Genomic DNA, 144,179 nt, shown 5'->3' with positions numbered 1-144,179 from the left:
GCTGATCTCCTTCAGAATGGACTGGTTGGATCTCCTTGCAGTCCAAGGGACTCTCAAGAGTCTTCTCCAACACCACAGTTCAAAAGCATCAATTCTTCAGCCCTCAGCCTTCTTCACAGTCCAACTCTCACATCCATACATGACCACAGGAAAACCATAGCCTTGACTAGATGAACCTTTGTTGGCAAAGTAATGTCTTTGCTTTTGAACATGCTATCTAGGTTGGTCATAACTTTCCTTCCAAGGAGTAAGCGTCTTTTAATTTCATGGCTGCAGTCACCATATGCAGTGATTTTGGAGCCCCCCAAAAATAAAGTCTGACACTGTTTCCACTGTTTCCCCATCTATTTGCCATGAAGTGGTGGGACCGGATGCCATGACCTTCATTTTCTGAATGTTGAGCTTTAAGCCAACTTTTTCACTCTCCTCTTTCACTTTCATCAAGAGGCTTTTGAGTTCCTCTTCACTTTCTGCCATAAGGGTGGTGTCATCTGCATATCTGAGGTTATTGATATTTCTCCCGGCAATCTTGATTCCAGCTTGTGTTTCTTCCAGTCCAGCATTTCTCATGATGTACTCTGCATATAAGTTAAATAAACAGGGTGACAATATACAGCCTTGACAAACTCCTTTTCCTATTTGGAACCAGTCTGTTGTTCCATGTCCAGTTCTAACTGTTGCTTCCTGACCTGCATACAAATTTCTCAAGAGGCAGGTCAGGTGGTCTGGTATTCCCATCTCTTTCAGAATTTTCCACAGTTTATTGTGATCCACACAGTCAAAGGCTTTGGCATAGTCAATAAAGCAGAAATAGATGTTTTTCTGGAACTCTCTTGCTTTTTCCATGATCCAGCGGATGTTGGCAATTGGATCTCTGGTTCTTCTGCCTTTTCTAAAACCAGCTTGAACATCAGGAAGTTCACAGTTCACATATTGCTGAAGCCTGGCTGGGAGAATGTTGAGCATTACTTTACTAGCGTGTGAGATGAGTGCAATTGTGCGGTAGTTTGAGCATTCTTTGGCATTGCCTTTCTTTGGGATTGGAATGAAAACTGACCTTTTCCAGTCCTGTGGCCACTGCTGAGTTTTCCAAATTTGCTGGCATATTGAGTGCAGCACTTTCACAGCATCATCTTTCAGGATCTGGAATAGCTCAACTGGAATTCTATCACCTCCACTAGCTTTGTTCATAGTGATGCTTTCTAAGGCTCACTTGACTTCACATTCCAGGATGTCTGGCTCTAGGTCAGTGATCACACCATCGTGATTATCTGGATCATGAAGATCTTTTTTGTACAGTTCTTCTGTGTATTCTTGCCATCTCTTCTTAATATCTTCTGCTTCTGTTAGGTCCATACCATTTCTGTCCTTTATCGAGCTCATCTTTGCATGAAATGTTCCTTTGGTATCTCTGATTTTCTTGAAGAGATCCCTAGTCTTTGCCATTCTGTTGTTTTCCTCTATTTCTTTGCATTGATCACTGAAGAAGGCTTTCTTATCTCTTCTTGCTATTCTTTGGAACTCTGCATTCAGATGTTTATATCTTTCCTTTTCTCCTTTGCTTTTCGCTTCTCTTCTTTTCACAGCTATTTGTAAGGCCTCCCCAGACAGCCATTTTGCTTTTTTGCATTTCTTTTCCATGGGGATGGTCTTGATCCCTGTCTCCTGTACAATGTCACGAACCTCATTCCATAGTTCATCAGGCACTCTATCTATCAGATCTAGGCCCTTAAATCTATTTCTCACCTCCACTGTATAATCATAAGGGATTTGATTTAGGTCATACCTGAATGGTCTAGTGGTTTTCCCTACTTTCTTCAATTTAAGTCTGAATTTGGCAATAAGAAGTTCATGATCTGAGCCACAGTCAGCTCCTGGTCTTGTTTTTGCTGACTGTATAGAGCTTCTCCATCTTTGGCTGCAAAGAATCTAATCAATCTGATTTCGGTGTTGACCATCTGGTGATGTCCATGTATAGAGTCTTCTCTTGTGTTATTGGAAGAGGGTGTTTGCTATGACCAGTGCATTTTCTTGGCAAAACTCTATTAGTCTTTGCCCTGCTTCATTCCATATTCCAAGGCCAAATTTGCCTGTTACTCCAGGTGTTTCTTGACTTCCTACTTCTGCATTCCAGTCCCCTATAATGAAAAGGACATCCTTTTTGGGTGTTAGTTCTAAAAGGTCTTGTAGGTCTTCATAGAACCGTTCAACTTCAGCTTCTTCAGCGTTACTGGTTGGGGCACAGACTTGGATTACTGTGATATTGAATGGTTTGCCTTGGAAATGAACAGAGATCATTGTATCATTTTTGAGATTGCATCCAAGTACTGCATTTCAGACTCTTTTGTTGACCATGATGGCCACTCCATTTCTTCTGAGGGATTCCTGCCTGCAGTAGTAGATATAATGGTCATCTGAGTTAAATTCACCCATTCCACTCCATTTCAGTTCTCTGATTCCTAGAATGTTGACATTTACTCTTGCCATCTCTTGTTTGACCACTTCCAATTTGCCTTGATTCATGGACCTGACATTCCAGGTTCCTATGCAATATTGCTCTTTACAGCATCGGACCTTGCTTCTATCACCAGTCACATCCACAGCTGGGTATTGTTTTTGCTTTGGCTCCATCCCGGCTGCGACGGGCGTGCCATAGCGCAGGCGGCTGCGACAGGCAGCGCAGGCGAGAGGAGCCACCCCACGTCCAAGGTCAGGGGCAGAAGCCGGGAGGACCCCATGCCCGAAGGGTGGCGGCCAAGAGGAGTTACCCCACGTCCGATGTGAGGGGCAGCGGCCGAGAGTACCACACTGCGAAGGCGCAGGAACGGCAGAGAGGAGCTACCCTGCGTCCGAGGTGGGGCGGGGGGCGGGCGGGGGTGGCCAAGAGGAGATTCCCAGCGTCTGAGGTCAGGACCGGTGGCCGAGAGGAGCTACCCCACGCCCCTAAGCCGGAGGCCAGGGGCGGCAGCCAGGAGGAGCAACCCACGCCGGAGGCCAGGGGCATCGACAAGAGGAGTTACCCCGCGTCCGAGGTCAGGGGTGGCGGCCCAGAGGAGATACCCCACGCCCCAAGCCGGAGGCCAGAAGCAATGGGCGGGAGGAGCTACCCACTCCCCTAAGCCCGAGGCCAAGGGCAGCGGCGGGGAGGAGCAACCGCACTACCGAGGCCAGGGGCGGCGGCCGGGAGGACCAACCCCACGTCCAAGGAGCCGTGGCAGCAGGAGCGCAGGAGGGCCTAGAGGAGCTATCCCACATTGAAGGTCAGGAAGGGCGGCGGTGAGGAGATACCCCTCGTCCAAGGTAAGCAGCAATGGCTGCGCTTTGCTGGAGCAGCCGTGAAGAGATACCCCACGCCCAAGGTAAGAGAAACCCAAGTAAGACGGTAGGTGTTGCAAGAGGGCATCAGAGGGCAGACACACTGAAACCATACTCACAGAAAACTAGTCAGTCTAATCACACTAGGATCACAGCCTTGTCTAACTCAATGAAACTAAGCCATGCCCTGTGGGGCAAGCCAAGATGGGCGGGTCATGGTGGAGAGATTTGAAGGGAATGGCAAACCACTTCAGTATTCTTGCCTTGTGAACCCCATGAACAGTATGAAAAGGCAAAATGATAGGATACTGAAAGAGAAACTCCCCAGGTCAGTAGGTGCCCAATACGCTACTGGAGATCAGTGGAGAAATAACTCCAGAAAGAATGAAGGGATGGAGCCAAAGCAAAAACAATAGTTGTATAGATGATAGATAATAAATACATAGGTGGATGGATGCTTGGATAGATAGATGAATGAATTGAAGGATAATTGATAGATGATAGATACATGGATCGATAGATGACTAGATGACAAATACATGGATAATGGGTACACGATATAGATAAATGATAGGTGCATAGAAAGATAGAAAGACATGGATGGATAGATACATGTGTGAATGAATGGATGGATAATTGATAAATAGATGATATATACATGGACTGATGGATGAGTAGATAGACATACAGATGAATCATGGCCAGCATTACCCGGCACTGAATACTGAGAGGTGAGTCAATCAAAACACAGTGAGAAGAGCTCCGAGTTTGGCTTTTTGAGATCAGTGCTTCATTGTGTGACCTGGAACCAGCCCCACAGCTTCCTGAGGCTACTTTCCTTTATCGGTAAACTCGTGATGAGCATGGAGCTCTTATAGAGTTTTTACTAACAGCACCATGATTATGAATTACTAACATTTTACTGATTATCAGTCATCAAGTTAAAAATTTTATAGAGAGTGTCTCACTTGGTTCCTAAGACAACCCTATGGGGGAGATTATTTCACTAAGGCTCTTTTCAGACAAGGCACAAAGTTTTCCTCAGGGATCTGAAGTCACAAAGCTAGCAAGCTGAGAAGCTGGATCCCAACTCAAGTCTATCTCTGCTAACGTCTATATATTTGGTGGTGGGGTAAGGGGTGGTTTCCCTGGTAGCTCAGTGGTAAAGAATCCACCTTACAATGCAGAAGATTCAAGAGGCTTGGGTTTGATACCTGGGTCGGGCAAACCCCCTGGAGGAGGAAATAACAACCCACTCCAGTATTCTTGCCTGACAAGTACCATGGACAGAGGAGCCTGGTGGGCTACAGTCCATGGGGTCGCAGAGTCAGTCATGACTGAGCACACACACCTCTGTTGTCTAAGGGTCTTGACCTCTTAGCAGAGAGGGCAAGGTTGCCCTCCTAGAGAGCAGAGAGGTAAATTGTTCCAGGTCACACAGTAAGGAACAAAGCTGGACCATGCTTCTTGGGCTGAGAGCCCAGACTACCATGATGCTGCCCTCTACTGCTTCATGCATGTGCTGACTCTCCCAGGCTTCTCCAGTTTCTGAAACCTCTGGTACAGACAGGGCTTCCTGACTTCTCCCACTTCCAAGGCTACTTGAGTGGCTTTAGCTTCTGTGGACAATCTACCCACTGGCTGTGTCTCCTCAGTTCTCACAACGCAGCTTTGGCTCTTTGTGGTCACACCTACCCATGGCTTCCCTGATAGCTCAGCTGGTAAAGAATCCATCTGCAATGTGGGAGTCCTGGGTTTGATGCCTGGGTTGGGAAGATCCCCTGGAGAAGGGAAAGCCTACCCACTCCAATATTCAGGCCTGAAGAATTCCATGGACTGAGTAGTCCATGGGGTTGCAAAGAGTCGGACACGACTGAATGACTGTCACTACCAATGGCAACCACCTCTTCTCCTTATTGCTCCCCCACCTCAGCTGTCACAGAGATTCCTCGGGTCATAGTATCCAGACCACCAATCCCTTGATGCATCAAATGATTTTGCCTTCATCTGTTCCTTCCTATGCTTTCTTTCTCCCACCTTATTTCTTTCCCATCCTGCATGGCCAAGCTTCTGGTGAGAGTTGGCTAATGTGGTTTCTCTCTTTCATTATCACTCAGTCTATAAAAACATGACTCAGCTTCCTTTGTCTCTTTATTCCCAGTAGGCACTACTGTGGGATAACGTGTGCGGTAATTGCATTTTTTTTTCTTTTCTCTCAGCTAATAGATCACCTGCTTTGGGGAAGCCTTGCCTAAATCAATATAACCAAGTGGGGCACCTCTAATAAAGGCATCCGTAACACCTGTAGAGTAAGTCCCTTACAAACGAGCCTTCAAGTTGTGAACTTCTAAAGATGCTAACGTGTGTTCCATAAATGTCAGACATTGATGATGGGAATTGCAGCTTGCCTTCTGTCTCCCGTTGCAGACAGCCTTTCAGCTCTGCCATCTCCCACCTCCTCTCCCTTCCCCAGTAACTCTTCCTGCCTGTTCACTCGATGCCAGCCCCTGTGTGCCAGCTGTTGTACTGGACTACTGTACTTTTCAAAGTATTGTGCTGTAAGATTAAAAATGCTTTCTTTATTTTTTTGTGATTCCTTGTTTTTATGTACATAGTACTTGTGTGAGAAATAGTATAAGCCTATTACAGTACGGTGCTATATAGCCTATTGTGTTAGTCGGGTACCTAGGCTAACTTTGCTGGACTTATGTACAAATTGGACTTTCGAACATGCTCCCAGAATGGAACTCATTTGTAAGTAAGGGACTTACTGTATCCACCTGCCACAAACATTAATCCTTACCAGAATGTAAATTCCTTGAGAGCAGAAATGATATTTTGTATACAAAGAAGTCCCTTTTACTTAGAAAATTTGACAAACAATAGGGGCTCCTCGAATCCTTCATTAGTTTTTCTTTTAGTTACATTTGACAGAAAACATTGTGTGATTTTAAGTTGTACAACAGATTGATTTGATATATATATATATATATATATATATATATATATATCTCAAATATTGTTGTTGTTCAATCGCTAAGTCATGTCTGACTCTGCAACCTCATGGACTACAGCCTGACAGGCTTCCCTGTCCTCCACCATCTCCCAGAGCTTGCTCAAATTCATGTCCCTTGAGTCTGTGATGCCATCCAACCATCTCATCCTCTGTCATCCCCTTCTTTTCCTGCCTTCTATCTTTCCCAACATCAGGGTCTTCTTCAGTGAGTTGGCTCTTTGCATTAGGTAGCCAAAGTACTGGAGCTTCAGCTTCAGCATCAGTCCTTCCAATACCTCAAATATATATATATATATATATATATATATATATATATATATATATATATATCTTTGTTTATTCAACTGTTGATGGACACTTAAGTTGTTTCCATATCATATTTTGAATATTGCTGCTATTGTTTCTTTTAAGATTTTTTAAAATTCATTCATTTCATTTTGGCTGCTCTTGGTCTTCCTTGCTGCTTGTGGGCTTTCTCTAGTTGCAGTGAGCAGGGGCTACTCTCTCGTCATGTGCTGGCTTCTCTTAATGTGGAGCATAGGCTCTAGCCACACAAGCTTCAGTAGTCGTGGCATGCAGGCTCAGCTGCCCTGCAGCATGTGGGTCCTCCCAGACAAGGGATCAAACCCATGTCTCTCACATGGGCAGCAGACCCCCAACCACTGGACTACCAGGGAAGCCCTAAGTCTTTTTTTTTTTTTTTGATGTGGACCATTTTTTAAGTCTTTATTGAATTTTTTTACAATATTGCTTCTGCTTTATGCTTTGGTTTTTTGGCCTCAAGGCATGTGGGATCTTAGCTCCCCAGGTGAAAGTGACACGCTCAGTCGTGTCCGACTCTTTGTGACCCCATGAACTGTAGCCTACCAGGGCTCCTCCGTTGATGGGATTTTCCAGGCAAGAATACTGGAGTGGTATGCCATTTCCTTCTCCAGGAGATCTTCCTGACCCAGGGATTGAACCCAGGCCTCCCACATTGTAGGCAGATGCTTTACCATCTGAGCCACCAGGGCCAACCAGGAATCAAACCTGCACCCTGCATACTGGAAGGCAAAGTCCTAACCACCCAACAGCCAAGGACATCCCTGTTGCTGCTATTGTGAATTAATGCTGTAGTGCTGTAGTAAAGAACAGCATGGAGCTTCCTCAAAAAATTAAAAATAGAACTAGCATACGATCTGGAACAATCCCACTCCTGGGTCAATATGTGAAGGAAATGAAAACAGGTCACCAAAAAGATGTACGCCTGCCTACGTTTATTGCAGTGTTATGTACAAATACTTGAGGGGATGAAGAAATGGACAAGAAGAGGATCCAAGTAGACTGGTAGGAAAAAAAAAAACACATCAAACGATAGGAAGAGAGAAAAGTTTTGAGAAGGCAGCTTTGCAGAATAAGCCAGATGGGGAGCAATGGATGGAACTTGGCCCCAAGACATGACTGGGAGCCTTGCAGGAAGGAACTGAGGGTGGAACGTCAGTGCGCAGTTGTCAGGGCGATTTTTACTTTCCAGAGGGAGACGGGAGAACCAAAGAAATGCCTCATGTTGTTATTCATGAAAAGCGCTTAATGGCCAAGTGGGAACATTTGTTAGGGGGAAAATTGAAAGGAAGAGTTTAAAAGCTAAGACAGCCTGGTGACTATTTTCAAATAGCTTGCTAGAAGTCCAGGATAAAGGCATGCCAAGGAAGCAAAAGACCTGGCACTTTAAAGAAAACAACAAAAGCACACACACAACTCTTCATGGTCAACTGGCAAAGGAAAATAGGGTTTTCTCCTGCCATTTTTCAAAAATGGAAAGGCAGGCTAAGTGAGGAAAACAGGAAGGCATACACTAGAAATTAGACATGCTTTAAAAAAAAAGAATTTAAGAGACTATTGGTAAGAGACTCCAAGGCTAAAAATAATGGACTCTTTATATCCACAGAAAGGGCGAGGTCAGCTAGAGGCTCAGGGAGCTGGGTAAATGGGTCTTGTGCAAAGTTGGAATTCATAGGAAGAATATAAACAATAATAGAGCAAAACAATTTCAGTGACTGCTAGTCATACGCCAGGCACCATGACAAGTACTTTGTATACGTGGCTCCGTTTAATCCTCACGATTTCCTCCTATTCATTTCATTTTACAAATGAGGAAGTTGAGGCACAGAGAGGTTGAGTATTTGCCCAAAATCACACAGCTGGTAAGCAACAGATTTGAGATATGAATGCAGTCTGGAGTCTGCTGCTGCTGCTGCTAAGTCGCTTCAGTCGTGTCCGACTCTGTGCAACCCCATGGACTGCAGCCCACCAGGCTCCCCTGTCCCCGGGATTCTCCAGGCAAGAACACTGGAGTGGGTTGCCATTTCCTTCTCCAATGCATGAAAGTGAAAAGTGAAAGTGAAGTCGCTCAGTCGTGTCCGACTCTTAGCGACCCCATGGACTGCAGCCCACCAGGCTCCTCCATCCATGGGATTTTCCAGGCCAGAGTACTGGAGTGTGGTGCCATTGCCTTCTCCCAGGCTGGAGTCTAGAGTCTGCATATTCTGTGCCTTAGACTTTGCTAGGAAATTACCAAAGAGATCAGAGTTATTGGATCAATTCCTAGAAAATACACAGGGTAAACTGTCAAGGCAGATATAAGTACAGCAGGTAAAGACATAGTTGACAACTGTGTAGGGGGTATTGAAAAATTGCGGTGGTTTTGACACGCAGCCTCAGAGGTAAAGCGATGGTAATATGATCTATTCCTCAGCCCCATCACATCCCTTACCTCCAAACTACCTAAACCCAGAGGAAACTACAGAGCAGTGAGTTCAGATTTCATACCAGATAAGCTGTTGTTGTTTTGTCACTAATTCATGTCTGACTCTTTTGTGACCTCATGGACTGAGCCTGCCAGGCTCCTCTGTCCATGGAATTCTCCAGGCAAGAATACTGGAGTGGGTTGCCATTCCCTTCTCCAGGAGATCTTCCCCACCTAGGGACTGAACCCAGGTCTCCTGCAATGGCAGGGATTCTTTACCACTGAGCCACTGGGAAAGCCCACTAGATAAGTTAGTGCCACATATAACCAAAGTTAGTTGCTGGCTACTTAAAATGTCATCCAGCCTAGAAAAAGCCACAACATGGTTAGTAAAAAAAGCAACACTTACCTGTCTCGTCAGCCAGGGCGTGCTTTGTGTTTTAATTCATCTTTCTAAAGAGTTAATGAAAACTGGTAGATTTTGACATTATTTATTTATCTTGATGTTATTTGAGACCCTACCTTGTTCCAAAGGTGCTTAGGAGAGATGAATAAAGCACAAGTTAAATTAAAAGATAAAGCAAGAAAGAGGCAAAGAGAGGAATAAAAACTATCACCAGAAATTGGTCTAAACCTTCCTTACTTTCGTCCAGCACACACACAAACAAAAAGAAACATTGTCAGTTAAATAATTTATAGTTGCAAAGAGATGAAAGTAAATCAATTGCTCAGGAGAATCTATTTGTTGTTGGTACTAGTAGGAAGTAATTTATTCTGGGAGTTCTTGTAAAGAGGACCCTATGTAATGTAACTAATCATTTCTCATCATCTATTATGATGAACACAGGGCCAAGTTTCAAAAAGCTATTTCTTACATTTAATGTTGGTGGAAAGCATCAGAACAAAACATAGTATTTAAAACAACAATCCCATAGAGGGGAGACTCTGACACTTTGAAATAGTTTTGTGCCAAAGATTTATTTATTTGAGTCATTAAAGGATGCTAAATAACTTAATTGTTACTTGGCAGGCAAGACTAGGGATACATTGTCAAGTTTTCCAATGAAAAACTATGTTTCCCAGGAATGAAAACCATTCTACATGATCTAAAGGGAAACATGTAGAGTGAGCTCTTTGGGATAGGTAGTGGTGCTAAATTATCTGAGGTTGTGTACATATTCATTTATTCATCCACCAAATTTTTCTGAGATACTAGTATTTGCCAAGCAAATGTGGTATTAGGTTCTGGGGCTACATTAATCTTTGTCCTCATGGAAATTCCATTCTTGCTGATAAACCACAGGACTCTTTCATGAAACTGGACAAGATGGCAAAATACTGTCAGATGCTTTTAATGAAAAATGTGGGGTGGTTGCACTCTGTGTAAGAGAGTGCACTCTGTGCATTCCTGAAAACCTTGCAGAACTCAAGACTCATTTTCCCTTGGGAACACATATAGCAGTGGACTGGAGGAGCAAATTAAATTTGGGGACCATATAGTCTTTCAACCGTTATTACAGATTTTTGTTTTAAGACTGCTTTTTATTTCCCCAGCAATCTCTAATGTGTCTCTTCATAGTCTCTCAAAACTAACAGCAGAGCACATGTTGGGAGTTGGACCTGCTTCGTAGTGTTTTATCACACCTAACATGTTTCTAGAAGTTAGTGATGTCCAAGTGCAATGTTCAGCTGCAGCTCTAGCACCACAACATGGTAAATGTTTGGATAGGATAGTTAAAGGAGTTTTGTTTTTTTAGATTCTATTAATAACAACAATACATATTAAATGATAAATTATAACATTAATACTACATTAAATTATAAGATTAATACTACATATTAAGTGAAATAGAATGGTTATGAAAATTGTTGAAGAATACTGATACATGTTTGTTGGAACATGCTTCATAAAATACTGACAAAAATGATGGTTTTTTTCTTAGCCAGACAAAGCTTCTTTTTCTTGTGGCAATGACAGAGAAAGTTATAATTGGGTCTGTCAGTCAGTTTTAAAATATTTCAATCCTTAATAGTTGTTTAAAACTTGAGATCTGTACATTTTGGGGGTATAAAACATGAATGTTAAATAATATTTTGTACTGAACTGTTTTAAATTTGTCTAATTCAAATTCACATAAAATGTGACTGATTCTTTGGAGCCAGACAGCGTTGACTCCTAGCTTCACCACATAAACTTTTGGCCAAGGTTCATACATCTTTAAACTTTAGAATCAGGAGTCATGAGTTAGAACACTAGAAGATAAATTAAGCAAAGGAGACAGATCCCAGGAAAAAACTACTGAACAGTTTCCCTTCGTTCCAGTAATAGGCTGTCTTTTGTGTACTCGGCCTTAGTTTTACAAGGACTGTAATCAATTAACATGTAATCAATCAATGTGATACCCCATATTAACAGGACAAAGGATAAAAATCACATAATCATCTCTATAGTTGCAGAAAAAACACTTGACAAAATTCAAGATCATTTCATGGCAAAACATTCAACAAACTAGGACTGAAAGGAAATTAATACACTATAATAAAAGACATATTTGAATTGTCCACAGATATCATCACACTCAATGGTGAAAAACTGAAGGTTTTTCCTCTAAGATCAGGAACAAGACAAAAATGCCCACTCTCACCATTTCTATTCAACCTAGAACTTGTAGTTCTTGCTTGAGTACTTAGACAAGAAAAAGAAAGAAATGGCCTCCAAATTGAAGATGAAAATGTGGAATTATCTTCATTTGCAGATGGCATAATCTTATAAGTAGAAAACTCTGAAACACTTCATGCAAAGGCTTTTAGAACTAATAAATTCAGTGAAGCTTCAGGATATAAAATCAATATACAAAGATCAGCTGTATTTCTATATATTAGCAACAAGTAGTCAAAAAAAAAAAGGCACTGCCGGAGAAGTGCCTGCTGAGAAGGCACTGGTGACCCACTCCAGTACTCTTGCCTGGAAAATCCCATGGGCAGAGGAGCCTCATAGGCTGCAGTCCATGGGGTCGCTAAGAGTCAGGCACGACTGAGCGATTTCACTTTCACTTTTCACTTTCATGCATTGGAGAAGGAAATGGCAACCCACTCCAGTGTTCTTGCCTGGAGAATCCCAGGGATGGGAGCCTCGTGGGCTGCCATCTATGGGGTTGCACAGAGTCGGACACGACTGAACAGACTTAGCAGCAGTAACAGCAGTCAAAAAAAAAAAAAAATTAAAAGACAAACTCATAGAAAAGAATTAAATACTTGGGAATAAACATTACCAAAGCAACTAAGGACTTTATACTGTAAAACTACAAAATATTGAGAAAAGAAATTTAAAAAGACACAAGTAAATGGAAAGATAACCTATGTTTATAGATTGGAAGAGTTAATATTGTTTAAATATCCATAATACACAGAGCAACATACAGATCTAATGTTCAGTTCAGTTCAGTCGCTCAGTCGTGTCCTACTCTTTGCCATCTCATGAACCGCAGCACGCCAGGCCCCCCTGTCCATCACCGACTCCCAGAGTTCACCCAGACTCACATCCATCGAGTCGGTGATCCATCCAGCCATCTCATCCTCTGTCATCCCCTTCTCCTTCTGCCCCCAATCCCTCCCAGCATCAGGGTCTTTTATAATGAATCAACTCTTTGCATGAGGTGGCCAAAGTATTGGAGTTTCAGCTTTAGCATCAGTCCTTCAACACCCAAGACTGATCTCCTTTAGAATGGACTGGTTGGATCTCCTTGCAGTCCAAGGGACTCTCAAGAGTCTTTTCCAACACCACAGTTCAAAAGCATCAATTCTTCGGCCCTCAGCATTCTTCACAGTCCAACTCTCACATCCATACATGACCACTGGAAAAAGCATAGCCTTGACTGGATGGACCTTTGTTGGCAAAATAATATCTCTGCTTTTTAGTATGCTATCTAGGTTGGTCATAACTTTCCTTCCAAGGAGTAAGCATCTTTTAATTTCATGGCTGCAATCACCATCTGCAGTGATTTTGGAGCCCAAGAAGACAAAGTCTGACACTGTTTCCACTGTTTCCCCATCTATTTGCCATGAAGTGATGGGACCAGATGCCATGATCTCAACAATTTCTGAATGTTGAGCTTTAGGCCAACTTTTTCACTCTCCTCTTTCACTTTCATCAACCTATCAAAATTCCAATGACATTTTTTACAGAAATAGAAAAAAAAATCCTAAAATTCCTCAAAATCACAAAAGACAGAATATCCGAAAGTATCTTGAAAAAGAACAACAAAACTAGAGACCTCAGAGGTCCTGATTTCAAAACATATTACAAAGCTACAGGAATCAGAACAGTATGGTGCTAGCATAAAGACAAACATATAGATCTGTAAAACAGGATAGAGAACCCAGAAGTAAACCCATGCTTATACAATCAACTGGTCTACAAACATGCCAAGAATACACAATGGGGAGAAGGATAGTTGCTTAATAAGTGGTGTTAGGAAAACTGGATATCCACATGGAAAAAAAATGAAATTGGACCTTTGTCTTACACCATACACAAAAATCAACTCAAAATGGATTAAATGCTTAAATTTAAGACATAAAACTGTGAAACTCCTAGAAGAAAACATAGACAAAAATCTTTATGGCATTGGTCTTAGCAGTGATTTCCTGAATATGACACCAAAAGCACAAGCAATGAAAGAAAAAAAAAAAAAGGTGAGGGGGAGGAGGGAGTACATTAAACTAAGAGGATACTGTGCAGGAATGAAATGCTTAGCAGAGTGAAAAAACCCTACAAAATGGAAGAAAATATATGAAATCATATATATGACAAGAAATTACAATTCAAAATAAGTTCCTATAACTCAGTAACAGCAATAACAAACCAAAATGGCTTTGATTAAAAAATAAATAGGCAAAGGACTTGTACAGACATATCTCCAAAGAAGACGTACAGATGGTCAACAGGTATATGCAAAGACATTCAACATCAGTAATCATAAGGAAAATGCAAATCAAAACCACACTGATGTGAGATATTACCTCACATATGTAAGAAAGGTCATTATCAAGAAAATCAGAAAATAGCAAGTCTTGGCAAGGATGTGGAGAAACTGAAGCCCTTGTGTACTTTAGCTGGAAACTGTGAAGTGGTGCATCTGATATAAAAAAATAAAAAACAAGCTACCATATGACCCAGCAGCTCCACATCTGTGTATTTATCCTAAAGAATTAAAATCAGGACCTTTGTGTGTGTGCTTGCTCAGTTATGCCTGACTCTTTAGTGACCCCATGGACTGTAGCCCACCGTACTCTTCTATCCATGGGATTTCCCAGTAAGAATACTGAAGTGGGTTGTACTTTCCTTCTCCAGGGTATCTTCCCAATCCAGGGATCAAACCTGTATCTCCTGCATCGCAGGTGGATTCTTTACCTCTTGAGCTACTGGGACTTCTGTCAGGATGTTTGAGAAATATCTACATTCCCATGTGAGTTGCAATATTATTCGCAATGGCCAAGAGCTGGAAACAGCCTAAAATGTATGTCATCAAATGAAAGAATAAAGAAAATGTGGTATATTTACATATATATAATGGAATATTATGTAGCCATAAAAAGAAGGAAATTCTGTTGTTACGACCTAGAGGACATGTTGCTAAGTGAAATAAACCAGTCACATAAGGACAAATTCTGCCTGATTTCTCTTATAAGAAGCATCTATATCAATCAAACTCATTGCGGAAAGTAGAATGCTGGTTGCCAGAAGCTAGGGAAAGGGTGAAATGCGGAGTTACTCTTCAGTAGATATAAAACTTCAATTATGCAAGATGAAAAACTTCTATAAGTCTTCTTCAACATTCTACTATAGCTAACGTATTGTGTTGTACACTCAAGCATTTATTAAGAGGATAGATCTCACATTATGTATTTTTTTTTATCATACACACACATGCATACACAAAGAAGACATGAACAAAGGAAAAAATAAAAAAAGAACTGGGAGCCTAATTCCTTTTTTTTTTACTTTAAGGATTTCAACCCTGAATATTCACTGGAAGGACTGATGCTGCAGCTGAAGCCCCACTACTTTGGCCACCTGATGCAAAGAGCCAACTCATTGGAAAAGACCCTGATGCTGGAAAAGATTGAGGGCAAAAGGGAAAGGGGGCGGCAGAGGATGAGATAATCAGATAGCATCACCGACTCAGTGGACATGAATCTGAGCAAACTCCAGAAGACAGTGAAGGACAGAGAAGCCTGGCGTGCTGCAGCCCATGGGATCACAGAGAGTCGGACACAACTCAGTGACTGAGCAACAGCAGCAGGAGCCTAAGCTCTCAAACACATTTTCCTCCAGAAGGGATTTGATATCTCTGGCCACAGATTTCAGAGATCTCCCCCAGTTTAAGGACAGCTTGGTCCATGTCCTGCATTCCTCTTGTAACCACTGCCTCCCAGGCAGCAGCTGGACACCTCACAGCCCCAGGGAGAGGTCTCACGCCTGAGTGGAGCGTGGCTCTGTCTGCTTGTTCTGTGGGCGCTAAGCCTGACCTGTCACTGTGGTCCTGGCTGGCACACGGCTGTGCGGTGGCTGCCCAGGCAAACAGGCAGATTGCAGCTTCAGAACTCTTCTCTGGTCAGCTCTTTGTAAAATGGCCACTCAGTTTTTCATTTTTAAATTGGGAAGACTTGGACCCATTTATCTTTTCCTGGTGAAGGAAATGAAATCCATAAGGAAACTTCTTGAACCCTGATGACTTTGGGATTAAATAGAAGCATACGTGTGTAAATGCTACAATGACCTATTTCCTGATATTAGTTGTTGAACTCGGACTAGACAGCTGCTCTTACAGAGAGCTTCACAAATCCTTGTGATCCCAACTAATTTTTACATAGGAACAGACCACATAACCATTAAGATCTGGTCAATCTTGTCAGTACAAGAGGCCAGAGCACGCTTGCCCTGTCTTTTCATGGGATATGATGGTGACCTACAGTGCATTACTTTAATGGCTTTGTCTCAGGGCAATGACCTGTTGATTTTCCCATTGAAGTTAGTTTGACTTTCCTCAACTTAAGAGATTAACATGAGACTAATTTTAAATATGCTTTCACTTTACTAAATTGAGGTGTGACTAGAAATACTTTTAAGGTAATAACTTCTGATTTTTAATGTAGCCTAAATCTCTGTAATCTTATTTTCTAATAAAAATAGAAATTGTCAATAGAATTCCATTATTAACATTTAATTGGCACCAATATACATGACTTATGCAGAATCTATATTATGGCTAAATGTCCATAAAATTCATGTTTGCCATTTTTCCCCCCAGAAATTGATAATTTTTTCCCCTGGAAAATATGCAGGATCTCTTGCCAGGTATGGAGAAGGTAAACACCGTTTCCCTGTTTCTTCCTTACTGATATTTCAGACTTATGGACAGAACAAGGGAAGGAGAGGCTGGGACGAATTGATAGAGTAGCATTGACATATATCCACTGCTGCTGCTAAGTCGCTTCAGTCATGTCTGACTCTGTGCTACCCCATAGATGGCAGCCCACCAGGCTCGCCGTCCCTGGGAGTCTCCAGGCAAGAACAGTGGAGTGGGTTGCCATTTCCTTCTCCAATGCATGAAAGTGAAAAGTGAAAGTGAAGTCGCTCAGTCATGTCTGACTGTTAGCAACCCCATGGACTACAGCCTACCAGGCTCCTCCGTCCATGGGATTTTCTAGGCAAGAGTACTGGAGTGGGGTGCCATTGCCTTCTCCAGACATATATACACTACCATGTGTAAAATAGATAGCTAGTGGGAATTTCTGCCATAAGGGTGGTGTCATCTGCATATCTGAGGTTATTGATATTTCTCCTGGCAATCTTGATTCCAGCTTGTGCTTCTTCCAGCCCAGAATTTCTCATGATGTACTCTGCTATAAGTTAAATAAGCAGGGTGACAATATACAGCCTTGACGTACTCCTTTTCCTATTTGGAACCAGTCTGTTGTTCCATGTCCAGTTCTAATGGTTGCTTCCTGACCTGCATATATGGCAGAAAGTAAAGAGGAACTAAAAAGCCTCTTGATGAAAGTGAAAGTGGAGAGTGAAAAAGTTGGGTTAAAGCTCACATTCAGAAAACAAAGATCATGGCATCTGGTCCCATCACTTCATGGGAAATAGATGGGGAAACAGTGGAAACAGTGTCAGACTTTATTTTTTGGGGCTCCAAAATCACTGCAGATGGTGATTGCAGCCATGAAATTAAAAGACACTTACTCCCTGAAAGAAATGTTATGACCAACCTAGATAGCATATTGAAAAGCAGAGACATTACTTTACCAAAAAAGGTCCATCTAGTCAAGGCTATGGTTTTTCCAGTGGTCATGTATGGATGTGAGAGTTGGACTGTGAAGAAAGCTGAGTGCCGAAGAATTGATGCTTTTGAACTGTGGTGTTGGAGAAGACTCTTGAGAGTCCCTTGGACTGCAAAGAGATCCAACCAGTCCATTCTGAAGGAGATCAGCCCTGGGATTTCTTTAGAAGGAATGATGCTAAAGCTGAAACTGCAGTACTTTGGCCACCTCATGGGAAGAGTTAACTCATGGGAAAAGACTCTGATGCTGGGAGGGACTGGGGGGCAGGAGGAGAAGGGGATGACAGAGGATGAGATGGCTGGATGGCATCACTGACTCGATGGACATGAGTCTGAGCAAACTGCGGGAGTTGGTGATGGACAGGGAGGCCTGGCGTGCTGTGATTCATGGGGTGGCAGAGTCAGACATGACTGAGCGACTGAACTGAACTAAACTGAACTGAGTGGGAATTTGCTATATGACAAAGGGAGCTCTAATCCTGTGCTCTGTGATAACCTAGAGGGGAGGGATGGAGTGGGAGGCGGGAGGGAGGTTCCAGAGGGAGGGAACAAATGTATACTTATGACTGATTCATACTGATGTATAGCAGAAACCAACACAATACTGTAAAGCAATTATCTTCCAAATTAAAAAAAACAACAACTAAGAAATGCAGAGCCCTATAAGTAGAGATGTCAGATTTAGCAATAATAGCAAAAACAAACAAACAGGATATCTAGTTAAATTTAAATTTCAGATAACAATGGATAACTAGTTTTGCTATAAGCATGTCCCATGCAGTATCTGAGACATCTTTTACACTAAAATTATTTGTTGTTTTTCTGAAATTCAAATTTAACTGGGCATCCTACAGTTTACCTGGCAAATCTATCTGACTGACAAAGATTTAAAGTGGAAAAAAAAATTCCCTAATTGTGCCGAACTTTGTGAATTCAAGTTAAGAGCAGAATCTGGCTCATAAACCATCTTCCATGTGGAGTCCCATGAAGAAAGTCATGACCGTAGGCTTGTCAGGGCTTCCTTAGGTGGTATCCTTCAGCTCACCCTGTGTGAGGAGTGGATGGGAAGTCAGGAGGCCTGGTCAGCAATGCATGAAAGAGTTCAGTATGGGGATTATTGTAACAGACTTATGCTGCATGATACAGCAGATGGCGAAGGCTGTCTCCTGATTGTTCTCTTGAAGCTAGAATATTCTGACCCTATAGAAGTATTTCATATTTTTCATAATCTCTACCATCCTCATGCTACAAATACACACACAAACACCCCAAGCTCATTTAGTACGCACAAGAACATTTTTTTCATACCTTCAATTAAAGTAAAAAAATACATATTGTCTTGCTAGGAACTGTCAATTTTTGCCTTTTCCTTACTTGTGTTTCATGAGTCACTCGACACCTTCAAAAGATAAATTACACTATGTTTTTGCCTAGATACTTCCAGCTCTAAAGGACCTATTACAAACCCAGACTTCCAAATAAAATCAGTGTGCTATTGTTAAAAGAGCATTCTGAATTTTCAGTACAAAATGGCAAATGGATACCACGCCCATAACTTCTGATTTAAATATCCACGAAGACAAAGAATAAAACATTCAGCACCACCAGCAGCCCGAGACCAAGAAACAAATGAACTTGCATCTGGGGAATGAGACAAAAGAGCTACTTTTTAAAAAATTGCTCAACTTTTTGAGTCTACTAGACATCTTTCGAGAAAAGCTATTTGTGTTTCTCTCTCCGTCTGCCACGTTGATTGTCTGCTTTAACCAGGGACCAAGAAACTAGGCAGCTGTTCTTCTCCATCTCATCTGTGTAAAGCTGTGGAAAAGGAAGGGCACTGCTCTTTTAAAATCTCAAGATCCCATGGGCAGCTTTCTACACCCAGAGATCTAATCTCAGAAGGCAATGGGGTAGTGGGTACCACCAGTGCATTCTGGGACTTGACCTTGATCAGGCTGTGCTTGGCGTGGCATATTAGGGATGATTTTAAATAGAACTTAGAAAACAACCCAGTCAAAAGGTGAGTGGGAGATCTCAACAGACATTTTTCCAAAGAAGACATACAGATGGTCAAGAGGCACATGAAAAGATGCTCAGCATTACTAATCGTTAGAGAAATGAAAAGCAAAACTACAGTAAGATATCATCTCACTCCAGTCTGAATGCCCATCAGCAAAAAAAAAATCTACAGACAGTAGGGAGCACCCTGGTTGCCCAGTGGTTAGGATTCTGGGCTTTCACCGTCATGACATGAGTTCAATCCCCGATCAAGGAACTGAGATCCCACAAGCCATATGGTGCAGCTAAAAAAAAAAAAGTCTACAAACAATAAATGCTGGAGAGAGTGTGGAGAAAGGGGAACCTTCCTACACTGTTGGTGGGAATGAAAATCAGTACAGTCACTATGGAGAACAGTATGGAGGCTCCTTAAAACACTAAGAACAGAGCTACCATATGATCCAGCAATCCCACTCCTGGGCATATATCTCAAGAAAACCATAATCTGAAAAGATGTACGTACCTCAATATTCATTGCAACATTATTCGTAATAGCCAAGACATGGAAGCAACCTAAAGTCCATCAGCAGATGGATGAAGATGTGGCACATATATATAGTGGATTGTTACTCCACCGCAAAACAAAAAAACAACCCAAATAATACCATTTGCAGTGACATGGATGAACCTAGAGACTGTCATACCGAGTGAAGTAAGTCAGACAGAGAAAGAGGAATATTAAATGATTCCACTTTTCTGTGGAATCTAAAACATTATACAGATGAACTTATTTACAAAACAGAAGTAGAGTCATGGATGTAGAAAATAAATTTATGGTCACCAAGGGGGAAATCAGGGGGATGCATAAACTGGGAAATATTGGGACTGACATATACACACTACTATGTATGAAATAAATGGCTAATAAAAAGCTACTGTACAGCCTGGGGAACTCTACTCAATACTCTGGAATGACCTCTATGGGAAAATAATCTAAAAAAGAGTGGATCTATGTATATATGTAACTAGTTCACTTTGCTGTACAGCAGAAACTAATGCAGCATTGTAAATCAACTATATTCCGATAAAAGTTAATTTTAAAAAACAACTTAGAAAGATTTTAAACAAACATGCAAATATACACAATGCAGAAAAATCTGTGGTGCTGTCAAAATCCGAATTGTTGATCAGATTAATTCCAAATAACACATGTATACCTGTGGCGGATTCATTTTGATATTTGGCAAAACTAATACAATTATGTAAAGTTTAAAAATAAAATAAAATTAGAGAAAAAAAAAAATCCAAAAAAAAAAAAAAAACAAATACCCTTTCGCATCTTCTGAGTCTGTTTCTTAGGAAACTCTGGCCTTATCTTGACTGTTTCCGACGAATGTTTTCATCTATAACCTTATCTTGTACTATTGGTGGATACAAAGGTGATTCTTGCAAATTTAGAGTTGATTTTTTCATTTCGTTCATTTGGCCCCTAAGAGAAAGAGCTTCGTTGGAATGTGAGATTTCTCTCCTTTTGACAGAACTCTGCATGTCAAAGTGGAATCAAACTTTTGACCCCAGAATCAGAAAGTGAGGGCAGATGGTAACCAGCTCCGTCCCCGGTAGCTTATGAAAAACAGCTTCTTCTTTGCATTACTTTTGGGAGGTAGGTCATCAAAGAGGAAGTTAAGTGGACTCCCGGACAAACGAGTGTGGTGGGATAGAGGCCTCGAGGGGCATTTGGTGTTCATTAGTGGGCATTCGGTAGCTGCTTTGTCATTTTTCTTGTTTGTCATAAAAAATAAATAGAGTTTAATAGATGATCTAACCTAGCAGGTTTTGGCAACAAAGTGGACTGTGTCCCGTTATGAGCTTGATGTGTGTAATTTAAAGTAAGATGGAACATAAAACCATTTCCAGCATGCACGGAGCGGGTGAGTGACATAGATTTAGGTCCTGATTGTGCAGAAATGAAAACCAGCGCTGTCTTGGATGGGGTATTAAATCATGAATCCTCTTTTATGGAGTTTGTGCTGTAAACAGCATTTTTCAGAATAATTAACCCTGTCATTTTTGACTTAAAAGTTTGTTTTTAAAAATTGGAGTGTTTTATGTAGAAGGCAGAAGCTTAAGTGCCTTAATAGATTGCATAGAGGCCAGAAGAAATTCAAAGGGCAGTTCCTGTTAACTCACGGGTCAGAAGTACCATCTCTTAGCAGAAATGAAGACAGCTCAGCCCACCCAGGGGGAATCCTGTGCTTGGTGAGAAAGACCGGGGCCTGGGGACCTGGGCCTCTTGCCTGGCCAGGCGGTGAGGCGAGCGGCCAGGCCTGCAAGATCCATGCCTTTAGCAGGACACGTTGGATAATCGTCTCCTTTTCCACCGAACAGCATCAGGAACGGATTAACCCCTGTGATGACTTGGGGGGATCTTATCAGTGAGCTGCTCAGATTTTCCGCCTGGTGGGTGAAGCGACCCGATCATAGCCACCCCTGGGGGATTTTCTTTGAAATCTGTTTCTTGATTTGTTCTCAGATTTGTGGCATACACTCGGTTTTCTTTGTTCTCAAAATACGGAAATTCTCTCCTGGCAAGTTAAAGAAGCTGGTGCTTAGCTGTGTTTCCGAAGCCCCTGAAATTCTCCCCAAGACCAGGACTCAGAAGAGCCTTCCTCTTCTGTCTCCCCAACTTCATCCTCCGGTCACACATGGAGAGGCCCTTCCTCCTCCTCTGTCTTAAGAAAACCTCCGGGTGATAAATGCCTAGTCAATAATACATCTGGACAATGTTTATAAATGCACCGTTTTTAAAAAATTTTACCAAAGTGTAGTTGTTTTACAATGTTGTGTTAGTTTCTGCTGTACAACAAACTAAATCAGCTATAAGTATACATATATTCCCTCTTTTTTGGATTCCCTTCCCATTTAGGTCACCACAGAACACTGAGTAGAGTTCCCTTGTGCTGTACACTAGGTTTTCATTTGTTGTTCAGTCACTAAATCGTGTCTGATTCTTTGCAACCCCGTGGACTGCCCCATACCAGCATCCCCCGTCCTCCACTATCTCTCAGAGTTTGCTCAAAATCATGTCCATTGAGGCCACGATGCTATCTAACCATCTCATTCTCTATTACCCCCTTCTTTTCCTGCCCTCAATCTTTCCCAGCATCAGGGTCTTTGCAAAGAGTTGGCTCTTTGCATCAGGTGGCCAAAGTATCAGAGCTTCAGCTTCAGCATCAGTCCTTCCAATGAATATTCAGGGTTGATTTCCTTTAGGATTGACTGATTTGATCTCCTTGCAGTCCAAGGAACTTTCAAGAGTCTTCTCCAGCTCCATAATTCAAAAGAATCAATTCTTCAGTGCTCAGCCTTGTTCATGGTCCAACTCTCACATCCATACATGACTACTGGAAAAACCACAGCTTTGACTAGGTTCTCATTAGTTATCTATTTTACACATAGTATCAATAGTGTATATATGTCAGTCCCAATCTTCCAGTTCATTCCACCTCCTTCTTTCCCCCCTTGGTGTTCATATGTTTGTTCTTAAAAACAAGAAACAAACAAACAAAGTCAACTAGACCTTCAGAATTCATTCAAAATTCTTTTAAAACACACCTTATATAAAACTTTGTCTTAAAAAGAAATGCCTTGTGTTACTATTGATGTAAATATCCTCAAGGTCTTGCAAGAAGAGGTATACCTAGCCAGGCTCATTTGTGCATCAGATCAAAAGATTGGATGACAGGCTGAAGGGTCCCAAAGGGAAGGGCAATCTTGAAAAATGGGACACCAACATCCCTCTCTTGAGGACTGTGTTTGGGAAACTTCTAATGGCATTTTTTCCCTTTCAGTTCCATGATTCTGTCCTGCTTACCTTTCCACATCATAACCCCAGTCATTCCATCAGTCAGGCCCAAGCATTCATAAAATTTATTTCATCAGGTGTTTATGAATATGACCAGTATTTACTCTCTTACAAATGGTCTCTTATGGAATGGAGAGTTTTTCTTGGGAGTTCAGTGAGCCAGCAAGAAAAATCAATATTTGTGCAGAAAAAAAAAAAAAGGCATACATACAAACACTGACCAAACAGCAATATTCACTCTTCCAAAGAAAACTCAGAGGACAAAAATTAGGAAAGTTCGTCCAGGGCCATCCTCCCAAGCCACTCAGACAACCAGGGGCATCTCTTATCTGACTGGGGCTCTGTAACACCTAGAAGGGTGGGAAAGGGTGGGAGGTGGGAGGGATGTTCAAGAGGAAGGGGACATATGTATACTTATGGCTGATTCATGTCGATATTTGGCAGAAATCAAACCATTATATTAAACATAAAAAAAAAATAGGTTTTGTCCTTTCTATACAATCTTAACACATTCCTGTGACAGAGACAGTTGTTCTTATTTTATAGGTGAGGCAACCATGGTTTGAGAGGTAGTCATTCGTCCAAGGTCTCATGGCCATCAAGGGGCAGGGCTGGGACTTCTGCTCAGACCCAGGGCAGTCCCTCAGTTTCCACTGCAGTAGGGAAGAAGCTAAATGGTCATTGTTGGTTAGTTGCTAAGTCACATCAGACTCATTTGAGACCCCCTGGACTGTAACCCGCCAGGCTCTTCTGTCCATAGGATTTTTTTCTGGGCAAGAATACTGAAGTGGATTGCCATTTCCTTCTTCAAAGAATCTTTCAGACCCAGAGATTGAGCCTGGTCTCCTGCACTGGCAGATGGGTTCTTTACCACTGAGCCACCTACCTGGGAAGCCCTTAATGCATATTAAATTACTCAACTCTCCCACTGTATCATGAGAGCAGCCATATGCAATGGCACACACATGATTGTGACTGTGTTCCAATAAAACTTTATTTACAAAATAAAAGGGCTGCTGATGTGTAGTTTAAAAGACAACTGTAAATATGTTTTAGGATCTAAAGGAGGAAGACCAGCTGTCCTCTTTCCTTTTTCTATCAGAGTTCTAAGCTTCTTGTTTCTGTTGGAAAAACAGAAAATCTGATGGGGAATAGAGAAAAAGCCAACAGCCCAGCCCTGGGTGGCCAGGAGTCCACCCATACAGGCAGAGGTACCAAGCACAGAGGCAGGTTCCCTTCTGTCCCTCTGTTCTCCCATCACTGTGAAAGTCACTCAGCCATGTCTGACTCTTTGTGACCCCTTGGAACAGTCCATGGAATTCTCCAGGCCAGAATACTGGAGTAAGTAGCCTTTCCCTTCTCCAGGGGATCTTCCCAGCCCAGGTCTCCCACATTGCAGGCGGATTCTTTACCAGCTGAGCCACCACTAGAGGGACTGAATTACAGGCCTTTGGACAATGTTTTTGATGCTGAGTTGGTGCAGTGACTCCAGCACAATCCTAGCCTCACACCATCTCCCTGTCCCACCCTCTAGGTCATCACAGAGCACTGAGCTGTGTTCCCCGTGCTATACAACAGGTTCCTGCTAGTGATCTACTTTACCTATGGTAGTGTATATATGTCAGACCTACTCTCCCAATTCATTCCACCCTCCCCCTCCCCAAGGCTTCCAGGGTGGTTCAGACAATAAAGAATCTGCCTGCCATGTAGGAGACCTGGGGTTGATTCCTGGATTGAGAAGATCCCCTGGAGAAGTGAAAGGCAACCCACTCCAGTTTTCTTGCCTGGAGAATTCCATGGACAGAGGAGCCTGGTGGGCTACAGTCCATGGTGTTTGCCAAGAAACAGACATGACTTAGGGACTGTACAACAACAGTAAGACATGGAGTGCATCGTTATGGCAGGGGATTGGCACTGGCCTGCTGAAGTGAAGCCTTGATTTGTTCCTCGTTTCCAGCTTTGAGGGTCTCCAACACTCTTCCCAGAAAATCGTTGACAAAAATTTTTCTTCATTTCTGTTTCATCTGTGATCCGCAGCATGGGAGCTGGAGTGATCAGTTACATGGGTGAGGCTCAAAAAGGCAATTGAGCCGACCGGGGTGTCCGAATTCCTCCGGGATTCCTTCAGGAGCTCAAAGGTTGCAGGCAGAAATAATAACTAAATGCTCTCTCAGCCCCTCAGCCCCGTGGCGTTTTTCCATCCTAGCTGGGTAATTTGCCAAAGTAAACTCTGGTGGATGAATGGGGCCTCTCCCCGTCACCCGTCACTTTCCCTGCAGCTTTAGCTCATAATGTAATTGTCAGGCAGATCACAGAGATCCAGCTCCTCAAAGGAAGAAGTACTCCATAACTGAGTCCAGGATCAGCCTGTATTGTTCCAGTTGCACAGTATGTTGTGTGTGTGCTCTGTCGCTCAGTAATGTCCAACTCTCTGCAAGAGAGTAATAGCCCAGTGGGCTCCTCTGTCTATGGAACTTTCCAGGCAAGGATACTGGAGTGGGTTGTCATTTCCTTCTCCAGAGGATCTTCCTGACTCAGGGATCAAACTGGCATCTCTTGTGTCCTGCATTGGCAGGCGGGTTCTTTATTACTAGCACCACCTGGATAATACAACCCAACGCAGAGCAGTCTTCTCATTCCTATCATGGCGTGGGCCTGATATTCCACATGGCTTCCAGTTTCCATGAAGCACTGACTGTTTTTTCAATCTTACTAAGGGTTGGAGGGTTGCACAGAAAGGAGTTTCCACCTTTGCTGACTTTTGCTTAATAAATTGATGTGATGCTGTGTAGAGCTCTAAAGAGAAGAGAGCTGTCTCTTCTAAATCTTTCTGGAGGAAATTGTTCCCCAGATTCCAATGATACCCAAAAAAATTGCCTAATTAGACCCAAATGGAAATAGCCTCCTGAGCGTTTGCCACTTGATTTTGTTTCCAAAAATCAATGATTTTACACATGGCATCTCCTGCCTCTGTGGTTATTATGGCTTCCAAGAAGTTCTTCAGTGTTTGGTTATGAGTTCCTTGATGTTTATAATAACCTGCTTCTTGAATGTCTTGTCAACAAAACATTGTCTGGGTTTTGAATCTAGAGAATGGGGGTTTTATCAGGCTGAAATCTCCCCAGACAGTCTAATGAAAAACCTTTCCCACCAAATCAAATTTGCCAGATGATTGACTCTATTATTTAAATTTCGTGTGGCTTTTGATACATGAGGAAGGGTGCTCCAAGAAACATAAACTTATGATTATTGTATCAGATTTGAATATCCTTGTGCTGAGCAGACGCTGGCTGTTTTCCATCTATTTCCATAACTGCATTTAAAAGGCATTAAGTGTTGTGATCGTGGGTGATTTTTGTTTGGCTCTCGTCATCAACTCGATATATAGTGTCATAAATTTCAAAAATATGTTTTATAGTGTTGCATCTGGGGACGAGAAAGTTATTGTTTGACGTGAGACTCACGGAAAGGATGATGTTGTGTTAATGATAACGACCTTTCAAAATGTTCCGCGTTCAAGAACATTCCCATCCAAAGCTGTGTGTTTGTCATCTCTCTCTCTCGGCTTGCATCCTTGTTTTAGGAAAGCCATGCATTCGTCTCTGTGACTGTTACAGTCACTGGTCTCATTTTCTCTGAGACTGTCTCATACTCATTTAGAATTGACAAAGCCCAGGAGGCGGAATGACACAGTGTTCAGTCTCCCTTTCTTAGCCAGTTTGCTGGGGCTTCCATGACCTGCTAGGTGAAAACTCCTTTAATCTTGGGCTCTGAGTAGAAATTCCTGGGTTGGGCTATGAGACTCTGTATCTTCATTATACAGAAACACCAAATAGAGCTTGAAGTCTTCAAGCCTTTCCACTGTGGTGCCAGTCAGTTCTGTGGAAAGGATAGGGGACCTAGGACAGTTGTTTTTTACTAAGCAAGCAACAGACACAGTGCAAAAAGCCCTACTTCCCCTCCTGCCCAAACCTCAAAAGACCCACAGAAATGGAAACATGCTTTTTTTCCTCTCAGCTCTATATCTAGAATCCACACTTAAAAAACTCACCAAAAATGATTCTTTTAATTTTTGGTGGGAATGTGAAATGGTGTAGCCACTTTGGAAAACATATGGAGGTTCCTAAAAAGCTTAAACATAGAACTACCATATGATCCAGCCATCCCACCTCTGGGTGTTCATCCAGAGGAAACAAAAAGCAGTAACTCAAAAAGACATATGCTCCCCTATGTTCACTGCAGCGTTATTTTTGTTTTGTTTTAAAATTTGTTTATTTAAATGGAGAATGATTACTTTACAATATTGTGGTGGTTTTTGTCATACATCAACCTGAATCGGCCATGGCTACACACACGTGTCCCCCCCATCCCTGAAATGTTATTTACACTAGCCAAGAGAGAGAAGCAACCTAAGTGCAAACCAACTTTTAAGAATTCCTCTTTTTTTTTGGAGTTTGGGGACAGAATTCAAAAAATGTGTTTCTGTAAGTAAGCGATAAGTTCTTCAGAGAGTCCTGAGTTAAATTTGAGTCCACCCCACACCCAGAACCTCAATCTTTAGGATCAATAGAATCTGATTTCAGAGTGTGCTCAGTCACCCAGTTGTGTGTGACTCTTTTGCGACCCCACAGACTGTAGCCCACCAGGCTCCTCTTTCCATGGGATTTTCCAGGCAAGAATACTGAAGTGGGTTGCCATTTCCTCCCCCAAAGGATCTTTCTGACCCAAGGAACACATCCACATCTCCTGCATTGGCAGATGGATTCTTTACCACTGAGCCACCTGGGATGCCCCTTTGAATTCAGAAGGTAATATTTAATTGATGCTGAGTCTCGGATTTTTATTCTGTGTATCTGTCATGTTTCTCCCTTGAATGTGGTAAAAACCTCTTAGGAGCTGAGGTCAGGTCTTTTCTTTGGGTTCATACATCCCCCATACTCAGGGTGGTAGTGCCTAGTATGGGATTGACACTCGGTGAGTAACTGTTGAGGGAGTGAATAAGCGTGTAGCCTGGGGGACTGACTATTAGCAGCTTAGCAGAGTCACAAATACTCAAGTTCAGGGGCTTGTGAGGAAGACAGAAATGTCAAGCCTAAGTGCATCAGGTCACCCCTGCTCTTTCTAGGTGTGTCAACACCAGGGCTTGGCAGCAGAGCATCATCAGTCATTGAGGTCAGGGAGTCAGCAAGCGCACACTTGAAGGGCTGCTTGGTACTAATACAAAGGCAGCTACTTGTAATGAGGGAGCTGCAAGCAGCCAAACAGAACAAACTGAGAAATTTCACAAAACCAACAAACAAAACCATGTTCATCCAGCCATTCCCTCCAGGCAGATTCCAGTTTCAGCTCTGGTAAGACTCCTTATATTCTAGCTTGAATTCACTGCTCCCTGACCTCTCAAATGGATGATTAAAATTAGACAAATGTCTAATATTTCTTAATATGTGCACATTCTCCTGCCTGTTTAGTTGGATGCACGCATGCGAAGTTGTTTCAGTCATGTCCGACTCTTTGCAACCCTATGGACTGTAGCCCTCCAGGCTCCTCTGTTCCTGGGATTCTCCAGGCAAGAATCCCAGAGTGGGTTGCCATGCCCTCCTCCAGGGATCTTCCTGACCCAGGTGGCAAAGAGTTGGACATAGCTTAGCAACTGAACAACAACAACACATATTATGTACTAGATTAATTACTTAAGAAAGAATCCTCCCTATCCAGGAGTGTATCAGAAGGATTATCCACCATCACCAAGTGGGACTTATTCCAGGAATGCAGTGCTTCTTGGTCCACACTGGTTCCCTCCCTCAGATCCAGTGGGCCCACCCCATGCCCTTCTCCCCTCAAGAACACCCAGCAGAAAGGACAACTCAGAACAGACATCCTTTGATTCAGCTATTTATATCACCTCATATGAGAGACTCCAGCCATTCCAAGGGCTTTTCGTCCTATTTCCAACATGCCCTTTCTCTTAGACCACAATAACCCCAGCTTGTTATTTGTCTTTCAAAGGCCTTGGGAGAACGTATTTGATAGCCTCAAGTTTCACAGAGAGTCTTATTTTATTTTACTTTTAATTGGAGGATAATTACTTTACAATATTGTAATGGTTTCTGCCATACATCAACATGAATCAGCCACAGGTATACATACGTTCCCTCCCTCTTAAACTTCCCTCCCACCTCCCTCTCCATCCCACCCTTCTAGGTTGTCACCAGGGGGTGTTTTAATTTCAGTCTCTGCATCTTAGGATGCATTGGCGAGGAAAAAATTTCATCACTTCCATTTTCTTCACTTTATCCAACTAGTAAGCTTCCCAGGTGCCGTTAGTGGTAAAGAACCCGCCTGCCAATGCAGGAGACACAAGAGACATGGCCCACAAAGCTAAAGCAAAGCAAAACTGTGCACTCAGCAATGAGCAGAACGCCCGGGAGGAAATGATGACCTTCTTGAGCCCTGCATTTGCAACCCACGTAATACAAAGTGAGAATTTCACAAAACAAGATGACTCCCAATACAGGTATATAAAACCCATCTCCCAGAAAACAATGTTCCACTTTTTTTGTCTGAAGTTTAAGAAAATGCCATAAAACATCATCTGATCGAGGCCCCCGCAGTACCTGTGGCTGACACATACTTGCTATTATCATTTGCTTGAACCATTTCTCCTATCCCACAGAGCAGAGAGCAAACAGCTGGTTAGCCCTTAAATGAACATGATGGTATAAGAATGATGTTTCGTGTGCACCCAAGGAGGTCTCACCAGATAAATAAAAGGTTGCTCATTTATTTATGATGCAAAAAATCCATTGTGCATTCAGCGAAAAGAAGCATCAATTATTTATTCAGAACTCCTGTCTCCAAGAACAACTTTTTGTGTTCATGAGGCATGACTGCTTTTATTCCTCTAAAACATGCAATTTTCTTTCTGACGGTGGTGGATGGTACTCTCAGAAAGCACGTGGCATTGTGGCAACTTGTGCATTTGATAAAGGATTTCTAGCTGGCCATACCCTTTCTATCTGATTCCCCCCATTGCCCTCAGACAGCCCGGAGTCATGAACAGATGCATAGAGTTCATTCATTCATTCACTAGCAACCTTGTTTCTTCTCCCTCCCCCTGAGACAGACCTACCACATCACTAAATCATTAATTAAACTCTGGGGTCAAATATCTTGTCATGCATCACTACTTACCTTAACCCTAGTGAGGGCATGATTAAAGTGACATCATTTCTCAAAGGCATTTAAAAAGAAATTCCTTGGAATTGTATTATTTGTTTTTGCATGTGTGCCCAGTTGTGTCTGACTCTTTGCAACCCCAGAGTCTGTAGCCCACCAGGCTCCTCTGCCCATGGAATTTTCCATGCAAGAATACTGGAGCGAGCTGCCTTTTCCTACTCCAAGCTACACATATACATACACATATATCCTTGTTTTTGGATTTCCTTCCCATTCAGGTTACAGCAGAGCACTGAGTAGAGTTCCCTGTGCTATATAGTAGGTTCTCATTAGTTATCTCTTTTATACATAGTATCAACACTGTATATGTGTCAATTCCAGTCCCCCACTTCACTCCACCACCACCCTTTCTCCCTTGGCATCTGCGTATTTGTTTTCTATGTCTTCGTCTCTATTTCTTCCTTGCAAATAAGATCATGTTTACCATTTTCTAGATTCCACATAGATGTGTTATGAAACCTAACAAAGCAAAGAAAACAGTAAAAATCAAGTTGAACTCTGTAAAAGATAGGTGAAATGCTCATATTCCACTACATCTGAATTTTACTTGATGGTGTTTTATTCATCTTTATATTCCTGTCACCTATGCCTAGAGCAGTGGTAACATAGTTGTAATAACTGTTGAATAAAAACCCCACAGAATTTATCTCTTCTATTTCCCCACTCATGCTCTAGCACCTCCTAGTAGCCAGGGACTTCAAGCTTCCTTCTGGTATTTTCTACAGCCTTAACAAATTAGAATTCTCACCACTCAAATTCATTCCTGATTCTCATGTAAAAGCCATATTAAAATGCTTATTCTATTGGCACCCATTATTCCAGCTACCAGAAATCTGATTAAACTCATCAAAGGGGAAACTGGATCTCCACAGAAGTCAGTCTGCTGTTTTTCCCTAGCAGAACATTTTGGATGAGTAATTCCCTTTTCCTTGGCTTCAGTTTTCTCACCCAGATTACCTGGTTTATAATGTCTACTTTACATTCAAGGTATTTTCAGAGAAATGAGTTCAGACAACCATCTCACGCTCATGTTTGGCTGTGTCTGGCTCTGCGACCCCATGGACTGTAGCCCGCCAGGCTCCTCTGTCCATGGGGATTCTCCAGGCACGAATCCTGGAAGGGGTGCCATTTCCTTCTCCCATTAGAGGAGAGAAAGGAGGTTCGAGCCAGGTTAGGAGTGGCGCAGCTCCGCTCTCCCCACCTGGTCCTTAGGCCGGTCGGCAGGATGACAGCTCCGGGGGGGCTGGAGAAGTGCAGCCGTGACATCTGTGTCTGTCTTCCCTGTGGAGCTTGGGGAGATTAAAACCCCTTTCTCTGATGCTCTAGGGGAGAAATGGCCGTGATGGTGTCTCGAGGACTCAGAGTCCTCAGGCTCAAGAAGGGCACCAGAGGGTGGGTGAGTATTTGACTTGCACACCACCCCCTGACCAGAGAAACACAGAAAAGGCTAACTGGGAGCTAAACAGGTGTGTATGAAGAGACCTTTGTCTGTGGCAGGAAGGATGAAACAACAAACTGGATGGTCAAGTAACTGTAGAAAATGACGGGACAAGGAAGGAAAACCCAGTGAATGCTGGCTCTACTGAGGACCAGACACTCCATCCCCCAACATACACACACACACACACACACACACACACACACACACAAACACACGCCCTGCCTGGGCACTTGGCAAGACACTGAAACACAGCACTATGGGAATTGAAAGATCCTAAAATTTACACACTCAAGAACTTATTTCTTGAGTTCTGTACATAGTTTTAAGTTCCTGGGGATAGAAAAAATAAAACAATGGCATAGGATCTTAAAAGAGAAAAGAAGATTAGCTGGAGAAAACAAGATGTCTGAGAAGGTGAGTTTGGCCTGAGATGAGTAATCATTCCTCAGGGATCTCAAGGGTAGGGCAGGAGTCGGGAAACACAAAGAGAGAAACCTTGATGTTTTGCTGTGGTTTCTTAGCCCAATGGCCTGCCTTTGCCAGTGTGATGTACAGTATGCTTCACCTCTCCTGGCTGGGCACCCACAACCAAGTTTCTGGTAGTTTAAACAGAGCAGAGGATGGATAGCATCACCAGCTTGATGGTCGTGAGTTTGAGCAAGCTCCGGGAGTTGGTGATGGACAGGGAGGCCTGGAATGCTGCACTCCATGGAGTCGCAAAGTTGGACACGACTGAGCTACTGAACTGAACTGAACCTCACAGCAAGGAAGAAGAAGCGTCTTGATAGGTGAGTCAGGATGGAAGCAGAAGCCGGGACTAAATCAGCTTTCTCTCAGCCCTAGACTCTTCTTTTGGGGGATTAAAATAAATCATTGGAGTATAGTTGATTTGCATCATTGTACTAGTTTCAGGTTTATAGCAAAGTGAATCAGTTATCTATATACATATATCCTCTTCTTTCAGCTTCTTTTTCCATAGAGGCCATTACAGAGCATTGAGTGCAGTGTCTTCTGCTATACTGTAGGTCCTTACTAGTTACCTATTTTATATATGGGGCTTCCCTGGATGCTCAGTAAAGAATCTACCTGCAATGCAGGAGATGCAGGATACGCAGGTTCAATCCCTGGGTCAGGAAGATCCCCTTGAGAAGGAAATGACAACCCACTCCAGTATTCTTGCTTGGAGCATTCCATGGACAGGGGAGCCTGGTGGGCTACAGACCATGGGGTCGCAAAGAGTCAGACACAACTGAGCAACTAACACACATATATCTTATATGTAGTAGTATGTATATGTCAATCCAAATCTCCCAATTTATCCTTCCTCCTACCTTACCCTTGGTAACAATAAATTTGTTTTCTACATCTGTGACTCTCTGTTTTGTAAATCTGTTCATTTGTACCATTTTTTTTTAGATTCCACATATAAGTGACATCGTATTTTGTCTTCCTGTGTCTGACTTACTTTAGCTAGTTATGACAATCTCTAGGTCTGTCGGTGTTGCTACAAATGGCAGGATTTCATTCTTTTATATTCTCTTGATCTTGCCACTTCAGTCCATGCTTACTCTCTTGGAGCTTGTGCATTGGTTCTTCCAAATGGACTCAACTCCTGGCCCCGATGTCCAGACACCTTCCAAGTGCCCAACCTCTCACTATGAGAAACCACACCGCCCCTAGTTTCTAAGTCCCTGGATCCCAGAGGCTGATGGAATAGAGCCAACTCTGTTTTGATGGAAACCATATGTTTGTAACTTCACGTCAGTGTCAGATGGCAAGACTCAGAGTAGAAGCTCTGGCTTCTTGTTCCAAGGGGTGGCTGCTTGCCTTAGGCTGGTAAAGGTCCATCTACAGTTTGCTGGAATAACCCAGTGTCCCCAAACTCCACACAAAAAGCCCTTTGGCTGGACATGCATTCGCTCTTGGTTCTTCCAGACAAGGAGTCAGAATAGCCATCTCGGATTTGAAGCATCGTGTCGCCCACCCAACATGACTCCCTGCAGAGATGTGGTTCACCTAGGAGGCAGTGAGGAAAAATCCCAGCTTTGTTCCACAGGGTGATGGAAAGTATGAGTCACCGAACTCGAAAGTCACCCTAGTGCCTGCTGCTGATTATAAACAAAGAGGAGAGCCTGAGATGGGCAGAGTCCAGGGCCAGGACCACCCTCTCGGGACTAAGCTCAGGGCCGGGGGGGTGGGGCACAAAGACTCCTATTGTTTACACTGGGGCTGTGTGATGCCCTCTCAGGAAGCCCCCTTCACAAACTGAGTTGCCTCTGCCAGCCCTTAGAGACCTGGGGAATACACTCGCCCGGCCTTTGGTCTGCATGTTTAGACTCATGCCACACTGAATTTCATCTGGGAGGAAAAGCTGTTTCAGATGACCATGAATAGCAGCTTTCATCAGCTGTCACTCCCCATTAGGGCCGGCATGACGTGGAAATGTACAAGAGGCTGGGGTGGAAGCAGCTCCTTCTATCCTAAGCATTCATTGACTTCATTTGAACTGTGGTGCTGGAGAAGACTCTTGAGAGTCCCTTGGACTGCAAGGAGATCAAACCAGTCAATCGTAAAGGAAATCAACCCTGAATATTCATTAGAAGCTGAATACTGAGGCTGAAGCTGAAGCTCTAAAACACTGGCCACCTGATGTGAAGAGCCTACTCACTGGAAAAGACCCCAATGCTGGGAAAAGATTGAAGGCAAAAGAAGGGGGCAGCAGAGTATAAGATGGTTAGAGAGCATCACCAACTCAATGGACATGAGACAGTAGAGGACGGAGGAGCCTGACGTGCTGCAATCCATGGGGTCACAAAAAGTCAGACAGGACTTAGAAACAGAAAAACAACAAAATCATTTAAAAAGTTAAACAGTCCATTTGACTTTTCCCCCTCGTCTTGCTTAGCTTCATCTGACTCTGGGGCAGAAAAAATGTGGTACCATAACGTCAGACCTGGGTGGAACTAAGATGCTGATCAAGATGATTTTGGGGCTCCATTCAGTGTTCTTTCCCTTGGAGAAGTCAGCTGCAAGCCTCAGCTTCCTCATATGGACTTGGCCTCGCAGAGATAGGATACAGTTTCTGTTTTAGGAGAAATGAGATAATACCCCTGTCGGCAGGTATCCTGTCTTATATTTGTCTTTAGAAGTAGAGATGGACTTGCTTCAGTGGAACTTGGTAAACTAGCTCTCTCAGGAAAAAAAGAAAAGAAAGGCCATATATGTAGTGTTTGCTAATTTCCGCAGTGTAAATACTCTCATCATGGTTGAGTTCAAGGTACCAACATTGTAACCGAAAGTGGGGTCTGACTGCTTGCCTCTCAAAAGCCAGTAAAAAAGACCAGGTGGATGGAAAGGAGAGTTTGCTTTATTTTGGGTGCTGGCAACAGGAGGGGGTGCGGGGGGGGGGGAGGGTGGACTCCTGTGCAAAGATCATCTCCCCCATCCCTAACAATCAGAGGGCAAGATCAACATCAAAAGAATATATTAAAAAAGAGAGAGAGATTGTCAGGTGTCAATCAGAAGAGGCTCACTGAAGGGCTCAGAGAAGGGTAGTAGCTAAAGTCATGGAGTGATTGAAGGAAAGATTATGAAAAAAAGCATTTCAACAGGGCCATGAAAGGGTCAGAGTGTGATGACCTGCAGAGAAATTAGGAGGAAGGAGAACAAGAGTAGAATATTCCAAAAGGCATGAGCCAGACACATGGATTGTCAGATGGGTAGCAGGAAAGGAAGAAATGTATCACAACAAATAGCATCTGAAAAAAAAAAATCCAGACCAATTATGGGAAGACAAATAGTGGATTAATAAAAGTTTTTGAACAAGAAGTTTCTAGAACATTACTGTAGTGGTAGGGTGAAGTCAGGGACATAAAGAAACAGGATCCTTTTCATTGATCTGTCCTTGGACATCAAACCAGTCAATCCTAAAAGAAATAAACCCTAAATATTCACTGGAAGGACTGATGCTGAAGCTGAAGCTCCAATACTTTGGCCACCTGATGCCAACAGCCAACACATTATAAAAGACCTTGATGCTGGGAAAGACTGAAGGAGAAGAGGGCGACAGAGGATGAGATGGTTGGATGGCACCATTGACTCAATGGACATAAGCTTGAGCAAACTCTAGGAGATAGTAAAGGACAGGGAAGCCTGGAGTGCTACAGTCCATGGGGTCACAAAGAATCGAACATGAGTGAGCAACTGAACAACTCTCCAGAAACAATCTGACATTGAAACTTCTGACCAGGATGCTGTGTGCATTAAAAGATGACAGTGCATATAACATCTGGCATGGATGAAAAGGATACAGGAGTTGTACAATGCTAGCTCTGGAGGTCAGTTGACTTGGCCCAGACAGCCTGCCAGCACCCTGATACTTGCCACGGAGAAAGATGGTCCCCACAGCTATGTGAATGAGGGATGAACAACCAGAGGAAGAGGAGACAATAGGATTCACTCATGAAACCTTCTTGGTGGTTTTCTTTACAAAAGTGTGGTCTCTAGGGGACTTCCCAGGTGGTCCAATGGTTAAGACTTCTAATGCAGGAAGTGTAGGTTCGATCCCTGGTCAGGGAGCTACATGCCTCTTGGCCAAAAAACCAAAACATAAAACAGAAGCAGTGTTGTAACAAATTCAATGAAGGCTTTTAAAATGGTCTACATTAAAAACATTTTTTTAAAAAAAGTTCTTTAAAAATGGTCCATCTCAAAGCATGCATGCTCAGTCATGTTCTACTCTTTATGACCCCATGGACTGTGGCCTGCCAGGCTCCTCTGTCCATGGAATTCTCCAGGCAAGAATACTGGAGTGAGTTGCCATTTATTTCCTCCTCCAGGGAATCTTCCCAGACCAGGGATAGAACCCTCATCTCCTGCATTGGCAGCTGGGTTCTTTACCACTGAGCCACCAGGGAAGCTTGACTGTAGCCTACTAGGCTCCTCTGAGAGACACAGACCAAAAGGCTCTGACAATGTCCTTCGTTATCTTCATCCAGAAAATGTGATAGAAACCCCTGACCCTTTTTTTTTTTGCCTCAAGGCTACAGCTTCGCCCACTGAAAGGGCATTTATGGCCAAGCCTGTGATGAAAACATGGCTTTTCTTAGTTGCTCTTGAACATAATGAAGCAGAGGAGAAAAGGCAGGCCTTTGGATTCCTAGCTTCACCGGTGGCTAATGAATCAAGCGCTGCATCCCAGGATACACGGGTATTAATGAACAGTACGTGCAGGATTTATGGGGGCATATGGCGGTGAGAAGGGACTTGGCTATGAACTGTTCCCCTGAAGTGGGGGTGCTGTGTGCCCAGTGGGGCAGTTGAGTGCCAAGGAACAGATGTCTTCCTGCCCTGGTTACTCACCTGGGTTCTGTAATGAAGGAGGTCCTGGCTCACAAGTTCCTCCAACACTTTTAAAACCACATTTCCTGTGAAAGTCTCTTGGAGGAGAAGTAAAAGTTAACAGAAAGCACAGTGAAGGGCCAGGATCAGGTTGCCTGGGGGAAATATATTCAAATTCACTCAAGACTATAGACCCCACTGATGTAGCTATTCTGACATGACGTGGTAAACTTAGAGGAGTTTTTCACTTCTTTCACATGCCTTGTCCCTATAGCAGGGGTGAGGTTCCCCTGAGCCCACACAAGAGAGGCCCCCCAGACCTCACTAGGAGGGGAACTGTTTCGTCTTGAGTGATGTGAATACCAGTGACAGCTGACATTTATCAAGTACCCATCACTCGCCAAGCCCTGCTCTCAGAACCTGATGCACACAACTTTACAGAGTCTTTACAACAATTCTAAGGATCTGATGTCATTGATGTCTCCATTAACACAGGAAAGAGAAGCAAATTAAAAGCACCATCATCTGACTCTGTACTCTTTGGAAACCCACATATCTCTGGGCTCTTATATTCCAGATGTAGGTCTGGGGAGCTGAAATGTGATGAAGCTGAACATACTATCAAAGAGGTCTCATACTATTTGAGACCCCAGGGATCTTGTCCATCTTTCTTTCTCAGCCTCAGTTTCCCATTTGATCCCTTGAGTTCGTGCCCTGAGGTCTACAGCAGGGATGCAGATAGAGTCATCATGTGCACCAGCTTTGGCCGCTTGGTAGTAGGTTCTCTAAGCATGTGCCTGGGGAGGATTTTCCAGGGATTCAGGGTTCAATACGTCATTGCACTATGAACGGAGAATGGCATCTTCTGTGAGTGTGGGAGGCAGTGGACAACACAGGGGAGCCAGGTGACATCCATCCCCCACAGTGGTGCCACTGACCTCCACTGACCCCTCAATAGGGACCTGAAACCATAAACCGGCTCATTAAGGCCTGTGCTCTGAGACGCTGCTCTGTGGCGGCACTGTGCTGTCTCACACCCTCACATCACCAGCAATAATCCCATCCATCCTGGGAGGCGCGGGTCAGACACTGCTGCCCTGAGAGATGGTCCACAGTGATGAGGCTGGAGACTCGGAGAAGAGTTTCGCCAAATACTGGCCCTCGGTCAGAATTAATTTACTCGAATGTCCATGTAAAATAAGACAGACTGTCCCATAAGTAAGCGCCAGTGAATGCCAGCAATAGACCCTGTATTGTATGAAATGGATGCCGTTTGTTACATACAATATAAAACACGAACAAAATCTAATTTATTTTTAAACAGGAATAACATGGAACAGAAAGTGGCCAACAAAGCACATAAAAACAGGTGTTTTAAACTCTTTAAATCTTTATCACAGACGACATATACATTTCCTGTTACTAGAAAGAGACAGAAAGTGATGCAACTTAATAAATATATTTAAAATGGGATTTTCCCGTTTTAAGCTTAATTTTTTTTTGTTGTTGTTGCCATTCCCAGCAGCATTCAGGATCTTAGTTCCCTGGCCAGGGATCAAACTCATGCCGCCTGTAGTGGAAGGGTGGATTCCCAACCACTGAACCATCAAGGAAGACCCTTAAGCTTAAATTTTCAATTTATTATTATTGCCTATAATATTCTTTTTTGTAACTTTATCACAGCAAATTTACACTTAATGCATTAAATGTAATTAAGACATTCAACATTAGTGTCTAGTTTAAATTACTAGAAAATTTAAGAATTAAGAAAATTCTCAGAGAAACATTTTGAATAAAAGACCTCAGCAGCTTTGTAAGAACTAATCAAAAATTATGGACTGAAAACAGAAGAAAAACTATATTTGCTCAGAGGAAAAGAAAAGGTCAACTGTCTCAGGCAAAATTTGAAATACTGAAAAGAAAATTCAAAGCACATAAAAGCTACCTTTTTGATGATATAGTCATATAAAAATATTTTTAAGGATCTTTGAAAGGCTTTTTTTCTTTGTTAATGGTCATCAAATACAACCAAACAACTTGGAACTTCAAATAGAGTGCCCTCTTAATATAGCATATATGTAAATATAATTTCTACTTCAACAAATATGAGAAAATAAATTACATTGAATCAACACCCACTACCACCAATGGTCTCCTTTCAGTTGCCCTTGCAATCCAGGGGGAAGAAAGTAAATAAACACATGCCATTGGCTTTAATGAAACCCAACCATCAAGGCAAATGATGAATTTGCTTGTTTTTTATGAACCTTCATATATTTGCAAAAAGCCCTAGGAAGCCTAGACATACCCTCGAAAAATTACAACTTTTTATTTCAGAAAAGGCAGAGAAGCTAAAACTCTTTAACCAATTTGATAGATATATAAAATGCTAATAGTTCTAGTCTGTAAAGCTGGGAGCCTTGTAAAGTTTTATTTCATAGCACATAAGTCCTATTTCATGGTAAATATCTTCATTTTATAGAAGTGCTACTAAAGAGCATTTACGTCATGTTGAGGTTTTGCAATTGTAATCATGAATTAATTCCATGACCTCAAAACAGTCTGATAAATACAACTTCTCAGTTTGATTAACCTAGTTTATATTTGGAGAGGTTGAACAATACCCTTGCCAGTATATGAGTTATCTTCTTTCATCAGGCTTTTTTTCCCCTAAAGTTATCACTTGAAAACTCAATATATTTTAAACTTGCAAACCATCGTCTTTCCTCCTCTCCTTCTTTTTTTTTCCCCCTTTTGACCACACTGTGCAGTAAGTAGGATCTTAGCTCCCTGACCAAACCAGAGACCCCTGCATTAAAAGCTCAAAGTCTTAACCACTGGACCCTCAGGTAAGTCCCTTCCTCTTCTAATAAAAACAAGAAATGTGAACTTATATTGTCTCAATACCTGATGATTACAGAAGTAGGGTGTGATGTACACTGGTATTAACATTAAGTCTGCTCCATCCCTGTGCCAGGGACAAGAATTCTTAAAATAAAGCTAATACTCTGCTGTGTGGTTGCAAGGGTCTTAGAGAGGATGTGCCTTTGAACTCAGGGGCTCTGAGGAATAGTCTGTGATGAACATGGAAAGATCCACCTTCGGGGGTCCTGATGAAAAAAAAAGTTAATATTTGGCATCAAAAGGCTTGAGCAAACTTTAACGTGGACACAATTAAAATAAAATAGTTCACCGAGCCATCCTATTTTCAAGTTTGACAAAAACAACTGTTTATCCTTATTGAGAGCTTATGGGAACATTTAAGACCATCTCACCTACGCTCTGGGGAGAAGGCAATGGCACCCCACTCCAGTACTCTTGCCTGGAAAATCCCATGGATGGAGGAACCTGGTAGGCTGCAGTCCATGGGGTCGCTAAGAGTCGGGCATGACTGAGTGACTTCACTTTCACTTTTCACTTTCATGCATTAGAGAAGGAAATGGCAACCCACTCCAGTATTCTTGCCTGGAGAATCCCAGGGACAGAGGAGCCTGGTGGGCTGCCGTCTATGGGGTCGCACAGAGTCGGACACGACTGAAGCGGCTTAGCAGCAGCAGCACCTACTCTTTGAGGAGCCAGGTGAGCCTCTAAGAACTTTAAGGATTTATGGAAAGTCACAAGAGAGAATGGGGCCATGAGGGCATGGGGGCTGCTCCTTGTGGCTTCTGACAGCCCTTCTCTGGTGAGACCCACGGTTCCCTCCACCACGTAACTCTGAGGGTTTGCTTCCTGTTGGATAATTTAGAGTCAGCAAGCCTAGGTGGACTCCTCACTGCCCATGATTTGTTTCTGCAAAATAGGGGGTTGTGACTGTGGACTCTCAAACACAAACTCCGTCAGTGGGTTTATGCTACTCCTCTCTCCTTCCATCTCTGCTTCGAGAACTTTAGGATTCAGAAGTTTCCAGTGTGTGTTTGAGCAGTCTTCTAATTTCAGGGTGAAACAATCTTAAAATGGACAGCAGTTATCCCAAGTTGCATAATCTGTGCGGAGAGGCCAGGAAATGCATAGGAAGATAGGGATATACCTGTGTAAAAGTATTCATACAAACGGTCATGTCCTAAAAGATAGAGAGGGAGTCTGTAAGGCTTCTAAACAATAGCTACTAGAAACGCTGAAACTTACATCGTATTTGCTATGTGCCAGGCACTGGGCTTCCCTGGTGGCTCAGATAGTAAAGAATCCACACGCAATGCGGGAGACCTGAGTTCAATCCCTGGTTTAGGAAGACCCCCTGGAGAAGGGAATGGCAACCCACTCCAGCATTCTTGCCTGAAGAAGTCCATGGGCGAAAGAGCCTGGCGGGCTACAGTCCATGGGGTCACAAAGAGTCGGACACGACTGAGTGACTGGGCACACACACCCTATGAAGTGCCAGGAGGAGCCAAACTTACAGAGACAGAGAGTAGAACAGAGGCTACCTGGGGTGAGGGAGTGGAGGTGGGGAGTTATTGTTTAGAGTTTTAGGTTTAGAGTTTCTGTCTGGGAGGATGAATTTCTGGAGATGGATGGTGGTGATGGCTACCCAACAGCATTATGAATATGTTTAATGACACCGGATTATACACTTCATGGTTTAAGACGGTAGATTTTAAGTGTATTGTTTCAAAGAATTTTTTTAAAGATCCTTTTTTAAAAAGAGAGTTCCAAAGATCCCTTGGAAACTAGGTAAATTCCCACAAATTCAAGCCAATTGTATTTAACGATTAAAACCTTAGATGTCAGGACATAATATAATAGACATTGTCTTTTCAGGTCATTCAATGGCGATCTTTGGGCAAGCACTGGACTCAGAAGGCATTTGTATGGCTACACAAGAGGCAAGAAGCAGTGTCCTCATTTCTAAAAGGTTATCAATGGTGATTCTCTCAGTTGTAAAGGATTCACAGAGTGAGGTTCTGTTTCTTTCTTTCTCGAGCAGGCAATGGATGGTGCAGTTGGTAGAAAAAGTCAGAGTAAAAAAATCCACAGAAAATAGCATATGTCAGTGGAAAATCATGGTCTGTCTGGACCAGATCAAAGTGATGATGGAGGCAATGATTAACGCCAGAATGAATAAGTTTCTTCATAGCTATATTTTACTGTTCAAGGTGGGAGGTAGTCTGTAAATTAAAGGGCCAAAAATGGATGGATTAAGAGAGTCTCAGTTTAGAAACTGTTATTAAGGACTTTTTTTTAACAGATTTTTTTTCCAGAATCTAGAAAAGATATGGCTGTAGAGTCAAGGATTGAGAACACCGGGGCAGCAGAAAAAATAGGAAGCAACTCACAGTTCAAGGGTAGTCATGGCTCCTCTGACATTGACATATGTGGCCAAGCAAGAGAGGAAGGGAATGTCTGGCGGCCCAGCTAGCACTGATTCTTATTAATAAAAGCAAATTTCAGTCACAATTTTAAAAAATCTTTGGTGAGTTGGACAAATGATTGAACAGATATAGAAACTGTATTTTATTTTTATTATTTTTTGACAGTGCTGTGCAGCATGTGGGATCTAAATTCCCTAGCCAGGGATTGAACCCATGCTCCTTGCAGTGGTAGCCCAGAGTTTTAACCCCTGGACTTCCAAGAAGTCCAATTGGTGACAGTTTTCAGTGGACTATGGCAAATAGATAAAGTGATGGAAATGATAATCATTTTAAGAGACAGAAGAAAAATCGTTGTGACAGCCCCAGCCATAAAATGCTTCCAGACGTTTCAGCTGGAATGAACTTGACAGTACAGTTTATCCTGTGCATTTAAAAAGAAAATGAGAAAAATTGAGGTTTAGTGGTACTGAATGATTCATGCAAGGTTTCATCCTTTCTGGTCAAATCAAGACTATTCACAAAATTATCCACAAGACCTGGGGTTTCATCATGAAGGTACAGAAAGAGCTGATGAATTGGAACATCATTTTAAAAAGAAGAGAGAGAGAAAGAAGATAGGGTTAAGAAAATGGATGGATTGGACAAACCATGGATTCCTTTCATGGTCTATTTAAGAAGGAAGTGTTCCCTAGAGAAGGAAATGGCAACCCGCTCCAGTATTCTTGCCTGGGAAACCCCGTGGACAGAGGAGCCTGGTGGGTCAAGTAAATCTAATGAATTTAATGAAGTGTTAGGTAAATCTAATGAATGTATAATCCTATTATTTATCAGCATGGCTATATCCCTGACCTGAAGCAATGAATGGGGAAAATTTTAAATAATGTAGGAAATGAGAAGGACTGGTTAGAAAGGTGACAGTCAGACAAAGGTGGGCAGCACAGTTTTGGACACATAGCAGACATCATGGTGACAATACTGGAAAAAAAAGGTGGTGGTAGCGGTTTAGTCACGCGATCATGTCTGACTCTTTGCGACCCCATGGGCTGTAGCCCACCAGGCTCCTCTTGCCATGGAATTTTCCAGGCAGGAATACTGAAGTGGGTTGCTATCTCCTTCTCCAGGGGATCTTCCTGACCTAAGAATTGAACCCCGAGTCTCCTGCATTGCAGGCAGATTTGTTACAGACCCACCAGGGAAGCCCAGGGGACAATAAAAATGATGATGATAAAGCTGGAGAAACTAGAGCTAGAGTCAATTAAATAATGAAGCTGTCATTGGAACAAACTGGCCTGAAAAAGCAGGGAAGAGACTGCTGAGAGAGCTAAGGACACATGCTGAAGGACTGATGAGGGAGATGGACTCTGGACATTATGATCATGTGGGAGATTTGCAACTTGAGTTAGGAGACAGGATGAGGCTGGTCAAAAGAGATCTGCTTCCAATTTTTCTGTGTATTCAATATATATGGCTCAGGCTAGTTGAGTTTACCATTCTGTTGACACAGAACTTTTTTATTAATGGCCTCATCAAATAGCAGGGGCCAAACAGTCTGAAGAGGAGCTCATTATTTATGGCTGGGTGGAAGAAGAGCTGGATGTGTTGAGTACAGAATCATTTTACAGTTGAAAGCTGAGGCTGCTTGGTGCTTTTGCATCTCTGTGGATAAGAAGGGATAAGAAAGTTGCATCCTCATGAAAGGTTTCAATGCCAGATGCTTGGATACTGGAGGGAAGGGTGTTTTTCTCTAAAGAGAACTTTTCCTAAAATGAAAAGTGTTAGTTACTCAGTTGTGTCTGACTCTTTGCAACCCTGCCAGGCTCCTCAGTCCATGGGATTCTCCAGGCAAGAATACTGGAGTGGGTTGCCATGCCCACCTCCAGGAGATCGTCCCGACCCAGGTATCGAACCCATGTCTCCTGCATTGCAAGCAGATTCTTTACTGTCTGAGCCACCATGGAAGCCCAAAATGAAAAGATACATCCTAATAAAAGGTGAAGAAGATCAAAGAAGGCAGAATCAAGGCCAAGTTTAGAAATAAAAAATAATGTATGATTTTGGGGCCAGGTGGTTGCCAAAAGCGAAAAGTAACAGCTAAGAGTCTCAGTGAAAAGATAGGAATGAATCTAAAAAAAAATAAAAATGCAAGATGACTTTTGGTATAGGATTTAGATATAATAAAATGTTGAGGGGTAAGAGGTCACCTAGAAGAGAAATGATATGGAAGCAAGAGGGGCGGGGAGGGGGAAGGGGTGCAAAGATATTTGTAAGTTATTCAGTTGATGGGACATGTGGAGTTTGTTGGAAATGCTGAAGAGCTATTGTTGGGGGCCAGAGTGAGGCACTCCGCCAGTGGCAAAGGTCATGAGGAAGGAGGCTCGACATATGCAAAGGCGGGATGGAGCCTCAGGAGTCCCCCTGGAAATCCTAGAGCATCTACCCCCATAACCAGAGCCTGCCTGCTTTACTACTTTGTGCTCCCACCTACACCTCTGACTTTACGGGGGGCTGTCCCCCACCACCTCTTTCGGAGAAGGAGTTAACCTAGAGCTCCAGTTAATAAAAACTCCTGGGCGTGACAAGAGTTTTAACCTACAAACTCCTCTGAAGGTTCTCTAGCCTGCCTGACAGGCTTGTCCGGCCACATGTGATTGCTTACGGCCTCCCAACTGTGAGAGGCACAAGATGCTTTAAACCTTCTAAAAACAGGTTCCTTAGAAAAGTTAGACAACTATTAGTATAAGTATAATGGGCTGATTAGAAATTGTATTGGTGAAGGGTTTTTCATTTGTTGAGCCAATGTTTGTTGCTAAGTCTCCACATCCCCTGCCCTTACACACGTTAATGAATATATAGAAGAAATAAGTATTAACCTTTGATATTAATCACATTAGACCTTAGGCTAAGTAAATTCTTTCCTTAACTAAAACCCACTACACCCTCACCCTATAGGAATGTAACTTTATTTGGGTGGCATCTGTTTTAAGAATAATCACCCCTGGAGAAATAAGTGTCCTGGTTGACTGACCGCTGTCACAAGGAGAGGGTCATAAATTGTCAGCAGGCCTCCTGGCCAGAAGATGATGTAACACCCCTAAGACCTCTGTATACATTTGTATGAAGCACCTGACTTTGATAAAAGTCAGGACTGCTGACCCCGCGTGACTTTTGCATAATATCTCAGTGTATAAAAGTAGACCATGGAAAATAAAGAATTGGGATCAGTTCCTCGAAAGACTGGTCTCCCCATGTCGCTCTCTCTCTCACTCTGGCTGAGTCTCCATCTGGAGCTCGGAACCCACCATGCTTACTAATTATGCCTGGGCTTCTAGGATCCGACCGGGGAGACCTCAGTGTCTCCTCTCCTTCGGGAGAACGGAAGGACGCCTGCGGCCTACGTAAGTGGTGCAAGCTTCTTGTCTTGAAGTTTTACTGGTCTCCCGCGTAAACCAAGTTACTCAGCCTCTTTTCTCCACTGAATTTTCCTACTGAGCTATCCTTATTCTATTACTCTTTACATCTTTAATTAATATCTAATTGAAGCTATTGTATTCTGATCCTTGCCGATGCCGTCTCCGCTTCGAACTCCCTGGATCAGCCGGGGCTGGACCCCGGCAAGCTATAACAGACTAAACTTTTTTTTTTTTTTTTTAATTTAGAAATGAAAGAAACTATTCAGGCCTAACTACAGTATAAACATGCTTTGAATCACTCTATATAAATGTAAGTTATTATTATTCTAGAATATTTTCTGGGACTCTTTGTGACAAAGAACAACTGATCTGAGCTTTAAAGGGTAAGATCAAGTGGTCTGAAATAAGAACTAGGTTTGGCTCTAGAGGTATCAGTTGATGGTAACTCATCAAGAACTCTTGTTCCCTCTGAAAAACTGCAATGGAATGACTGTCAAGTTTTCTCACTTCCTACTGTTCCCTGGTTGACCAGCTGTTGCAGGCTTGAAATAAAGAAATCCGAGCTTAGATAAGGATTTGTGGGAAAACAGGTGGGAGAAACATGCCTCTGCCCAGACCAGAGGCAGACGACCTTTCAGGAGTGGAATGCCAAGTTGCTGACCTTGGCCCTTCAGGTCAAGGATGAAGGGCGGGGCCCTGGAGGCCTGGGAAGTGTCCCGAGAACACCTCCAGCTCCAGTCAAAGGTGTGCCCCCAACTTTCACCTCTGTTTCATCCATCTTCCTGTGGGCCCTGTTTTTCCTAATGTAAATACCATTGGGGAAATTGAAACCCATCTGACCTTCGTCTCTCCTGGTGTCTGTATCAGATAAACAGACTACTTTCCCTAGAGCTGAAGCTGAGAGCAGCTGCCTTAGGTAGACTGTAAGTATCTGAAGTGTGGAGTGGACAGCATGTAGCACGATGCCTGTGAAGAGCGGGGAGAACTTAGGCCAGTAGGTGAAGCCCATGAGGACACCAGGGATCCGTGGACACAGGTAGGTGAAGGCGGGGAGAAGGCACTTGGAAAGTGGAAGAGAGCAGGGAGCTTAGAGGTAGGTGGGGGAAATCTACATCACTTCTCTTTGCAATGAAAAGAAGCCCCCAAGGATGATAAATACTCGATGTTTTTTATAAGAAACATGTGGACCATAGTTTAACAATGTGTGGACTGGACAGTAACCTTGACGCCTCTGAGGAATTAGAAAGCCAGAAATCTAGCTTCATTACATACCAGCCAGCCAGAGCTAGCAAAGGACGCCGTTTCATCCTGTCTGACCCTTCGTACCTAAGAGATCAGACCCAGGATGATGGGAATGAAAAGGGCTCAGAGCAGAATGCATGATCTTTCTTTCTTATTACCTTTTGACAGTGAAATTAGAGGAGAGTTAAGATGTTGAGCATATAGCTATTAAAAGAACACAGCCAACAGTTGGCAATTTAACTGGAAAATTAGGGTTATAGCCTGAAACATACTCACTAAATATCTTAAATGTCCCACAATGGATTCCTATATTAGAAGTGATTTCTATTTTCAGCTTTATTTCCTCCTGACATAATAAAAATCCATTATTTTATTACTCTGTATTTGAGGTTGCACTGCTTTATAATTTTCCCAAATTCACTTTTTTTTAAGTTTTAAAGGTTCCAAAATTTCATGATGTGACAAACAGGTTTGTGCTTTTCCTATCCATGGTTCTCACCTGTGTAGCTGAGACTCTGAATGCAAATCTGTTTTCACATTGATGAAGATATTTCAAGGACCACAAACTCCACGCAACACTGATGCTTCTTGGTTTGGGTTTTGAAAGTCCTATTATTCCTCAGTGATTATCGGCTGTAACATGAGCATAGATGGGGGTTTTATTTCTATGCTAAGAAATATATATATTTTTTTAAGATTTTTTTCTGATGTGGACCATTCTTTAAAGTCTTTATTGAATTTGCTACAATATTGCTTGTTTTATGTTTTGGCTTTTTGGCCACGAGGCATGTGGGAACTTAGCTCCCCGATTAGGGATTGAACCTGAATCCCCTACACTGGAAGATGAATTCTTTTTTAAAAAATTATTTTATTTTTTACTTATTTGGCTGCATTGTTTGCTAGCTGTGGTGCTCAGGCTTAGTTGCCCTGTGGCATGCGCAATCTTACTTCTCCCCACCAAGTATTGAATCATGTCCCCTGCATTGGAAGGTGGATTCTTAACTACTGGACCACCATGAAAGTCCCAGAAGGTGAATTCTTAACCAATGGACTGCCAGGGGAGTTCCTACACTAAGACTTTCAGTGGACTGAAAAACTCCGTATTTTCCTAATTTGGGGAGCCATACCTTCTCTTTGATTCTACGGTGATCACATCAAAGACCTGGTAGAAAATGTAACAGTAAGAACTCATCTTCCTTTGCTATTACTCATCCACTAGGGGTCAATTATAAACCACCACAGGTCCATCTGAATTTAGCTGGTTAACATAAACCCAGGCTTTTACCTCTATCTCCTGACACTTGGTCGCATCAGGTGACAAGAAATACTGTCAAGGCACTCTCAAGGAGGAGGACTGAAGCTGTAAGACTTGAACTTGAGAAATACTCTAGAAATGTTTAATGATATTTTTTCATGTGAAGCTGTTTCCACTTCTCAGAAATGCAGCCATCTGTTTGTTACAATCTGTTTCTGTGCCTCAGTTGTAAAAACCCAGCTCAGCAAAGTTTCTCTTTAGTACTTCTCTTGACAAAGCACACCCTTAAACTCTGATCTGCTTACTATAATGGAGTCATTTATAGAGTGAGAGAAAGAAATGTTTTCAAGAGAAAACCTAGAGTGCTGAGTGAAAGAATTACCAGTCAAGCATTAATTAGAATCTGTCTTTTTAGACCTGGTTTGGACACACACCAGCTGTAACTGGTTTACTTCTTCAGCTGGGAACCACAGCACCATTGGACATTTTGGGTGTGATGATTCTTTGTGATGAAGGCTCTCATGTACATTATTAGATATTCGGCAGCATCCCTGGCACTGATTCACTAGGAGTACCCTATACCCTACCATGCTTATTTAGAACCCCAAAATATCTCCAGACATCACTTGGGATGAAAAATTGCTTTTTTTGAGAACCACTGTCTCCAAACTTAGTTTTCTCATCTGTACAATGACTGAATGTGAGTGGAAATAGGTGTTGATTTAAGGAGAAAAGATGCCTTTAAGGGTAATCTGCTACATTCATATAAACTATTATATTATTGCTGTACAGGCAGATTTTATTTATTCACATATTAAATGCTGCTTATCTGCATAGGTACCAGATTTGGCAGGTCTCAGCTGACAGGATGGAGTGTTTGGAAGAAACGTATCCTCCTTACCAGCCAGCTTTCCTGGTGGCTCAGATGATAAAGTATCTGCCTGCAATGCGGGAGACCTGGGTTCAATCCCTGGGTCGGGAAGATCCCCTGGAGAAGGAAATGGCAACCCACTCCAGTACTCTTGCCTGGAAAATTCCATGGACAGAGGAGCCTGGTAGGCTGTAATCCATGAGGTCGCTAAGAGTTGGACACGACTGAGCAACTTCACTTTCACTTTTCCTCTTTACAACTGCAAAAATCAAGTTAATTGATAGACACATCAGTGTTTTAAACCCCTGCACAACCAGCAGAAGAAAGGATTCAAGTGCCAAATGGGGATTTAATCCTGATCACTGTCACGGTTTACTCTAACTTTGAGGATCTTTGAAAATAAGATAATTGGAGTGGGATTAATACTCCAGAAATAATAAATATCCATTCTCTAGAAGCTTATTGATCTCTAGTCAATAGACTAAAATTTATTTCTCTTAGAATTTCTTACTAATCAGAAGAATTTATACACTGTAGGCATGGCCTCAAAAGCAAATGATTCAGAATGAAGCTGCAGACCTCTGGTTGTTCTCTCTATCTGAGAGGAGAGCAGGAGGTCAGTGGACATGATTGTGGAGCAGACAGCTTGGAGGAAGGGTGACTAAGAGGCTCAAATCAAGAGCACAGCCTATTTCTTATGTGATGTAGCCAAATGGACAAAAGAAATCTGAGTCCAAGTCCACACACAGCAAGGGGAAATATCACATAAAGGCAGAAATGGAAAATTCCTATTCTGGGGTACACTGACCTGAGATATTCATACACTTGGTTAGGATAAAGAACGTCTACCATTCTTATGAAATCTTAGAAGGTTTTCCCGGAATATTCTGTAGTCATCCATTTAAAAAGTCACATGAGAAAACAAAACATCTACATGCAAGAAGAAGTTCTTTGCACTCAATTCTGTTCTTTTATTATTTCTTAACACAAAAAGATGAAGGCTGCTGAATACAGTTGTTAGATGTGCTTGTTTACTTGTGCGAGCCACCTTTGGGTGAGGCCAAGCAAATGCTTATGAGAGAATCAGAAGCACAGACATAAGAGAAAAGATGAAAAGAGTGTAAAATGAATTTCTTATTGCTGGTAGTCATGATTCAAGTAGGAAAAAAAAAACAGGCTGTAGCGTCAGGAAGTTGAGGGTGCAGAAGGGAAGGAGATCAGTTGGGAAAGGGGACCTGGATTTGGGGTCTACTTAACCCCCATAAAAGAGAATTAATAAATAAATCCAGAGATTTAAAGCAAGAATAGGATACCTAGAAACTTGTTTTTTTTCCTTCATTTTAATCCCGTGTTAGACTTCTCAAGAAATACATAATTCACTCAATAATAGCATCTCTGTCAAATGCACAATAAAACCTCATATTTTAAAACAATGTTACGTTCTTTTGATTGACAAAACTGAGAAGAAAAAAGAATACTGTTTTAGAATACTGGAGTGTCTGGTCCTTTATGTTTTAGCAGACATGGAAAACTTCCATGAGATTGGAGACATTTTCCTCTTGGGTTTAAACCTGTAATAAAATGTTGCTGACAGACTAATTATAAATGTTTTATATAGTTTGTGCATATGTGCTCTTCTCTAAACCAATTTAATTCCCATTAATGCTAATCTGGTTAATGCCCACTCAGAGAGGAAAGGAACACTCTTAATAAACTATTGATTTATTTGAGCTATTTAAATGGGGAACAGGCAGAAACAGATGGGAGAATAGAAAAAAAAATCACTGTTTTACCCATATCTGCAGTTCTTAGAGTATTTTCCAAATATTAATGAATATTATAATTGGTATAAAGAGGAAATGGGAAAAAAATAAAGTGACAAAGTGACAGCCCTCCCTCCACCCATAAAAAACTGAGGGCCTTGTAAATAAGATGATTTGTTTTTTTTTTTTAGTACTAGCTCCAAGGTTAGAAATAAGATGTTATAACAGAGGCAGACTTTGTTAAAAAAAAAAGAGGTTAAAAACTGAGGTTGATATTTGCAAACTCTTACTGAATGGGTTTTTAAGAAAAAAAATAAAGTAATCAAAACAAGAATAGGTAAATTCTGCCCCTACCACAGTTTGTCCTGCTCCTAGTGTGAGTAGCCACCTTGTTCTCCATGCAACAATCCAGTAATTCCCCTCACTTCAATTCAGTTGGGATTTCCACCTCTTGGGGTGCTTTAGCAAGCCAAGACTGCCTCTTAAAAGACATTGTGTCCAGGACAGAGTAGTTTCCTTGAGCACAACTGTGTAAGATGTTTGAGCACCATAAGGCTTGCCTAGAACTCAAAAGCAACAGGAAACCCTCCCCAAACTAGCCAAGCATTTCTAAAGGATGTCTGTGCCTTTCCCATTCTCCCTGGGAAGAGTGGCACAAAGCAGGGAATAAGCGGAAGATGGAGTTTTGTCAAGGGTCTACCATCTGGCGGTAAGATACATTACTTAACCTCCCTGATACTCAGTTTCTTTATCTGTAAAATGGGGATAATAGCCTTCCTGTTCTGTTGTTAAATCACAGCTGAGTATAAGGATCAAGAAAGATGTAGTTGAAAACACTGTGATATCCGAGAAGTGATGGGTAACCGTACAGAATTATTAATCGGGAAAAGGTTTAAGATAAAGTGGCACAGGAACAAAAGTAAAGGGAGAAAAACATCAGGAGAGATATCAATTTTATCTGGGCTGTGTTAAAAAAGAGAGTGAGCTATACTCTCAGGGATTTCTTGTAAGTTTTAATGGTAACTGACACTCATACTTCATAACGGTGAACGTAAAACATAAAATAAAGATGGAAAATGGAGATTCGTGCAGATTTCCTTTTTTTCGAAACCTTTGCGGTTGGTTGTTCATGCCAGTGAGGGTGGAGAGGAGAACAATCTCTTTAACATTCATGAAAAAAAAAATACTGAAACAAATATCGGCAGCGCAAATATTAAACTGCTTCTTCTCTACCGATTGGTAAAAAAATATATTATCTTCTGATATTTTCTTTTTTCTTTTTAAATTATAAGTTCATCCGTCCCAGCCGAAGTCGTGGCCCGTCATCTGGTAGAACTTGCGGTTGAAGGGCCGGTAGAAATCCCGCAGCTGCCGCAGCACCTGCGCGTCGATCTCGGGGTGGGGTCTGCCCTTGGTCTTGCCCAGGCAGTGGGGGCGGCCGCTGCCCTCCGCCTTCTTGAGGCAGGGGAAGCCCTTGGTCTGGTTGAAGTAGAAGTGCTTGTCCGAGATGATGCGCTTGAGGCCCAGGAAGTCCTGCACGCGGCCCAGCTCGCCGGCCGGGTCGCGCACCAGGCGCTCACCGCTCACGAAGAGCATCTGGCGGGCGGGGAAGTGGCGCAGCCAGCGCTCCAGATGCTCCGCGTACAGGCCGATCTGGATGGCGCTCCACGAGCGGTCCACCAGGCCCGCCGAGCGGTTCCGGAAGGCCAGGCTCTCGAAGCTGGGGATGTCGGGCCGCTTGGAGAGCGTCTGCGTGTAGTCCGACACGGCCCGGGTCACCGGGTCCCGCACCACCACCAGGAGCTTGGTGTCCTTGGACATGGCCGAGATGCGCGCGGGCGCCTCGCGCGTCACGAAGTAGCTGGGCGTCTTCTCCATGGTGATCTGGCCTTCCAGGGTCCTCGGCATCAGGTCCCTGCGCGGAGCAAACAGACCAGGGCGGGTCAGAGGTCACAGCTCTTTGGCCACACGTCTCCAAGTCAACACTTTAAAAATATTGATTGTTAATGGGAGGTTAATTGCTATACAATGTTGTGTAAATTCCTAGTGTACAACAGCGTGAATCAGCTATAGGTATACACATACCCCCTCCCTCCCACCCGCCCCTTCATCGCACCCGTCCCCCTATCCCACCCCTCTAGGTCATCATAGAGCATCAGGCTGCAATGTCAACACTTTTAATCCTGGCACCATCTAATTACAGTTGTAGAAACATGAAAAAATGCAAGCCGAATTTTAGAGCTGAGAAGTACAGGAACGTCCCTCTGAAGCTTGGAGATCAGATATCCTCTATCCACTTAAGATGTGAAGGCACCTTAGTTTAGAGGAGAAGGAATAGGATTCAGCATTCTCTGAGATCCTCTTCTGGCGTCACCTCTCCCTTATTTTCTGCCCTATCCAGCTTTTAGAGGGCTCTGAACATCTGCCATGAGAACCTCAGGTCCCTGAGTGGAGCAGAAAGGCACATTAGAGCCAGGAGCCTGAGTGCCTTCCCCTAATAGACTCCGTGAGCTTCTTTCTAGGAGAGCAGAAGTCTTATGCACCCAGAGCCAGGTCGCCTGAGTTGAAGTACCAATCGCTGCCCTTACTAGGTATGTGACTGTGACCTCGGAGAAGCTGCACAGACACTCTGCACCCCTAGTTGCTCGCGGATGTACTTTATGGGAAATAATAATACTATTTTAACCTCCTATGGTTGTTTTGATGTTGTATAATATTAAAGGTATTAATATACCTCGATAGCTTACAAAAGTGCCTGGCACAAAATAAGTGCAATGTAATTTTTTTATAATCATCAACCCACAAGGTGGTAAGAAAATAACCTTGATCAAATTCTTTTAGGTGAATTAGAATATTGTAATAAACACAATTATACAGCAGTGAGATGGTGTTAAAATACCCTGAGCCCTTTTTGTGGTTTTCTTGTAAACAAATAAATTATAATCAACATAATATCATTGTGTAGCACACAAAATATTTCTCTTTATAATTCCTGAACTTTCCCATAACAAACATCAAATAATTCATCTTTTATCATCTAATAATTTGAAATGCCACCGTTATAATAGTTTAAATATCGTGGTCCCTCTCTCTGTTGGCCCAACTGTCATGTTAAGTTACTATCGTGTTATGGTAATATATTTTCATGTACATCAAAGTAAATTCTGACTCTGTTGTTCAAAATATTCTTGATGATTCTTGTCTGTTTATTCTTCCTGACAAATGTTAGAATCACTTGTCATGTGGGGGGAAAAAAAAATTCCTGTTGGAGTCCTGTTGGAGAGATTGCTACCTAGTTCAAGCATGAGAAAGGATGGGTTTCAGAGCCAGTCCAAAAGTACAAGCAGGTGAAATAAAACCTATGTATTTTCCCAAAAGTGTACTGCCATTAAATCCACTATTTATCATAGATTTGAAATAGGTATCTGTATGTTGTTGTTTAGTGGCTAAATCATGTCCAGCTCTTTTGTGACCCCATGGACTGTAGCCCACCAGGCTCCTCTGTCCAGGGGATTTTCCAGGCAAGAATCCTGGATCCCTGGGATCTTCCTAACCCAGGGATCGAACCCAAGTCTTGTGTTTCATGAGCTGGCAGGCAGGTTCTTTACCACTAGCGCCACCTGGGAAGCCCAAAGTCATCTAATACTGGTGCTTTTAAGGGTTGAGGATAAGAAAGGGACTAGAATCTTCAAATACATTTACAGTTTCTCCTGTGGTTATTGTTTTTTTTGTAATGATCTGCTTCATCTTCAGTGCATTTTGTCAATTAATATTTTTCTAAAAATCACCCAGTTGAGTAGTTGAAGTTTTATGCCCTATCTCAACTATAATTTTGTGGAGTTTTTTTCCTGCCTTTCTTTCTAGTTTGGTAGATGACTTTTCAAATTTACTTATTTGCATTTTACTTTTTTAATGACATTTATTCTTTTTCTATTCATGCTTTGCTCTTCCAATTTAATTAACTGAATGTTTAGTTCATTTATTATAATTTCTCTCAAGTAATAAAAACATTTTGAAGTTACTGTTTTCAAGTACAGACTTGGTCAAATTCCCCAAACTTCAACATGCACTGTTGGTCATTTGCATAACTTCACAAATATTTAGTAATTGCACTTGATACTTTTTCTTTTTGGTCCAGGCATTAGAATTGATTTTACTTTTATTAAATTCTGATGGTTGACTTGCTGGTTTCATTCATAATTATTAATTTCTATTTCACCTTTGTAGTAAAAAATGCACTGTGTGTTACATGTGTCTGCTTTTGTTTGATTTCCTATAATTTTATTCCTCCTGTGTATTTGCTAATTGTATATTATGAAAAATTTCAAATATACCCCAAAGTAGAGAGTACTATAACATACATCTCACGTAACTTACATCCAGCTTCAAAAAGCAACTGACTGCCAATTTCATTTCCTCCCTAACCCTCTATGTCAACTCCCCCATCACCCTAAATGAATTACTTTGACGTTTATCTCAGACATCATGTCAATTGCTTCACAAACAATCTGTTGCCATGTGCATTTATACCTGGCACAAATTCTTCAACATTCGTGGCAATAAGCCACTGATGCTGGCTTAGTTTAATGATACAGATCTCCTCACAATTTACTTTCTTTGATATTTTAGTCAGCTTATCTTTACTTTTCTTTTGGAGGAGAAATGATAATTAGATATCTGATTCCTCTTGCTTTTTTCCTTGTTGATTTAAGATATCTGCAATTCCTTTTTCAGAACTTTTAACTGTGCCCCCATCCCCCATTTCTTAGACATAGCTGAAGGTCTGGGTAAGAAAAAGCAAAGACCAGGGAGGTCTGTGTTAACACAAGGGAGACACAGACGGTTGACTGCCTGTGTAATGCTGGGGCCACACAAAATCCAGATTTTGTCACTGCATACGTGTGTATGCATACATATTCACAGTGACAAAATCTGTGTATTTGTTACATATATACACACATGTATGGGCTTCCCTCAAGGGTCAGCAGTAAAGAATCTGCCTGTAATGCAGGAGACTTGGGTTCAACCCCTGGGTCAGGAAGATCCCCTGGAGAAGGGAAGGGCAACCCACTCCAGTATTCTCGCCTGGGAAAGCCCATGGACAGAAGAGAATGGAGGGGTACAGTCCATAGGGTCACAAAAGAGTTGGACAGGACTTAACAACTAAACAACAACAAAAACAGCGCACACACACACAAACACACACATATATATTCCCTTCATGGAACTGAGAAGTCGGCTAGACCAAACTACTTTGGAAGCTAAGTTACACTTTTATAAGATGAGCCAGGAGATCTATACAGAAACTGTTGGACTATCTCAGGGAAGAAAATTGGATCAAATGTGTGAAAAAGTTCTGGACTGTAAAAAAGCACACATCAGACACCACTGAAATGATGAGGAGTATTCCATGATTTTTTTAAAAGAGTCAGCATTCTTGCCTCCTTTCCTATCATCTCTGACCTTTAACCACTCGACCTCGTATTTTGCCAGTAGAATAGAGATAACACCCTTCAGATGGGAGCTGCTGGTGGGCAATCTCAGTCTTCCTGCCCTCCGGCCCTGGGGAGAAGTAGACTCCCCAGCGGCCTGTCAGCAGAGATTAAAGTCATAGATTGTGCCAGCCCAGAGGAAATATTACCCATATCCCTGAAAAAAAGAAATGCTATTTTAAATTATCTTGATAGGGTAGGAAAAGAGCTATCCAAAGTAGGAGGAGTTTGAAGAGGAAACAGCTAAAATAGGATTTCAGAGGAAAAACACATTAATTACTGTCATCTTCAGGATGAGGGAAGTGGATGGGATGGGGAGTCCGAGTGAACTAGGGGCTGCCTGCTACCTTCTTTCTTCATAAAGGAAGAAATGCAAGTGCAAGTAAATCCTTGATGAGGCTTATATTGCTGAGAATTGTTGCTTTGTAAAAGGACTCATCTCAGTTCAGTTCAGTCACTCAGTCGTGTCCGACTCTTTGTGACCCCATGAATCGCAGCACGCCAGGCCTCTCTGTCCATCACCATCTCCCAGAGTTCACTCAAACTCACGTCCATCGAGTCAGTGATGCCATCCAGCCATCTCATCCTCTGTCATCCCCTTCTCCTCCTGCCCCCAATCCCTCCCAGCATCAGAGTCTTTTCCAATGAGTCAACTCTTCGCATGAGGTGGCCAAAGTACTGGAGTTTTAGCTTTAGCATCATTCCTTCCAAAGAAATCCCAGGGCTGATCTCCTTCAGAATGGACTGGTTGGATCTCCTTGCAGTCCAAGGGACTCTCAAGAGTCTTCTCCAATACCACAGTTCAAAAGCATCAATTCTTAGGCACTCAGCTTTCCTCACAGTCCAACTCTCACATCCATACATGCCCACTGGAAAAACCATAGTCTTGACTAGATGGACCTTTGTTGGCAAAGTAATGTCTCTGCTTTTGAATATGCTATCTAGGTTGGTCATAACTTTTCTTCCAAGGAGTAAGCGTCTTTTAATTTCATGGCTGCAGTCACGACTCATCTCAGAATTCTTTAAATAGCCATCTCCCTTTTAAATTCTTAGATTCGTTTCCTTATTGCAACTTGAATTTTAATGCTCAGAAAAGAGCTCCTTTATCACACAAAACAAACTGCACATATATGTTGGAATATAGTATTTCAAAGAGGTTAGGTGAATTTGGACATTTTCCTTCCTTACCCGAGTGAAGCATGTACTATGACTGTTCTGTATAAGGGCTCAGCCTGGGACACACATTGGAAGGGCCACCTGAGCACGATGAGAGCTTCTCGGAAACACTGGGCAAGTGAGGGGAGCATAGAGGTGAGTGCAATGAGAAGACATGTGGGTTTGTCTAAAGACCAGACAAGCTGGGGTTCAGGGTGAGAAATTCCAGTGAGCAACAGACAGGGTGGGTCCTAGGACGCCTTAGTTTCCAGGCAAATAGGATTGGCTGTTCCATTCACTTTGCAGGAGTGAAAATAATTTGGAGACATTTTATAGTAGAAATGGGTAGGATAAAAGCGTAGAAACTAGAATTATAAAGAAAAATTAGAGATGCTTATTTGTTTTCTCCTCAATATGTCAAGGAGAAGAAGGAGTTTCACAAGCAAATGAAGGATTATTACCAGGTGCGTGGCATACTTTTTTCTTTGTCCCCAGAGAAAAAAAGAACTCACCATAGCCAAAGAGTAGAAGCAACACAAGTGTCCACAGAAGGCTGAGTGGGCAGACAAAACATGATCTAGCCATACTGTGGAGTATTACGCAGCCTTTAAAAGGGAACAGAATTCTGACACCTGCTGCAACATGGATGGGCCTTGAGGCCTTTATGCTGAGTGAAATAAGCCAGGCTCAGAAGGATACAGACTATGATCCCACTTGTATGCGGTCCCTAGAGGAGCTGAATTCACAAAGTAGAACAGTGATTGCCAGGGCTGGGGGCAGGGGGAGGGGGAGTTTGTCTTTGATGGGGATTTTAGTCTTGCAAGATGAAAAGAGTTCAGGAGAGTGATCACTTAGCAATGTAAATGTACTTACTGCTACTGACCTGGGAAATGGTCAGTTAAAATGGGCAGTTAAAAATGGCTAAGATGGCAAATGCCATGTCTATTTTATCCTGATTTCTTTAAAAAAAGAACTCACCCAGAAGACAAAGACATCAAATTGTATCGATAGAAATGAATTAGCCAGTTACAAAAACGTATACACTAGATGATTTCTTCTATAAAAAGCTCAAAAACTGGCAAAACCCACCTCTAGTGTTAGATGTCAGCTCAGCTGTTGCCTTTGGTGGGGGGAGGATTAGTGACTGAAAGAGGCCACAGGGGCTTCTGGAAGGTCAGGAATACCCCAGTGCAGGATCTGGGTGCTGGTGACATGAGTGTATCCACCCTGTGAAACATCACTGAGTCGGATCCTAGGATCTGAGTCCTTTGCTGAACGGTGTTATACTTCAATAAAAACTTATAGCACATATAAAAATAAATGGACCAATTTTCTACAGTTCTCCAAGGAACACATGGATTTCAAGAAGGGCATTTGCGAGACTTCCTGGGTGGCTCAGTGGTAAAGAATCTGCCTGTCACTGCACATGACAAGGGTTCAATCCCTGGTCTGGGAAGGTCCCTCATGCTACAGAGAAGCTAAGCTCGTTGCACCACAACCACTGCGGCCTGTACCCTGGAGCCGGTGCTCCACAGTAAGAGAAGCCAGTGCAATGAGAAGTCCACGCATGGCAACTAGAGAGTAGCCCCTGCTCGCTGCAACTAGAGAAAAGCCTGTGCAGCAGTGAAGACCCAGCACAGCCAAAAACAAGTAAATAATTTATAAAAAAGGGCATTTGCTAAACCAACTACATCTCCAATTTGTGGAAGTTTAGTAAATAAAGGGACAAGGTTTGAGCTCCCATCTCTAGGAACCAGTGGTCCTCCCAGGGACCCCTTGCCCCTCACCCCGGGTAAGTTATCAGAACAGGAGCTGCCTGACCTCTGTCCCAAATGAGATTCTCCCAGCACTTATAAGCGCCTTGGAGTTCAGTGTCATGGAGGATGTTTCTCTACTGTGTGGACACAAGCACAGAGATAGCTTAAGAATGTGGTATGCTTGCAAAACATTTATCAATGGTTTTCTCCTGTAAGATAAGCTAGACATTATGCTCCCAGTTTTTCGGAGGAAGAAGCTGAGATTTAGGCAGGAAAAGCAGCAGGTCCAAGCTACCATGGTTGTCTATGGGAGGTGATGGATGGTCCTCCCCGTGCCTGTGGCCAGGTTATCCCTGTCTCACAGGATGAGAGAAAAGTCAGCAGACAAGAGCGATAGGAAAAGGACATGCAGAAGGTGACTTGGATGGAGCCAGTTCGATGGATGCAGACCCCGATAACGTGAGAAAGTTACCCCATAGGGTGGCTGTGAAGAGGCTGAAAGGCCCAAATTGAACACAGATGAAGGAATTTGTCTGTTTGAAACAGGGGAGCTGCGTGAAATTAGACTGAAAAGGGGAGGGTGTGATTAACATCAGTGAGAGATTAAATCTGAGTCAGCGTACAAGTCAGGATGGATCAGGAAAGCCCTGCAGGTAGTTAGATATATCTGGGGAGGCTCTTCCAGTGTGATCCCAGCTTGAGGAGCTGAAGACCTGGGTTAGGGGCTGATAGTGAGGAAGAAAAAGGCGGTGAGAAAGGGAGGAATACTGATGGGAGGCAGACACAGGGGGCCACATAACTGATTTATGGAGCGAACAGAGGAGACATTTTCAAAGAAGATCCCAAAGCTTTACAGGTGGAAAATGATAGAAATTTTACTTTAAAAAAGCCTCCCAAACAGATCGCAAAACAAAAATGCAGTTGTACTGCATAGCAAAAGAAACTCTGCTCAATGTTATATGGCCTCCTGGATGGGAGGGTTTGCGGGAGAATGCATGTGTATGGATGGCTGAGTCCCTTTGAGGGTCACCTGAAACTGTCACAATATTGTTTGTTAATTGGCTATACTAAAAAAAAAAGTTAAAAAAAAATAAGACCATTGCTACAGTCCTTATTTTTATTTAAAAAATAACTATTGGAAGAAATACATCACTTAATTTATATGATGCATAAATAGAAGATACTAAAGAATCTTTCACATGAGGGAAAAAAAAAAGATTTCTGCCTAAGAATTCTAATGGAGACAAAAGACAACATATGATTGCTTTTATCCTAAAACATGGCTCAGATGGGTCATACATCTCCATGAAGAAAATGGAGTTTCATAGGAAACTCAAAACTGGGAATAGAAGTGTGGATTCAGCTTGGATTCTGATGTTAAAAGCTATGTGACCTTAAGTGGATCACTTAAGTTCTCTGGGCCTTGGTTTCTTCATCAGCAAAATACGACCACCGTCCCCCATGTCTCAGAGGCCATCCCAGCTCTAAGGTTCCATGTATGTTCAGGGCTTTAACTCATTAGTAACCTGTTAGGTTGAAAGTTCCACCCAGCCTCACACTTGCTGATCTCTTCTGATGTGTGACTACCAATCAAATAAAAAGATTTTTGCAGATTATTAAGCAGGACAACTTGGCATCAACAGAATTGATTTAAGAATCAATGAGGTTGAAAAGAATGCAGCTCCAGTAACAGACACCAAGGCAAAGTGCTGAGGCTGGTTCAGATGAAGGCTGTCTTGGCATCTCCCTGGTGCCTGGAGGCAGCAGAAAGACCAACTAGCCCATCCACCAGCTGAGTAATCTTGCTGCCTTTAGGAAGGCAGGGTCAAAGGAGACCCATCTCTGTATCTGCTTTTTTTTTTTTTTTTTGGCTGTACCATGCAGCATGTGGAATCTTAGTTCCCTGACCAGGGACCAAACCCTGGGAACCAGGGAAGTCCCAAAGGAAACACATCTCTTCACCACTCATCCTCTGTGGTCAAAACATCAAAACAAGATGTCACTGCTAGAAAGTGAAATCCACAGAAAAGGACAGTCAGGAATTACCAATAACAGACCAATAACAGGCACAGGACAGTCAAGAATTCAATTCCAAGTGTCTTAGGAAGAACATGATGAAGACAGAAGCAAAGGAACCCGTACTTAGCATTTACCATAGAACGAGATCTGATATATTCTTTCCTGCATCTCACAACAGTGAAAAGCTAGAATTACTGGCATAATTTCTCAGAGGAGGAAATGGGCTCAGAGAGGTAATACGAGTTGTCCAAAGACAGACAGTAATGAGTGAAAGGGACAGAATGAAAATCCAGGTCCATTCTGCCCCAAAGCACACGCTCCTTCCACCTTCCTGGACCTGGGCAGGCGACCTGGGCAGGGGTCTATTGGCAGATGGCAGATCCATCGCTGACCTTCTGTCACAATGAGGGAATATTACAGGCACTACTTCCCTGTCCACCTCAAGAGCGTGAATCATTCTGTCTGGAATCTTGCAAACAGGTCGCAGACACTGCCTGTTTTTCAAAGGCTTTCTTCTGTAGGGGAAGGACCTGAGTTGTAAGGCAAAGGTAATTTACCTTGAGAAATAAATAAATCTGGCCCATGTACACATACATTTTTTTTTTCTCTTTTAGTCTCTGCAGCCAAACAGAACTGTGTGTCTGTTTCTGGAAACCTCCGGCAGCAGGAAATTCTAGGGAAAACATGCTCTTTTCATGGCCATGGAATGAAGGTGGTTCCCAGGGGGGCCCCCGATGGCGTGAGCTGGGAGCAGAGGAAGCAGGGTAACCCCCGTGCCGCCGGGCCTGCATCCCCTGGGCCAAGGGCAGCTATGGCAATATTTCTTTTCCTGCTGGCGTTATGTGGACCTCCACTCCAAACATGCCTTCTGAGGCTGGAAAGAAAACTCCCTTTTGCTGATTTTTTTGAGTTGGCTTCTGTAGGAAAGGAAGATATATGGTTTTGGAACCGGCTCCCACACTGACCGAATCTCAATGTGCAAATCTGATAAGCAAACTGTCGTCAAGATATCCAAGCATCAGACTTAAAGGCGGATACATTTCCCAGTGCCCTGAAAGCCAGTATTCCTTCTAAACATCTGAACAATCAAGTAAAGAGACAGAAAGAGATGGTTTTCATTCTCCGCGGGCTTATGGACAAAGGAAACTAGCTTATTTCAAGAAAGCAACACAATGTTCCTCGGCACTGCAGGGGAGGAGAATGAAGTCAAGGATTCTTGGTTGATGATGTGGGGGAGCCTCATGAAAGGGCAGAAAATACATCTGGATCCAGGTCATGGAGAAGGGCAGTCCTGAAGGGGAAGAGGCAAGGGTTATCTGGGATCATAAATTCAGTCCATAATCCTTGATGTCTGTGTGGGATCTCAGAGTTTCCCAAGCAATTCTATAATTTTTCTCATCTATGGACTCTTAGGAAATACAAAAATAGACCAGTATCTTACAAGGCTCATTGCTCCACCCTCTTATTTTCTCCTTCTAAGTTTACTTCACTGGGAAACTCATGTGTTCATAAGATTGAAAATATCCTTTCTAACCTCGTTTACAGCATCCCAAACTCTGTTTTATTTTTATTTCTTTTTAAAGGTTTTTTTTTTTATGTGATCCATTTTTAATGTCTTTATTGAACATTACAACATTGCTCCTGTTTTGGTTCTGGTTTTTTGGCCGCAAGGCATGTGGGACCTCAGCTAGCAGACCAGAGATCGAACTCACACTCCTGCATTGGAAGATGAAGTCTTAACCACTAGACACCAGGGAAGTCCCCCAAACTCTGTTTTAAAATGGTGTCTGGCTCTTGGGAACTGAGGTACCTCTCCCAAAGTCCTCTCAAAACATCAAAGAATACCCAGAAAGAAGGCCCTAACCCCATTAAAAGCTAGACTGAACAGACCACCTAATAATAGGGGCAGAATCTATAAAGACAACCAGAGTCTAAGAGAGGACCTGGGAAAAGATAGGGACTTTCCACCTGTCCACAGTGGATCTATCTCTGGACATCTGGTGTTCTTTATGCATCAAGCTAGGGAGGGATGATCATTATTCTGTCCAGGTCACAGGTTTCAACACTAAGGGAGACAGTGAAGGAAGGGAAGCCTGGCATGCTGTAGTCCATGGGGTCACAAGGAGTTGGACACGATTTAGTGACTGAACAACAGAAATGTCTTAATGTTTCTAAATCCAGTTATAAAAAATGACAATAGAAAACAGTATTGGAGTTGGAGTTATTGAAAAGAACTGACTCACTGGAAAAGACCCTGGTGCTGGGAAAGATTGAAGGCGGGAGGAGAAGGGGTGACAGAGGATGAGATGGTTGGATGGCATCACTGACTCGAAGGACATGAGTTTGAGCAGCTCTGGGAGTTGGTGATGGACAGGGAAGCCTGGTGTGCTGCAGTCCATGGGGTCGCAGAGTTGGACACGACTGAGCAACTGAACTGAACTGAGCTGATAGAAAACAGAGATAAACTGAAATTAAATTAGGATCTAGAGCCTAAATAATATTTATAAACTCTTAGAAGTTTGTGTGTGAGAGAGAAAGATTACAGAAAGACAGAGAGATCAAGAATAAGCTGAAGAAAGTCAGATAAAGACAAATACAATTTGATATCACTTATATGTGGACTCTAAAGAAAATGATGAACTTATTTATAAACAGAAGCATACTCACAGACATAGAAAACAAACTTATGGCTGCCAAAGGGGAAAGGTTGGGGGAAGAGGGATAAATTAGGTGTTTGGGAGTAACATACAACGCCTACTATGTATAAAACAGATAATCAGCAAGGACCTACTGTAGAGCACAGGGAACTATACTCAATATTCTGTAATAACCTACATGGGAAAAGAATTTGAAAATGAATAGATTTGTATACCTGAAACGAACACAATATTGTAAATCACCTATACTCTGAGTGTGTGCTCAGTTGCGTCAGTCGTGTCCAACTCGTTGCAACCCTTTGGACTGTAACCCAGGGGAAACATGCCTGCAAGAAGAGAGTCAAAATACAATCTCTCCCAATGGATGGACAGCAAGGTCCTGCTGTACAGCACAGGGACTGTATTCAGTGCCCCATGATAAACCATAATGGAAAAGAATACATGTATGTATAACTGAGTCACTCTGCTGGATAGCAGAAATTAGTACAACACTGTGAATCAACTATATATCAATACAGACTTTTAGATATATACATATGCATCTGTATATCTTAGCCCTGAAGCATACTAACTTGCTTCAGTTGTGTCCAACTCTTTGGGACCCTCTGGACTGTACCCCACCAGGCTCCTCTGTCCACTGGATTCTCCAGGCAAGAATACTGGAGTGGGCTGCCATGCCCTCCTCCAGGGGATGTTCCTCATCCAGGGATTGAACCCTGGTCTCCTGCATCTCCAGCATTGTAGGCAGATTCTTTACCTCTTGAATCACCAGGGAAGCCCCAACCATATTCCAATATACAGTAAAAACAAAAAATAACAACAAAAAAATGAGCTGGAGAAAAGGAAGTAGGTAGACTGCACTCTTGTCGGGGCAGCATCACTGAGGGATAACTGGAGGGAGTCTCAAAGCAACCCCCCGACCCAGCCTCGTGATTTCACAAAGGCAGGAACCTTTGAAAAAACCCAAAGCTAGGTGGACCCAAGGCTTGGCTTAGACCCTGCTCACCTGAGCCCTGGTTCACTGTTGTCGCCATGATTCAAAATTCTTCTCAAATTCTAGAAAGACAGCGAGCTCTGGGTTTGACCATGCTGAGGTTTCAACTCCCTAAACAATAAAGTTCATCCCTGCAGAGGAAATTCCCTTGTGGTTCTTTTGAGGCAGGAATGATGCATTAAACACGAGCCTCAATGAAAGGAAGGGCTGTTCTTCATCCTATCTGGTACTTTTAACCATGTTCCAAGATCAACCATCCAGAGGAGACATGAAATTCCTCATGGGGCGGGCAGGGTGGGGGCTGAGGGTGGGGCAGCTCTCCTAGCTCTGCGGCCACAGCGAGGGCTGCAGCCATGGCCAGAGCCATGCACACCCCCAGTTCAGCTCATTTTGGCTCCAGACAGGCTTTTATAAATGACTGGTCTGAGGGCTGTCAGCTTCTGTGCGGCTGCAGACGGATCCTCTCATCAGCCTGGAATTATCAGCCCTTCGCATACGTGCCACTACAGATAACGCAAGAAATGTGCTTTCGTGGCTTGAAATTGACGATCTAAGGACAGTAGAGCAGCCGAGACACATGGGGGCAGGATAAGAAAAACCTTGACATTTTAGAAAGCCTCTTTGTTACATTTGGATAAGGATGCATTTTTTGTTGTTGTTGGTTTTGGTTTCCTTGATTTCTGTTTGTTAGGTTCTGGACACAGAGTGGGTGCTCAGCAATATGCCTGCAAAGTTTATTTATTTATTTGTGTGTATTTTGGGCTGCTCTGGGTCTTCACTGCTGTGCGTGGGCTTTCTCTAGTTGCAGTGTGTCTCTTGTTGCGGAGCACTAGGGCGCTCGGACTTCAGTAGTTGCAGCACATGGGCTCAGTAATTGTGGCATGTGGGCTCTCGAGCACAGGTTCAGTAGTCATGGCACATGGGCTTAGTTACTCCTTGGCATGTGGGATCTTTCTAGACCAGTGATCAAACCTGTGTTTCCTCCATTGGCAGGCAGATTCTTTACCACTGAGCCACACCATAGAAAGCTCTGCCTTTAAAGTTCAAAGCAGGAAAAATCAACGTGAAGCTGTGATTTTTCAGGGTCTGGGGCCCTGGCCTCCCTGGATGTTCTTTCTAAAATGTGCCATCAGGACCTGCCATCAGCTTCCCTGGGTTTGAGCTACAAAACATGACCTATGTTCTGTCTCACTGAGAGAACTTCCAAAATAATCTCACTCTGGTGAGATGAGACCAATCTCCAAAATCATGGTATCATTGTGAAGTGAGGCAAATGGACAAAACTAAGTTCGGGAGAGCGATCAGTGAGGGTCCACAGATCCACTCCATTGACAAGGTTGCCACCTGTGCGGCCCCGGAGGAGAAAATCATGGCTGCAACAGGGACCAGGCAGCCTGTGGGTCAAATCCAGCTATTTGTCTCAGTAGCGAATAGCAAACACAGAGCCAGGTCCTTTGCTTACGGAGAATCTGTGGCTGATTCTGAACTTGGACGGCAGGTCGAGTACTTGTGACAGAGACCAGATGGCCTGCAGAGTCTAAACTATTTATGATCTTGACCTTTTCAGAAAATGTCTGCCGACCCCTGCTTTAGGTCATTATTGCCACCAGAACAAAATTATCATAAAAATCTTGACGGTAATGTAATTAGTATTTTGCTGAAATGAAGCATGAGAAATGAATTGTACTGCAGAAGATGTAATTGCTCATGATGTGTGTGTGTTTCCATTCATTACTCACCCACACATCGCTGGTCCATCCATAGATCCAACTGAGCAATAACAATTAAATCGAGTTACCTCTGGTATTTTGCCTAAACTTTCAGACACATAAAAACAATAGATTTAAGCATCATTGTTTTTTGTGTTGTTGTTATTAAGCAGTATTTCAAATTCAAATATTTCTTCTATCAAAATAGAAGAACAGAATATATTTTGTTTAACCATTTATTAGCTTGGTTTATCACTTTGGAAATGTTTAGACGCATGGGATATTTAGATGCGTGAATAGTTCTGTCCAGGGACCTGTTAAGCACATCAAGAGGATGTATCAGGCCTCAGAGAGGTCAGCACAGAGAAAAAAGGCAGATAGACAAAGCTTTGACTCCAAACAAGCCTGAGGGTCCCCAGGAACTGGACTTTCGAAATGAAGCTACTCACAGGGAGGCGCTCCATGGCAGAGATGCTGCAGGCGTGTTCTCACCACCTTTGTGTGATGGAGCAGGAAGGAATCTCTCTCCTATCAGTTCAGGGAAACAAACCACCGCAGGTTGCAGGGTGTGATCCCAGAGAAAAACAGCAGCTTTTCAAAAGACTTTTTTTTTTTTTTTTGAACTGCACTGGGTCTTAGTTGCAGCATTCAGGTTCTTTAGTTTGGGGATGTGGGAGCTACTTCTCTGACCAGGGATCAAATCTGGGCCTCCTGCCATGGGAGCATGGAGTCTCAGCCACTGGACTGTCAGGGAAGTCCCCAGGCCTTTTTTAAAAACTAAATTAAAAAAAAAAATTTAATGTACACATTAAAAAAGTTCATTGTAGAAAACTTGGTTTAGAGAAGCCCCAAATTCTTCTACATTCAGATGTAGTATCTTGAAGTCTATCCATTCAAGGCTATTCTATGCAATTCTTTGTAACACTTGTGAAATGAGATCATTATGTATGTAAACCATTCTGAACTGCTTTTGTGCACTTAGAAATAGGAAATTCCTGACCTTAAATACACACTGACTTAATTTAAATGACCGTGTAGTATGCTATGATATGAACCGCCACGAAGCGTTCAGCCAAGTCCTTACTGTTGGCTACTTAGGTTGTTTCCAAAGTTAAACATTTCATTCATGTTTGATTATTTCCTTTAAGTAGAAGGGAAGGTGTGTATATTTTAAAGGTTTTTGAATCATATGGCAAACTGGTCTTCTATGAAAATATTTAAACTTTAACTCTGAATTTTAATATATTATTTCAGATATCTCAGTTCTACTTCAATATATTAAAGTATGTCTTCTAATGCATTCATTTATACTGTGTATTATGAATATTGCATAATTAATGCCAATAAATATATGGAAATAATTTTTAAATGTTTAATACTTATGTTTTAAGCCAGTGAACATTTTCCCAGACATTTATTAGGAATGCTATTTCTAAAGACATTTCCTGGTTATGTATTTTGGTCTATTATTTTCTACTGAGATGCCTTTTTCTTAGATTTTATTTCCTTTATATTGACATAAGGAGTCTTTCAAAACACCATCTGATGTCAGGAAATCACACTGACATTCTTGCCATCTTCCCATTTCAAACACCAATTCACTGCACATGTTCAATAACTATTTGTTAAGTGAATGAACAAGTAAGGATCTGTTGAATTATTATTATACCTTTAGTTTTGACCCCAAGTGTAAGATTTTTATTTTGCAAACCTTTGTCAAGTGTCCACTTGGGTCAAGCACCCCACCAGAAAACAGAACAATGAGAATCAGAAAGACAGCAGCCCTGCTCTCAAAGAACTTACCCTCTTGACAGAAAGACAGAATAGCAAAGGGGTTTGGGACAATGACTGTAATAGGAGTGCTTAGATTTTCAGCGAAGGACCAGATCTGCCTAAGGGATTTAGAGAAGGCTTCACAAATACAGTGATGCCTCCGTGAAGACTGGAATAACAGTACAGTTGCACACACTATGAACTTGAGACCCTGCAGGGTGGGGGTGAAGGCAATCACCAGTGATGTTACATGCAGATTCACTTTTTCATGGGTTTCACTAGAGCTTATCGGTCAAGGGGACCAAGAAGCAGGATTTTAGAAGAAACAGGGTTTGAAGCATGGAGGCGCAGAAGGTGGTGACACATTCAGGGAATTACAAGTGGCTCAGTCTTGCTGGAGGATAAAACAGGAGGAATTCCATAGGTTCAATGTACTGAAACATCAGTGTCAGTACAGAAAACTTTATGCAAATGTGTGTCTACGGCAGCACCATCCCCAAATTCCCAAAACAGGAAACAATTTATATGCCCATCATTAGGGGACTGGGTAAAAACTCTGTATATGCTATCCAAAAAACACTGTGCAAGGTTAAAAAGATGTAACTGTATCTGTTTCAAATGAAGAAAGATCTTCAGTGTCGTATAAGCCATAAAATGACAGGATATTTTCTCATATGTGTAAAAACAGATGATAAAAAAACACTCATGTGTTAAAGGATGTTTCAGTCATTACTGGTCTGAGTGTGTTGATGGCCCCAATTCTTGGTCCCTGTCACTCTCCTCGCCAATTGCCATGACTTTTACAGCTTTTTCATTATGAACATGGAATCTATTTTCCCATGACTGGATACTGAGTTCAGCCATGTGGCTTGCTTTGGTCAATGAGCATCAACATTGTATAGTTATAACATTATACAATGTATAATGTTGTATAGTTATTTCAAGAAGAGGTTTGAAAAACCTCCTGCACATTCCACTCATTTGTCTGGCCACCACTGTGAGGTCATGTCTGGACGAGCCTTCTGGAGGGTGGACAATAAACGGAACAAAGTTCAGTCACCCAATTATCCCAGCTAAGCCTATCCAAGACCAGCCTTCAGCCAGCTGATTCCCCAGTCATGTGGGTAGACCCTGGCAAGATCAAGACAGCCATCTGGTCAACTCACAGCTGACCACAGACACGTGGACATGTGAGCAAGGCCAGCTGCAATCTCAGGCCAGCCCAGATCAGAAGAACCCTGCAGCCTTGTCCAATAAGCGTCCATATGTCTCTGAGGTCTTGTGGTAATGTTATGAAACATGATTTTAGCCATAATAACTGACATGATGTACTGGTATATAATATGGGCTTACCAAAAATCTGGACAGACGCTCACCAAACTATTAACAGGTTAGTGAGTGGAATTATTGATCAACTTACATGTCCCAACACCAAAAGTATTGCTGTACCCTCCAAGAAATAGAATTGCTCCTTCTGTTTTGACTCATCTTCCTTAACTTATTCATTCTTAAAATACTTTTATTTATTTATGGCTGTGCTGTGTCTTCATTGCTGCAAGGGCTTTTCTCCAGACTAGGGGCTCCACTCTAGTTCCAGGGCAAGGGCTTCTCATTGTGGTGACTTCTCTTGTTGTGAAGCACGAGCTCTAAGGCGTGCGGGCTTCAGTAGCTGTGGCTCCCGGGCTCCAGAGCGCAGACTCAGTAGCTGTGATGCATGGGCATGGTTGCTCCGCGGCATGTGGGATCTTTCCAGCCCAAGGATAGAACCATGTCTCCTGCATTAGCAGATGGATTCTTTATCACCAAGCCACAGAGAAGCCCTAACTCAGTCCTAAAATGCCAAAAGCAGAGTAAATAAGAAAATAGACCCTAATCCCAGATGTCTTAAAATGAAGTCTACATGGTTACAGCACTGGTTTGGTTTGCAAAATGTTTTGAATGGCCAGCACTGGTGCCTGTCTGCCACACTGATGGTCTGGACATGAGTGAAGGAGCCACTTAACCTTTACTTTAGCCTATTTTTTGGTAAAGATGTGTGTGGCTCCTGTTGGGGGTGGGTAAGGCCATCAAGAGAATGCTTGTGTCTCCTAGGAATGAGAAAAGCCATGATGAGAAACTGTTAGAGCTACCCAAGATGCTGCACACATGAGCAAAGAAGCTGAAGGCGCTCGGTATGGTGAAGCTGATGATGTGATGGTGATGCGATGAGTTTATTTTTAGCCACAGAAATGGCCAACTGCTATATGATCTCTCAGTCAATCCTAAAGGAAATCAATCCTGAATATTCATTGGAAGGATTGATGCTAAAGCTGAAGCTCCAATACTTTTGCCACCAGATGTGAAGACCCAACTCATTGGAAAAAGACCCTGATGCTGGGAAAGATTGAAGCAAAAGGAGAAGGGGACAACAGAGGATGAGATGGTTAGATAGCATCATCAACTCAATGGACAGGAATTTGAGCAAACTCCAGGATATAGTGAAGGACAGAGGAGCCTGGTGTGCTGCAATCCATGGGGTCACAAAGAATCAGACATGACTTAGCGATTGAACAACAATAATATATCTCAAACCCCTTGAGCTTGATTTAGTTTGGACTCTCAGATGATGAAAATAAGAGAGATCTTTTGTAAACACCTAGATACTGATGTATATAGTTATTTCATTCCCTTCATGCTGACTGTCTGGGAGAAGATATTGTTATTGTTTAACCTTCATCAAGTCTAGAAAAAGAACAAGGCACTAGAAACTCATTGATTGGGCTGGACTGTTCTTCCTATTAAGCTTCAACAAATACTGTCAACTGCCTTCAAGGCATTTAAAATAACCATAAAATTCAAAGTATCAGAAGACCATCCCCTGGTATGAAGTACAGAACTTAGAAGTGGTTGGATGGAAAAAAACTGTGAAAACAGGTCAAGTTTGGGACTAGAAGCATCTGGTTCCATTTCCTAATAATTATGTGACCCATAAGTGTCTTAATTTCTTGGTGTCTCAGCTTCCTCTTTCATTTAATGGAAATAATGAAACAACCCCATTATAAAAATCAAATTCAGTCACTTACTGTCATCTCCCTACTTTTGCCTTCAAAATGCTAAGAAGCCTGCAAAGGATCTATGAAGAACTGCCTGACATACCATTGTTGTTGGCACTCTCCATAATTCTTTTTTTCTTTTCTTTTTTTTTTAAATTTATTTATTGTAATTAGAGGCTAATTACTTTACAATATTTTATTGGTTTTGCCATACATCAACAAGAATCCGCTACATGTTCCCAATCCTGAACCCCTCTTCCACCTCCCTCCCCACACCATCCCTCTGGGTCATCCCAGTGCACTCGCCCCAAGCATCCTGTATCCGGCATCAAACCTGGACTGGCGATTCATTTCTTCTATGATATTATCAAAAGTTCTGACTTGTTATTAAGTCCCCTTTCCCTGGTATGCTTTTAATTTCTAATTCAGCTTGGGTGAAGACGTAAAGAAATTATTCTAACAGGACAGTTCTGTTATCAACCAGTTCTCTTCAATCCATAGTAAGTTCAAGGAGAAACAAAGCTTTACATAAGACACCAGTCCAACCGTGCATTTAAATATTACAAAAGCCTGGCTTGCGAGACATACAATAATTTGCCCAACACTGGTGGCGCTAGTGGTGAAGAACATGCTTGCCAACGCAGGAGACATAAGAGATGCAGGTTCGACCCCTGGGTTGGGAAGATCCTCCAGACGAGGGCATGGCAACCCACTCCTGTATTCTTGCCTAGAGAATCCCCATGGATGGAGGAGCCTGGAGGGCTATGTCCATACAGTCGCAAAAAGTCTGACACAACTGAAGTGACTGAGCACTACTAATTAAATAGGATAAAAAAATCCAGGACCCTACGCTCTGAGCCAGAGCAACCTCTACAATACTTCCTAACCAGTGCACGTCTGTAGAACCAACCCATAGTGATTACAGCTAACCATGCTGGGGACTTCCCTGGTAGTTCAGTGGCTAAGACTCCAAGCTCCCAAGGCAGGGGGCCCGGGTTTGATCCCTGGGTCAGGGAACTAGATCCCACATGCCACAATGAAGATCTAAAATCCCAAGTGCCACCACTGAGGCCTGGAGCAGCCAAAATAATCAAACAAGAATGCTCAAGAATAGGCAACACATTTCCATTTAGATAAATAAAATGCATCACTTATTCATAGGAAAACTAGAACCACATTCCTCTAGGCTGAGTTTGCTGACAGCTTGGTGAGGCCATCTCACACTTGCCACCCAAAAGCAACATCATATGCTCCCTTCCAAATTCTCCATCCCTTTCATGCATTCTGCTCAACTCTTCCAGTCCCACTGGCATCTTTTCTTCCTACTCAGGAGCAGAGGGCACACCTCCCAGGCCTGGGCTTTGGCATTTCCAGTCACAACCACCTCCTTCTTGGCCGAGTGGGTCTGCAGACTCTATTCCAAGTCTCTCCACTTCGTGTTCTGCTTTCAGAGTCTTTGCTAATCGCTCGTCTCTTTTGAGGGGCACACAACAGCCCTTGCTTCCTTGCCCCAGTAGGCAGGATATTCTCTGCTTTCAGATGTCTCAGCCCTTCCAAATACAGTCTTGATCTTGGGAAAAGAAGTAATTAGCCTGATGGGGAGGAAACTACCATTTCAGCAGTTTTCTCCCTCCTGGGTTTTCAAGTAATAGAAGTCCAAGCTGGTCAGAATGAAGTCGAGGGCTTTTGGGTCTCAAAGCCCCACTAAGCTCCAATGGCCACAACTGGCACTCGGAGCTCATTAGTTCCAACCTGACCCTGCTAATCGCCCTGCGTGCTGAATCAGGCTCTGTGGACACCGGGAGGAGTGTTCATTAGAGCTGTAACCTCCAACTGGCCTTGGAGACCTAAGTCTTACTAGTTGACACACACTTGAAGAAAGAGGATGCCACGCACTAAAGGAAGGAAAAATGAGACTAGCCAGAAAGACAAAACTTGTCCTTATTATTCCTCTTGGAAGAAACTTGGTGTGTTATTAGCGGCAGTGTTCCCCCTTCTTGGTAACCCTGGCAGAGAAGTGTTTTTAGATCTGTGGACACAACCCTTCAGAGAGGGGTTCCTCAACCTTGGCACTATGGGCATTTCAGGACAGATTATCCTTTGTACTGGGTGACCCTGTGTTTTGTAGGATGTGAGCAGGTGACTTGAAGTCCCCAAACAATTGCAGCCAATAAGCCTCTACCCACTAGATGCCAGAACCATCTCACCAGGCCCCTGGGGCATGACAACAACCAAACATGTCTCCAGACAAGTGTCCTCTGGGAAGCAAACGCATCCCTGGTTGGGAAGCACTGCTTTAGAAGACTGCCACCTACACCTAAAAGAATAGACTACGATGAAATACAAGATAAGAATCTATTAGACAGCTTCACATAAGAGAAAGCACTCTTTTTTTTTTTTGAAAAGCACTTATTTTACTTTTTATTTATTTTTTGGCCATGCTGCACGGCACAGGTAGTCTTAGCTCCCTGTGTGCATGTGTGCTCAGATGCTAAGTCATGTGCAGCTCTTAGCGACCCCATGGACTGTAGCCCTCCAGGCTCCTCTGTCCATGGAATTCTCCAGGCAAGACTACTGGAGTGGGTTGCCATTTCCTTCTCCAGGGGATCTTCCTGACCCAGGGATCAAACCTGTGTCTCCTGCATTGGCAGACAGATTCTTTACCACTGAGCCACCAGGAAAGCCCAAACTGAAAAAGACATCTGAAATGAGCTAGAAGTGCTGAGTGTTTGAAAATGGATGAGAAGTAGGTCAAGACAGGAACTGGAGTCAAGAGGTAAAGTCAAAAGTGAGCTGTTACACAAGTGAGGAGGTTCATAGGGAGAAAGGAGGAACTAGGTCTCAAGGGTTCAGCACTGAAGACTCTAGAATAAGGCAAAAGATCAAGAGAAGTTTTATCCATTTTCCTCCAATACTTGTTCCTTTCTAGGAAAAAAGTGATGTTAAGATCTGGCCGTGTAGTTGTGCAGAAAATGGGTGGAATAAAGAAAAGACAAAGAACCTGGTTAGTTTCTTGAGAAGGAAACAGGATCAGGTGGTTGAGTCTAGGATGCTAACAATTGATGGAACAAAGCCGGGAAGGAGAAGGCTGGTGTTGATGAATGACAAAACAGGGGATGGAAAAAACTACCTTTTAAAAAGTGGTCCTGACCAACAATGTCAAAAATCAAATGCTGCAAAGATGTGAGTGAGGATGGTGAAGGCTGGTGATTCTGACAACATGGTGGGCCCTTGCTGCCCAAGTAGAGAATGCCCACCTCCCCTGCCAATTTCCCAAGGTGAGGCGGGCTCTTTCAGTGCCTTGGATAATGATTACAAAGGACTGTGCTTTTCAGGAAAGGTCTAGACACCTTCCCCCACCTCTTGTGATGCTGGGCAAGGTGAAAACAGTTGCCTGACAGCCCCACAATCACAAGGGTAAACAATCCATACACTTACAGCCATCCTGGAGCCAGACAACCGTCCTGATTTCCACTTTCTTTGTATGTTTTCTTATTTCGCTGATATATTTTACCATATTTATTCTCACTGTTTTATTTGCATTGTGCTCATTTTCTGATTTTTGAATCTGGATATTGATTTCATTCTTTGCTAATTGATATGAAAACATGTGAGGACTTGGATTCACCCTTTCTGTATCACTGACTGAACAAGTACGACAGGTATTAAGTTTACTGTTTGTCCCTTTTCTAAATGGCCTTTCCCTACTTATTTGACTTCCTCTTTTATTCAGGCATTCAGGAAAATGGTTTTGAATCTTGTAGTGGCTTCATTCATTTTATTTGTCCTTTTATTATTACTTTCCCCTTGTGGTCAAACTGTGAGTTTAACATTAAACATTTCAGGAAACTTATTATCCTTCTTGTCGCCAAGCAGATAAACACTTATCAATGTTTCGTAGCCTTTTGAAAAGACAGCCTATTTTCTGTTTGTGGGATATGCAGCCTTCTAACGGCTAACACACTCTGCTTCTGGCTGAAAGCTTCACCGTTCTGGGGACCGGGGCCCCCTCCCCTCCCCATGGATTTCCCTCCCCATGTCCCCAAAACAACCTGCCCCAGGTCCACTCCTCAAGCCCCAGGAGCTGTAAGGAGAGAGCGGAGACTGGACAGCCTGGGTCTCCACTCACCTACCACTGCTCACGTCCATCCTTTCCAACTGCTTTTTTTTCCCCCCTTTTCTGCCCGGGGTTTATAAAAACACAAAACAGAGACTTTCTGTGTCCACAAAACAATACTTCAGGGGAAGGGGAGGGAGGGAACGGGGCATGAAAAATAGAATGCTCGAGGGGCACAGAGTTGATTTTGCCTGATTATACTTGGTAAATTCCCCCTAATTGATCTGTTTAATTATTGATGTGGAAAGTGTTTGCTTTGAGAGAATTGAGTCATCAAGGGCCCTCAGGACCAAGGAGACAGACATCACCTGCTATGGGGTTGGCAGTCAGGGCAAGACCGTCACCCCAGAGCACAGCGGACCTCGCTGGAGGGGAGGAAGGGCTGGTGCCCACGGCCAGCGTGTAGAGCTCTCTGCAAGTGCGTCTAAGACCCCAGAGCCCAGCAGCTCCCAGGAAGAGTAAGTGATACCCAGGACGGCTAGCAGACATTCCCATGATGAACTCCCATTCCACCACCGATCTTCCTTCTTTAAGAAACAAAAATTTTTGCTCAGACTCCCAACTCTTGCCGCAGCTCATCTGCCTTTGTGGGTTCATCTCCCCTTATTGTCTGCAATTGTTTGGGGACTTCAAGTCACAAAAGCCTAATATTTAAAGTGTCAATGCATTTTTCTGTAAAGGTGTCATTGAACCATTGGGCCAAGTGCTGATATCACAAATAATTCCCTCATTTTCTTCCCTGACATCCATCAGCATTCATTCTCTTGGCTCCTGGGGAAAGGTAGTGCCTCCTGGCGGGGTGGGAGGGGTGGTGAGATGGCTGGAAAAATGGATACTTGAATGTTATTGAAATGGAACAAGAATGGGAATGGTTGGATTGATCCAGCAGATTCTGATTTGAGAGTCAATTCAGAATGGATCCTAGAATGAAGGAAATCATAAGATAGTTTCTCTGCCTCCTTGTCTGTAAAATGTAGAGGCTCAAATTCCTTCTAGTTTTAACATGCTGGGTATTCAGGTCAAAGAATAAAAAACTGACTAGGGCTGCCCTGGGGATCAGTGGTGACGAATCTGCCTGCCAGATTTGATCGCTGATCCAGGAAGATCCCACATGCTGTGAAGCAAGTACATCTGTGTGCTACGATTACTGCGCCTGTGCCCTAGAGCCAGGGAGCCGCAACTACTGAAGCCCAGGCACCCTAGAGCCTGGTACTGCCCAACAAGAGAAGCCACTGCAGTGAGGAGCCTGTGTACCGCACCTAGAGCGTAGCCCTCACTCACTGCAACTAGAGAAAAGACCACGCAGCAGTGAAGACCCAGCACAGCCATAAACAAAGAAATAAAATTATATTTAAAAAACTCTAATCAGCAGCAAAAAGCATGGAAGGCTCAGAGATGAGTTAACACTGATCCCCCTTCATGAAAGGACCTGCAGCCTGGCTGTGTGACCAGCAGAAAGGTCCCAGCTGTTGGAGCCCACAGGGTTCATCCCAGTAGGAAGCACAGACTTTGCTCCGGGCAGCTCTTGATCAGTGACTGGACAAAGTGGTGACACAGAAGCTTAGCCCAAGTTGGTAAGCCTCTGATGAGCGATCTTGGCTACGGGTCGACCACTGGGGCTGGCAGAGACTGTCTGGTCTACACTGGGTCTGCCCAATCCTTTTCTTCCACAGGCAGCCTCTTTCCAAGTCATCTTTTATACATCTAACTCCTCTTCAGGATCCACCTACGGGAAAACCCAAAGAATGATGGGGGATGAGATGTAACAATATGGCATAAAACTCAGGAAAGGATGTGGTGAATCCAACCATGTGGGGAAACATGGTCATGAAGGAAGTGGCATCTGAGGTTTCCTCTGAAGAATGGGCTTTCCAGGTGGTGCTAGAAGCGTCTTCCCAGGCCCTTCCCGCCTGCCAATGCAAGAGACTTAAGAGACGAGGGTTCAGTCCCTGGGTTGGGAAGATCCCCTGGAGGAGGGTATGACAACCCACTTCTGTATTCTTGCCAGGAAAATCCCATAGACAGAGGAGCCTGGCGGGCTACAGTCCATAGGGTCATAAAGAGTCGGACATGACTGAAGTGACTTAGCACATCTGAAGAATGAGTGGGGGGGTTAGTGGGTAGAAAAAGAAGAAACTCAGCATTTCCAGCAGAGAAATGGGTGAAAAGGCACGTGATATAAAGATGCAGATGTGGGACCAAGGGCAGTGTGTGGGAATGGAGAATTTTACAACTGCAGCGGTAGAGGCAGGACGGGGCACTGGAAACATAAAGCTGGAAAATACAGGATCCCAGATATACCACCGTCACAGAAACCCTGTAGGTACAGTCCTGTTAAAATGAAGCAGGACTCTATGATCCTTGCCCCCAGTGTCCTCAGCCTGCCTTTAGTCTGTGAAAATACTTTAGCCAAAGAATAAGTTTAATCAGTGGTGAGAACATACAGAAACAAAGGAAAACAGTCAAAGGAGACCAAATAATAATAGTTTGTCATTAAACAAAGCCAGGGACATTTAGTTCCCCCTCAAGGGTTGTAGACAGTGTTCTGAGCCATATCCTGTGAGCTATCTTATAGATACTGAAGCCTCCACCAGGTGGGAGAAGTCATCTACATGATGACCAGACTGTAGCCACGACATAGGCTAGGCTAAGTCACTTCAGTCGTGTTCGACTCTGTGTGATCCCATAGACGGCAGCCCATCACGCTCCCCCGTCCCTGGGATTCTCCAGGCAAGAACACTGGAGTGGGTTGCCATTTCCTTCTCCAATGCAGGAAAGTGAAAAGTGAAAGTGAAGTCGCTCAGTGGTGTCCGACCCCCAGCGACCCCATGGACTGCAGCCCTCCCGGCTCCTCCATCCATGGGATTCTCCAGGCAAGAGTACTAGAGTGGGGTGCCATTGCCTTAAGCTGCCACAATTCCAAGAACTGACCTCAAAGAAATGGAAACAAACTGATCCTGCGACTGAAGACTAACTGTATTTAAAACAATCAAGATGATACTGGTCAGACCACTGATGACCAATTTCAAGATGACTGTCAGAGCTGACTGTGCTGTTTCTGCATGTAGCCTCCTCCCTCAGCCTATAAAAGCTCTTGCCCACCAGTTGGGGGTGGGGTGGGGAATTGGCCTTTGGACTGGTGTATGCCCTTGCCCATAAGTTGCCAGCATCCAAAATAAAGCAAACTTTCCCTTCCACCAGGGGCCTCCCAGGTGGCACTAGTGATAAAGAATTCACCTGCCAATTCAGGAGACACAAGAGATGTGGGTTTGATCCCTGGGTCGGGAAGATCCCCTGGAGAAGGGAATGGCAACCCACTCCAGTATTCTTGCCTGGGAAATCCCATGGACAGAGGAGCTTGAGGGGCTACAATCCATGGGGTCACAAAGACTCGTACACAACTCAGCATGCACATACACACGCCTTTCCACCAGCCTGGCCTCTTTATTTGTTTTCAGCGGTGAGCAGCTGGCCCCTACTTTCAGTAACACTGTTGGTTTGTAGACTGTGGAAATGGTAACTCTGGGAGAATAAGCTACCCAAAGCAATAAAATATAGAAAGTTCCATAGCACAGTACTCCTGACAGCCCTAAAAAAAAAGACATTTTACTTCTATGTAGGTGGTTTCCTTGGACGAATACCACCTGCTATTTGTCAGGGAGAAAATGAATTACTTGTCCCACGTTACCGCAAAATCAATCATATCGTAACACCAATCTATCATGTAAAATTCAGCCTCCAGGCTCGTGTTTTCAGGAAAGAAACTGGCAGTTAATACTCCCATCCCCATTTACTTATTCAGAAGAAAAAAAAAAGATCTGCCCATTGAGATCCAAAATAACTTCCTTAAGACTGCTATCAAATTCTAACAATGAAGTTCATCCATCCTGACAAAGTTTATAAATTACAATTTGTTTCAATAAAAAACAGAACAGCAGACGTCCCTGGTGGCACAGTGGATAAGAACCCACCTGCCAATGCAGAGGACACAGGAAGATCCCACATGCCATGGGCAACTAAAGCCCATGAGCTACAACTACTGAGCCCCTGTGAGCTGCAGCTACTGAAGCCCACATGCCCTGAGCCTGTGCTCTGCAACAAGAGAAGCCACAACGACGAGAAGGCCAAGCTCTGCAACAAAGAGTAGCCCCCACTCGCCGCAACTAGACAAAGCCCATGCAGCAATGAAGTCCCAGTTCAACCAAAAATAAATAATTTAAAAAAAAAAAAAAAAAAACCACGAAACAGCATTTCCCAAACTTCATTTGCGAAAACCCAAGAAACACATAGTCCTTTGGGTTTTCATTGTCGCAGGGGAAACACTGTGCATGACAAATTTCACTTACTTTTCACAGCAAATCCTAGAAACATAACCCTTCAAAGTCCACCACTAAAGTCCATTTAAGTTGGTTGAATCCATTTCCCACTCATATTTGACCATAAGATCCTCCTGCCCTCATAACACCCATAAACACTAGAGAAGTACCATTACAGGGAATATATTTTGCTGGCAGACTTCAAGGATTTCAAAAGCCTTTCCTGTTGGAATGTGATAGTAGCAAACAAAACCATTGCTTTCACAAAATTCCATCTTTTATTTTTGAATTTGGTGCCTTTGGACTCAAGGATAAAGTTAAATAGGCTTCATTCTCAGCTAGGTATGTGGAGGGTCCTTCCAACTGGTCATGGTGTGGAAAGTCCAGGGAATGGTTGAGCCAGGAAATATTATATTTAGTATTTCTAGGGGCGAAAGAAAAGCTCCAAGCTGGAAGCACACATTGAAGGTATAATAAATTTCAGGCCTATGGTTTGTTGAGTTGCCAAGCAGTCATCTATTGAATGAACTTTCTATTTTGCAAAACTAAGGAATGTTTGTATAGAGCTGTCTTGGGGTCCGTGACCCCATGGCAGTATTCCTGTGTCCATCTGAAGTTTTAGGGATGTGATCAAAATGGCACATTACTTAAAAAAAATGATGCAAATCCATCCCACACAGCTAAAGAAAATGTAAGCCAGTGAGTCATGCATTCAAATTTGGCTGAATACAGCTCTAAAAGCTCTTTGGAAATGTGTTAGGGATGCCCTACTAAGTGATATGCTTACTAATTTGATGCTTTCAAATTGTGGTGTTGGAGAAGCCTCTTGAGAGTCCCCTGGACTGCAAGGAGGTCAAACCAGTTAATCCTAAAGGCAATAAACACTGAATATTCACTGGGAAGACTGACACTGAAGCTGAAGCTTCAACACTTTGGTCACCTGATTTGAAGAGCTGACTCCTTGGAAAAGACTGATGTTGGGAAAGATTGAAAGCAGGAGGAGAAGGGGATAAAAGAGGATGAGATGGTTAGATAGCATCACTGACATGAATCTGAGCAAACTCCAGGAGATGGTGAAGGACAGGGGAGCCTGGCATGCTGCAGTCCATGGGGTCGCAAAGACTGAGCAACTGAACAACAGCAGCTAAGTGAGAGAGTAGGTTAAGCAGGTGGGTTCTGGACATCCACCCCAACTCATTCAGTCAGCACAGGTTTGATCACAGAGTAAGAGCTGCCATAGTTTTGTACAAACATTTGAAAACAGAGCTGTAATCTATCTGTCATTAGGAAAAGGGACATGACCAGGGGAAGAAATGTCCTCCTTCTCATTGCTCTAAATAGATGCAACATGAAGTTCCCAGGGGATTCTCCTGGTTAGGTTCGATGTCTCTGGTCATTTTAAATGTAAAGGATGTTTACCAATGAGTGGTCCAAAAACCATGGCTTCACGAGGTCACGGGTCAAATGCCAAAAATCACAATAACAATAAAATAATTCACATACACTATCTCTAAGGCTTCCACCTTTCTGGGTGGTAAAACTGAAGTGCAGACAGACTCAACAACTTGTCCCAAGTTACCCAAAGGGTAAGAGGGAGTGTTGGGACTTAAAGCCAAGAAGGGAATTGCTATTACAAAGTCATACTAAGTAATTCTAAAAACCCTAAGTACAGCAACTCCCCATTAGCAATCTATGTTACATATGGTAATGTACACGTTTCAATGCTACTCTCTCAATCCGTCCCACCCTCTTCTTCACTCTCAGGGTCCACAAGCCTGTTCTCTACATCTGCATCTCTATTTTGCCCCACAAACAGGTTCATCAATACAATTTTTCTAGATTCCATGTATGTGTGTTAATATTTGATATTTGTTTTTCTCTTTCTGACTTACTTCACTTTGTATAAAAGGCCCCAGGTTCATCCACCTCACTAGAACTGACTCAAATTCACTCCTTTTTGTGGCTGAGTAATATTCCATTGTGTATATGTACCACAACTTCTTTATCCACTCATCTATTGACGGACATCTAGCAATTATCCTCCAATTGAAAATAAATTGAAAAAACAGAAAAAAAAAACAAAAACCCTAGGTAACACATGTTCAGATACAGGACAAAGCAGATCAATCCCAATGAAACTCAAGGTGAGTTTGCTTGGCAAAACTTAGAGGAAACTGCTACCAACCAAAATTTAAACGGTGCTTCAAAAAGCTTATATTCTCGAATGGCTTTCTCTACATAATCTTCCCAATGGCTACAGTCAGCATCAGGCATAGTCACTGCATGTGGAAACATGTTTAAAATTTTGTAAATGTGACTTTTCATTTTGTTGGCGTCACACGCAAGGATGAGGTGGGCATGACCTCTTTTCCATCCGGTGATTTTACAGCATTGAGTCAAGTCCTTCTCTCCCACCCCAAACCTCTTTGAAGAAGGGCGGTGAGTGCATGCTCACTCTAGTCTGCCCAGGAATGACCTCAATGACTTCATAGTTTGATAAACATAATCAAGACCCATTTCCATTTGATCTGCTCAAGCATCTATTCCCAAGGTCACCTTAGTGATATCCAGAATTCAAGAGACTCCATCTACTTCCCTGGATGTCTTGGTCCATTCAAACACTTAGAGAGAAAAGCATAAAAAGGTATCTGTGTACTTTTTACCCTGGCTTCTCTCCAGAGTACATTCAAGGTGAAGACCCATGGATAGAGTTTGTTCAAAGAACAGTCAATTCCTTAGACATGCTTATTAGTAAATGCTCGCCTTCAACATCTAGAACCCTTTTCAATGTTCAACCAATTTTTGTCATTGGTGCAATTCCTGGGTGACCAGCTGCTCCTAAACATGATATAACCTCTCATCAGAACAAGGAATTTGCAAATGGCAGCTGTGTACATGGGGGGTGGCTCAGAGGTGCTGATCTTACCACATCCCAATATCTGAGACAGAAAAAATTAAAAAGGTTTGATTCCCTTAAAATGTTTCAGGCAGGAAAGACTGCCTTGAATGTTATAAACTTGAATAGAAAAAAAAATGTTCATTTCTTCTGTCCCACCCCCCCCACTCTGTTCCCAGCATCTTTGTCTGAATGAGTCTCAAAAAACGTGTAAATCTTGGCCCAAACTAAGCAAATCACCTTAAAAAGGAAGGTTGGAGAACTGTTTATTATTTGAAATGTCTCTCCCTAGACCTTATTTTTGATAAATTGGCTTCAGCTCCATTACTTCATGATATATCTCCCTTGACATTTAATTATACTTACTCCAAACACATTAAGCGAATCAGTCTGAACAGCTTCTTATTAATATGCAAATTTCTCCTTTGAAAACCCATGAATCTGTGAAAAATCTCTTTAGGCTTCCATTAAACCCACTCAGGAAGTTGTATACCTCACACAGACACTCGCTTCATTCACTGACTCAATGATTCAGCATTTACTAATTGTCTGAGTTAACCATTCTGGCCACATCAAGGGGAGGGGGTGGGGGAAAGACAAGGAACCAAATGGGATTCAGAAGCTGAACACTTAAAAGATGAATGATCAGAAGGCCAGGCCTGAATTAGTGGCTGTAATTAGAGTTGAAACTCAAGCTTCTTTGCAAACACAATTGGCCAGATGAGTTGAGATGGCCACTCTGTGCCAGAGTATCCCAGTCCACCAGTTAGCGACTTCTCTGGCCATTGCTCTCAAGACCGGAGTGGGGCAGCTGAAGGTGGGCTCCTGCACGCGGAGGGCACGCACAAGTATTCTCTGTACACCTGTTCACTTACAATTGCATTTGCAAAAGACCTGGCTGTTCTGTAACAGGGGGCAGGGACCCAGATGGACTCTCCTAGCTCCCAGAGGAGCAAGATGAAGACTGAGAGGGACCACATGGAAGTTCGGACTTCAAGTTGGCAAATGTGTGGTCCTGAGGCTGTTGGGGGCTGGAAGCAAGTTCCAGAAGAAGCCACTGTTCTCAAAATCAGGACAAGAAGGCTACACTTCAGGAGCAAGCAGAAATCCTGGTGGGAGGGAGGCTTCCAGGAGGATCCAGAATCCGAGCTCAGAATGGAAGACGAACAGGAACCTGGAGACGCAGAGTTTAGGAGAGAATTCAGGAATTCTCTCTGCTCACAGGACACTTAAGATGGGGAAAGGCCACCATCCTCCATTGTCCTCAGACGAAAGGGTGGGATTTGGGATGTTTAGGCAGAAGATGATAAGAACATCGAAAAGCGGCATGCTGGAATCAGGTTCTGGTGGTTTTACAATCTTTGCGGCTTCGACTATTTCTAAGAAATATTTGCAATGAGTAAACAATACAGTGACATACTGGTTTTGACTCAGGATGAAAAGGGAGAAAACATAACCCGCTATTTTCATGACATCTGCAAGGGCCACTGCATAGCTATGTCAACCCGTGTCTTCGTTCCTGTAAACGCCTGATTTTCAGAATTCAAAGATGATGTATTTATGATACTTGGAATGAGCAGGAGTCATGAATGATCAGTTCTGTCATTAGACACTCCTTAAAGATGGGATGCATTCCATTGCCCTTCCAACCCTTCACCTGAACAGGTGGACTCTCAACCACGCAGTCTACTTTTGTTACTCCAGGCACTTTACAGTCTCCTTCGACCACTGAATTAGTGAATACTGAACCATGCTGTTATACTGGGTTCCCATGAGTCTCTGATCACAAAATCCCCTTCAGTTACTCAGTATATCATCTTATGTGTGTTTCTATTTAAATACATCTCATTTAATATAACCTGTTGATTCATTAACACTGAACTTGCAGCTAATCACACACTAACTTGGGCCTGAACAAAGCTTATCTAACACACTGATTTTCTCCATAGAGCATATCACAGCCTTCCCATGCTCAGGAACACTTCCCCACCGCCCCCTCCCCAGCTATGGCTAAAGCTGCCAAACGTATCAGTTGGTTAAACCATATCATTAAACCAATCAGTTGGTTTAAGGCATGAAAACAGAACCCTCCATATGAGAAGAAGCTTCTTGCCTAAAAGTCACAGAGCCAGGATGGGCTTTGTGGACATCAGTTCCGCAGTCTCTCAGGGTCCATGTTCAGAAGGGCTCCACCCTCCTTTCAGTGCTCTGCTGTTACAACCAAAATTTCATAATAATTTGTTAACAAGGACTCCTCCATTTTCACTCTGTGTCATGCCCCACAAAGGACACACCTGGTCCTGCATGGAGATAATTAATGACTGAGGGAGGACCCACCCCAGATCCCTGGTCCAGTGCTTCTCACATCTGCATGTAGTGACCCCACCTCTGAGGGACAGCCCACCTACGCAGACCTGTGGCACATCAACTTTGTGCCCTAAGAACCCACCCATCCACCCACCCATCCATCCACCCACCCACCCATCCATCTACCCATCCACCCATCCATTCACCTATCCATACAACCATCCACCCACACATCTACCCATCCACCCATCCATTCACCTATCCATACAACCATCCACCCACACATCCATCCATCCACCCACCCATCCATCCATTCACCTATCCATACAACCATCCACCCACATATCCATCCATCCATCCACCCACCCACCCATCCATCCACCCACCCACCCACCCACCCACCCATCCATCCACCCACCCATTCACCCACCCATCCATCTACCCATCCACCCATCCATTCACCTATCCATACAACCATCCACCCACCCACCCATCCATCCATCCACCCACCTACCCATCCACCCATCCATTCACCTATCCATACAACCATCCACCCACCCATCCATCCATCCACCCACCTATCCATCCATCCACCCACCCATCCATCCGCTCATCCACCCATCCATCCATCCACCCCTCCATCCATTTATCCACCCTTCCATCCATGCATCTACCCTTCCATCCATGCATCCACCCATCCATCCTCCCATCCATCATCCACTCATCCACCCATCTACCATCCATCCATCCATCCACCCACCCATCCATCCATGCATCTAATCATTCATCTGCCTATCCACCCAACTATCCATCCACCCATCCATGCATCTGCCTCTCTTCTCACCCATCCACCCATTTATCTACCCATCCACACATCCATCCACAGAGGGTGTGTGGGCTGTGAGTCGATCTCTCTGCACTGCTCGACTTGAACACACTGGAATCACAGGCTCTGCTCTGCACAGATCTGGTTTAACTTTATGACAGGAATGAGCTAACAGACAGGCAGGTTAGGGACACAATCATTTCCTGGATAAACAGCATGGCCTTGGCCCATACGGCTGCATCAGAGGCATATTTTATGCATATGTATTTTTATAAAGTAGCTAGAGAAATAAAGCGACCCTATATCATCTAAGAACAACAATCTGACTTTCTGTTTGGCTGGCTGCCCTGTAGTCCTTCCCTCCACAGCTCCTGAAGCAGTCCCCCGCCTGACCCTGCTACTTTGCACAAAGGTGAATAAATCAACGTAAAACTCTTACTATCTTATTTTCTCTCTACTCCCCCCAGTTGTGTCCTCCCCGTCTTGAATGCTTTGAGAAAATTAATGCCCATGTCTCTGGCAAATGTATTGCACCTATAATTCAGCTTTAAAACAAGCACACCAGCAGTGGCCAAACCTTGGGGAGAAGGTTCATTTTTCACACGAGTAATTGAATCCTTCCCTTCAATTTCCTTTCAAGTATTAAAGACAACTGATGCCTCGCTGAAAAAACCTTATAAAATTTCCACCAGATACTTGTCAACTGAGGGTAGAGATGCCTCTTTTACAGGACAGGGATGAGGGGAGTGGGGAGAAGAGACTGGGAAAGCATACCCTGGGGTTCACAGGTAGAAGGTTATTCCAAGGTAGTGAAAATAATAAGGATCTTTTATTTCATCAGCCTCCACTTTACGCCATCAATATTTCAATAACATGAAAATCTGGACGTCAGTGTTTTCTTAGGCGACAGTCTCACTGAATTTAACTGAGTTTTCAATGAACGCAATAAACATTCTTTAGCAGATTGCTTTGCCCTACCACTCTTTTAAAAAGTGTTTTCTATCAAGAAATATCTATTTTTTAAGTGCCATATTTGTGTATTTTAAGTGACACATCAATTTTACAGTATTTTTCTACCCAACAGAAATGACATGTCTTATCCCTTAATTGTCAGACATCCAGCAGCTCACTGTGGTACTGCACAACTCAGTCACCCTTGTGCTTACAAGGGCAAGCCCACCATTTTTTCCAAAAATGTTTTACCATTCCCTGAAATGGCTCAGCGGTTTACTCCCAGTCATTCAGATTACCCACTGAGTAGCCCAGGTCCTCCAGCCCCCAGTCCGGCCCCATTCTGGGGGAAGGGAAGTCCTGCAGGGTCCACCACTGAGAGGTCCCTGATGTTTTGTTTTTGTTTCACTTTTCTTCACCAAGAGTCTGGGCAGCATCCAAAGATACAAAAGCAGAAGAGCCTCTCAGGAGGAAGAAGTGCCAGGGAAAATTCTACCAAACCAAATCCATCAGAAACCTCTTGGCCTATTGTCTCAGTTATCTACTGCTATTTAATGAAGTGCTCACAACGTAATGCTGAAAGCAATACAAAGCATTTTGTATCTTAGGAAGAGCTTGGCTAAGCAGTTCTTCTGCTCCATGTGATGTCAATTGGACTCATGTAGCTTTATTCCAGAGAACGCAATGGCACCCCACTCCAGTACTCTTGCCTGGAAAATCCCATGGACGGAGGAGCCTGGTAGGCTGCAGTCCATGGGGTCGCTGGGAGTCAGACACAATTGAGCGACTGACTTCACTTTCACTTTTCACTTTCATGCATTGGAGAAGGAAATGGCGACCCACTCCAGTGTTCTTGCCTGGAGAATCCCAGGGACAGGGGAGCCTGGTGGGCTGCCGTCTATGGGATGGCACAGAGTCGGACATGACTGAAGTGACTTAGCACTTAGCTTTATTCATCTTGGATCTCAGCTGGGGCTAGAGTAACAACATAGCTTCCCATACAACATCATAAGTACGGGTCCTCAGCTGAGGGGGCTAAAGAGCTGGACTGGCTGACCTCCTTCTCCAGAGGGTGGGCCTTCTTGCACTGTGGGTCAGAGTGCCAAGGGAGCAAAAGCAGAAGCTGTCAGGTCTCCACATGGATAACTAGGTCTGGAACTGGCACCTCTGCCTTGTGTGACTGGCAAGTCACACAACCAGCTCAGATCCAAGGGAGAAGAACTTATTGGATTATCAGATTCCATCTTTCAATGGGAGAAAGGGATGCACATATATGGATGGGAGGAACTGTTGGTGGCCATTGTTGGACACAATCCCAGATTATCACCCAGTGTTCCTCTAAACTGAGGTCCTAGCTCAGAGGAAGGTACTAAAGATCAGTGGGAAGATTTGTGGTCAGTCATTCTCAATCATTTCACTTCACAGGTTAGACCTGTTGCTGAAGAGCATTTTTTTCCTTAAACAACACTGCAAATTTGCTATTACTGAGTCATTTCAAATTTGTTTGAGTTACAGATCAGTCCTATCACCAGAAGTCAAGTTGTGGATAAAGCAGGAAATCTGTACAGTGGAATCAGATCATGGGCAATTCTCAACTACTCAATAATCACGCTTAAAGAGAATGAAACATATAATGTTTTTATGCTGCCCTGTTTGGTTCAAAAGAAACCTTGGCTTCCAACAACGCAGAAAAAGGAATCTCTTTGTTTTGTTTTGTTTTTTTACCATACCCCAATACAAAATATTTTTGGTGTTAAAAAAGTTAAAATTAAAAAAAAAAAAAAGAATCTCTTGGCAAAATTTCCAGGAACAAAAATAATATATGGGCTTCCATGGGTCTAAAAGATTCTTAGAGATCATTTGGGCTGTAGTTCAGTGATATTAAAAGCTCACCATGAACCATGGGAGATGAGATTCCATCTTATATGTTTCAAAACAAAGTCACCACAGAGCTACAAAGAAAGGGTACCTGCCCTGCCACCCAGGCTTAGATGAGTAAGCCCGAATTCCCTCCATGGAAACATTTTAGACTTGCAAGTCCAGGTTGATAGACTTTTGAGTTCCAGCAAAAATCAGTTCCTTGAGATACATCTCTAGTATAGATGACATGCAGTTTTATACAAAGAAAGTAAATGTTCTCTTTTTAATTCCTGATGGACTCTGATTACAAAGCTTTTCTAATTGATCAAAATATTCTCAAGCAACAATCTATACTGTGCTAGTGTTATTGGTGTCACTAGCTTCTTGACACTGGGCAAGATGTTTTTCCATTCTCTGAGCTCCAATTAACGGATTCCGCAGTGCTCATCAAAGGAATGTTTTACGTTCAGTTAAAGAAAAGAAGTAAACATCATTGCCATCAACGCTTATTCTTATAAAAGGCCTTACAGGTTACAAAGCACTTTTAAGCAACAATCTCATTTGATTTCAATTTCTAGGGTCCTTTCCATCTTCGACACTGTAGATGTGATGGATTAAAAAACGCATGGTCAATTGATAAAATATACCTTGTTTCAGCAGTTTGCTTTAAACAGCCAAAGAGTTTTAAAAGCTCCTGCAGTGGGGAAAATCTGATTCCTTTCATCTCCACATTTATGTTGGACAACCACATATCATTTTCAAAATATTTTTCAAAACTTGAGAGGTGTGATTTACTAGTTAATGATCAGCTTCCACTCACACATGCTCTGTGGTTCATCAGGAGAAAATCACTGTAGAATAAGAACCTCCTAGAGAAAATGCATTCAATTTATCTTCTTAGACGATCTTGGCGTTTATTTCCATTGGGGGCTGCCCAGAAGAGGGAAATGGAAAGGGGGTGGGTCTCTGAGACTCACATCCTTCTTTAAGCACAGCAACTTTCCTTTCACCAACTTTGTTCCATTTCGCCTCAGTGTAAAATCTCAGTTGAACCGAGAGTTCTAAGGTCACCAAATATTTGAAATCTACTGCTTAAAGAAACACATGTGGATTTGTAAATCTTGCTAAATCTACTTGTATATTGTGATACAATTCTCCTTACTGATGGTGTAACCATTTTTTTTTTTTTTTTTACTGAAATCTATGATATGAACTATTCAGACTGACCCTGAATATCCCCGAAGGCCTCCTTTATACTTCTACCCTGTGGTTTGAATGAGTGTTGAATGGATGCCAGACATTTCCTATCTCTGTGCTAAAGAGCCCAAGACTACAAAAGAAGTCAAGCCAGGGAAAAAAGAAAAAAAGACCCAGCCATGAAGTTTGAAAGAATCCTCAGATGTTAATTCTGGCCCAAGTGCCAGAGTGATTCACTGGTGAGAGCTGCTGAGTAATCGTACTTTAGACTTCTTAATCCGTGTTCTATTAATGGATTTTAGCCACAGCTCAAAAGGTTAGGAATTAAAGACCAGATTTCCACCTCTTCTTACTAAATTATTCTAACCTCATCCTCGGTAATTCATCACTGTCTCAACTCACTCTTGGTATACACATTGGGAATGGAAGAGCTAGTTTGTATAATTACCCTCTCCACCTTCCCAAACATATTATAAGAAATTCAGGCCTGAATCCAGTTTCTTCGAGACCGGAGGGGCCAACTCTTCCAATTTTACATCCTGTGCTACAGAACAGCACCAGTTCCAAGAGACTCATGCTCCTTGAGAACTTTCCTCCTTTAGTGGAATCATAAGCTTGATTAGTTTCACCGTTGATTTAGTTCAAGTCTTCAAGCATCATGGTGGGGTGGCCCTCTGTTGGCTGTTGACATACTTCTCATTGGGTGGACACAAGTTCTGAAGGTTATTCCAATAAGGAAGATGCATGTCAGGTCTTTTTGCATCTGTGCAAAGTGCTGGTTTTCTCTAGTTTTTTGCATGTATAATAAAGCATGGATGAAGAAATGAAAGCCTTGATCTAACGGTACCTGTTATGGGATCAATGTCTCTTTAAAATCCATGTGTTAAAGCTTTAAACCCTAAAGTGTCTGTATTCAGAGAAGGTTAAATGAAGTCACAAGAGTGAGCCTTATTCTAATAGGACTCATGTCCTTATAAGACAAGACCGAGACACCTGAGATGCTCCTGCACAGAGGAGAGGTCACGTGAGGACACAGTGGGACGGTGGCCGTCTGTAAGCCAGGCAGCAAGGTCCTGCTACTATCTTGATGTTGGACTTGCAGCCTTCAGAACTGTGAGAAAATAAACTCCTTCCTGCTGTTTAAGCCACCCAGTCTGTGGTCTTCTACTACAGAAGCCCTAGCAAACAAACTGTTTGTTGTTGTCATTTAGTTGATAAGTCATGCCCGACTCTTTGCAACCCCATGGACTGTAGCACACCAGGTTCCTCTGTCCATGGGATTTCCCAGGCAAGAATACTGGAGTGGGTTGCCATTTCCTCCTCCAGGGGATCTTCCTGACCCAGGGATTGAACCCATGTCTCCTACATAGGCATGTGGATTCTTTACCGCTGAGCCACCTGGCTGGGGGGCGGCAAGGCGGGGTGGTTCCCAGAGGCATGGGTTCAATCTCTGGGTTGGGAAGATCCCCTGGAGGAGGTCACAGCAACACACTCCAGTATTCTTGCCTGGAATATCTCCATGGACAGAGGAGCCTGGCAGGCTACAGTCCATGGCTTCGTAGAGTCAGACATGACTGAAGCAAGTTAGCACACACAGAGCCACCTGAGAAGCCCTAGCAAACTAATACAGAACCATAAAACCTTAAGCTCTGGAATCATCAGAAAGAAGATTATTTCCAGGACACATTAGGTCTTGATCTGAGGGGCTAGGACATGGAAAATCTAATTTTTTTTCTCTGTGTTCCTAGGAGGAAATCTAGAATCTGCTAGAATTATAAAGATAAAGATTTGGGCTTGATTACTAAAAAGATGTTTTAATGGTTAAAGTTATTCAAAAGAAGAATGAGCTCTACACAAAGGGAAATGAGATCCCTTCACAAAAATAACCATTTGTCAGGATTTTGAAACATCATGTAGAATGTTGGACTGCTATGAGTCTAAGATGACTTTAAGTGATAAGAATAGAACTCAGGAGACCTCTCATCAAAGATGACTGTTAACCAGATCACGATCTTGGCAAGTTGCATGGCATCTCTTAATCTCAGCTTCCAAAAAAAATTTAAATGTAGTCTTTCTTTTTAAAAAATGTTTATTTATTTGGCTGCAACAGGTCTCAGTTGTGGCATGTGGATCTAGTTCCCTGACCAGCGATTGAACACAGGCCCCCTGCATCGGCACCACGGCGTCTTAGTCACTGGAAAACCAGGGAAGTCCCCCAAAATCTTTTTTTAAAGCAAGTACAATTGTTGTGAAAATCAAGACTATTATTGAAGCATTATATGAATGAAAACTAATCATCACCTTCAACATGTTGTTTGTGTCTTCAAATGAAATGCCATCCTAACCCTAAACCCTAAACCCTAACCCTAACTCTAACCCATATATAAACAGGCATACCTGATTATAGGGGATACAAGAAACATGGATTCCACCCCTGGGTCAGGAAAATCCCCTGGAGTAGGAAATAGCAACTCACTCTAGTATTGTTGCCTGGGAAATTCCATGGAGAGAAGAGCCTGGTGGGCTATACAGTCCATGGGATCATAGAGTTGGACATGACTGAATATGCATGCATTTTATTACACCTGGGAGGCTTCATCGCCTTGAATTTTTTACAAATTGAAGGTTTGTGGCCACTCTTCCTTGAGCAAACTTATTGGCATCCTTTTTCCAACAGCATTTGCTCGCTTCATGTTTCTGTGTTACATTTTGGTAATCTCCATGCTATTTCCAACTTTTTGATTATTATTATATTTTTAGGGTGAGCTGTGATCAGTGATCTTTGATGTTAGAATTACAAAAAGATGATCATTTGCTGAAGGCTCAGAGAATGATGAGCGCTTTTAGCAACAAAGTATTTTTTAATTAAAGCATGTACACTGATTTTTAGACATAATGTTATTGGGCACCTAATAGGCCACAGTGTAAGCATAATTTTTATATACCAAAAAACCCACATGACTTGTTTTATTGCAATATTCTTTATCTTGGTGATCTGGAACCAAACCTGTAGTATCTCTGAAGTATGCTCATGTCAGCATCACCCAGAACATCCAGCACAAAAAGTATGAGATGAATCTTAAAGAGTATCTTTAAGATGATACTCATCTCTTAAAGATGAGTATCTCTTTAAGAAGATATTCATCTCTTCAAGATAAATCCTAAAGAGTATCAGATGAATCTTCATGTCCTGCCTGCGTGTTAATACAGCTGACCCTGAACAACATGGGCTTCAATTGTGTGGATTCAAAGGGAGTTTTTTTCAATTAATATTATGCAATACTCAGCTGGTTGAATCCATGGATATGGAGATGAGGATACGGAAGGCTGAGATGGGACTTTAGCATCTTCAGATTTGGTACCCACGGAGGGTCCTGGAATCAATCCCCCGTGGATACCAATGGATGAATGTTTTTATTCCTTGTTCTAGGTTTGCTTTAAAAACATAAACAAGTGTTTATTGAAAAGGCGGTCATCTAAACTCCTTGACAAACCAAACCCTGAAACCTTGCATGACACGAGAAGAAAAAGCAGAGGGGAAGTAGGACAGAGGGTTCTATTTCCCCTAGGTGTAACGGGATCTGTCTAAGCTGTAGGCGCACAGAAACAAACATCAGTCCTTCGTGATTAGGTCTAGGACGACCTTTGTAACTGGGGCAAAACTGCCTTTGCCATGAGTCACCCTTTGGAGGAAAGGGCTGTCTGCCCAGAAGCAGAGCTGCTGTCTCCCCTGCTTCCATCCATCATTTCTCTGGCACAGCCCCAGCCTCTTCACTGGCTCCGCTTGGCTCATATTGCCGTGGAGAAGAGATGTCAGGAGACTCTGACTCAGGTGAGCGATAAGGAGCAGATGGTGCCTCCATCACTCCAGCCCTTCAGCACACCCTGCTCCTCAGAACACGAGTAATTATTATAAATGGGTGGGTGATCGGAGAGCAAAGATGCGGGTTTTCCAAGGGGACCTGCAAAGCCTCATCTTCTGAAAGGAAACGCAGCCGCAGAGGCGGGCAACACAAAGGAACCCTGATTGGATATTGTTGTTTAACAAGACGCTCCCTCTGTGGGTTGTTGTCTTAATCTGATTAATGAAATGAGGATGCTAGCAAGGGGGTCAGCTTGCTACATCTTGTGGCAGACCAGGTTGGGCAATTCCACCCTGAGCACCAATTCTCGGCACTCTTGTCAGATAATTGTTTATGATGAGATGAATGCATGTGGCCACGTCGGGCAAAGGAGACTGATGGATGGGTTGTTAATGATGGAAATAATCAGTTTGGTAATAGCCGGCTCCCGTGTTTGTCAAGTGCCAGCGGGAGGATTAACATCCCTGAGACCCGGCGTCTTTATCTCCAGGCTGGAGTCTGACAACTGCCCAAGATCACCCATGAATAAACACCGTGCCTTCCCCAGACATCATTAAACTGCCCATGCAGATATGCCTACATCACGCTGATATCTTAATGACACCAGAGAGTGTCCAGGTAATGAGACCAGGGACAATGAATGAATGGAGACATGGACCCTGTGCTGGCTCCAGGGAGCACTTTCCCCAGTAACCCACCCCATGGTTTGCTTATCATCACGGCGGAGCTTTCATTTCTGGATTTTTCTCTCCCCTTGGTTTGCCGTCATGACCTGAGAAAGCTTTTCTTCCTTCTCTAGACTTGAGGGCTAAGCATCTCTCTTAACAGAAAAGGCTTTCATTCTTTCTGTCCCACTCCACTGGCCCCATTTCCGTGGCTGAGTGGCCTCTGAAATATGCCAACCTGTGCTCAGGAGACAGAAGAATGTGGATCCTGGATCTGGGGTGGCATCACCTTGTCCGTGAGGTCATGGAAGAGACCTCCATACTGGAAGGGACTGCCTCCTGCTCGGTCTGCATCACCCAGGGCATCCAGCCCAGTAACTTAAAAATATCAGATGGATTATTATTTCCAGCCTCTTATCGATTTTAGGGGGTGCTTTTGTATGGGATCCCCTGTGTGTACTTCTCTGCTTCGTTTCCACCAGTCCTTCCACTCACTCTTGTGTCATAAAATTAGATGATTAGATGGCATCACTAACTCAATGGGCACGAATCTGAGCAAACTCTGGGAGATGGTGGAGGACAGAGAAGCCTGGTGTGCTGCAGTCCATGGGTTTGAAAAGAGTTGGACACAACTTTGCAACTGAACAACAGCTATACAGACTCTCTCCTTGAAGCTGGGATATAGGTTTTTCCATCTTGTCTCATTCCTTTATCATCACCGGGGGAAAAAAAATGGATCTACCTCCCTACTTTCTTCCTGCCAGCTCCATGTCGCTCTTCTCAGCTTTCATCATTCTGCAGACAATGTTCCCACTGACTTCCCTATGGAAACTGGACCTCCTCTTCAGTCCCTCTCTTTAACTCCTCCCTTTACTGACCATTCATGGGCTTACGTTCCTCATCCGAAAAATAAAGAGTTTGGATGAGATCATCATTTTTCAAACTGCATTCTCTGAACAATTAACCTTTCTAGCACAGGGCCATGTAAGGGTGTGCAATTAATAAGTGTTGAATAAATGAAAATATATGCGCATGAAAACATGAATTTCATAGATAAGTTCAGAGAGAGTTGAGATACATGTGTTTAATGTTAAGGACTTTTAGACCCTGTGATGTTCTAAAAAGTACTATGAAGCTCCAAGACCCCATGGTATGCAACTTTTAGTGAACACCCTGCTGTGGAACTCGTGTTTTCCAGGTTGCTTAGGAACCTCACGGAACATATACCAGACTCTGAGATGACCAAACACTGTTATTCTCTGATCTAGTAAATCATATGACCTTGTCTTTTACACAGAAACCTGCCCTCCACTCCCATCCATGTCAGAGGAAGAGAAGAAGCCTTCATCTCAAGCCCTTCCCTCAGCATCTGACCCTATGCCTCACCTTTTAACATCTCGCTATTTAATGATACTAATAAGTCCAAGTCTCACTGTCTCCAATGACTCTGTCCCTGTATTGCTCTTATATACTGTCACAATCGGTTCAGGCTCCTGTAACTCAATAACATAGATTGAGTAGCTTGAACAACAAACGTTCTTTTCTCACAGTCTGGAGGCCGTGAGGTCTACAATCAAGGCAGTAGCAGATACAGTGTCTGCTGAGAGTGCTCTTCCTGGTTTGCAGATGGCCCCCTTCTCACTTCTCGCTCTTTTGTCTCCTCCCAGCTGTGACAGTGCATCAGTCTTATTTTGCTATTCTCAATCTCGATATTTGTGAAGAATGCTGTTCAGGTATTTTGTGGCTTCCCCATCCGTTCATGTTTTCTCATGACTAGACAGGGGTCAAGGATTTGGGAGAAGAAAAGCTCGCCCATGAAGCCCCCCTCCCTGCATTACACCAGGGGATACAAGATCTCAGGGGCTTCCCTAGTGGCCCAGACCGTAAAGAATCTGCCTGCAGTGTGGTAGACTCGGGTTCGATCCCTGGGTTGGGAAGATCCCCTGGAGAAGGGCACGGCAACCCACTCCAGTATTCTTGCCTGGAGAATCTCATGGACAGAGGAGCCTGGCAGGCTACAGTCCATAGGGTTGCAAAAGAGTCAGACGTGACTTAGCAACTAAAACAACAAACAACAAATATTATACATGAAAGCTGTTAAGAGAGTCAATCCTAAGTGAAAGGTTGGTTTCGGTTTAGGGAGAAATTCAAACTGAGGGATTTATTCAGGACCCGGGAAAGATGACTGAGATACTTTCCTCCGGTGTAAAATTTCAAGGGCACCAAAAATTCAGTCATCAGAATAAATAAGATGTTTATGCAGTATTTTCAGAAATAAGAATTGATGCAAAAATATCGATCACAAACAAAGGAGCAATCTTTTAAATAAAGGCAAGGTCACCATTTATTTGCTCCAGCAGCATGCTCAGGTTCCCCTGACAGGCTTCCACCTTCTACCGAGCATACAGCACTGCTGCTGCTGCTGCTGCTAAGTCGCTTCAGTCGTGTCCGACTCTGTGCAACCCCATAGACGGCAGCCCACAGGCTCCCCAGTCCCTGGGATTCTCCAGGCAAGAACACGGGAGTGGGTTGCCGTTTCCTTCTCCACTGAACGGTCCTAAAGCCCAGCTTGGATCTCACCTCTGCACTGTTCTAAGGACCACATGCCTGTGCGTTCAGTCTCTTCAGCTGTGTGACCCTGTGGACTGTAGCCCCCCCAGGCTCCTCTGTCCATGGAATTCTCTAGCAAGAATACCGGAGAGGGAAGCCATTCCCTTCTCCAGGGGATCTTCCATCTCATCCTCTTTTTGTCCAGCTGACAGGCACTTACTGGCTTGATTTAGACCTGAGTTGATGGCTACCTGGCTGGCGATTGCTGATTTTAGTTTCAAACACTTTAATTTTCCCTTGGCTGACCATGGTACTTATCATCTAAGTGCCAAGGTATGTCAGGGCAAATATGATTGTGACACTGATCAATACAACCTCCCTGTGAAGGTATGAATCCTCAAGGCATGGGAAAAGTAGACGTGGGGAGGGCGGAAGGGGTGTTCTTTCTACCTCTTCTTAGGTGGCTAGCTTTAGCTCTGTCAGCTCACTTGTAAATTTATTTATAAAAAAGAGTCCCCATCTGTACTGAAATGTATTTGTCTCCAAAACTCTGCCTACTGGCTGGGGAGAGAGTGATCCAACCAACTCCAGGATCAGGACCATTCAGTATTGCATTCATTACTAACTTTTCATGGTGGTCTGGGGGCGGGTGGGGTGGGAGCTGGGTGGGGGGAACTTCTCAAATGCAAATTAAAGCAAAGAAAAAAGTGAAAGTGTTAGTTGCTCAGTCCTACCCAACTCTTTGCAACCACATTAACTGTAACCTGTAAGGCTTGTCTGTCCGTGGGATTCCCTAGGCAACAGTGGGCAGCCATTGCCTTCTCCAGGGAATCTTCCTGATCCAGTGATTGAACTCGCCTTTCCTGCAGTGAAGGCTGATTCTTTACCATTTGAGCCATCAGATGAAGAAAGGTATGGCTAAAACCTTCTCTCTTCCAGCCATGTCTGAGCCCTTGAACTTGAGAAGGGGAAATGCTGCTGATTGGGCTAAACAGCTTCCTGCACCTAATCTTTCTGAAACAAGCTAAAAATCAGAAACTTGAGTAACATGTGAAGGCCTGAGCCTCGGTCCTGCCTGGAGCAGATTCGCCGCTCAACAGAAAGTCTTAGAAACAAAGCAAAGCAAAATAAACAACAAGAAAACCCCAAAGAATAAGCCTATGATCTGTCAAATGGACGAGATGTCTCATCTATGAGATAGAAAGACCCCAACTCTCGTTACCTTATGGAGAAGGTTCTTCTTCCTTCGAATCTCTGATTTTCCTTGGGGTCTCCAGCTCCCGTATTTCTGTACCCTTGTCTTGTGTCTAATTTTCCTGTGGAATTCTGTCTGGAATTTTTATAGGGAAATTATTATATCATCCCTTGCTCTGAAGTTCCTATCTGTAAGGGTTTCCAAAGTGATAAGATTCCTCCTGGGTATCATTTTAAGGAAAATCTGATAACAGTGTGGGTGGTTAGGCCAAGACGGTGACAACTTTAAAAGGAAGTACCTGAAAGGGTGCATATTAAAAAGCAGAGACACCACTTTGGTGACAAAGGTCCATCTAGCCAAAGCTGTGGTTTTTCCAGTAGTCATGTATGGACGTGAGAGCTGGACCATAAAGAAGGCTGAGCGTTGAAGAATTGATGCTTTTGAACTGTGGTGCTGGAAAAGACTCTTGAGAGTCCCTTGAATGGCAAAGAGATCAAACCAGTCAATCCTAAAGGAAATCAATCCTGAATATTCATTGGAAGGACTGATGCTGAAGCTGAAGCTCCAATACTTTGGCCACCCGATGCAAAAAGCTGACTCATTAGAAAAGACCCCGATCTGGGAAATACTGAAGGCAAAGGGAGAAGAGGGAAGACAGAGGATGAGATAGTTGGATGTCATCACCAACTCAATGGACAGGAGTTTGAGCAAACTCCTGGAGATGGTGAAGGACAGGGAAACCTGGCGTGCTGCAGTCCTTGGGGCAGCAGAGAATCACACACGACTTAGCAACTGAGCAACAATAACAACTTGAAAGGGTAAGGGAATGAGGTTAGGAATGATGAACGTAAAAAGAGAGATTTTTTTGAGAAATCAACACTATTTCATATTGTGCCTGGGAAAAAAACTCTAGAGCATTCAGAAAAGACAAAAGATACTCTGACCAGAGTATCAGTATCAGCTGACCAGAGGCACCTCAGATAAGAAAAATCTTCTTTTCTGAAGCAAGGAGTACTTCTTGATTGCCTTGAGAAGTGGACTTTTGGTTCCTCTGGGACTTCTGCTTCCTGGTTTTTCATGATCAAGTAAATTTAAAATCCTTTTTTTTTCCCTTCCCAAGGGGCAGAGTCGACTCATGAGCAAGCATCACTGTGGCCCAAAGGCCAGCCCTGTGAACAAGAGGTCCACGTGTCGTCTATTGAGTGGCCAGCCTGTGCACCAGGCAGGACAGAGGCTTGCAGTTTCACGGGTCCAGCTGCAAAGGCCACAGCCTGAGTCCAGCAGTCTGAGCAGCTTGGAGCCTTCGCTGACTGCAGGCAAGTAGCAGGGAAATTCACAGTACTCAAAGAGGTAATTGCCAGTTATTGCTCTACTGGTTCCAATTTTAGTAGTAAATGAGCAATGTATAATGTATCAGGCTTATTAAAAAATAAAAATGAGAAATAAAAGTGCTCCAAGGGGAACGGCAAACCCGCCAAGTTTTCCCAGACTCAGCCATGACCAGAGCGGCCGTCTGAGCACTCAAGGTTCACGTGTGCGTCCTGGGTTGCGGTCACCCGCCGGGCACTCGGGTCACTGCACGGCCCTGACCAGTGCATGGCCTTCTTCACCCAGTGCTGGTGACTCAGAAATTGTCATGTCCAAGCCCTCATTAGAAGCAAATTCGTTAGAAGCATGCTTAGCCTTCCTCCAAAAGAGAGAGAAGGCAAAGGTTTCGTTTCTTAAGCAGGAAGATAGGAAGTTCATCGAGGTTTCTCTCATCTGCTGGGGTAGGTGGTGGGAAAGACACAATCCCTGGCACAGATGTCACCTCCTGCCAGCATCTGTCCACCCTCAGCTCCTCTCTGCCTTCTTATTTGGATTAAACTACATGATCTGTTCGTAAGTGAACTCCTTGTAGGCAAACCGCCATCATTCTAACCTATCCTGCACCCTCACCTTGCTGAATCGTTCTTCCTGAATTCCCCTTAAGACCATTCCAGGTACCTGGCTTCTTAGCAAACAATAAACCAACCCTTCAGCCCAGAAGTGACAGCTGTCCCCCTACCTCTCCTGGGCCGTCACCCACTCCTCCCCAGCTTGCCACCCACATTCCTGCTGATTTGAAACACCTGGCACCCTGAGGGCTCCACTTCTCTCTGTGGAGCCCGCTGTCTGCATGCAGTTCTCCCCCTCCCCAGCCACTCTGCTCCAGGGGCCTTCCCCAAACCCCTGCTCTTGTAAACCGACCCCAGGGTTCCTACAGTGTTAGACTAAGAATTGCCAATGGAGATGCACGATCCACCCTTGTTCAGAGGGCTGTCATGTTAAACATTAAATACCCATTTCACATACACAGATTCAGGTTGGCAACAGAGAGAGAGGATGCCCTGAAATACTACAGGGAATTTGTCCTGATACTCTGGAGGGGGGCTTCCTGAGAAAGTAAGGAGGGATGCTGTACCTCTGCAGTCTCCTCAGGGGTCCCCCTCCCCTGGGGGACCCTCGGGGTGGAAGCTCGTCACCCTGCAGCAATCCAGACCCAATCAAAGGGTCTCCCAGGGGAGTGTTTGAGTCTCTAAGAACTTGCCTTACATGTGAAATTTAAGACCTCATATTCAGGGGGCTTCCTGATAGTCCAGGGGTTGAGAATCTGCCTTGCAATGCAGGGGACACAGTTTTGCTCCCTGGTCCCAGAAGATCCCATATGCTTTGGGGCAACTAAGCCCAAGCATCACAACTACCGAGCCAGTGTGTCACAATACTCAATGCAGCCAAATAAATAAATGAATACATTTGTAAAAAATGGATCTCACATTCAAACAAGACACAATCCACCTATGATATAAAGGTGGCCCTTTTGAGTGAAATCATGAAAATTAGAAAGATTATACTCAGCAGAAGGTGCCAGGACAATCTTAACTATTTGAAATAAAGCACCTTCTGTACCTTAAACCACACACGAAAGGAAATTCCAGATGGGAAAAGACCTAAGTGTGCACAGGAAGATACTCTATTTTCTATAAAAACCTGGAAACAGAGCTGCACCTGCAGTAACTCCTGGAGCAGGATTTTCTAAGTATAAAAGCAAAGGAGCCCATCATGAAGGTAAAAGATAGCTCTGACGTCGTTAAAATCGCTCCCTCTCACATCCTTCATCCAGGCTTAGACAAAATGACAGAAGGAGGATAAAGATCTGGAAACCTTGCTCAGCACTGAAAAACAGTGAAGGGTGGCCTCGGCCTTCAGCTCCAGGGTACTTCTGCAGCCAGGGTGCAAGTGGAATCATGTGAAGGGCGGGTACTGAAGGCTGTGACACTTGGGCACCTTTCCTAAGTGAAGTGCAGGTATGAGCAGTGAGTAGTGGCTTCCTTGGTGGAAATCCTCAACTCTCCCTAGAAGGAGAAAGGGTGAGACAGCAAGGAAAAATCACAGAATAAGCAGACTTGCTCAGAAACTCAATGGCAACAGGGCTTGCACTCCGCAGAACCCTCAGGACAGCGGAAATTTCCCTGAAAGAGCACGTAGAGGCAAAGGAAGTAGGTCAGACACAGTCACATCACCTACTTTAGAGACGACTAAGCCAAACTGAATGAAAACAGACAAAATCAGCAAACTCCCAAGAAGCTAAAGCCCATGCAGAAAGCAGCCATGGAGACTAGCAGGTTCATAGAAACAAACAGGGGTCAGAGGACAGGCTGGAAATGTTTTTCTGGTGGGTCCTCTGAGATGCCACCTCTTCCCTCCACCTCCCAGCTGCGGAATCACTTAATTAGACTGGATTTTTCATTAACTGGACCTCCTGTTTATTTGGAGTGAATCACACACCCTATTTTTCGAGCAAATTAAAGGCCTGACTAAAACCTTGAATGTTCAAGTATGAGTCAACAGATAACAACAGACATCAGTTCTAGAAAGAGAAGCCACAAAATTAAAGGAACAAAGCCTTAAATAGAAAGGAACAGCAGAGGTACATTTTGAAGAGGAAGAAAAAAGATTTACAGAAAACAAACAAAACTTGAAGAAAGTTTTAAGTGATATCTGCCCCCTATGCTCACCAAACTTAAATGTAGACTTTACAGAAATGGATAAATTGTGAAATACTAAGGATAAAGACAGGCTAAGAAAAAGCAAGTTGATAAAAGAGTTGCCATATGATTCAACAATCCCATTCCTGGGCATATATATCCAGACTAAACCCTAATTCAATAAGATACACACACCCCAGTGTTCACAGCACCACTATTCACAATAGCCAAAACATGGAAGAAACCCAAGTGCCCACTGAGGGGTGGATAAAGAAGATGTGATACATATATACAATGGAATATTCAGCTCAGTTCAGTTGCTCAGTTGTGTCCGACTCTTTGTGACCCCATGGACTGCAGCACGCCAGGCTTCCCTGTCCATCACCAACTCCTGGAACTTGCTCAAACTCATGTCCATCGAGTCAGTGATGCCATCCAACCATCTCATCCTCTGTCATCCCCTTCTCCTCCTGCCTTCAATCTTTCCCAGCATCAGGGTCTTTTCCAATGAGTCAGTTCTTCACATCAGGTGGCCAAAGTATTGCAGTTTCAGCTTCAGCAACAGTCTGTCCAATGAAAATTCAGGACTGATTTCCTTTAGGACTGACTAGTTTGATCTTCTTGCAGTCCAAGGGACTCTCAAGAGTCTGCTCCAACACCACAGTTCAAAAGCATCAATTCTTTGGCGCTCAGCTTTCTTTCTAGTCCAAATCTCATATCCATACATGACTACTGGAAAAACCATAGCTTTGACTAGAAGGACCTTTGTCAGCCAAGTAATGTCTCTGCTTTTTAATATGCTGTCTAGGTTTGTCATAGCTTTTCTTCCACGGAGTAAATGAATAATGGAATATTACTAAGCCATAAAAAGAATGAAATAATGCCATTTGCAGCAACATGGATCTACCTAGAGATTATCATACTAAGTGAAGTAGGTCAAAGACAAATCTTCTCATTTAAGAGAAGGTTTTTAAAAAATTAGAAAGACTCAAAATGCTGAAAATATTAAAGGACTACAATGACTATACGGATGAATGGGAATAACATGTTCAAATATCTTATAGAAATTTAAAAAAACTGGGCAGTTATTTATAGTATAAAGAGGTAATAAAAATAAAATATGCAAGTGAATGATTTAAAAAAACAATTCAGGATGGTGGTTGCCTCAAGGGAGGGTGGGAGAGGCTGGAATCCAACAGGGACTCAGGGAGACTTGCATTAACTTATATGACCAGCTTATGTCTTTGAAAACATCTATATCCTTCTGTACCTATGTCTGCCGCAAATATGGCAAAATGTCAGGTCTGGTACATGAGAAATTATCTGTATTATTTTTATGCTTGATGTATTATATCTTTTAAAAATAGCTGGATAAAGGAGATACCAGAGAATAAAAGTCTTCAACATCAGACAAGCTGAATACTGAAGTCTAGTAACTGTCACAAAAATATTTACACAATGCCAAGATCAAAAATAGCACTTGAAAAAAATGACAAGGTTACTGAAAAGTAATTAGGGCTTCCCCAATGCCTCAGCAGGTAAAGAATCCACCTGCGATGCAGGAGACACAGGAGATGGGGGTTCAATCCCTGGTCCGGGAAGATCCCCTGGAGGAGGAAATGGTAACCCATTCCAGTATTCTTGCTTAGAGAATTCCATGAACAGATGGGCCTGGCGGGCTACAGTCCATAGGATCACAAAGGGGTAGGACACGACTGAGTGACTAAACAACAATATAACTCCTGCAGGAAAACTCTTTCCAATGTTTTCTCCTTTTAACTGAAAGAGACACCAAAGTCAGGGGAATTAAAGCGGCATTCCTCACGTTCGTGGGCTGAGAACAGGTTGGTGAAATTTGAACAAATTCCAGCAGATCATGCAAGAGAGCACAAAACCTTAAATGCGTATAGCCCAAGGGGATGTGGGTGTAGAAGAGGCACAAAAGACCAGGAACAAATGTCTCCATCACCCTCATTTCTGGTCCTAACACATCTAAGCAGGGCCGGCCCCCACCCTGCATGCGCATGGTCCCAGAAGCTTTGGCCTCCACCTGGGACCACTCAGACAGGAGTCTCTGCAGGAGACCCAGAACATCAGTATTACCAGCTCCCCAGGTGGCTCCAGAAAGCAGCCAGCATGGGGACCCAGTGCCCTGGGTGGAAGGCAGCCCAGACTCAGGCTGCAGCTGAGTATTCTGGTCTACTGCCGAGAGTCAGGGAGTTTCTTGTCTCAGGAGGTGATGCTGGTCTGCACGTCTCTCTCCCTGCTGCTGATGTTCTCCCAAGCCTTCTTCACAAGGAGTTGCCAGACCAGGAGCATCCCTAAAGGCACTGGCCAAGACCCCCCAGGGCTGGAGGCACTGGGGAATTCTAGCGGGAGATGGGCCCAACCGCAAACAGCAGCCCTTTTGTGCACTGAAGCACCCACAATGTTGTGTATTTTGCCAGCACAGAGGTCCCGATCAGGACTGACCAGGAGAGGCTCTGGTGCTGCTCTCAGCCGCCAGCAGCTTCTTTGGAGGATCAGCTCTTTGCGTTGACAGGGTTCACACTGCACCAGGAGCCGGCAGGAGAAACACACCCACAGCTGCCAAAGCCTGCTGCAAATTCAACCCTACGGACAGCTAACTCCTCCAGCAAAGCCCAGCCTGTCAAACACCCTAGAAACGGGGACCAGTGATGGGACTGGCCCCCGTCCCGTCTCCTCCACCAGGGCCTTCCTGTGCTGTCCTGTGTGGACCGGACCAGCAGTGTCTTTGGCTCTGTGTCCAGGGGAGGGGGAGCTGCAGCCTGCAGCCTGCCACATGTGCCAGAAGATGAGTCAGACACAGATTTGGCCCAGAGGAGTCCAGCCAGGGCGACTCGCTCCGACAGATCCATCTGCCTCCGACAGACAGATGGACAGGCCCCAGCACTGTGAGCACTGTTACATCCTGTCACCAGCGCAGCGGCCGGGCACTCACGGACAAACAGCGGGCGAGGCCAGTAACCCTATCCTATTCCTGACATTGCCGCCCCCTCCCGCCCACTCTGATCTCCTTACATCCTGGGATTGAATGGCCCTATAAAAATGTCCAGCGTGAAAGACAGATTCAAAAACTGGAGAAACACTATCCGGATGGAGGTCCTTTAACACCCTCCCCCCAGGCCCCTCCGTACCTAACCCCAGCCCCCACCCCCGGCCGGGCAGAGAATTTATGGGCTGTAAGTCCTGTTTTTCTACGTTGATGGAAATCGCTGGCAAACATTTCCACCAGGGCCCAGCTCCATCGGTAGAGTCAAATATCAAGGCACCCAGCTGAGCTCCAGGAGGCAGGGTTTATGAAGCCAGCCGACGTGCCCTGTGACCGTAAACCATCTTATATTTACTATGACAGGACTGTATTCGAGTTCATAAAAAAGATGAGTTTTCTCTAACTTCGGGTGCCTGGAAGGCCCGAGCTTCTTTTACAAGGGGATTGTGTATCAGGAGTGGATACAGAGCCTGAGGAGCTGAATCGGCCAGCTGTTGTTTGCTCACTTTGCTGGGATAACGGAATCGAGTCAACCCAACAGGGGCTCTCAACCAGGTTCCTCAGGTTCTCAGGGCTGCACTGAAAGTGGGAAAAATACCTATGCCTGTGATGCACACTGCAGACGGAAGGCAGTGGGGAGGAACCCATTGTCCCCAAACTAGTTCCAACACGCCTCCCTCTGGGGATATTGCTGTCATTGTTGTTCAGTCACTAAGCCGAGTCCGACTCTTTGCAACCCCATGGACTGCAGCATGCCAGGCTTCCCTGTCCTTTACCATCTCCTGGAGTTTGCTTAAACTCATGTCCATTGAGTTGGTGATGCCATCCAACCATCACATCCTCTGTCACTCCCTTCTCCTGCCCTCAATCTTTCCCAGCATCAGAGTCTTTTCTGGGGATGGATGGACCCCACTTGGAAAGGAAAATGATGAGCCCTTCAGACACGCCACCCGAACCTTGAGGACGGTTAGATCACAGGTCATCTGTTCAGGGGGACAACCGTTTTGAAAGAAACAAAAGTTGGAGCCCAGGGAAGTGGAGGGCTTAGAAGGGCCATATGCTACAGAAGAGGACGGCGAATTCTCCGCTCTTGGAGGCACCTGAAGGGTCCGTGTGCTGGCCGGTACCCACATCCTGTTCAGATTGAGATGCACAAGGATGTTACGTCAGCCGGAATCAGGGCAACTGTGTGGGTAATCTAGGAGTCGGAATCTGGACAAACTAAGTAAAGGTCACAGATGTCCAGCCATTCTGCTGCTCCAGTACAGGCTGGCAGGGGGAGGGATGCTGGGGGCATTGGGCGTCCTTTAGGTCTACAGTAGCTGGATAGGTTCGAAATTCAGAAGGTTCTTTCCAGCTTTGCCTCTAGGAATGACTGATACAAAGACATTTAGCCCGGCAAAGCATCATGAAACGACCTTTTCTTGAGACACGGGTCCCCCACGTTCAAGTGAGGGCTCAGTTCTCTCTCTTTCTGGCTGTGGAAATGTGACCTCAAAGAGCATGGCTGGAGTGCCTTCGTGTCTTGACTATATGTTTCTGAGCTCTTTAGATGCTTTTCATCAACTATGAGAGGGCAATTTAAAAATCACAAAACTCCCTGTTTGGGAAAATGATTCTGAGGGACTTCTCGGGAAACAAGCAATTTTTAGAAGACGTCTGCTCTCTTGGACCTCGGCTGCAACATTTCAGCCTCCAGCTAACCCTGCTGGCTTTGGACCAGGCCCCACAATCTGAACTGGCTCTGGCCAATATATCCTGTTACTGTTTGTTCTGAATTCAGAGTTTCTGTGTACTGACAGACTCCCTCAGTTTGTCTCAAGTCTGAAGTCAAGGGGAGATTGTGTCAGCAGCCAAGGACCTCTGTGCAGTCCTAAATGGTGGGTTTTTTCCCTCCAATTTCAGAGCTTTTCGCTGTACTTGTGGTGTATAGTTACTTGTTGTTTAGTCACTAGGTCGTGTCTGACTCTCTGTGACCCCACAGACTGCAGCACGCCAGGCTTCCCTGTCCTTCACCACCTCCCAGAGCTTGCTCAAACTCACGTCCACTGAGTCAGTGATGCCATCCAACCATCTCAACCTGTCGTCCCCTTCTCCTCCTGCCTTCAATCTTTCCCAGCATCAGGGTCTTTTCCAATGAGTCGGCTCTTCACATCAGGTGGCCAAAGTATTGGAGCTTCAGCTTCAGCATCAGTCCTTGCAATGAATATTCAGGGGTGATTTCCTTTAGGATGTACTGGTTTGATCTTCTTGCTGTCCAATTATACCATCCCCTAGATTGTCTAACTGCTGAATATATTGTGCAATGACAAATACATTGCACCCTTAAAGCTGTCCATTTTATCTTCCTTTTAAAAATGTGAACGTGTGGCAGGCAGATACTTGAGCTCCTTCTTAGTGAAGATTAAATGTTAATAAAACAGTAAACCCATTTTAAAAAGTCACAAAATCGTAATTATTAGCACTGATGCTGGGCACAGAGTTTTTGTTAATTAATTATTAATGAATGGCCCAAGATACTCTTATACAATGAAACATTTGGACTGGTCCCCCTGACCAAAATCAGCATCACCACTGCTCTGTAGGAAACTAAAAAGTTCAGGATTGATTTCAGGAAACTTTTCATGTTAATCCAAGAAAAGCCATTCTTCCACCAGCAGCACCTCAGGACATGTGTTAATGATCATTTTTCTACACTCTGATCTTTATTCAGTCTGTGCACAGCAACATGTATTTTTAATGCCTTGGTGTAGAAAACAGAAGTATGGAGGACGTTTGAAAGGAGTAGAAATTTTCTCCAAAGATCCAGGTTCTTTGTGATGGAGGCTTCCCTTTCTGAGAAACTTATCCAATCTGAGAATCTTTTAATGTCTGAGTTTAATCCATTTCCATTTAGCTTGATAAATTATACATTCGGACTTGTTTTATCCCGTCTTATCTGCTGCTTTCTAGATTCTATGTCTATTTGTATGTTTTACTGTTCCTATTCTTTGGGGCGGGGCGGGGTTGGCTCATTTTTTTTTTTTTTTACTTCCTTTGGGTTGACTGAGTTTATTACGTATTTTATTTTACTGTCCTCCAGTTTGAAGTTATTCTTTCAGTGGTTACATGTAAATGGTTTGCCTGATGAGTACTTTAAGAAAATCAAAAGTGAACATTACTGTCAACACTGCCCCCACCTCACCTCTTAGTCTCATTAATAATCCAACCCATTTATCACTTTTATTAAGTTTCATTTCAATGCATTAGCATGTTGACCCAATTCTTGGCTCCACAGGGCTTTTCTTTTTAATACATCATGCTTTCCTTAAGGATTCAGTCTTTCTTGATAAAATATGTCATTCGATAGTTGTTTCAGCAAAAATCTGTGTGTAGTTAACTCTATCTGAAAGTTCTTCATGTTCTGTTCTCTGGACATCTTATTAAATGTACCTTGGACCTAGCAAGTCTATTCTCTGTGGCTATAAACCATCCTCTTCCAGTCCCCCATCCTGTTATCTCTTTGGTAATTTCATCAAATCTCTAAGTTATCTATATGTTCTGGCTGTTTGGCTCTTGTGTTTGGTAAACCTATCAGATTGATCTCTTGGTTATTACTGTTTGTTTTTTCTGTTTTAATCTGCAGCTTAGCCTAGCCACCGAGTCTTTTTCAACTCCAGTGTTCCTCCCACATTCTCTTTGGTCCTTTCCCAAATCTTTTTCTGCTGTCACACTTTTTCATTGTAATTTTTACATATTTTAAAACTTCTTTAATAATTTAAAACAAGCTGTAAGCACCTTTCAGAGTGTTATATCTATGAGGTCTGCCTGGGGTTTGCCAGATTTCCTGTCTTTCATTCATGGTTGACTTCTTTTCTCAAGTGGCTGAAATTGCTAATGGTGCCCACACCCTCTCCTGTGGTTGTTCATGCCTCTTGGGAACCAAGCTGTAGAAAATCCAGAGCAGTTTTTTTCCCCCTGCTCAAGACACCAGGGGTCTCAACAGTCCTGAGACCAGCTCTCATATTGGCCTCTCAGTGTGTACTTCTCACATTCACAGGAAGTATAAGCTCAGATCGCTTGCCAATATACAGACCTGTGGTTTGAATTTTTTGTGGGTGATTTTTTTTTCTTTTCCCCAAACCCCTGTTGAGAAGGCAAGGTTCTCTATTGCATTTTTCTGAGCCTGGGAGGTGAGCCATGAGGTCAAAGAGCAGGGGGTTTGTCAAGGCATTGGGCAGAAGTAGGGGTCACTGCATTGTCTCTCCTGGCAAACACAGGCCGCATCCCAGAACCCTCACCTTCTGGCTGCAGGTCCCCATCCCGGGCAATCGCCATGGGCACAGCCTCAGTCTGCACTGCCCCGGCAGGCGGGAATTCCCAGTCTCTGGACTCTGGCTGGGTGCACGTGTTTTTGTTGTGTGCTTAGTCGCTCAGTCGTGTCTGATGCTTTTCGACCCCATGGACTGCAGCCTGCCAGGGTCCTCGATCCATGGGGATTCTCCAGGCAAGAATTCTGGAGTGGGTTGCCATGCTCTCCTCCAGGGGATCTTCCCAACCCAGGGATCGAACCCAGGTCTCCCACACTGTAGGCAGATTCTTTACTGTCTGAGCCATTGTGGTGGTTGTTATATTTTCGGCAACATCCCTGTGTGTTTATTGTTAAAGGGCGGAGTGTAGGCCAAAAGGAAAGCATGTCTTTTCCCATCTTGGCTCGTCCCCTGCAAGTGTTTCTGAAATAATTACAGGCTGTATTTATGAGACTATACTGGTCCCACATCTCATGACTGAAGTCAAGCGTATGTTGTGGGAACACACGGCAGACGCACACAGCACAGAAGTCCCCCAAAGCAGACTCCTTGAAATGCCATCGTGTGCACAAAGCCTGATGCTCGCTTTGACTCTAAACTGAATCTGATGAGTCACCACTCCTGTTCCTGCCAGCTCATCCTATTCCCTTCTTTCTGTACAACCAGCCATGACTTACACTTTATATTCCAGCTCAAATTTTTTAAACTTTTGATTTTATATGGGAGTATAACTGATTAACAATGTTGCAATAGTTGCAAGTAGACAGCAAAGGAACTCAGCCATTAGATATACATGTACCCATTCTCTCCCAAACTACCCTCCCATCCAGGCTGCCACCTAACACTGAGCAGGGTTCCCTGTGCAATCCAGCAGGTCCTTGCTGCTTACCCATTTCAAATACAGCAATGTGAACATGTGCATCACAAACTCCCTAACTATCCCTTCCCCCAGCAACCATAAGTTCCTTCTCTAAGTCTGTGAGCTTATTTCTGCTTTATAAGTAAGTTTATTTGTATCATTCCTTTTTAGATTGCACATATAAGGGATGTCGTGCAATATTTCTCCTTCTCCATCTGACTTACTTGACCAGTCAAGATTTTTAAGATGTTCATTTCACACAACTAGCAACTTCTGAAATTTTAATGCGGGAAACTAGACTGGAAGTAAAATTCTGATGTACATCCAATCCCCTGGGGTAAAAAAGGCAAAACAGAACTTCCAAAGAGCATACTCAAGACTCTCAAGGATGCCTGCCCTTGCCACCTGGCTGGTATCCACATTCTCTGCTCTAAAATCCTAAATCGGGTCTTGGCCTTCTCCCACTCCTCCCACCTTCCTGCTCACAGAAGCTGGGACCTGAGAATTCTATTCCGGGCACTGCTAATCCCCCCTTGAAAGTGGCACAGCACAGAAGACAGGAGCTAGTGGGTTAACCTAACGGTTAATCTAACCTCTCAAAGTCTCTCAACAGCTCCAACGTGATAAAACCTTCCAGAATTATTGACAGTCAAATATTCTCAACACATTTGCGAGACTCCAGCTGTTACCCAGGGATGCAAAGTAAACAACTGCTCGTAGGCTGCAGAAGGTATAAATCAGCAGTCGGGGCTACTAGCAGGCAAAGGAGGTTCATTTCTGGGATGTTCCAGCCTCTCCCCAAGAAGACTGATGGCTTCCCTCTTCCACTGGCTACTACAAAAGTCACTTCTTGCATTTTGTCCTAAGATGATGAGAACAACAGATGCATAGTCCTAATACACTTTTTCGTGATAAAGGTAGGAAGTCCCCTACATGTATGAATGAGTTCCATTCCGAGGGTATGTTTTGAAGTCCAATTTGTTTGTAAGTCCAAACAAGTCAGCCTAGGTACCAAACTAACACAATCGGCTATATAATACTGTACTCTATTAGGTTTACAACATGTGTATGTGTTAATCACCCAGCTGTGTCCAACTCTTTGTGGCTCCATGGACTATAGCCCACCAGGCTCCTCTGTCCATGGAATTCTCCAGGCAAGAACACTGGTGTGGGTTGCCATTTCCTCCTTCAGGTGATTTTCCTGACCCAGGTATTGAACCCAAGACTCCTGCATTGCAGGCACATTCTTTACTGTCTGAGTCACCAGGGAAGCTCTGGTTTATAATACTTCTCACACAAATAATACATTAAAAACGAACAAAAACTAAAACATTTTTACCGTACTTGGAAAAGGACAGCAGCAGCAGCTACATCACCGCTGCTTTTATGCTTGCTTCTGTTTGGGGAGATTTCTTGTGAAGTTCGCTTCTGTTGGGAAGTTTGGGACAGCCTGGGCTTGAAATGAAGATCCTGCACTGCTGTACTCTACACAGCGCTGTACAGCAGAGGACACACAAGCACACCACTTGTAGAGGGTGCATGCAAGTGACAACATGCTCCACACACATCAGCAAACTGATAAGACTGGACATGGAGACACACCTCCCCATCTTTAAAAGCCCACAACTTGAAGGTTTCCCTGCAGGGAACTTACTGTCTAAACAATTTTGGAAACAGGAAGAGAAATCATCACTGGTACCTAATTTCAGCATGCTAGCATTTGGAGAAGGCAATGGCACCCCACTCCAGTACTGTTGCCCGGAAAATCCCATGGATGGAGGAGCCTGGTAGGCTGCAGTCCATGGGGTCACTAAGAGTCAGACACAACTGAGTGACTTCACTTTCTCTTTCCACTTTCATGCATTGGAGAAGGAAATGGCAACCCACTCCAGTGTTCTTGCCTGGAGAATCCCATGGACGGAGAAGCCTGGTAGGCTGCAGTCCATGGGGTCGCACAGAGTCGGACACGACTGAAGCGACTTAGCAGCAGCAGCAGCAGCATTTAATGCATCTTCTTTCAGTCTTTTTTTTTTTTGCCTTACTTTTATTTCAGTATCATGTGTGCTGTGCTAAGTTGCTTCAGGCACGTCTGACTCTTTGTGATCTGGTGGGCCAGAGTCCTCCAGGTTTCTTTGTCCATGGGATTCTCCAGGCCAAGAATACTGGAGTGGGTTGCCAAGCCCTCCTCCGTCAGTATCGCAAACTGTTATTTAAAATCATTTTACCCCATGTACTTTTCATGTATTTACAGGAGTTTGGGATTCCCAAGTATCTCATTTTTTTTAAAAAATCACAACAACCCTTTAACTCAAGCCAGGTAAAAATTCTCGGCCATGTTTTACAGAGAAGGAAAGGATGACACAGGCATTTGATGGTGAGTTGCTCAGCAGCACAAAGAGGCAAGAGAAGCTCACTGTCATCCAAACTCTCTCCTCAGATGTCTGCAAACCCAGGGAGCTCAGGGTTCCTGACTTCAGCCCACACAAGCTCATGGGTCTTGAGCACAAGAGCCACAGCTGGAGTTAACGGGAGAAGGCGGGGGCTGGGGGTGGCTTGGAGGACCAGGGTCACTAGTCTAACTAGCGTGTGCCTCCCAGAGCAATAAAGCCAGTGTTCTGGTGAGTTGTACGGTCCTCAGGGGAATTCCAAAAGAAAAAAATCCCGCCCGCACACTCTGTGTGGTGGCAACCTTGGAATGTCTATAGTGAGATGGCTTCGATGACCTTGGCTCATGTGGATCTACAGATCCTGTGTCGTTTCTAATCCAGTCTCCTTAGTTTTATATTTTACACTCTGCAACTGATGCATTATTTTAGTATAAGCACTTCTCTATGAAACTGCAGGGAGAAAATCTCCCTCAGAGGGCATCTAAGATGGCACTGGGTACCATCCAAGATGGTGCTGGGTACCAATATGCCAACTCCAATGGTTTCAGTGACTAACTGCCAAAACTACCCCAACCTTCCCAGAGCCCCGTGGAGTCTGAAGAGAGTCGCTGTGCCCTGAGGGATTGTGAAAACAAAAGAGAATCCACAGTTGTCAGAAAAATATGTGACAAAACAAGCAGTGGGAATTTCCTGGCAGTCCAGTGGTTAAGACTTCACCTTCTAATGCAGGGGGCACATGTTTGATCCTTGGTTGGGGAACTAAGATCCAGCATGCCACATGGTGTGGTCAAAAAATTTTTTTTAATTACTAGAAATATAAAAAAATGTTAAAAATAGACTCAAGGTAGTGAGTGGAGAAGGCAATGGCACCCCACTCCAGTACTCTTGCCTGGAAAATCCCATGGACGGAGGAGCCTGGTAGGCTGCAGTCCATGGGGTCGCTAAGAGTCCGGCACAACTGAGCGACTTCACTTTCACTTTTCACTTTCATGCATTGGAGGAGGAAATGGCAACCCACTCCAGTGTTCTTGCCTGGAGAATCCCAGGGACGGGGGAGCCTGGTGGGCTGCCGTCTATTGGTCGCACAGGGTCAGACACGACTGAAGTGACTTAGCAGGTAGTGAGTAGATGTACACTTACTATAAAATCCTTTTAACTTTATACTGAAATGTTTCATAACAAAATGCTATTCTGAAAATCAGTCTTCTCCTAAGTCATAGAGGGATAGATGTTTTTCATCTGCCTTCATCTCCCTTCTCCTCAACCTTTACCATTTCTTTCTTACCTCTATGAATTCCTTGAGAACATGTCTCTAAAGATGTCTCCAAATATGTTCAGAAAACACTGAGTCGAACCCAGTTTTTAAGAAAACAAAACTGAGGTCCTAACAAGGAGAATGGACTTGTCCCAGGTCATCACCCGAAGGGTTCAGGAGCAGGTCTCCCAGGGGATGGACAGCTGGACCTCTGTCTCGAGGGTGTGACTTGAAAGGACCAGACAACACTCCTGGACACTTTAGAAGGAGATTTAAAAGAAGCCAGGATGCTAAGAACAAGGTAGGAGCCCGAAAAAGCAACGAGAGAGCAGTTTTGAGCATCTGATCCTGCAGATGCAGGGCTCATGTCTCCGTGTTCAGATGGAATTTTCCTCTGTGTTTGAGAATCCTGGAAACAGAGAAACTTGATCACATTTCTACCTGTACAACACTGCCAGGAGTATAAATTCACACCATCATTTTGGAAATCAATTTAGCAATATGTATCAAATATTCATGGCCTTTGACCTTATGATTCTACTTCTCAGAGTTCATGCCAAACAAGTTGGACTCAATATAACAAAAAGCTCTACAAAGACATCCATCAAAGTACTGTGTAAAATAGCCCCCAAATTAAAAAGTGATTAACTGGGCTTTCCCAATGACTCAGTGGGTAAAGAACCCACTTGCAACACAGGAGACATGAGTTTGACCCCTGGGTTGGGAAGATTCCCTGGAAGAGGAAATGGCAACTCACTCCAGTATTCTTGCCTGGGAAATCCCATGGACAGAAGAGCCTGGCAGGCTACAGTCCAGGGGGTTGCAAAAAAGTTGGATACGACAGAGCAGCAGAACAGAAGCAAAAAGTGATTAAAGGCTAAGTGATTAAATGATAAGTAAATTATGACATATTCTTAAAAGAGGACTTAGAAGTCATTACAACATTTATCAAAGGTCTAACAATGTAGCTAGAAAATGTTTATATTAAATTTCTAAATGATAAAACTCCTAACAAATTGTACATATGCCCTGAGTCTAATTAGACCAACAAAATTTTAAAAATATGTGATACACAGTAAGATGCCTGAGAAAAAAATACATCAGATTGGTACAAAGCTTGTCTGTGCCGCATTTGCTACATTTTCTGTGATGGTATACAATCAGCTGTGCTGTAACTCATGGTACACATTCCCAAATCCCCCACTATAAAAAATCATAACATAAAAGCCACAGAGCTTATGTGGAAAATGGAATAAGGGTATAACACTCTCGAACTTTATCAGGGGCACACTTTTTTGAAAGGTAGGAACCTAACAATAAGGGTAGCACAGTTTTCACACCTGAACTGGTTAAGAAATTCATAGATACAACAATAAATATGACACTTGACCTTGAAAAAGCCCTGATGTTTTCCATGAAAGTAGGCATTGGGAAGATTGCAGCTTGGGAGTTATTATAAAGTGTTGAAGGAAGGTTGTCAAAAATGCGACAGAAAATTGTTGACCAGACACGGATGAATGTGAATCGGAACTGGAGCTGAGCTGAGGTGGCTGGTGGACAGGTGAGGCACGTATCTGCATGTGTGTATAGACTCAAGTAGACTTACACGACTCAGTTCAGCTGCGTGCAGTTTTCTGCATTCCTCTAGTGTTTCTTTCAGGCTTCCACGGTGGCTCAGTGGAAAAGAACCCACCCACAATGCAGGAGATGGGGGTTTGATCCCTGGTCTGGGAAGATCCCCTGGAGAAGGAAAGGGCAACCCATGTGGCTCGGTGGTAAAGAACTTGCCTACCAATGCAAGAGACACAGGTTCGATCCCTAAGTCAGGACGATGCACTGGAGTTGCAACTGGCAACCCACTCCAGTATTCTTGCCTAGAAAACTCCATGGACAGAGGAGCCCGTGGACTACTGTTCATGGGGTCGCAGAGTCGGACACGACTGAGAGACTGAGCACACACAAACGTTATCAGTTTTTTAAGATATATCAGGAGATGATTTGTTGACCAGAGTAGCTATGGAGCCGTTTTAATATTAATAAACTTTGGTCTATCAGATAAGTATTGGGCCAAATGACTCGGGAGGTCATTTCCAATGCTAATATGAGATTTTACGATCATGTACTTTTTCTTAATAATTGATTTTGGGATAAGTTCAGTTTCTAGGGAGAGCTTTAGTACAAACTCTGTGAAATTCAAACAGGAATTAAATACAATAAAAGTAAATTCAGTCACACTGTTCTGAGCCTAAATTTTTCAAGTTTTCAAAAAAAATATTTACAACATATTTTTTATTTAGTTGCAGCTGTGTCTAATAAAGCTGCAACTGTGTCTTATTTCCATCCTTTTTACATGATCTGGTGCTGTTAAACAGTCTGCATTATTTTTCTGTGATAATAGATTCCTCTTTAATTAACATCTCAGCATTTCGGTGCCAATAGAATACAACCCCCAGACTCAGATTTGTGAACATCGCCTGCGAACGATATGGAAACCAACTTGAAATTTTCCTCTGATTTTCAACTTACCTTGACTTCAGAAAACAGACACATACACACGAAAAGGCCTTTCCTGGGAAACAGTCTGTCCTGCGGGACACTTCCCCTTCTGATGGATATGATAAACGGGGAAACGACTTGTTTGGCAAAGTATAGGACATCATTACTCAAGTCTGAGTTCAACAGTTCAGATCTGTAAGGCCTTGGGGAGGAACGAAAAGTACTTTCTTTACGGAAAATGATTTTGCCCACGCTTTCAAAAACTGCGCTAGCATATTCTACTGAGTTCTGATAAGAGGCAGTCAGAAGTCAGACGCCCACATCACTGTGTTGAAATTGTTTACATATCTAGTGAGAATGCAATTTTTAAGAACTTCCTGTTTTGAACCTTTTCACTGGAACCTTTAAAACTGTGCTAAGCCTATAAGACTAGTTGCATGGAAGTCCCATGTTCAAGTCTATGTACTAACAGAGCTGTTTAAATGAACTATTATTTATTTGCTTTTTTTTATTTTTTATTTTTTGGTATAAACGAAGGGGAAACATGCCTCCAAGAAGAGAGTCAAAATACAATCTCTCCAAATGGATGGACAGCAAGGTCCTGCTGTACAGCAGAGGGACTGTATTCAGTGCCCCATGATAAACCATAATGGAAAAGAATACATGTATGTATAACTGAGTCACTCTGCTGGATAGCAGAAATTAGTACAACATTGTGAATCAACTATATATCAATACAGACTTTTAGGTATACACATATACATCTACATATATTAGCCCTGAAGCATACTAACTTGCTTCAGTTGTGTCTGACTCTTTGGGACCCTCTGGACTATCGAATCCCAGGCTCCTCTGTCCATGGGATTCTCCAGGCAAGAATACTAGAGTGGGTTGCCATGGCCTCCTCCAGGGGATCTTTCCAACCCAGAGATCAAACCCACATCTCTTATGTCTCCTGCACTAGCAGGCAGATTCTTCACCACTAGTGCCAACTGGAAAGCCCTATATATATATATATTATAGGGGCTGGTACAAACATCTCTACCTCTGGGAATTTCAGGATGCACAAATATATATATACATATGCATATATATAGATCTCTCCATTGATGTAGTTTGATAACAATCAGGGGATTGGTCATGGCATGACTCATGTCCAACAGATTTGTAAGTGAAGTCAAAGTCACTCAGTTGTGTCCAACTCTTTGTGACCCCATGGACTATACAGTCCATGGAATTCTCTAGGCCAGAATACTGGAGTGGGTAGCCTTTCCCTTCTCCAGGGGATCTTCCCAACCTGGGGATGGAACCCAGGTCTCCCACATTGCAGGTGGATTCTTTACCAGCTGAGCCACAAGGGAAGCCCAAGGATACTGAAGTGGGTAGCTTATCCCTTCTCCAGTGGATCTTCCTGACCCAGCAATCAAACCGGGGTCTCCTGCATTGATGGTGGATTCTTTACCAACTGAGCTACCAGGATTTGTAAGGACTTCATAATAATTACCTATTACATATGTATATCTCTGTTCACACATCATATCATGCCACTCACGATTTTCCTGTTCTCTCTCCCCAAGAAATCAATAATCTGTTATAAGAAATCACATTTGACATTTTGTCGTATTTTCCCCAAACCCTCTTTTTTAGCTATGCTGTCTTGGACAGTCATCCCAGCAGGCACGCTGATACAGTGTGACTTTCACTTCACTTACAAATCTGTTGGAAATGAATCATGCCATGACACACAAAAATCCCCAGAGGAATCTACGGAGAACAAGGGCACCCACCAGCCAGACCTGAACCACCTTTCCCACCTCACACCCCCGACGTGGGTCTCTAGGCCCCTTTATCGGTGGCCTCTGAGGCATTTGTTCCAAAGTGTTTCTCTTTCTCTTCCCCTTCAAGTGTTCTACTTTCTCCACTGCTGCAATTACATAGTAATCTGGCCATACAATGAAAACGCTCTTCCGTTCTGTCGCACAAGTGCAGATGGCTATGGGGTGACTGGTTTCATTTTAATCAGGATATTAGCTGAGCAAAGATTTCTTGCAGTCATTTGTATACCCCAGATAATCACAATGGTGTGATCAATGACCTAGAGCCAGACATCCTGGAATGTGAAGTCAAGTGGGCCTTAGAAAGCATCACTACAAACAAAGTTAGTGGAGGTGATGGAATTCCAGTTGAGCTATTTCAAATCCTGAAAGATGATGCTGTGAAAGTGCTGCACTCAATGCTGCTGCTAAGTTGCTTCAGTCATGTCCGACTCTGTGCAACCCCAGAGACGACAGCCCACCAGGCTCCCCTGTCTCTGGGATTCTCCAGGCAAGAACACTGGAGTTGGTTGCCATTTCCTTCTCCAGCTGCACTCAATATGCCAGCAAATTTGGAAAACTCAGCAGTGGCCACAGGACTGGAAAAGGTCAGTTTTCATTCCAATCCCAAAGAAAGGCAATGCCAAAGAATGCTCAAACTACTGCACAATTGCATTCATCTCACATGCTAGTAAAGTAATGCTCAAAATTCTCCAAGCCAGGCTTCAGTAATATGTGAACTGTGAATTTCCTGATGTTCAAGCTGGTTTTAGAAAAGGCAGAGGAACCAGAGATCAAATTGCCAACATCCACTGGATCATGGGAAAAGTAAGAGAGTTCCAGAAAAACATCTATTTCTGCTTTATTGACTATGCCAAAGCCTTTGACTGTGTAGATAACAATAGACTGTGGAAAATTCTGAAAGAGATGGGAATACCAGACCACCTGATCTGCCTCTTGAGAAATCTGTATGCAGGTCAGGAAGCAACAGTTAGAACTGGACATGGAACAACAGACTGGTTCCAAATAGGACAAGGAGTACGTCAAGGCTGTATATTGTCACCCTGCTTATTTAACTTATATGCAGAGTGTATCATGAGAAACGCTGGGCTGGAAGAAGCACAAGCTGGAATCAAGATTGCCGGGAGAAATATCAAGAACCTCAGATATGCAGATGACAGCACCCTTATGGCAGAAAGTGAAGAAGAACTCAAAAGCCTCTTGATGAAAGTGAAAGTGGAAAGTGAAAAAGTTGGCTTAAAGCTCAACATTCAGAAAATGAAGATCATGGCATCTGGTCCCATCACTTCATGGGAAATAGATGGGGAAACAGTGGAAACAGTGTCAGACTTTATTTTTGGGGGCTCCAAAATCACTGCAGATGGATGAAATTAAAAGACGCTTACTCCTTGGAAGAAAAGTTATGACCAACCTAGATAGCATATTCAAAAGCAGAGACATTACTTTGCCAACAAAGGTCCGTCTAATCAAGGCTATGGTTTTTCCTGTGGTCACGTATGGATGTGAGAGTTGGACTGTGAAGAAGGCTGAGCGCCGAAGAATTGATGCTTTTGAAGTGTGGTGTTGGAGAAGACTCTTGAGAGTCCCTTGGACTGCAAGGAGATCCAACCAGTCCATTCTGAAGGAGCTCAGCCCTGGGATTTCTTTGGAAGGCATGATGCTAAGGCTGAAACTCCAGTACTTTGGCCACCTCATGCGAAGAGTTGACTCACTGGAAAACTCCTGATGCTAGGAGGGATTGGGGGCAAGAGGAGAAGGGGACGACAGAGGATGAGATGGCTGGATGGCATCACTGACTCGACGGACGTGACTCTGAGTGAACTCTGGGAGTTGGTGATGGACAGGGAGGCCTGGCATGGTGCGATTCATGGGGTCGCAAAGAGTCGGACACGACTGAGTGACTGAACTGAACTGAACCGAAGCTCTCAAGGGCACCGTAGGCTCAGAATGGTGTGACTGGATTTAGTTTTGTGATATTCAGTTCCTGTTTGAGTTTCACAGACTTTGTACTAAATCTCAACTCTCTAGGAACTGAACTTGTTTGTTCTTGTTGTTGTTTTTTAGTTGCTAAGTTGTGTCTGACTCTTTTGGACCCCAGGGACTGTAGCCCGCCAGCCTTCTCTGTCCATAGCATTTCCCAGGTGAGAATACTGCAGGGGGTTGCCACAGTTCTCTGCAAACCTCACACACTCCCCTTCCCTCCTCTTCTCCAAATTGATCCCCTTGATCCATCACCATGCTATTTAAAGGCCCCCCACCTCAGTTTCTGAGTGACCTAGAAAAGGACCACCACAGTGAAATAGATTAATTAGTTACAACATTCCAAGACTAAACCTAGAGAGATGCCATGAAAATAGCTTCTGAACTTTAGATACTCGAGTATCCTTATTTTAAGCCATTTTCAACTTGCAATGTCCTCCAAGTCCTTTCTCCATGAGCCTCTGTGAATCAGACAGAAATTACTGCCATCAACTTACATTGAACACTGTAGAAGCAATTTTTTCCCACAAGCAATAAATTTGTGAGTCAAATAGTAGGAATACATTGGTTTGCTTTTCTCAGTTTTTTCTCCCCCTCCCTTTTTTTAATGCTTTCTCGTCATCACCAAAATTCCCAGTGAAAAGGAAAATATCAGAAGCATTACAATGTCCGCTATTAGGCATTCATTGAGAAGAAATAAGATGTCACCAATGAAAGAATATCCATGGTTGAAACTTTGAATTTCAGTGTTGGTAAGAGAAAACACAAAGTATTCAAATATCTTCATTCTTTCAGGGAATTTTTGAGTGAGTTTTCAAAAAGATAGGGATTCTTAAAGCAAGTTTATTTTGCTTTCTACCCTTGTGATGGAGTTTAGAATAGGCTCATCCAGCACTGCCTTGGAAATTAGCCACTGCACTTTTCCCAGAACGTTCAAGAAAATTAAATAGGAATATCAATCAGATGCTACTTGTGTGTAAAAACTAATGCAGGAAGCCATAAGTATCCATCCAAAGAGCCCAATCTGCAATTAAAAGAAAAAAAGGGATTTCCCTGGCGGTGCAGTGGTTAGAAATTTGCCTTCCAATGCAGGGGGCACGGGTTCAATCTGTGGTCAGAGAACTAAAATCCACGTGCCATGTGGCACAACTAAAAAATTTTAAACTTAAAAAATAAAGTGTTAAAAAATAAAAGGCACCTGAGAGTTGGAAGATTTTGTATGAAAAATGCAAAATATCTCATTGATAATGGTTTACTGTTGATTATGCATTGAAATTGTAATATTTCAGGCATATTGGCTTCTATCAAAATATTATTAGTCTCCCTACACATGCCATGAAATAGCCTCAAAAATCCTTCCTGACACTTTGATCCCAGTTTGATGTCTCACTCCTCACCTGCAAACTCAAACTGTTGGCTGGAACCACATGGTGGGACTGCATTTCAGGACAGAGGTCAAGTGACCCCATCGCAGGATGCCCAGGCATCCAAAAGACTGAAGGAAAAATGGAGACGTGGAGGAAGATGTATGTAAATTAAGCACATACTCAAACACGAAGTCAAGGAAACAGCAAACTGCATTATTAAACTGTTTTTATATATATTAAAAAAAGACCAAAGACCTCTTGGATCTGTTTATATGATGGCTTTTCTAAAGTAAAATGTTTGTCATTGAGCACATGAATCACTTTTACATGAAATGCCATCATCCTGCACAAGTCTGCATATTTCAAAAAGTTCCCACAGGCCACTCCCAGGATGGACTCTTCTAGCCTCATCTGGCTAAGAGGAGCTGTAGTTTCTGAGTGATACCTTGTGGGGAGTCCATCAGCTACATCATGCATCCTCAACACCTCCCATGATGGATACTCACCTGAGAGTTACATGATCAGTAAAGTAAGGGAAGGTCCAGGGACATACATGAAGCTTTTAGCCTGTCCTAGAAGTCTGAAAAGCATGTCCAGTGAGCCAAAGGCTTGTGTTGGTCAATAAAGTTTTACTAGGAGATAGCCAAGCCCATTCATTTACATATTGGGAGGTAGCCACATCCATCATTTATATAAGGAAGCTCCAATACTTTGGGCACCTGATGCAAAGAGTCCACTCATTGGAAAAGACCATGATGCTGAGAAAGACTGAAGGCAAAAGGAGGGCGGCAGAGGATAAGATGGCTAGCATCACCAACTCAATGGACATGAATCTGAGCAAAGTCCAGGAGACAGTGGAGGACAGGGAAGCCTGGTGTGCTGCAGTCCATGGGGTTGCAGAGAGTCAGACAGACTGAGTGACTGAAAAACAACAAGGCTGCTCTCCTGCTAAGAAACAGTTGAATACTTGTGATGGAGACCGTCTGACTAACAAAATCTAAAACATTTACTATTGGCCCTTTCCACAAAAAAACTGCTGACCCATGACCTAAGGCATCATTTTTGTTTCACTAAACAAATAGCGAATCTCTCCTGTGAGAGGTAAAGTTCCAGGGCCCGGAGACAGAAGGTGGACAAAGACTGAGGTGAGTTCCTGGAGGGACACCCCTGGCATGTTCATTGCAGTCTTTTCACACAGGACCTCTGCTCACAGTGGCCAGTGTTTTTCAAAGTTTTTTCTAATGAGATCCACTACTGACAAGTACATTTTATCTCCAACCTTCCTGCACACACCTGATCTACTTATCTATGTTCATACCTGAAGCAACTTTGTCAAGGTAATATTTCTCTGGGTTACTACCTGGGATTCACTCTCCTATTTTATGCTATTATAACCCCTTCCATTAAAAAATAGTAATTGGCTTTACTGTACACCAATGTCTTGCAATTCAGAGTTTGAAAAACTCTTAGTACGCACCAGATTTTTGTTGCTGACGCGGATCTTCACTGCAAGCCAAAGGCTAAAAACTAGCAGCCACTTTGGGTCAGATGAGGTTGATTTACTCCATTCTTTGCAGAATTTTGGGTTTTCTGAGTTTTTGTTTTGAATATGTTAATTATTTCTCACTATGGTTTCTAAAAAATCAATATCCCAAGATTCTTTAGAGAAATCAGAGGGTATGGCAATTAGAAGTCTGCTGCTGCTGCTGCTAGGTCACTTCAGTCATGTCCGACTCTGTGTGACCCCGTAGACAGCCTCCCACCAGGCTCGCCAGTCCCTGGGATTCTCCAGGCAAGAACACTGGAGTGGGTTGCCATTTCCTTCTCCAATGCACGAAAGGGAAAAGTGAAAGTGAAGTCGCTCAGTCGTGCCCAACTCTTAGCGACCCCATGGACTGCAGCCTACCAGGCTCCTCCGTCCATGGGATTTTCCAGGCAAGAGTACTGGAGTGGGGTGCCATTGCCTTCTCCGAATTAGAAGTCTACCTTCCTGTTAACTGTCAACTGGAGCCGAGAAGTGGTTTCTCCAATATTTGCTTCCAACTTGCCACCCTTTGCCACAAAGCAAGTGCACCTGAAAACCCCAAGAATTTTCATCACAAGCATTAGCTCCCCATGACCTCCCCCCGTATAAATATGAAACAGATTAAATGTATTTTCTTTCCATCATTAAACCTTAGCAGGTCATTTTAGCAGACCCTCTGGCTTTGGGGAAAGCCTTTTTAACAGATACTGTTGTAATCTCAAGTCCTCCTATAGCAAGAAGAAAGAGAAAGACCTCATTGGAAAGAAAAACAAGCAGCCTTTATTTCTTAAAAAAGAAAAAAAATCCCACAACATTTGATGAAAGAAAACTACAAGAATAATTAAAGTCCAGCAGAAAATTAAGAAAAAGGACCAGATGCCAGATTTGTTTACTCGACAGCTTTGTTTGTAAAACGAAATCGCTTCATCACTGAAGCCTGTTTGTAGGGCCAGAAATTTTCAAAGCATCCACTGGCAGCAAACATGGCTTCAGTTAAGAAAGGTGACGAGGGGGGAGCAGTTAGCCCTGGGAATGTAACTTTCACTGCAGCTTAATCCAGTTGCCTCTTTAAAATACCTGAGCGTAATGAGTATCTGCAAAGATTTATGACCGTAACAAACATACCATTTTTGACTTTGTCACTCAAACCAGCCTGGCAACTTTGATAGTTCCTATTGAAAGGAGAGCTCTAATCCAAATGAGAACTCTGAAAAAGGGAAAGGAATTTTATTCCTATAATTTGATTGATTACTTCCTATTCCAAATGCTCAAGAGAGAAAAAGAAAACGTTATCCTGTCTGTACTTGGATTTCTCCCACTAATCTTTTACAAACAGGTAACAACCATAAAACAAATTACTTACTAGGATCCATAGGCCAATGGTGCTAGCTGGGTTCCAAAATCTATAAGCATCAAAATATTGGTGAAAACATCTGAGATGAAAGCCAGAAATGCAAAGATGAACTGATCACTGACTCAACTTGATTCACTGTTTTAATCACCAGTCTTGGAAGGAGAGAAAATAATGCTATCAATTGTTCCATTCTCTGGAATATTTTTGCCATTGATATAAATCCTCCAAAATAAAATTTATGTAATTTAGAGCAAGCAATGGTTTCCCAGTTGTAGTCTCCAGAATTTTACCATGAAAAATAGAAGTTCTGAGCACTTGTCTTTGGTTTAATCTTAGGCAAGGCACCCTGTTTTTTCATAGGCAGAAGACAATCTCTAAGATACCTTCTAATTCCAATTTTCTTTACAGTTTCTGATTGTTAGAACCAAAGAAATGCAAATCGACAGTCATGTCTTATTTGGCAATGACCTAACCACTATAGTATAGAGCCTGGCACTACTAATGACCAATTGGCAGAATAATTAGATAAAAGTTATTAATAACAATAATAATGAAGATCAACAGAAGAGTGCTGGGGGGTAAAAACTAGGCTATTGCCTGACTGGGAGTATTAACACTTCTAAAGAAAAAAGTGTCGATCTGAAATACTTCAGAAAAGAATAAGAAAGATGGACTTTGGCGATGACTCAGCCATGTTCAGGGTGGTCTGGTTGGGGGTTTCCCACAGTCAAAAGAGAGCACAGGGTTGGAGATCCTAAGGAATGAGTACAACCACCAACTCACCCTGCCCCCCACTTCCAGGAGCAGCCAGCCACCTTCTCATTATATTCCTGACAATATTTTGGCATCCCCATTCAGCCATTTAGACTTGCTCATCAGGACCACTAAATAAAGAGGATTTTTCCCCCCATGCTGATTGTTATTTTTTAATGGATGGGTGATAAATCACTTGGATGGCTCAGGATTTCTGATATGCCTACAGATGAACTCTGAACATCACAGAACATTCTCCCGGGTGGGTCATAGGCTGGACCACAGATCTAGTCTTAACACATTTAAGAACCTTGAGATCATGGTATGTGTCTTTTCGGACCACAATGGTATGAAGCTAGAAATCAGTGAGAAGAAGAAAAATAGAAAATTCACAAATACGTAGAGTCTGAACAACACGATGAGTCAGACAGCAACCAATGAGTCAGAGAACACATCAAAAAGTAAATTTTAAAAATAACTTGAGACAAATAAAAATGGAAAGGAAACACTCCAAAACCTTAGGGGATGCAGTAAAAGCAGTTCTAAGAGGGAGGTTCATAGTGATAAATGCCTGCATTCAAGAAAGTCAAATGAACAACCTAACTTTACCCCCCAAGGAATCAGAAAAAGAAGAACCACCTGAGCCCACAGTTATTAGAAGGAAGAAAATAACACAAATCAGAGTGAAAATAAATGAAATAGAAATGAAAATGACATTTCATCAAACGTACGTTGCAGGTTCAAATATTTTGGTATATTTATAAAGTTCCAAACTGCATGAAGAAAAGTGTATGCCACCTAAGGTGGAAAAATGCCAAACAAGCCCAGAATAGCATTAAATCACAGAAATTATTTTTATCTACACAAGCATTTAATAGCTTGTCCTTGGCATGACACAGGTTCATAAAACAGATTCAATCAAGGTAAGTAAGTCAAGGATTAAGAGGAAATACTGTTATCTTCTTTGAGTCTCAAGATGTAGCCAGAGTTGTTTTCTTGTTTTGCTCTAGTAAAAAGGTAATTTTTATTTTGACAGTCGTTAAAAATATCAAAGGAGATGTTCTGAAGCAGATTTTCATAATTCTATTAAGTCAGAGCCTCCGATGCACCACTGTGTGTTTAAAATCAGAAGCAGAAAACGCCAGTATGCCGCCCAGACGGGAACTTGGAGTCTGATAACGCTGGCATCCCAGGCTTAGCCGTTCCAGCAGCAAGAGCCACCCAGATCACCCTGGTCCAGCCCTCCAGCACTATGGAAGCTGGACTTTCTCCTCTCCTCCCTCTCTTGCACACCTGCAACTGGTCCAGATCTGCATCGCTGCTGCAGCGGGTCTCACAAGCCAGGGTCTAAACCAAAGGTTGAAGCACAAGGTCAAGTGAGGAGATAGACTATTTAAACTGAGGGGACTTCCCTGGCGGTCCAGTGGCTAAGACACCATGCAGGGGGCCGGGGTTGATCCCTGGTCAGGGAACTAGACCCCACATGCTGCAATTAAAGAGCCCATTTGCCCCAAGACCTGGTGCAGCCAAATAAATATTTTTAAAAAAAAAGAATATTTAAGCTCACCCCTAAAATCTAGACTGTGTTGTTATCCCAGCTTAAGGCGCATCCACAGGCATGGGTCCACCCATCCCTCTAACCTACATCGGCAGCTTCCCCAGCCCTGACAACTCCTCCTCCTTGATTGCAAGCAACAACATACAAAGCCAGATGCCCACGTCAGATTTTCCTCTGACTCCCACTTCAGCGCTTTGTGTCCTCAAAAACCCATCACCGACATCAAAGCTTTTGCTCTCCAGCCTGAGAGGGCTTCAGTCAGGGCTGGTGACTTTATACCCTCGTGATGTGACACTTGCCAGCCACAAAGAACAGAAAAGGAACACAAAACTGTCTCTGCCCATGTTTCAGAGACAAGAGAGCAGGAAGGGGAGCCCTGAGCCAACTTTATTATGAAATAAGCTGAGGGAAAGATCAGCATGTCTAGAGCAACAGGTGCTGGCATGGAGGGGAGCTTGCTAGCCCATGCTGGGGGGCGTGATGGGGGGTGGGGGCAGCTGGAAGGAGAGGAGCAAAGGGGCTCGCTTGGTAGAGGGTTTCAGAATGAGCCCTCCTGCCCGCTGCCTTCTTTGTTTTTGTTTTTCTGTTCTTTTTTTTTTTTAATTGGAGTATAACTGCTTTACAATGTTGGGTTAGTTTCTGCTGTAGAATACCATGAATCAGCTGTAAGTACATATATAAGCCCTCCCTCTCGAGCCCTTCTTGAACCCTCATCCCACCCCTCTGCCTTCTTTGTTAATGATGCTCTTTTCCTCTTGGTTTTGGGATCATTCTAGACAAGAAAATTGTAAACAAAACAGTACAGAAAATTCTCAGAAACCCCTTCACCCAGACAGCTTCCCCTGAGGTTATCATCTTCCCTGGTAAAGGATCAAACCAGGAAACTAACCTTGCTATGACACCATGAACTCAACCACACACGCCAGTCACATACCCTCAGTTTTTCATCAACACCCTTTTTCTATTCCTGGGACCCAGTGGACGGTACCAGATTCTATGTACTCGTTAGTAATTAGTCTCTTTCATCTGCTCCCAGTGGTGACAAGTGTTTTAGCCTTACTTTGCTAGTCTCGATCTTGACATTTGTGAAGAATGCTGCTCAGGCATTTTGTGGCTGCCCCCTCCCTTCATGTTTTCTCACGACCAGACGGTGGTTGAGCATTTGGTGGGGCCAGAAACTCCCGCACATGAAGCCTTCCTTCCTGTACTACACCAGGGGATACAAGATCTCAGGGGCTTCCTTGGTGGTTCAGATGGTAAAGAATCTGCCTGCAATGTGGGAGACTCAGGTTCAATCCCTGGGTTGGGAAGATTCCCTGGAGAAGAAAATGGCAACCCACTCCAGTATTTTTGCCTGGAGAATCCCATGGACAGAGGAGCCTGGTGGGCTACAGTCTATGGGGTCGCAAAGAGTTGGACATGACTGACTGACTCAAACACACACACACACACACACACACACACACACACACACACAGGATCTCCATAGGAAAACAAGGGGATGTCACCCACATCACCTGGATTGGGCAGGGTCTGCCAGGTTCCTCCACTGTAACATTCCTATAAGCCCCTTACCACCCATGCTTACTTAAAAAAAAAAAAAAAAACTGGAGTTGAGTTGACTTACAATGTTGCATTAATTTCACCTCTAGAACAAAGTGATTCAGATACACTCACTTATCTGTTTTTTTCAGATATTTTTCCCATATAGGTTATTACAAAATACTGAGTAGAGTTCTCTGTGCTATACAGTAGGTCCACCGCTGGTTATCTATTTTACATATAGTATTGTGTACCTGCCCACTCTGCTCCCCAGGCCCTGGACGGCTTCACAGGAAGCCGTCTCCTGCTGGAAACTCTGAAAGGACCTTCCTATAAGACTGTCCCACACAGACAGATCTTCCAAAGTGTATCTCAGGCATGTCAAGGGTTAAACAGGCTTCCGGGTGCCACCCCCTAAGAATCCTGGGACCCTCCTCAAGAGCCTGTCCCACAGGGTGGAAGAAATAAGACTGCATGACTGATGTTGAAATAAAAATCATCTGGAAGTATTTTCATGTGAAGCTGGTTTTAAGAAACAGAGGCAAAACACACTAACAAAACTAATCTGGGGCATATGGTATTTCTTTCAGGCATGCACATTTCTAATACAAATCTCCTAATCACTTCTACCTTGCTTTTCAGGTTTACTGTTAAGGCAGGTCTTTTTTATTTCTCTCGAAAGGATAACCTCCCTGCCTGAAAGAGCGGGCTCAGGCAGAGAGGCTGTAAGTGCTACCCAACATGATTTTCCCTCCTTGTTTTTTGTTTTAAAAAAATGGGGAGACCAAATATACTCTGATCATGATGAAGTTTTCCAAGTTCAGCCCTTTGGGTTCCTTGCTGACTCTCCCTCCCACTAGGTGGCGCTAAATGTCACATTCAAAGTGGGCTGCTCTCAAGAGTCCCTGAACAGGATTTTTTTTCTTTTTTAAAAGTTTGCAAGAATATCACAAGCCTAACATCAAGTACTAAGTTTCCTTCTTACTAAATATTTCCTCTTTTCTTTTTTTAAACATTTACCGCCTATGTGCGTGTTTGGTCACTAAGCCACGTCCCACTCTTTAGGACTTCATTGACTGTAAACAGCCAGGCTCCTCTGTCCATGGGATTTTTCAGGCAACAGTACTGGAGTGGGTTCCCATTCCCTCTCCAGGGGATCTTCCCAATCCAGGGATGGAACCTGAGTCTCCTGCATTGGCATGTGGATTCTTTACCACTGAGCCACCTGGGAAGCCCACATTTATAGCCATCTGACAGCAAATCTGAACTTCTGGAATACAGCTTTCAAAGGACCACAGATTAAATGTAACAGTCATGACCACATGAGTGATATAAAAAAATCAGAAGTTGTATCACTGGAGGCAAGCAGCTGGGAATATGCTTCAGATCTCTAAACTCGGCATTTCCTCAATTTCTAGGTTCTGGTTTCACATAAGTTTATTTCATATAGGCTAATTTATTAACTGTATCAATATCCCTATGCCCGTAGAGACTTTTTAACTGTATCAAATTAGCAAAGATTTTAAAGTGCTGGCAAACATTTTAAAGACATTCTTACAAACGCAAAGACTAGGCAGCCAAAATATTACTGAAGTGCAATTTCCTCTGGTTATAATATTAAAGGCATATGCCTTAATAAGAAACCTCATTTCCACAATAAGGATTCATCACTTAAGGAGAAACAAACTTTCTCAAAGCTTCAAGTCCAGTATCACTAGGAAGCACATGGAAAAATGATGCTCTTTATCAGCTAAGTTCCTGTTCCTTGGTGGAGAAAGGGAAAGCTTTTCCCTAAGGAAAAGCGCTACATCTATGAAGTTTCCGACCCAGCAACCTGAGTGATGGTAAGTATGATGTGCAGTTGTTCAAACGCATCCCGTAGAGACAGGCAAGCCTTAGTTGTTTATATCAAGTGGGTGTGTTTGCTCTGTGACACTCTCCTCCTAAGACGGGAGCTTCTGGCCTATGTAAGGTCACTCCCTCTTGTCATTAACTGCAAAAGCTTATTTTGTTCTCATGGCCCCTCCAGAACACAGATTTGGCATGTCCTCTTTCTGGGCCCATCCACAGACATTTCCATGAGACAAATATTTGGGCCAGACCATTCTTAGGTTTTTTTTTTTTTTAAGGGAAGGCAGGAGATGACAAAAGGATTTTTGCTCCTAGATGGCCGTGCGCTTCACATACGCTCTATCAGCAAGTGATGAAGCTCATCACTCTAAGCGAATAATCACTCACACCAGGCATTCCCGCTCCGGACTGTACCAAGCATGGCTTTGCTGTTGTTGTTGTTTTAATGGCTGGACTCAATATCCTAGACCCTGTTTCACTTGAGTCTGATACTGCTCAGAAGTTCCCGAACCACTAAGTAACATTCCTGTTATCAGTTCTATCATCTGTCCACCTACTGGCTGCCTGCTCTTGAATGTGGGTTCACGCACAAACCTGAGTGCACGCGCACACACACACACACACACAGAGACGAGACTGTTGAACTTGTCTTGCCGGGGAGGTCTACCAGGGGATGAACCCAGGCCAAACAAAATGGCAGCATGAGGCGTCTCGAAGGCACCGTCTGCAACCTCCCACTCGATGGAATGCGTCCAGTCACTGAGGACTCCTGGGAGCAAATGCATGAAAGACATGATGCCCTTTCCCCCTCCAAAGACACAGGACTCGGGGCCCAAAGCTGCTTCTCCCCACTTCCCCCCTCGACCTTTCAGCCCTTCCAAGGTCCTTCACTCCCTTCTGAGGACACAGGGCCTCTTTGGATGGCAGTCCCCAGGACCTTGCATGGGTGGCCAGACTCCTGTGGCTCGAATTTCATCCCCCACCCTTCCTGCAGAAGGGCTGGTGGCTCACAAGGGTGGGAAAGCGAACACGGGGTGCTCTGCAGCTGCTCCCAGCTGCTCTGAGACGCCCATCACCCCCGATACAAACCGAAAGGGCCTCTGCTCAGCCTGCCTCTCCCCAGGATGATAAACAAGGCCGTGATCGGGAAGGGCCAGAGAGCTTCACATTCTGAAGCCATGGAAAGAAGCATCTTCTGAACTCCAAGCTGAGTCACCTCTGATCTTCCTGGATACTACACGGGGATCCCCAAGCTCCGGGACCTAAAGCCTGATGATCAGAGGTGGAGCTCATGTAACCATAACAGAAATAAAGTGCACGATAAATGGAATACACTTGGATAATTCTGAAACCATCCCCCACCCCAAGTCTGTGGAAAAATTGTCTTCTACCAAACTGTTCCTGGTGCCTAAAAGGCTGGGGACCACTGCCACGGAGTAAAATAATATTGGCAACATTTTTCTCTGTGGAAATCATCCGGTCTCACTAAAAAAACTGAATCAAAATATAGGAATGAGACATGCTAGCATAAGAGATTAGACAAGGAACACTTAACTATCTTGTCCCAAAATAAAAGGCTGAAGTGTTACAGAATGCAAACATATACATACATATATAAATACATAGTATGCATAAGCGCACACACGTATCTTTAAATACTTTATAAATAGGCATTTTTTATCTTAGGAGGTAAGATAAAAGCTAAGGTATCTTTTTAGGAGAAAAATAACCATACATTATAATTGGTGCAAATATACAAGCAGAGTGGAGGAGGGGGGTTCTTATTGAATTCCAAGTTCACCGGGTCTTGAACTACAGCAGAGGTATCTGGTCTTAACTTTCAGAAGAAATCTTAAAGTTTTGAAATTAATGCAACAATTCCCCACTTTGCTCGAGGAACCCGCCACACATCCAATGGACACGGAGACAGAGCATGGCGAAGGACTGCTTTCCAGTGATGCGTGAGCCAGACATTTGTCGTCGTCCTTGATAGCATGTCGGCTAAATTAAGTCATGTGGAATGTTTTCTAAACCCCATCAGGGCGGAGTTTCATATCCAGAAAACTCCACTGGAGCTCCCTAAATTATCATTAACAAATTCCCTGGCATAGTAAAATGTCCCTATGTTTCACTGATTTGACAGTACTATTCGGACAGTTTAAATCAATATGAATAATTTCCTTTTTAGAGATTTTGAATAAACTCGTTTTCTTAAGCTTTGCTACACACTTGTCCAAACGAAGAAACTATTGATTACACTATTTCTGGGATGTAGTTTAAAAAGTACCATTAATTTTCTTCCCCAGAGAGAGAAATGTATTGACACGTCCTAGCAACAAGCGTTTTAAACGATCAAACTCAATTTCCAAGAGATTTTTCTCCCAACTTCTCATCAGCAACAGATTTGTGCCATCATCAGGACGGTAGGGGGCGCTGCCACAACAAACTATTCTGGCAAATGGAGAGAAACTTCAGGAGGTGAAAAAACAAGGCTAGATTTGCATGATTCTCCCATGTCAAAGAGCATCTAAAAAATATTGTACCGATTTTTTTTTTTTTTTTGCTTGGAATAACTCACTTCAGGGCTCAAAGACTAGGGTTTTCTTTCTGTTCCTGTGTGTGTGTGGAGGGGGGAGGGGTGGCATTTCATAAGTGTGTGTTAGAAATCCTATATTACAATTCTGGGACGGAATCAGGAAGCTCTAAAAGGAATCCCTTTACCTAAAATACTGCCTAAACACAAGAGCTAAAACGTGCCTAATAGACGGTGTTGTGTGTGATTTTCTTTTTCATGTTTAAGTCTTCAGTCTTTTCCACAAACATCTAACTCCAAGTTCAGAACCAAGATCAAAGAGAACTGTGGCAAAATTTCATTAAATAATCGCATAATCCAGCCTCCATAGGTTGGACTTTTTTAATAAGAGTTTTCCATGTAATTGAGTTAAACTTAAATTTATGCATCCAATAAAAGCCCATTGCAAATGGTAAAACAAAGACATTGCTCCAACACTCAGAAAATTAAATCCACCAAACCATGAAGTCTACTGTGCAGTTATTTTTGTAACCACCATAAATTGCTTTATAAAACTCCTCTACCCAAGTAAACAATCCAAGGAGATATTTACTTTACAGCATGCATCCAGTTTCCAAGCAAGAGAGCAGCCTAAAAGTTTATGACTTTTTCTTCTTTTTCTAAATTGCCTCTCCCTTCTAAAAAAAAAAAAACAATTTGTGTTTCTAGTTACCTTGAAACCTTCCTTCTCTTACACAAGCTCAGAAAGGTCCACAGAAAATAAGATCCAGCTCTCTGAATATACTGTACCCTCAGCTACTCATCTCTGAAACGGGAAGAAACAATCCTACTTTGTGGAAATAAAGTCTATGTGGCGAAACGAAAATACAGGGGGTTAGTACTAAATATTTCACCATACATAACAGCACCTCAGAGTCCAACATTGTCTTAGATGTTTTGGGGCAGTCGGCTTGAAATGTGTTCACTTACAGCCATGTACCGGGCCGCATTCAATGCAAACTGCTTTAGATAAGAGTTTTAGGGGGTCTTTAATCACGTCTTTCTTGTGTCCTTGATGGAAAAAACAGAGCTGCCTTTGTGCTAAGAAGAAGGACCTGTTGTTTCCAGATTCAACAGGTCATTTTTATAAGAACTTCCCAGAGGACACAACAGAAATGACAGAAACACAGGGGGATTTTTTTAAGTGGCTGATGATTTTAAATGATATATATCCCATAGCACGGGAAGGCTGTTTGTTTTTCTTTCCAACAAATGGAAAGTTACTGTTTGAAACATGTTTAATGTTCAAGTTTGACTTTTAGGACGAAACCGTTTTCTCCTGAGTTGGGTTACTGTAAATTTGCTTCCTGTGCTTGACTCTCAAGTAAATAAACTTGTCAAATCATGTCCATTTCTCTTTGGGGTATGAATGGCTAATTGAGTGGGCTTTTGAAATATACTTAAATGGTGTTGTAACTTTTCTAATATCATTTCAGTTAAAATAATAAGGAGAAGGAACATTTAATGAATAAGATAAAACTTTAGAAAATGGAAAATTTAAGCGTATTTTTCCTTATGCTCCGAGGAGAAAAAAAAGCACCACTATTTTATGGCAAACAAAACCCAGGTGACACTAAGATTTATTAGAGTTTGGCTTATTCTGTTATTAAAGGTGGTCTGAATTTGAGAAGACTGGCAAATTTAAGATTAAGATCTAAATCAGCCTTGTTTCCTACACTGCATTAGGAAGGTTTTTTCACAGTGTTACCAAGATTCCTACTCCCCCCCCCCCCCCCCCCCGCTTTTCTTCCTTTAACAAAAATTTCGGCTACCTCATTTATAAAGGGAATTGTTTGAAGATCTTTAGAAAAGTTTCTGCCAGTCCAGAGACAAAAGGTACTCTTTCCCACAAATACAGAAGGCATTTTGTGCAATTTCCTTGCCCTAAACAAAAGTTATTGCCAACAAAGCCTTTTTTAAAACACACTCACATACATACCGCCAAACCTAGAGTCTAGTTCTAGACACTTTAAGTGTCTGAATTACTTACCACTCAGAACAATTATCTATATTACTTACCACCCAGGACAATTCTCTGGCAAAGAGTTAAGATAAGCAAATAAATAGGCGATGGCAAAAACTGCATTAACCCCAGGGAACTGCCCAGAAGATAAACGAGAAATAGAAACAGGTTTCCTTGGGGAAAGGATCCACTAGGTTACTTATCTAGTAATTGGTGAGCAGGTTTCTAACTTGGCAGGGACATTTTCTCTCTCTCTGCTTCCACAGAGTAGGAGAAAATGAAGAGATGGGCTATCTGGGGGAAAAGGAATCCGAAAAACTAAAGAAAAATATCTCCAAGGCCAAAATATCCACCCCCCCGCCCTCATCCACTTTATTGTGGAAATAATGTCTATATGGCAAATCGAAAATACAGGGGTTTAGTACTAAATATTTCGCCATATTTAGACAGAGGCAGGGTGGGGGAAAGATCCCTCTTCTTAAGGACAGCTACTGGTGACCCTCTGCCCTCTGATGAAATCGGGGAGGGAGATGCATTGGGTGAGGGTCGCCAAGGGCTCCTGAGCCCCCACCGCGAGCTCCGGCCGCCCACTCCCTGCCCCACGTCCGCTCACCGGTACCAGGCGAGGCCCTTGTCGTAGCTACGGTCGAAGAAGTGGGGCTCTGCGCCCACGGCGCGCACGTCGGGGTGCACGCGCAGGAACTCCAGCAGCGCCCGCGTGCCGCCCTTCTTCACGCCGATGATGATGGCCTGCGGCAGCTGCTTGCTCCCCTCGTCCAGCAGCAGGGCCAAGGTCCCCGGCGGAGTCTCGGCCACGCTGCTCCCGGCCCCGGAGCCGCCGAGACTCCCCGCCAGCCCGGGGGGCTCCTCTTCCCCGGCCTCCTCGCGGTCGGCTCGCGGGGCGGGCGGCCGGCGCCTCGGCCGCGGCCGCACTTGCAGGAGGCGCTTCCTTCGCGCGGCCACGGGCCACGCGGCCAGCTCCCCCGGGCCTCCGGCCGGGACGCCGCGGCCCGGGGTCCCCGCCTCCTCGCCGCCGCCCGACCGCCCCACGACGGGGCCAGATAGGGTCTGGCAGCGCTCGGCCAGGCAGTAGAAGACGTAGAGGGACGTGAGCAGAGAGCAGAGCATCAGCAAGAACTTGCGGAAGACGCTGCGGGACAGCGGCTCGGCCGAGGTGGGGTGGGCGCCGGCCGGGCCTGGAGGGGCCATCCTAGCCGGAGGCAACGTCGGGCAGCGCGCGGGCCATGCTAGGCCGGGACTCCGCCAACTGCCGGGACATCCTCCGGGGGCTCCTGCGCGCTGGACCGAGGCCACATCGCCCTGCGCCCCCGCGGCCGTGCGAGCTGCCCAGGCGGCAGCAGCCGGGACTCCTCCGGGAGATGGAGGCCCCAGAGCCGCGCGCGGGATCCCAGCCTCCGGTCGGTCGAGGGGGCGGGAAGGGGGACGTGATGCCGTGCTTAAGAAACCATCGTCTTAGATTCGCCCAAGTCCTCAGCCCGGGGCCGCACTCGGCGCCCCAGGTCCCCGAGAGTTGCCGGAACGGGGATCTCGGCGGCGAGTGGCGAAGGAGTGCGTCTCAGCCCCCGGCAGGAGCAGCCTCTCAGCGCGCGTCCCAGCTCAGTGATCGTGCATCCCTCGCTCGGTCCCGGAGAGCGTACGCGCGGCTCCCGGGCCGCTGGGCTCCGCGCGCTCCAGACCGCGGCGGGGACAGCGCCTCCAAGCCGCCGCTTGCTCGGTCCCCGGCCCGCCTGGGTGCGCGCTCCCGGCCCTGGGGCGAGGTCCCCCGAGTCCCTCTGCCGGAGCAGGAGCCAGAGGGGCCGCGCCCAGTCGTCCGCCCCTCTCCGTGCGCGCCCGGCCGCTCCGGCGGCTCTTGGTCCCACCTGGGAGCGGCGCGGCTGAACCGGGCTGCGCGGGACCCGTCTGCAGCCGCGGCCACTGCGCTCCCCGCCTCCCCGCCGCCTCCCGGGCAGTCGCCGCCGCCACACGTGGAGCTCCGAGGGCAGCAAACTTGTCGGTGACGTCAGCGGCCGGGGCCGGACCAGCCCCCGGAGGAGCGCAGGGGGGCGGACTGGTGCGCCGGGGAGAAGGTGGCGCGGACCCCGCGGCGGCCGCCCAATGACCGCGGGGAGGGCGGGGGCGACCGAGGCGACGCCCCTTCCCTACTCCGCCCACCCCGCCCCCTCCACCCCAGCCGGCTGCCTCGCCCCCTCGGAGCCGGGCCGGGTCTGCGGCGGCTCCTGGGACTTCTGACCGGCAGGCGCGGGGGCCGGATCCCCGGGACCTGACTCCCACCCCGCGAGGCACGCGCTCCATCAGGGGCTCCCAAACCACTCCGACGCCACTCAGCCCAGCGCAGCCCCGACCCCTCCGATGCCTGTGCTCGGGGTCCCTCCCTCCAGGGTCTCTCCGTTCTGACCCCGGAGCCGCCAAGTCCCCACTTCCACAAACCTTCGGAAGTTTCGCTGGTGGCGGTTCCCGGGACCGCTCCGCGCGCCGCGCCCCTGGCTGTCCGGGGCGAACTGGATTCCTTCGCTGCGGCTTCGCCTCCCACCTACGCTGCTGTCCACTGCGGATTCCCGGGCGAAGCCTTCTGCCCACAGCAGCTTTTGGTGCTTTGTTGTTTTTTTCATTTCATTGTTTCCCGAATGCTAGTTTAGGATGATCAAAGTTTCCCTGGACCTGGAAGGGACCAATCTCTTAGGAAACGAGCCAAAAACTGAATCAAATGGAGAAATTCAGAATTTTTTTTTTAAAGAAATCAACTCCGATTCCAAATCCATAGGCGCAGTTTTTGATGAAGGAATTCTTTTAGTGTTGTTTGTACGCGTGTGTGTGTGTGTGTGTGTGTGTGTGTGTGTGTGTGTGTGTGTGTGCTTTCGTGCGCGAGCGTGCGCGCGCCCCAATGCGGAGTTAAATGTCTTCTCCTGAGCAGCGGTTTCCTGGTTCGCTTGCCCCCCCTGACCCTACATCCTCTCCGCGCGCTCCTCAGAGAGCGGGTCAGAAAGGCCTACAAATCGCCTTGCTGTTTAATGGAGGGAGGTGGCCCGTGGAACCTGCATGAGGTGGTTTTTAATTCCAATCCGATTTGTTCCTGATTTCTTGGTTTCCTGGTCTCAGCAGGATGCCCTGCAATGTGGGCGGTAGCCTGGCCGCCTCACCCTCACCCTTGCAGGCCATGCGGGCGGCTTTCGCGGCGCCCGGTGTGTGCTGCCCAGGGCTGGCCGCGGCCGCGGGGCCGGGGTGCGGGGGGCTCCTGCTGCCCAGTGTGGGAACTTGGCCCGCCTGCCTTCCCGCGCTCCATCTGACGTGGAAGTGAAGTCTTTATAACCTTTCCAGGGCGATCTGGCGGTTTCTGACTCTGGGTGCCTGGGTGGAATTGCTGTATGTATGCCAGCTGGATAAATACTGAGGGCTGGACGTGGTTTTCTGTTTATGAAGTGCCAATCCCAGCCTTTTCTGTCCACTGGTGAAGAGTTTGTTAGGTTCTGCTGCTATAAAGCAATGAGCTTTTACAAGGATGAGCAATAAGTCCTGCCAAGCTTTAATGCCTCATTGTGTCCTAATACTGGATGTCAACAATCTAGTTGAGCTTTAATATATTTAGTTTATCTCTAGGTGTTTCAGTCTGACTTGCAGAAGAAAGACCAGAAAGAAAAAAAAAAAGAAGAAGAAGAAGATAATTTTAAAGTTATTCTGAAAACATGTGCAATCCCATAAATGTTTACAAACATGGTTGGATTTTCCCATCTGGAAATGGTGGTGGCCAAGTTCCCTTCTAGCTTCAGCTCCAACATGGCTTTCACATTCCAAGTACAGGTATTTCCTTTACATGGGTATTAAACACCCACACTGTGTAGGAGACTGGGGTTCTCAGAACCACTCACACCATATCTAGCCCTAGGGCAGCCCTGTACCTTAGAAATAAAACATAAGCCGTGAATACAAGCCCCATAGGTCCTTTTAAATGTCTAGTAGCCACCTAAACACGGTAAAAAGAAACAGGTGAAGTTGATTTTAGTAATATATCCTACATACCTAGAAACACGATTTTAACATGTCAATATAAAAATGACTGAGGTTATTTATGTTCTTTCTTTTCATACAAAGTCTTCAAAATCCAGCGTGTGTTTGGCACTGCAGTGGCCAAACCATCATGGAAGCCACAGAGCTTGGGAGCCTGTTGATGTCAGCTCTCCAGGTGAGCCTCCTGGAGCAGAAGCAGGGGGTGACATGGATCTGGATGAGCAAGCAGCCAATGTCCTGCATGTGGGGAAACACAGGCCTTAGGGGCGTGTAATCTCAATGAGACAAAACATGCACACACTCTTTAGAATGCAACAGTGCACTGTATTCCAGTGAGTGACTGACAGTGCTACCCACTCACCAGATTCATATCCAGCTCCTGGATATGCCCTGAAAGATGGCCAAGATTTCCCAAAGTAAGTGGAATTGAAGAAGGACCTTGTTGAAGATCGAGTAAGATTGTTGCAGGTGGAGATGAGCATAGTGGTATTTCCAGACTGAGAAACGAGCAAAATTATTATAAAACCATATTAAGAAGTGTTTTTTCCACTGTTTTTGTTGTTGCTTAGTCACTAAGTCCTGCCTGACTTGTTCTCGACCCTGTGGTCTGTAGACTACCCTGCTTTTCTATCCATGGGATTTCCCAAACAAGAATACTGGAGTGGATTGCTGTTTCCTTCTCCAGGGGATCTTCCTGACCCATGAACTGAACCTGTGTCTCCTGCATTGGCAGGCGAATTCTTCACTGCTGAGCCGCCAGGGAAGCTGTCTTACTGCTGATAGTGGCCAGTATTAGTCTCTGAAGTTTGGAAAAGAAAGGATGATGAGGGAGAGAGACTAATGATATTTACTAAAGGCCAGGTAGGAGCTGGGGCTTGCTCCTAGCAGGTCTTCCTCTGAGTGGATGCTCAAGCCTTTTCTTGCCATTTCCAGTGTTGAAAGAGGCCAGAGTTTCCCCAGCTACATCCCGAATCCTGGCGGGTGTTCCATAGCAAAGTATTCTGCAATAGAATAAATTCGAAAGACTGTACCCTCTTGAGTATTCCCAATAGACATTAGCATGTTACAGTCTCTGAGATGACGTTTTAGTAAAGATACCAGTTAAATTTGCTTCGTCCAATGTTTTCCAAGCCTCTTGGACCATGGACTCCTCTTACCCACGTCCTATCCCATAACATTCATTGTTCTCAGAACATGCTTCAAGAAATGTAATCCTAAACTTTATAAAGGCTCGCTGTTGTCAGGAACTTCAGAGGACAAATGTTTTCTGAACAGACAGCAGCCTCAGCTGCAGATAGTGAGGGCTGGCTTTACATTGAGACCAGGTGGGGGACATTCCACCCATGTATCTGGAATTTTCTTTGTTCTATTTCTCCAGGGACCCACCTCCCCTGAGGGATAGGACTTTAAGGTCTTGACAAATGGTCACTTTCATGAATTATTGATTTGGCAAAAAAAAATAATTGGAAACGTTGATAATTACTCACATATCTTGCTTCTGTCCTGAGTCAATTCTTTCCGATTCTGTGACATATGAAAGAAATGGGTGCAGGTTTGGAAATACACCTTATCAAGAGGTGAATTAACATGCAAAAGGATCAAGGGACATTTTCGGTAGGCTGATCACTGAAGTTCTCAAAATCGCCTGGGTACAATAAAAGCTAAGCATCAGAACAAGAACAGTTAATTTAAAAATGGTGCCTATTTACATAAATTACAGGGAGCTAAAAGTTGATTTAAGGTGGGTTATGTGAGTTTTTTTTTTTAATTTCTTCTCTGTTTCTTTTCTGAAAGTAGAGGATGCTCAGTTCAGTTCAGTTGCTCAGTCGTGTCCGACTCTTTGCAGCCCCATGAACTGTAGCACACCAGGCCTCCCTGTCCATCACCAACTCCCATAGTCCACCCAAATCCATGTCCATTGAATCAGTGATGCCATCCAACCATCTTATCCTCTGTCGTCCCCTTCTCCTCCTGCCCTCAATCTTTCCCAGCATCAGGGTCTTTTCCAATGAGTCAGCTCTTCGCATGAGGTGGCCAAAGTTTTGGAATTTCAGCTTCAACATCAGTCCTTCCAATGAACACCCAGGACTGATCTCCTTTAGGCTCGGTCCATAATTTTTTCTGTTTCACTCTAATATTGGTGTTTCTTTTATTTAAAAGATATCATAGGGACTTCCCTGGTGGTCCAGTGGTTAAAACTTTTATTTCCACTGCAGGGAGTGTGTGTTCGATCCCTGATGGGGGAGCTTAGGTCCCTCTCTACCAAAAAAAAAACAAAACATAAAACAACCAAAGCAATTCTGTAACAATCTCAATAAAGATTTTAAAATTGGTCCACCTTAAAAAAAAAAACAAAAAACATAGTTTTATGGTAGAAGATCCAAACCGAGTTAATCTTTTAGGTGAACTTTAGAAGGACGTGAGGCATAAACAATAGACGTGAATGATAAGGTGATTCTGAGTGAGTTTCCTTAGTTCTCCACTTCTGCTGCTGCTGCTAAGTCGTTTCAGTCATGTCCGACTCTGTGTGACCCCATAGATGGCAGCCCACCAGGCTCCCCCATCCCTGGGATTCTCCAGGCAAGAACACTGGAGTGGGGTGCCGTTTCCTTCTCCAATGCATGAAAGTGAAGTCACACAGTCGTGTCCGACTCTTCGCGACCCCATGGACTGCAGCCCACCAGGCTCCTCCATCCATGGGATTCTCCAGGAAAGAGTACTAGAGTGGGGTGCCAAAGATTTTTAACCTTTCCTGTGTTGCAGGAGAAGGAGATATGAGTCAGAAAAAAAGTAGGAGAGGAACAGGCTGATGCTTCCTATCCGCCCTCTTCCAGAGATTATGTCTGGCAGAAGCTAGACTCTCTAGATGAGCCGAGGGAATCTGAGAGCCAAGGAGACTTGTGCAACGGCCTCCAGGGAAAGCCAGAGAAAGGGCAAGTCTCAACGATATCCCCCACCTCAGAGCAAAGGAGAAGGGCTGTGGGATTCCTTAGCAGGAAGCACCAGCAACAACTCCCCCCTCCAAACGCCAGAGCCACGGAAGAAGCAACAACCAGGAGGCAGTGGGGTCCAGATAAGGATGCAGGGTCTGGAGAAGCCTGGAGGTCAGGAACAAGGCATGATGCAACTGTGATAGTCATGTGCTGTGACCAAGGACAGGGAGGACAAAGTACAGCTCGGCAGATACCCAATGGATGGTAACAATGGCCCAAGCTCAGACTGTCTGTGATGTCTTAGCATCTCTAAGACCAAACAAGAGATAACAGAGTGGGAGCAGAGGGATTGATAAGGGGATGGGAGCAGGGGAGACAGAAGGAGACCCCAAGGGTACCCAGAATGGATTATGATTACATCTTTGCCACTTGTTAAAGTGAAGTTGCTCAGTTGTGTCTGACTCTTTGCAACCCCATGGACAGTAGCCAACCAGGCTCCTCTGTCCATGGGATTTTCCAGGCAAAAATACTGGAGTGGGTTGCCATTTCCTTCTCCATGGGATCTTCCCGACCCAGGAATTGAACCCGGGTCTCCTGCATTGTAGGCAGACTTTACAGGCTACCTCAGGCTTTACAATCTGAGCCAATTTTTTTTTAATACTTTTGAAAGCTGAACTGAATTTCCATTTTTAGTGCATATTTTAACAAATGGCAAAAAAAATGTAATCATAGTCCAAAGGTACCCAGAATGGACTATGATTACATTTTTGCCACTTGTTAAAATAGGCACTAAAAATGGAAATTCAGTTCAGCTTTCAAAAGTATAAAAAATTTACTTTGTGAATACTTGATTTCCAACTTGAGATTTTTTTGTGCCCGCTACATTCTCTTAACTACTACAAACCAGTCAATCCTAAAGGAAATCAGCCCTGAATATTCATTGGAAGGACTGATGCTGAAGCCAAAGCTCCAATACTTTGGCCACCTGATGCAAAGAACTGACTAATTAGAAAAGACTCTGATGCTGGGAAAGATTGAAGGCAGGAGGGGAAGGGGACGACAGAGGATGAGATGGCTGGGTGACATCACTGACTCGATGATGGACATGAGTTTGAGCAAGCTCCAGGAGTTGGTGATGGAGATGGAAGCCTGGCATGTTGCAGTCCATGGGGTCACAAAGAGTCGGACAAAACTGAGTGACTGAACTGAACTGAACACTGAGGGCTTCCCTGGTGGTGCATTGGTAAAGAATCCACCCACCAACGCAGGAGTTTCAGCTTCAATCCCTGGGTCTGAAAGAGCCCTTGGAAGAGAAAATGGCAAACCACTCCAGTATTCTTGCCTGGGAAATCCCATGGACAGAGGAGCCTGGTGGGCTATGGTCCATGGGGTCGCAAAGAGTTGGACACGACTGAGCGACTAAACAACACACTCTCTGAAGTAGGTATGGACCACTAGGCTTAGTTAGCTCATTAGAACATGCCTTGACATACAGAGGCAAAGTACTTTCAACAAATGGCTTTTATTTTAATTCTTAGTTCCAGTTATTGTTTCTACACAATAGTGTACCTTTTCCAGACATATTATTAAGCAACTGAGTGCAAGATTCATTCCTGCTGATAGTTTCTGCACATGGACTCAGTCATTTTATCCATCTGATCACACCCCATCTCTCTAGCATTCTGCCTTTCAACTTCTGGCATAATATTAGCTGGGGCTGCACAGATAAAGCTTATCTTTACTAATTAAACACTAAAAGCCCAAACTCATGTCTGAGCTTTTTACAGCTTAGCCTCTGACACAGCTCTCACCCTTTTAAAGAATGTGGGATAATTCAAATCCCGGACTGTATAAGAATGTGGTTCTTATAGACCCATTTGCCCAGAAAAAAAAGTAACATTTCTAGAATGGCTCTATAGTGATTTTAAAAAGTAGTTTCTTCTTTGTATATCATTAGATCTCTTTTTTCCCTTTATAAACAGGGAAATTCAATCTAGTGTACTAAATATCCTAAGAGATCATGAGCAAGACCAGGGAAAATTACCAGGAAAGGGGTGTTCTGCGTATGTTTCTTACCTAAGCAATTTCTCTACTTATTGCAAGTTAACCTTCAAACTTCTTAAATGATGAACTAGTTTTCCTAATGACTGTTCTT

At 43.8% G+C, this 144,179-nt stretch overlaps 1 protein-coding gene across 2 annotated transcripts; it reads right to left on the bottom strand.

Annotated features, from left to right (window-relative positions):
- Positions 1–50,315: 50,315 nt before the first annotated feature.
- LOC147351993 (heparan sulfate glucosamine 3-O-sulfotransferase 3A1) lies at positions 50,316–138,364 on the bottom strand. Of its 2 annotated transcripts, none has more exons than XM_086355521.1 (2): positions 137,517–138,364; positions 50,316–53,046 (listed from the first exon to the last, which is right to left on the bottom strand). In XM_086355521.1, exons 1-2 carry the CDS (start codon positions 137,696–137,698, stop codon positions 52,425–52,427), a joined length of 804 nt encoding a protein of 267 aa, XP_086211647.1. In that variant the 5' UTR covers positions 137,699–138,364; the 3' UTR covers positions 50,316–52,424. The 2 variants fall into 2 exon arrangements, with proteins under 2 accessions (XP_086211647.1, XP_086211646.1); XM_086355520.1 differs by lacking the exon at positions 137,517–138,364 and adding an exon at positions 135,682–136,277.
- Between the last annotated feature and the right edge of the window lie 5,815 nt (positions 138,365–144,179).

This window comes from Bos grunniens, chromosome 19, assembly GCF_055505025.1.
Source record: "Bos grunniens cultivar Pamir isolate PY7600 chromosome 19, Bosgru_T2T1.0, whole genome shotgun sequence".
In the NCBI taxonomy this organism is placed as follows: Eukaryota; Metazoa; Chordata; class Mammalia; order Artiodactyla; family Bovidae; genus Bos; species Bos grunniens.
This window is presented reverse-complemented; position numbering and strand designations above follow the sequence as displayed.

Excerpts from the sequence above, each read along its gene's own strand:
- LOC147351993 (XM_086355520.1), bottom strand. The coding sequence starts at position 136,277 with ATGGCCCCTCCAGGCCCGGCCGGCGCCCACCCCACCTCGGCCGAGCCG. Across the intron at positions 53,047-135,681 it reads AAGGGCCTCGCCTGGTACCG|GGACCTGATGCCGAGGACCC; the intron begins GTGAGCGGACGT and ends TGCTCCGCGCAG.